The following is a 124070-nucleotide window of genomic DNA, read 5'->3' as shown; positions in this document are numbered from 1 at the left end:
TCTTTTTGTTTAATTTCACGAGAAACCTGTCATATGTTAAACGTGGAAATAATTCAAAATCAAACAGTGCGAATGTCTTCAACGACTGTAAATTGTCAATTATTTTGATAAATGGATCTCCAGTGTATCCACGTGTCTTTACCGGATGCAGAAAACCAACCTTTGAAAGTTCAAACTATTCACGCCGATACAAAACTTGGCAGCACACGGAATGAGTACCACATGCATTTTCTAACAAACGGGAGGGAATTTACCTTGCAGATTAATAAAGACCGATTGCAGAATAAGAATGTAGATCTGGAGCCCCCAGAGCAGAGCAAGAGTGGCTTCTGATGGGTTAATGCTCCACTTATAATTACCCGGGTTTTTTTGGCCAATTCCGAAATATCAAAGCACAAAAACTAAAAAGGAATTAGACACTGAAGTGATCGCCAACTCCCTCTCGCTTCATCAGGACCCCTCAGTGCGGTCGTTTCAGTGCAGAGCAGATCGAAGTGACCTTGAATTAAACTACCGGATGGGGGTTTGTCAAATTGATCACCATGTTAAAACTGGTTTGAACTTTCTTGGGAGAGACTGGAGAAATTCGTGCAAATTAAAGGTGCTTTTAAAACTACCGCGATGCCGAGAATGTCGGTCTGAGCAGTAGGGCGGACCTAACATCCGAATGTGAAACCAAAGACTTCAGTCAAGAGCTAGAGAAAGAGGAACGTGAACATGGAAAAAGCATTCAACAAGCCCGTTTTAAGAAATAAAAACAAAAAAACTGCGGATGCTGGAAATCCAAAACAAAAACAGAATTACCTGGAAAAACTCAGCAGGTCTGGCAGCACCAGACCTGCTGAGTTTTTCCAGGTAATTCTGTTTCTGTTTTTGTTCCCGTTTTAAGAAAGTTCATTCGATAGATTTGGTCTGAAAGTTTAGCTCAAGGTTCACGAAGGCCCTTCTGCTCATTGTTAAGTGAATATTGTCACTGGTCATTGAAAAGGGGGCGAGAAATATGGAAACAAATTGAAAGCAGGGTTTTGGAAGAGAACAATAACACCAGAGAAATCTGCAGAGATCCCTCTCATTCGAACCAAACAAGAGAAATTTCTCCCATTAGTTTCCTTCTGCACAAGGCGTCGCTTTGTATAGCCCTAATCCGCAAGCAGCACCATTTTAAGAGGTATTGAGGGATAAACGTGCGATTAAATCGCAACTTTTCTAGCGGCAAATCTTTCCTAATCCTCCCGTGTGGCAAAACAAAGGCCCTTGCTCTAATCTGCTGGATTTAAAAGGCTTGGAGATTTGGGGAAAGGATGATCTAAACGACTTATTTTGTTGGAAACTAATGTACTTTGACAGCCAAGGAGAACTGACTGGCGGACGCCCAACCAAGAACAGTTATTGATCATGTTACAGGGCAGTTATTAAAGAGAAGGCGAATTTTGTTGTGTGTTCGGTGAATCGGAGGGCTAAAATACTTGGCAATTTCGTCACATTTTCCATTCCGTCCGCAAATGTATTTCTGAGCAACCAGATTTCCAATAATAAATTTTAATGTATTGGCAATGGGATTTGCTGCAAACTTTGTCATTTCTAGGATATAGCCACTTGCATTTGCCAACACAAACCCGGTGTATATTATTTTGTGAATGTTTATTCCTACCCACACCGCACTATCTAGAAGGAAACTGGCCCGTAGTGTGTGTGTGTGTGTGTGTGTGTGTGGGGTGGGGGGGGGGGGGGGGGGGGGTACCAATAATACTGCAACAGCCACCAATTGCAAACACGAAGGAACTTAATTCAGGTCTCTACAAAAGCTAGAAATCTGAGACAAAAATAAAGTGTCCGATTTGCTGAATGAGTCCAGCGTTTTCAGGTTTTGATTTGTTGTGCGGTTTCAGTGATCATTCCAATATTACACCACAGGATCAAGAGTTGAAGTTGAGGACCAGATGTGAGGAGGAGGTAATGAAGTGATGGATACTGAACCTTCTGGATGTTTCCATCAAGCTGCAGTTGCCACCATAGAAAGGCCAAGCCAAAAAGCAAACATCTTAATACATATCTAAATTAAAATTTACAACAACGGAAGTTACAGTGGTAACATTGGTAGTCAATGGTGTGAAGTTAGAAATAAACGATCCGGATGAGGAGCTTGAAAATCATTAATTTCCCATCTCTAAACGTCCTTTTTGTTTTACGGTCCTGAAATACATCAGCACCTGACTCCGCAGCTACATCTCCCAGTTAGATTCTGTTCTGACTCGCATGCATTCCCCTAATGGATAGAATATCTCTATATCAAAGTCTTAGTATGACCCTGCTCTTACATCTCCTCCTCATTCTCTATGTGGACTTTGCTGTGGTTCATCTGGGTCCTTCTTTATGACATCATCCCGTAATAGGTCCACTTCTATCAGTTTCATTGCATTTAGTACTTCTCTTAAATGGTTTCTCCACTATAACCATATCCCTCGAATGCTCCTAGACTCCATTAGAGTTGCTAACCCTCCCGGATTGGGCCATGAATCTCTCAAGCACTGCTCTTAGCAATCTTGGGGAACTTGTATCACTGTATTCTCTGACATCACTGACCACTAGCTGAAATGATGCCAAACTCCGGTCATAGAAATGAGCATTTGATTTAGACACCTGGAAGTCAGCAACTCCTAATTTAGCAGATGTTGCAATTCCGGGGGTGATCGAGCCAGAGAGATCATGCCCTGAAATTGATCTCCCATGCTAATTTTTATTTTTGCCCACACATAGGTACAAGAGGTCCATTTCCCCCTCCCCATTCCGTTCAACTTCCACCAGAAACTACGTGCAGCAGAAACTGATCATGTTTCACCAATCAGACTGGTGCTGGTGGTTTGCCAGCTCCGATGTGTACAACATTGGCCTGAATTGATTTCCAAGCTCCTCATCCAGATCATTTATTTCTAACTTTACACAATTGCCTATCAATGTTACCACTGCAACTCCCTTGCTGTGAAAAGCCTCGACTCCTGAGTCATTGCTAAACTTAATACCGCCAATGCTCTTCGGAGCTGTGCCTCTGTCACGTTTTGGGATCTTTTTTTCTAATCTTCTTATTCTTGAGTATTTTGGTTTTCAAAACTTAGATAATTCTTATGTGTGAGTTCCAATTTCTCTACCATTGAGTGTAACTATCCTTACCTTGACTGAATAGTTAGTTAAGCTTTTGACAATGAGTCCAGGAAATGTCAACTAATAGCTTATAGCTACTGGAAATGTCTTATGCCATCACGAGTCTCACTTCAATCTTCGAAAGCAACAATGCGATGTCAAACCTAATTGTAAGATATTAAATTTATTTTGAATAAGTGCATAATCAACAGCTACCTATTCATCCACACCTTTTCTTAATTGGAAAATATAAATTACACCTCCGAGAACACAAAGTGAAAACTCGCACCTTTCATGACCCCAGGACCTTCCAAACAAATTGCCTTCCAGCAAATAAAAAGTACTTTGACGTGTAGTCATTGTTGTGGTTTAGGAATGGGCAGGCAATGTGCGCACACTAGGATCCCAGGGACAGCAATGTGATCATAACCAAATCATCAAGTGTTGACCCTGGGATGATCAATGGCCAGGACACCAGGGCGGACTCCCCTACTCCTTTTCAAAGTGGTGCTTCCAGCCGACTAAAATAGGGCGAATAGTTTCATATCTCACCCGCAAGGCGGCACCTCCAACAGAGCAGCGCCGTCTCAGTAACGCACTGGAGTGTCAGCCTATAGAATGTAACCTCCCTGCCTTCTGACTCCCAACTGAGTCACAGCTGAGATTAAGCTGATTTGTTGTAATCAACTGTTAAAAACATCGACATATTTCTTTCCTAACAATTTTCTTACTATGGTTGGGAATTTAACTTTCTTGGAAATTCAAACCAATTTTTTCCTTTTAAACCATTGGTTCTTTTCAATTTGACTCCTCTGAGATTTTCAAAGAGTCTCTTCGATTCGAGTTCTAGGGCTGAATCACTCAGATTTAAAAGTGAATCAGTAATGTTTAAATTGAACCAATTACGCATCATTAAGTTTGAATTACTGTATTCATCTTTCCCTCTGTAACTGTCGAAAACTAGCCACCTCGTATCAAACTAAGCTGGGCACAGGAATCTTATCTTTATTTGTTAATTTAAGCAGCTCATAGACTGTGACCAAATTTAAATGACAGTCACTAAATCAAAACTAGACCAAAATATATTTTTTTTGTCCTGGTCCGCTTTTGAAATTGATACTTTGTGACACCTAGGTCGAAACTTCAATTCTTCCCAATGTGACAATGCGTTGCTCATTTTGCAGATCACAATGATGTTGTCAATCCATGTTTATTCTTGCAAGGCAATGATCCATTGCAATAGATGTGCAGTTTCGACAATGTTTGTTTGTGAGCTTATTATATGGCGGAATGCACTTTAAATGCTGGTCTGCATAAGGGATTTCTGCAATGGACAAAGGGCACGCAAGTATTCTTTTTCATGTATGCAACAAGTAATTTGCAATTTAAGATCATTTACTTGGCTCCGCATAGCACCTATTTGACTCTATGTATCAGGAAGGAGCTTAAAGAAGTGAGACCAGTCTCCGGTCAGGCATCTTTGCCTTGAAAAACTCGATCAATTGATTGGTCTTCCTCTTCAAGGTGAATTTAACTGTACAGCTACTGGACTGTAATTGGGAAACGGGACTGCAATCACAGCTGGCCAACTCGAAGAATCTCGTTTCACAGTTGTCGGGTAGTCAAAGTGCAAGTCCACTGACATCGAATTCAAAATAAAACCGCAGCCATACGTTTTGTGGCCTTCACCATGAGCTTTGCTCTACTCAATCATGTCAATCAGCGGCTCACCACCACCTTCTCAAGGGCAGTTAGGGATGGTCAATATATGCTGGCCCAGCCAGCGATGCCCACATCCCGTGAATGAACAACAATAAAACACAATAACATGGGCGAAGTGTTTCCATCATGTCCAATTAAAACTGGCATCACCAATGTATGACAGGCAGTAATTCCCAGGACCTATCAGAAGGATACTGAAAAAAAACTGAAGGTAACAGGACCTCTATGCATAAACTTTCTCCAAATCTAGAATCATCAGAGCCTCTTCACAAAACTGTGTGGTCCAATGTCACTGATGGTCAAGGGCTTCAAGGAGCTGCATTACTCTTATTCCTAGTGTGTCTCTCCCTCCAATTCACCATTACCAGCTGGACCTCCATCTACCTCAAATGTTACACTACAATTCTCTCACTTAAACACTTGCCCCATCTTGTCTCCCCTCTCCATTTCGAGTGCTCTCAAACCGCAGCTCTGACAATACTTTCAGCTACCTTTCCAACTTCCTTGCAAACTGATTGCGCCACTTTGAGCTATTGAGCTCGGGGAGATTACAAATACAGATAGGAGTGAGGCCATTGAGGTATTTGAAAGCAAGGATAAGAATTTTAAAATCGATTTGTTGCTTAACTGGGAGCCAATGTAGATCATCGAACACAGGGGTGATGGTGGGGGGGCCAGGACTTGGTGCAAGTTAGCACAGGTGCAGCAGAGTAAGATGACCTCAAGTTCATGGGGCCAACCCATTCCTGTCCAGGAATGTATTATCACCATCCCACATATATCCCACCAAATCTTTCTCTAGGGTGAACTGGACTGCACATTGGTCAACATCAGTCCCTCATGTATGGCAGCAGATTATCCCATTGTGCCAAGTGAACAACAAAATTCGGTTTATCGTTCAACCAAGAAAGCAAGCTCACTGGCTAGCATTTCAAACCCAAACACCTGGCTCAGAGCCGGCACACTATTGATTTTTATATTCAGCTGCCATCAATACGTAGGTAAATTTACATTGCCCTAGAAACAATACTTTAAATTCCTCACTGAAGCTTTTGTAACTGTGACACTTAGTATAAATGTCCAATTTGAAGACAAATGAATAAAACCATGAAATAGCTTTTTGTAAAACCTTTTGCTCCAGAGCAACAAAATACTTTTCAAATAAGGTCACTTATAATGTATTAACAGCCAATTTGCGCATAGAGCTGGCCAACAGTATTGACTATTAACCAATGTGTTTCATTGATGTTGATTGAGCGGTACATGTTGGCCAGGACAATTGACAACTCACTTGCTCTTAAAGTAGTGCCATTAGATTTTCTATAGTCACCACAGAGGACAGATGGGGGCTCCAATTAACACCTAATCTGAAATAGAGCACCTCTGAATGTACAGCAATCCCTTAGCACTGCACTTAAACACCAGCCTAGATTAAGTGCTCAAGTATCTGGAGTGACAATGATGAACGGTTTCAAACCCTAAGAGCAAAATTTTATATCGACACTCCATGTGAACAAATACAAAGTCCATCTAGTTCACTTTCTACATGTGCTAGCGACACGTACAATGGAGTTGTTGACTAATCATGGAAACCAATCTCGAGCAACTATCCTGATGTATTGCATTTGTTTCAAATTTGCTTCTCCAAACTAAATATTGAAAATTAGCAGCAGTTATAACAGCACTCATTTTACTCAAGTCTTTTAAAATTGTTTTTCTTGATAAAGGTTCCTATTATAAGAACTGTGCAGGCAAGGTGTATACAGACTTTATAAACTATGGTTGCATATTCTTATAAGATGTATATGTCTGCACATCTAAATATTCAGTGACCTCAAAATATTAACATGGATAAAACCTTAATTTTACAATGGATTCATAAAATTTACAAAAGTACACCTATTTGTAAAATAACTCCACAAATTGCAAATGCTCGTGAGATGCCAACATATTGTGATCTCAAAACACTTGCCAGGGGGAAAAAAGTGATTAATCTTTATAGAGAAAGCAAGTTTACTATTCAAATAGATTAAAAGACTACATCCTGCAAAAGCACATACATTTATATACTGTAGTACATAATATAGCAAATGACACAAGACCAAGACATTATAGGCAACCATGTTTTGATGATTGCAAAGCTCTGTTATTGTAATGAAAAGCCATTTGGACCATCCAAGTTCTATGTCCAAGATTTACTCTGAACTCTAAGCTTTGAGCTTAACTAATAGCCTTTTGTGTGGAACTTTGTCAAATACTTTCTGCAATATGTCTGGAGGTCCAGCTGAATGTCACATTCTCAGAAGTCAAGATTGGTCAAGCATGATCGTCTTTGAAAGCAATGTTGACATCCACATGCTGTGTTATTGTACAAATAATCTTCACCTGATAATAAATTCCATTATTTTACATAGGAATGAATAATTTCTCCCAATGTCCTGGCTATTTATTTTTCATTTGCACATAGACTACTGATTAATAGCAGAGAAAAGTAACCCACAACAATTACTTGTACCTCCCATCAGGTTGACAAAAATGTGGCACTGATGTCCACAGAGCTCTATGTGGCCTAACTTGTCCAACTATTAGCTAATCAATTGAAAGGAAATTTCACTGGTTCACATGAAACTGATTTTATTTTATTTTGTCATTCTTAGCCAATATACTGAGTAATTAAAGATCAGTTGGAACATGAAAGAGTGCATTTTATTTAGTTTCAAAATTACATTGGTGCATATCTTCAGTTCAGATTAGCAGGAATTTAGTGCTACTGAATCCTTCATTGTACTTTCAGAAATTAAGTATCCTGGCAAATTTAGATAGTGCTTTTCAACATTCCAATATTGTTCAGATTTGTTTATAAAATACAACTTTGAAATTAAGGTGGGCAATATTTTCATATGTGGGGCAGGTGAAAACATGGTTTCTAAAATTTGCATCAGCTTTATCTTTCTACAACAGATGCTCAGCCAATCTGTCCAAGGTTAATTTGATAATCACCAATCAATATAGAAATTAACATTGGTATTCACTGGTCAGTTAAGCACTTAAAAGCTCTTTACTGCTCTGCAAAACTCAATTGGTGATCAATAGCACCACAATGTAGCCTTTCAACTTTAAGAAACAGATGACAACATAGCATGTGCTTCCAAAAGCACAATAAAGGAAAAGTTAAAAGACTTCCTGATTACCAAAATCGATCTCCTTGGTCACCTATAACCCTTAAGGTCATGGACATTGTATAAAGGTCAACAGATGAGGCTATCCTCTGGAAAAAAAACCTACATGGATCAGACATTCAACCAAAACCTGAGCTTTTCTACCCAACAGGATTTAAGATATAACAGATATAACAGTTTAAGATAAAATGTCAGTAACTGTTAAAAGGAAGGACTGCAATGTAATGAAATACTTCAATTAAATAAACTGTTGCACTGGTGAGTTACTTGTATAAGCAGCTTAAGAAGTGAGCATTCAATGGTTTTCCAACTTCAATATAAAAAAGACAATTTATTCTTAGTTAAGGTGTACTTTTCATCTGTTTAGAAGCAGGCTTTAAATTACCAAATACTTTGCACTCATCCAAAATTCTGCAACCAAGGCAGTTCAAATCAATGATTAACACCAAGTGATGTGTTCAGTATGTTATAATACTTAATGTCCACTCGAATATTTCAAATGTTTTATTTCACCTCCTACTTATTTAACCCTCTTCTGAAATTTTGGACAATGGATTTTTCCACTGAAAAGTTCCATAGCTTATTTTTGGGAGGGCACAGCAAAAAGTGTTAGATTGAAAGTTCTCTGCCCCAGCAGCCTCAATCCTTCTAATAAAATTAAATGGAATGATTGATCACAGTATTCCATGTAGCTAATTTCTGAGAAAAGCAATGTGACACAAACCATCTCCGCAGAACTAACCAGTTGGAAGGAGTAGTAGTTCAGTTACTAGTGCCAGCAATTTTCATTTTCACAGTATTGAGATGCACCTTAAATAGCCATTTTAACACAAAAACATAAATCAAGTGGACAAGAAATCTTTTGAAGTTTTTTAAAAAAAGATTTATTGCAAAACAGGAAATGTAAATTACTACAGAATATATATATGTATATATACTCTCGGTTCCACCTCTTAGTAATGCTTAGTAGATGCTACAGAAGTTTAGTTTTCTATCCAATGTGATTTAAAATTCAGTACTGTATTTAAATTTTTCAATTCGTCTTTCCAAATCATTAGCAATTATTTTCTGTTCAGAGACCAGTCATAAAGGCCTACAAAAAGAACATCTTTTGAATACTATAAATCTTTACATTACTCACTGCATTTTCATGCTTACTGTACATCAGGGCACTGCACTGATTGAGCATAACCCCTCCCTCATTGCATTATTTTCATAGAATCTTAGTACTATACATTCAAAATTAAACATGAAACAAATCACAAACTTGAAACATGTAATACATTAAACTGATTAAAATATTAACAGATGCCATGTTTTAGTACCAATTTGAGGGGTCTTTAAACAAAACTTAAAAGGTGATGATGTTTCCCAATATTTTCTCTAGCTCTTGTACATTTCAAATGAAAATTCTACTGTTATTCTTAGTACTTATAATTAAATCAAAAGTTCTTGATGGATAATCCTTCTCCAAACCCGCAAACTTTGCTACCAATTATAACATGACTTTACAAACGTGTATTACTTCATAATTTATCCCCAACAAAAATTTCAACTTAGTCAAAGTATGACTTGCAGCCCACTCTTTCCATTACTTTAAACTAAGATGATAGGACTGTCTGGCCCAAAGGTTTTTCCCTCACACTAATACTGTTCAATAGCAAGCAAGAGGTGCGACTCTACAGCATTTTTGTCCTGTTCCGTCATCATGAAGTAGCCTATTTAATTAGTAGTCTAGAAGCTGGTTTTCTGAAACAGAATGAGTGCCATTGGAAGCAGAGAATCAAACTCAGACCACCTGAATAGAGGCCTGGCCATTTAAATAAAGTACTATCCCAATTTATTAAAACTTGGGATAATGTGGGAAAAGGCTGCCCAAGTATTGCAAGCACAGGGCAGACAAGGCATTCATTTTTAAGAGTTTAATTCATCTTTATTCCTGAACACCATCACCTTTTCTGAAATAAGCCACAAGAGAAAGCCTAAGACAGTGAATTTTTTTAGCTGCAGTTCTAAACAATAATGAAATATTGTGCATTTAACAAAAAAATTAAACAACATAAATAGGAACACAGATTTCCCATTTGCTCCTTTCTCAATTCCTGGTGGGGTCAATTCCATGTGCCAGCAGCACTCCAGTCAGTACCTCAATCAAGTGGCCACAGTAAATGTTAGGAGGCTATTGTCATTTGCAGCCCTTCACAGTTAAGTCAGATTCTGTCCTCACCAGACACCTTTCTAGCAGTAGCGATAGGACAGCAATCAAGCACAGGATCCCTAGGTGACTTGTGCTCTCGGGTTAAAGAAAAGATCAAAGGCAAATTGTGGTAGCCCAACTGCTGCTCTGAGATCAGCTAACCTTGTTCAAACCAGGACTAGAATCTAGGAACTTTTGTATGGCTTTGGATCACACCATATGATGCATTTGTTGACTTAGTCATCAAGATCATTAAGGAAGTTTGATAAAAATAATTTGAAGAAATAAAATGTTAACTTTTCCTCCCAAGAATATTCAGTGCAGATATTTGTCTTTACTTACTATTCAAGTTGTAAAAAAAGACAATGTGATAGCACCATCTTCCCCTCCCAACAGGAAAGTATTAATTGATGTAAGATATGTTTCTATGCAAACTGACAGCCCCCATGTACCCCACCCTGGCCTTCAGTTACCCTTGCATATGTACTGTCAGCGGCTAATAACTAGGATTGGGAACCCTAGTTGATCTTCCCTTCCTTAGCTCAGAGATTAGAAGTATTACCCTTGTGACCCACTGCAATTAAACAATGCAGCATAGATTTGAGACTAAAACTGAACCTGTCCAGCCCTAATGGTTCTTTTCCACACTGAATAAATCAACTGAGCTTTCAGGAAGCCTGCAGTAGTTTTCTTAACCAACAAAATTTCTTTATTTTACACTGTTGCAGAATTGTCTCCTGCAACATTAGCCCTTTGTCACATGTTGCAATGTATCCAAAATTACTCAATGACTGTCAAACTACCTTGTCAAGATTGAAAACTACTGCCTTCAAACAACAATTCATGGCAGACTCCAGTGTGCCAAGCCACCTTAAGTATAATATTTACCATTTCAGGAATATGTAAAGCAGTTACAAGGTACAACACAATCTTAGGGCCCCAGTGATTTTCACAAACTGGTGACATTTAGGAAACTTTAGAATACCTGTAGTCTCTCTAGTGTTTCACCCTTGAAAAAACACACAAATATTTACATACATATATATCTATATATATATATATAAACTTTAAAAAAGATAATATTTCTACTATTTGCTGGATAAGCAATAAAACCAACTGTAACTATCAGGACATGATTATTCTGCAGGTCAAATATCATAATGTGCAACTAAAGCCCTATCTGAATTCTTGCTAGAACAAGTGTTTAGTGCTATCATAGAAGCTTATAAAGCAAGTTCAATTCATCTAATATTCAGCATGTAAAGCAGAACTTCCATTTTGTTAAAGACATATTGCCATTGAGGTACAATTTTAAGCTACTAAAAGCAGCCAAACATTTACTGTAAAAATACCTATATTCCATTTAACAGTTCAGTCCAACTTTCTTTCTAAAATGCATTGAGATTTTAGACTTATGCACAAAAGAGTGTGTGCGGGAATGTGTCCTTGCTGTATGTTGTTGCTAAACAATGTGGCACATTTTTATGATATATTCACTAAAGTTAGTCCCTAATAATTTCTCATTTCAGATGCAACAATTGGTGTGAAGATAGAAAGATATAGTAAGAGAAAGGAAACCAAATGGGCAATAACATGCATGGGATCAATCTAGTAACAAAGCCACAATAAATCTGTCAGTATGGAATTAGGCAGTAACATATGATTAGGTAGTGCAAACGATATGAAATTGGAAGTCAACATGTCTTGTTTGGTCTACAATTGTCTTAATATGGACCCGCATGGCCAATTAAAAAGCATAACAGAGAGGTGAGAGGTGAGGCTAGGCTTAATGAAAACGAGACACAAAGAAAAAGTCAGCCAGTCTGTCCTAAGTTCTGGAGTGGAACGAGAAAGGAGTGAGGAAGTGATATCTGAGCAACAACTCAAAAGTCTGTTGTTTCTAACTATAATGTAACCGTAGACACGAAAGATAATATATCAAATCAGTCTTACAAAAACACTTCTGAAAAATTGTGTGCAGCTAAAGTGAAAAAGTTATTCAGCAGGCTTTACATATAAAAGAATCAGATTTTTAATCCTTTCAGCATTGAAAATCACATAACACACAACATTGAAGAAATGAAACAGAAAAGTTAAGAAAAAGCATAATCTATCTTTGGGTCGATAGTCAAAATGTTTTTCTTAAATCGGATTTTTTAAAAATCCACTGGCTTTGTATTGTTGAGTTGTACTTACCCATACATACGAGTTGCTTAGCAGCAAGAATGACTGCATTTCTTGGAATGCCACTTTAAAGAAATGTCAAAATGCTACTAAGTCTAACAACTGTGGCCACTGAACATTTACAATGGGTGTGGAGTAATTTTTATGACAAGATTTTTACATATATAAAAACAAATAAATACTGTAAACAAAAAAGGCAGTTTTGGGTCATCTTTTAACAGCCTAAACTTTGCCTTTTGTTCTGCAAGACAATTATAAATCACAACATCTTTATGATTTTTGTTGGCAACGTTAGTCCTTTGCACATGTGAACAAAAGACAGGAGATGTCATCTTCTCAATTTTGCATCTTCTTTTAATCGCCACATCATTAATTCCATGCAGGCACTAGCATCTTCACTGGAATCATGTCCTTCAACTAGTAACAAAAATGAAAAGAATTATTGAGGAGATTAGGTATTGTAATGGTCTAGAATTATCAAAGCCCACACTGACACAGTGTGCTGTGTTTAATAGGGTTTATCATCACATTACTTCTCAAAGGGATATCTTATGACTAGCTGGAGAACGAGCTGAAGTAATATTAGATCATTATATAAAAGTAAATTTGAATGCATTACATTGTCTACAATTACCAGATTATCTTGATTGCACACTGTGGGGAAAAATAAACTGTCATTAATAGATTAATGGTTGCATGCTGAAAGCTGCAAAATTGGTCAGGGCACAGGGCAGGGCAATATGGTAGGCCAAAGCACTCCAGGAAGAATTTTTAATCCAACACAAGCAGCTGTGAGGTAAGTCACCTCTCTTTGATGGCTTTGAAGGGTTACCAAGGCTACTGAACATTGCTGCCTCAAATCAGTTCCAAGACAACATGATTCCACAGCAAATACATACTGCCTTTAAAATTACAAAGGGCAGAGAATTAAGAAATTAAGTTGGTGTTATAAATGGAATTCATGCTTGTGACAGTGGTACCGTAGTATGCATCAATGCCCTTTAAGTGTCCGTATTAATTTTACTTCATCCTCTTTGAAATAGATAATTTATTTCGATAATAATACTCTAACCAAGAAAGAATAAGCAATTGAGAAAGAATGGACTTTTTTTTCTCAAGACCTCGACTCCAAAGCCATCTACTAGGTGATAATGCAGTTGTGGCTCAGGGTTATTTGTTGGCCTACTCGTGGCACTGATGTTCAAAGTTATGGATCCAACAAGATAGACATTCTCTATAGTATGCAGTATAATTTCAATAACAAAACAAAATGTTTAAAATATTAAACACCGTTATACACAGGGTACTTTCAATGAAATTTGAACTATGGCTTCATAACTCGTCTCTTTCCAGTGGGAAGGCAACAGCCATAGCATTCTATTTAATTTCTTAAACAGATAATGTGTGCATTCAAAACATAATACAAACAATGGTAATTGGATTCCTCCCATGCTTTTACAAGTTGAAAAACTAAGTGTGCTTCCAGTATAACTGTACAGGTTTCAGATCTTCCAAAAAAAAAATTAGGCATCTGTCCTTAATTTGGAGGAGTTATGGTACATTTATAGCATGTTCAGGCAATAAACAATTCCAAAGCCTAAATTATATCCATTTAAATATAATATTATAAAGTAATTTACACATAATTGCACCTTGGAAATCCCAGTCCCAATGGCAATCATAGATACACTGCCTTTTCTTCACTAACTACCACATACCATTATCCTGGATGATGCGTTTGAGGTAGTCTGCCATCAAATTTTTCAGTGCTCTTTTATACGGGAATCCCAGTCGATGTGGAAACACAACTGCTGTGTCAATCACTGTGCTATGTATAAGCTGGAGGAGAAGAAATACAGTTACACTGTCTATTCTGCCATCTCCACTTATTCCCACCATAGTTAATGGAAATCAATTTCCTCCCATTTTTAGCTTAGCTCAGCAAATCATACTTAAATGTATTAACGTTCAATCAATAACTTATATCAATAAAGCATTTTTAACATAGTAAAATACCCTAAGGTGTTTCACAGGAGCTTTATCAAACAAAATCATGAGACATTAGGACATGTAACCAAAGGTTTAATCAAAATTATTGGTTTCAAGAAGCATCTTAAAAGGAGGGGAGGTAGAGACATGGAGGTTTAAGAAACGAATCCCAGAGCCTGGGATTCAGGCAACTGAAGGCTCCACCATGAATAATGCAGCAATTAAAATCAAGGATGTGCAAGAGGCAGGGATTGGGGGAGAGCAGAAATCTAGGATGATTCAAGGAAATTATAGAGATAGAGAAAGGTCAGATCATGGAGGGATTTGAAAACAAGGAATTTTAAAATTGATGCATTGCCAGACATGAGTACAAGGGTGGTGGATGAATAGGATGTGCTGCGAGTTAGGCTATGGGCAGAGTTTTTGATGAGCACAAGTTTATGAAGGCTGGAAGATGACAAGACAGCCAAGAGAAGATTGGAATGGTCAAGTCTTGAGGTAACAAAAGAAGTGGATGAGCGCTTTGCCAGTCGATAAGCTGCAACAGGGGTGGAGACTGGCAATTCCTATTGAGGTGGAAGTAAACAGTGTTGGTGACGGAACGGATGTGTAGTCAAAAGCTCATCTTTATCAAGTACAATGCCAAGGTTGTCGACTGTCTGGTTCAGCTGCAGATAGTGGCCTGGGAAAAGAATGGAGGCGGTGGCTGGGGAATGGAGTTTTTGGCAGGGGCTGAAGACAATGGGTTCAATCTTCCCATTATTTAATCAAAGGAAACTTCTGCTCATTCTGTTCTGGAAGCAATGTGAAAGGTCAGGGGGAGTGGAGGGAGAGAGAGACAAGGTGGTGGTGAATAGAGTGGGATACTATCAGCATACAAGCGGAAGCTGATGGGTTTTCGAATGATGTTGCCTAGAAGCAACATATTTTTGAGAAATAGGAAGGGGCCAAGCATAGATCCTTGAGGAATTCCAGAGGTAACAGTGCAGGAGTAAGAAGAGGAGCCATTGTAAATGATTCTCTGGCTATGACAGGATAGATGAGAAAAGAACCATGCTAGGTAGTCCCATCCAGCTGGGTAACAGGGGTCAGACAATGGAGGAGAATTGTGTGGTCAACCATGGCAAAGGCTGCAGAACAGATCACTCAGAAAAGGAGGGATAGTTCACTATGATCACATGCACACAGGATATCATTTGTGATTTTGATGAGGTCTGTTTCATACTGTGGTAGGGCCTAAAGTCTAATCGACGGGATCCAGACATTAAAGATGGGCACGGATTTGGGAGGTAACAATGCACTCAAGGACTTGAAAGGAAAGGGAAGTTGGAGAAAGGGAAAGTCCTTGTAAAGACTGTATTTTTAATTCCCTGACCTCCAAGAAAGGTACAACTTGAAAAGGAAAGCTCAATAATGGGAACCATGCCACAACAAAAGATATGAAAAAAGAAAACAAAGACTTGCATTTATATTTCATGACCACCTGATGTTGTAAAGCACTTTATAGTCAATAAAGTACTTTTTAAATATGTAGTCACTGTTGTAATATAGGAAATGCAACAATTTGCGCACAGCCACAAACAGTAATGTTATAATGACCAGATAATTTACTTTTATGTCGATTGAGGGATAAATATTGGCCAGGAGACCAAGGATAATCCCTCTGTTCTTCTTCAATATAGTGCCATGGGATCTTATGTCCACTTGAGAGGGCAGATAAAGTCTCTGTTTAAGGCATGTTGTAACAAGTAAAATTTTGCAATATATTCAAGATTTCATGAAATTCTGGACTCAATAATAGCCCATAAACTACTCAAACTACACTTCTGTGGTATATGAATTGAACAAATTTCCCTCAGTGCTTTGCAGCCTCACAGCATCTTATATTATCTAATACACCTTTCATGTATGCATACATAATTTTAGGCCGCTTCTTACCAACTTAGCCTTCCTGTCCTGAAGCCAGTGATTCCATGTTAGGACATATTGCAATGGTGCCAAAAGTTCTTTGATATTTAACCCAAATAGTAATTTTTAAGGCATGAACCTCAGGATCAAACAATTGAGGCAGCAATTTGACTGGAGAGGCATCAAAGCCAACTTTGATCTTGGACTCATCCAAGATTGAGCATGTGCACTTCTGATGGGAAGCATGGACTGGGGATGAAATGGGGGGCATATACTTGGTCTAAATGTTTCAGATATATGATCTAACTGAGCCATTGTGGAGCACTGATAGTACTTTAATGAATTATCTAGAAGTGGCAGTTTTTGTCTGCTCTTACTTAAGCTATTGCCTTGGTAAACAATCCCATAGCTCAAATTTTCATATAGCAATCTGTAGGACTTTAAATCCATTAGAGGACATTAGCATTTTACTCTTGAAACATCATAAGCTATAATAATTTGCCAAGTTGAACAAAAGAATCAAGACCTTAATTGTTCTGCAAATATGTAGTCATTTACCATTTTTTGTCAAGAATAATGATATCCAAATTTACATGATACATCCTCCACAAAAAGTGTACGTACAGTAAAGTCAGTCAAGTCCCAGGGGAGCTGCCTTCAAATTCAGAATAAGCAGGGCTTTCTGATAACCGAGGAGGCCCAATTTGCCACATGAATGCATCTCTATGCAATCTGATATGCCTCCAAATGCTTCTAACATTTACTTTGTTTTTCAGATTCAAATGCCAAATTAAAAAAACACATTTAAGCTGTAAGAAACTGTGAAAAAGTCTTTATTCCATTTGTTCATAGTTTACATTGCGTTGGTCTTGAGAAAGGCCAGGATTTAGCACTGCAAAAACTCTGATCTTTTTCTGCTTAGCGTACTGTTTTCAGATTTGTGCCATATAGTCTGCCATGCCATTACTGCATTCAAACAGGTTTTCAGATTTCAGGCAAGCAGTGCGAAATCCCAGAGCATCTCTACAGTGTTCACAGCATCAGCCAAAGAAAGAGGTGGGCATTCATCAGAATCCTCAGGGTCAATAGCTTCCTCAGCTTCCTTGGCTGGAGAATGCACTGCATCTACGATAGCATCATCTGGCAGTTCCACCATGCATCGTACAGCATCGTCCATCTCCACATTAAGTTTTCATGGTGGGCTCTGCCAGAATCTCCATACCAGCCTCCAGTAAACATGTGAAACTTGTCTAGTCATTGGGTTGGTTGGCGTCACCTTGCTCCTCCTCGTTCTTGTCATCTTGTGCAGCTGTAATCTGTTTGAACCCATCATCATGGTTAAAGCAGTTCGAGATTGTGGCTTTCTTCAGCATCAACGTGATCTCTAGTACAGCGGGTTTGTAGTCCTGCTTCCTATTGATGGCCTCCATAAGCTGAGAGGTCAGCTTCCATTGGTAGTGAGATTTCAAGTTCCTAATTACCTCCTGATCCATTAGCTGGAGCTTGGCCGTAGTACTAAAAGACAAGAACATCAGCTTGATGCTCTTCAAGCCCATGATGGCAGTTTGCAGGGCAGCTGTCTACAATGAGGGCAGTCTTTTTTTTTCTGTTGGCATGTTTTGTCCATTTTCCTGACCTAAGGATCCAAAATGTTGGGAGGTCGGTCGGGCAGTTTTATTTGCCTTGTACTGTATCTTGACTTTCGTAAAGCACCATGGCTTCTTGGACTTCCCTATCATGAGAAGCGGCAGCTCTTTAGTGCCATTCATGCTGGCACCGATCATAGCAGTGACACGTACCTGCTCCGCTTTTCACCATTATACATGTCCCCCTTAAACATCAAAGAGGGGTCTGGAAAAAGATGGTAAAACAGTCCAGATTCATCCATGTTAAAAATGTCCCTTTGTGCATACTCGTTCAAAATGCGCATGAGACCAATTTGGAGCCAATCACCAGTCACTGCTGTCGTAATGTTGCTGGCCCCACCACTTACCGAGTAGAAGATGATACCGTGCCTTGTTTTGAATCGGTCCAGCCATCCGTTGCTGCAGGTAAATTCCATTGTCCCTCAACGTAATCTCTAGCTCCTTTCCTTCAGGATTAGGCCGGAGAACAGCACATTCTTTGCTTGGGCTGCCTTGAACCATGTTAGCAGAGTTTCTCTGGCGCTGGGATAAGCAATCATTCTCATCCTCTTCTATGCTGGAGAGAATGCCTGATGAACTGTTCAAAGATGTTCCCCATGATTTTCAGAATGGTGGATAAACGGATAAACTCGAGTGTGCAATCTCCCACTCTTTCGCAATGTCTGACTTCACACCACTGTTTTCTGCTTGGCCTATCAACTTCATCTCTCTGATCAACACTTAGCTTTCTTATAGGTTTGACCATACTTGCAGCACACTCTGCAAATTATTTCAGAGAAACTTGAGCGCACTTGGGTCCAACTGCTCTGCTGACTGGTCAATGTGGTCAGATGACCCCCGATTTCTGCGTTATTTTTCTTGCCAGTGCCAAACAAAAGCTCAGCCAACCCGGATCAATCACTGCAGAATTTTGGCTAAACATGGGCATTGTTCCATAGCTTTTGCTATTCTGTTGGTGGGAATGGTTGATAACTTTGACACATGCAGAATCTCATGTCACCCAAGTTTGACTCATCAAGGTTCCACTGTACTTGATTGGTTCTAGGGAAACAAAATGCTATATACACCCATATAAATGTTAGTGATAATACAGCTAGACAGTGCAAAACCCAGTTTCCTAATATCGTATTGTATGAAGCCTCAGCACCTGTGCCAAAGCATTAGTTTATGTTGTCTTACATAATTTAGAAAATAGCAATATTAGGAATAGTAGGCCATTCAGTCCTTTGAGCCTACACTGCTATCCAATTGGACCATGGATGATTTGCACCTCAACTTCACTTACCCACCATAGCTCCATATCCCTTAATACCTTAACCTAACCAAAAGAAAAATCCGTCAATTTTGAAGTTCTTCCAACTGTCCTATTATGCTCAGCTTTTTGGTGGAAAGTATGTTCCAGATTTCTATGATCATGTGTGCATGAAAAACACTTCCTAATTTAGTTCCTGAATGGCCTAGTTCTAATTTCAAAGATATATCCTCTTGTTCTCCATTCCTCTAAGAGAGGAAATAGATTCCCTGTTTCAGGACTATTCAGCTCATTTAAAATTAACATTTTGATCAGATTTTCTCAATCTTCCACACTCAAAGAATACAAACCTCGTTTTGGGAGCCCTGTCCTCATAATTTAACCCTCCAAGTCCCAGTATAACTCTGGTGAATCTGTGCTACGTCCTCTCTCAGGAGATTATACCCTTCCTGAGGTTTGGGCCTAAAACTGAATGTATTCCAGATGAGGTCCCATCAAGACTCTAAACAACTAGAGCATAATTTTCTCCCCTTTGTATTCTAGTGGTCACTCCCACACAGCCTTGAGAAAAAGGTCAAAATTCCATTCACCTTGTTAAATTAATTTTTTTAAATACAAAAAACAATTACAGGATATGGGTGTCGCTGGTTTGGCCAGCATTTATTACCCATCCCTAACTGCCCTTGAGGTGGTGGTGGTGAGCTGCCTTCTTGAACTGCTGCAGTCCATGTGGTGTAGGAACACCCACAGTGCTGTTAGGGATGGAGTACCAGGATTTTGATCCAGCGACAGTGAAGGAATGGCAATACATTTCCAAGTCAGGATGGTGAGTGGCTTGGAGGGGAACTTCCAGGTGGTGTTCCCATGTATCTGCTGCCCTTGTCCTTCGAGATGGTAGCAGTCCTGGGTTTGGAAAGTGCTGCCTAAGGAGCCTTGGTGAGTTTCTTCAGTGCATCTTGTAGATGGTACACACTACTGCCACTGTTCGTTGGGGGACAAGCGAGTGAATGTTTGTGGATGAGGTGCCAATCAAGCAGCTGCTTTGTCCTGGATGGTGTCAAGCTTGAGTGTTGCTGGCGCTGCACTCATTTCAGGCTAGTGGGGAGTATTCCATCACACTCCTGATTTGTGCCTTGTAGATGGAGGACAGGCTTTAGGGAGTCAGGAGGTGCGTTACTCATCACAGGATTCCTAGCCTCTGACCTGCTCTTGTAGCCACAGTATTTACATGGCTAGTCCAGTTCAGTTTCTGGTCAATGACAAACCTCAGGATGTTGATAGTGGGGGATTCAATGATGGTAATGTCACTGAATGTCAAGGGACAATGGTTAGATTCTCTCTTGTTGGAGATGGTCATTACCTGACACTTATGTGGTGTGAATGTTACTTGCCACTCGTCAGCCCAAACCTGGATGTTGTCCAGGTCTTGCTGCATTTTGACATGGGCTGATTCAGTATCTGAGGAGTCACGAATGGTGCTGAACATTGCACAATCAGCAGCAAACATCCCAACTTCTGACCTTATGATGGAAGGGAGGTCAATGATGAAGCAGCTGAAGATGGTTGGGCCGAGGACACTACCCTGAGGAGCTCCTGCAGTGATGTCCTGGAACTGAGATGTTTGACCTGTAACAACCACAACCATCTTCCTTTGTGCTAGGTATGACTCCAACCAGTGGAGAGTTCCCTCCCCCTCAATTCCCACTGACTCATTTTGCTTTAAGGGATTTACATATGCAGACTCCAAAATCTCTCTGCTTCTCTACAGTTCCTAGTTTTACACCATATAAAAAGTACTTCCATTTATCTTTCTTGAGTCCAAATTAAATGATCTCAATTGTCACTTAATTGGTTTACGTCCTCTTGCAAATTCTTATCTGCACTACTTACTCTTAGTTAACTCACTGGAGAGTTAAATCTAAATGGCGTTTGATATTATCAAGCAAACGTCATCAACTGGAACCATAAAATGATCCTCGACATTCCCCTGGACATTTTCCTTCTGAGATAGTAGCAGCTCATAATGTCCTCCATCATCTATTTAATTAGCTGATATTTCGTCACTAGTTCACTGTGGTTCTTCTCATGAACAATTTGGGATGTGTAATAAATGCTGGCCTTGCCAGCGATGCCTACATCCCATGAAAGAATTTTTAAAAATCACAAGAAAAAAATAGCTGTCCAGTCTTGTGAAGCTGCTTTGCATTTAATAAGGGAGGGAATTAATGGAAACTTAAGGTTTAACCATTAAACCTGAAGAATATTCTATAACTCAGAAGTGTATTGCACACCAAGCACATTACCAGATTTTAAGTTCTAGGAAGTAGTGATCAACATGTAATAGATGTGTGAAAACCAACAGAGATTGGGCTCGATTTTGCAGTCAGCAGCAAAGCAACAGCACTCACTGCTAACCTCAAAGAAAGCAGCCCAGAAAGATGTACCAATCTCAATGAAGTGGGTTTCCCCTTTCCCAATAGTTTGCTGCAGTCAATGAAAGTGAAGTATTCTCAGGCAGCAAACACCATTGAAACCTTCACTTTTTATTTTAAATCTTATAGATAGTGAAATGACTGGGACATATAGCTGGGATTAAAGTAGAAGATAAAATAAGGAAACTTAAATGTGAAATTTTTCATTATAATGGAAAAATTTGGCATTGAACAAATATAAAACTACTCTTTCAGGATCAGAGATTGTTTAGCAGTAATAACAAACTTCTTACTTTCTTAAAAACCCAATTACACCTCATTCAACAAGGTGTAACGCTTTCCAAGGGTTTTCACAGCAAGACTATTAAGAATAGTGTGGAAGTTCCTGTCAGTTAATGACTTCCAAATGACTACAGTCTGGGGAGGCCTCAACGTATACCCCCTTGTGAGGTGCAGAATCACAAAAGCCTCTAGATTTCCATGTTTAACTGTGCATCTGCAGACTCCAGAAGCTGCTGTCCATTTTGGAAGAGTAATGATGATGAATATGGACAGTTCTGCCATCATTACTATTGCAAAATCTGGTTCATTTTGTTTACTGATCACTTGTAGGCTATTAAAGATTGGCATGAAGTCAATATAAAAGATGATCAGTCAGAACCAGGTTACAGAGAGAACTGCTAGAAGCTGTTGCTACTTGCAGCAACACCAAAAGGCAGAGCAGGTTGTGCAAAATAATTGTGTTTTAAGTAACGTTAAGTAACATTACTTCATACAATGAAAAAATTTAGATTAAGCTGGCCAACAGATTTTAGATAGCAAGTGGTGTATAAATTGCACACAAAAAAATCCAATGAATGAATAAAAAAAAAATCTAACCAGAGCAAATGTGTGCACAATTCCGTGTCAAAACACAAAAATAAAAACTTTCAGAGTGAAAGGAAAGTTTTTATAGCAGTGTTGAAAAAATATATATAGGTGTGCTTAAAATAGGAAGATGCCCATTAACAGGTCTGTTCATTTAAAACCAGGTACAGAATTTTAACTTAATATTGTGACTCAGTTCACCAGAAGCTATAAACAAAATAGAGAAAGTTTATTGCTCTGGCAAAAATAGAGTCAAAAGGAAAATGTAACATGATATGTGACTATAAGACGAATGCCAAAATCCAATATTTTAATATCTGCAACACTAAGTTGTGCATACTTCATAGCTACATTCCCTCATTTTTAAAACAGTTCTTTTGCCCACTTGTGCAAATAGGTCGACTTGTGCTCAATCCTCACAGGAACTTCTAAGCTAGAGAGAACTTTGCTTCATAATCTTTATGGCATAAATGCAAATACTAGAAATTTCTTTATAAATACAATAAATGCCATATCAAAGTTTAAGGTTTTGGTATCAAGTACCTTGTGCAACAATTAAGAACATCAGTGATTGCAAATATGCTGTTGCATTTTGAACAAATTTTGCCAGATTTGATACCACGACATTCAGACCCAACATGTGAAGCACATAGCATAACACAGAGAAGGAACTTCCAGGTATGTATTTACAAATACTGTGTAGCGTACACAGTAACATATACTCTTGTTCTTCATTGTGTAGTTCCCTGTGAGTATGCAAATTTCTGCATTAATAGAAATATACATTTTTAAAAACCACGAATGCTTCAGATATAAAAAAAAGACCAATTCCGTTATTAAGGTAACTTAAAACATACAATTTCTAATGTTTCATGAAACACAATATGCCCATTTTTCTAAATACAGAACAGTAAATTCTTGCTAAGTCGTTTTGCTGCAGAAATATTGCCACAAGGTTCAAGTTAACAGCTCATTAGTTGCTTGAGAACACAAATATTAAATTATCCATCTTATTGTTTAAAAATGCATACCTTTAGTGCAAATAAATCACTTTCCAAGCTGTGCCCAATTAATATGGTTCCAGCACTGAACATGTTCAGTAATACTGCTTGTACGTCACGAATAGTTATTGTTGTACTCTCCATATCCTCCTCTGTTACACCAGAAAATCTACATAAATAAAAGAAGAAAAAGCATGAGCTGCCTCATTACAAACAGGGCACCCACATAGAAGAAACACCAGGCCACTAAGATACATCATTAATCTGGAAGCAAGCAAGTTATGGGCTTTAAAAAAAAAATCACTGGATTTTGAGTTATGCACTTAATTACAATACCTGTCTCCTTGATCGTTTACACCTGTCCTTCATAAAATCCATCAGAACTGATATGGAGAGACGCAGGGTTCTCAAGAGGGTTGCAGGGCTGGTGGATGTAACACTGCACGAGGATGAAAATCTTAAAATCAAGTCATTGCTGGGCCGGGAGCCTACTGGGTCAATGAGCACGGGCATGATGCGTGAACAGGATTTAGTGCAAGTTAAGATATGGCCAGCAGAGTTTTGGAAGAGTTCAAGTTTATTAAGGGTAGAAGATGGGATGTTGGCTTGGAGAGCATAGAATAGTCGAGGTGAAGGTAATAAAAGCACAATGAGGGAAACTGAGGGAGTGGCAGTGACAGGCTACATGATGGAGGTGGAATTGGATGGATTTTGTGATGGAGGCAATAAGGGGCTGGCTCTGGGTCAAATAAGACATCAAGGCTGATAACAGTCTGGTTCAGTCTGAGACATTGGTCAGGAATGGGAATGAAACAGGTAGCCAGGGAATGGAGTTTGTGTCAGAGGCTGAAGGTAATAATTTTTAGTTGGAATTGAAAGGTGTCCCTGAATGCAGGATCCTAAACTTGCTGAGACTGAATGATAGTTAAATGAGCTGAAACTAAAATTTTCGTGCTTAAAGGAACAGCGTGTGCGTTTGGTGCTTATCTTGGATTCTGATTGTTTTCGCTAGTTTACACACATTTTAAATTTGACCACTCTAATGAGGTTGGGAGGATAGCTGGATCTCAATTGGCACTGGCAAACTGGGCACAAAATTTGGTGCATTTTCAGGTCCGAATTTCAGCTTGCATTCAAGGAGGAAAATCCAAACCAGTAGAGCTAAGATTTTGCATGAATAGAAGGTTCACTAATGCAATTGCCTAAAAGTAGATCAGTACCCAAACTTCATAAGCATTGAATTTAAAGGTTTTAAGTTATACAACAGAGTAGAAAGGAGGACTGGGGTGAATAACAAAGTAGCAATACAATCAAGGGGTTCAGATGATGTCTAATCTAGAGAAAAACTATTGCAGCCCATTAATCAACTGATGCCCAAAAACAAAGTACCGTCTCAATCCCAAACCATGTGCACAGCATTTTTATTTCATAATTTAAAGTAGTTTCCCTCACCCCAATTATGTAAAATGACAAGTCTTTTCTGCAGAAGCACCCCAGCCCACATGGAGAACGGATTGTTTTAAATGGCACTTACAAGAAATTCACCACTCCACTGCTTTTGCTGTGGTTCAGTTAATAGGTACATCACCTTGCATGATACTGAGCTAGCTCCGACCCAGGTTTGATCCTCGATTGTGCCAAGTTAGCTGACCTCACGTGAGCAGCAATGGTTGGGAAGGAGTAAAGGGGCGGAGGATAATATCATCCCACTGCAAAATAGTGTACATCTGTGCACAGGATTAGGCTTAACTGCCATGCCTGGTTTGGCTGAACGACCCACTGACAATCGTTGTCTGGGCTTGCACACAGAGTTTCCACTTAGGTCAGACATCAGCGTGCTGATGGCATGCAAACTGTATCCCAGCAAGAGCCAGAACTTTGGAAGGGAAAAAGGTATGGGGGAAGGGAATACCAGTTTTCAAAAGGGGGGAATTGGATTAATGGGAATGTTTACATTCATATTTATAATGGAAATTAGATATGACTTGCATTATTATTGCCACCCCACCCCCACCTCCCTCAATTACATGTGAACAACTCAGAGGAACAATTTGCGAGTTGCTGGAAAGTTTGGAAATTACAGAATTTGATCAAGACTTTTATTTACAGCATAAATGCTTCAAGCCTACAAAACTACTTATAAAGATAAAATTTACATTGTGGAAATGACCAGTCTCCTTTCTGCATAGTTACGGTCATCCCTCATCATTGCAACTAGTTCTTGGCAATGACTCATCTTAATCAAAGCCTAAGTTAACTAATAACCGCAGGAACTAAAGATCTTGTAATGATAAACTAAGTGTAACAAGTTTTTAAGAGTTGCCACTTAATTATTAAACATACCTGGTGTTATAATCAATGACTTTGCTGTCTGGTTTGACAAATGTATCATAAACCACCTTTAGATCTGGATTGATAACAGTCAATCTGGTCAGCTCCAAACCTTGCTTTGTGTAGCACTGGAAGGAGAGTCATCCAGTTATTAAATAAAGATGAGAAGGAAAGCTATAACACAATGCAAAATTTCACATTACTGTAAATGGGTGCATTCTTAAATACCCCTTTAATTTATATATTTGGCTCATAAAATAGTATTTCTGACAACTATAGAATTGTAAAACTAATTCAGGATGGATAACCTTTTGCAAAGTTAGGGTCCTAAAAACTTACCGTTCATGTTTTTTTGTTGAATAGATTGTTATGCTTTCAATAAATAGCATCGAACAAGGCACCATTGGTGCAAAATATTTCTGCACATCTGCACTGCATAATATATGAACTAGCATATTCAGTGGAATCCTGTTCTAGTGCTTAATTTGACCAGTAACCCAAATTATCACTGAAACCAACTGATGAGTATATCAGAAGCTAGTACGCCACAAACCCCATGTTTTCTGTATTGCATAGAATTCACTAACGCTTGAAGTATCTGTTCCGCCCCTCTGTACAGCTCAGCATGTCAGTGCTTCTACCTTGTTCAATTCATGGCTCTTGGCCAAAACCCAGGATGCTTAATATTGCTCAGTGGCTTCAAACGTTACTGAGTATTGAATAACAAGGCACTCAGTGCACTCAGTATCCTCAGGATCTTTTTCCAGTTTTTTCCCCCTCAGTCTCTGGGCTTCATCAGTTATGCAAAAATAGGTGGCTTGCTCCATGCCTTTGCCAACAATGCTGCCATGCATCATAGACCAGAATGATTCTCGCCTGATTCTTCCTTCCAATTGGAAGCTTCAAACAACACAGCTGATTTTAGGAGCTCAGCTGTATGGAAGTTAACTGGCACAAACCCATATTTTTATTCATATATGATATAGACACACAAAATACACACATACACACACACTAAGAATAATGCAGTACATTGATATTTCTTACCATCTCACAATCCAGGGCAAAGATACCTGGGTTTTCATCTGGTGGCATTTCTTTATCAAACGTCTTCATGAAACCAGCTAATTTTTCTTTACGACCGTCCTGTACATGCTGCTGCAAGAAGAATACATTCAAAATGATATAAAGGTTTAATGAATGGTTGCAGGGACTGTTTCAATATATCATCATTATACAATGCTTCATGGAAATGTTCACTTTGGCCTCAAAACACCCCACTGCCAGTTGCCTTCACAGCTAATGGCATTAACTGTAGTAATCCAAATAAACCAACCTTCGTTTACAACAGGCATTGAAATGATCATGGCAAGCTCCTATCATAATTTACTCACACAATGACCACATAGATCACTGACAACCATCATGGGTGGAAGGCCTGCCCGATTTGGAACAAGCAGAGACCTCAGCTCAAAAGGGAGATTAGAGGGACAGCTGCAACATCTGTGCTTGTGCCACTGGCCTCAGGGGGCTGAGAGCAGTTTGCATACCTATCCCCCTTCTCTGCTGCCACTTATAAAAGCTTAGTTACTTGTTCAAAAAGTGATCAAAGGAATGCTGGGATATTGTGTTTTGATATAAATAGTTTCAAATATCAGACACTAAGCAAATCAAGAGATTTGGAGATAAGACAGGAATTGAGGTAGATGATCTGCCATAAGCTTACTGAATGACAAAGCAGATTCGAGGGGCTATAATGCCTTTTGCTCCTATTTCATACGTTCACATAGGCAGCCAAGTACGATCAGTAGTACAGATCGTTGGTCAGGCTTCATTTGGAACACTAAATTTTGAGTTCATCTCCTTTGGAAAGATATATGGTCAGTCCATTTATTAAGGCGTAAAATACATTAGTGTGTAAAATACATTAAGTAAACAAGGCTTGGCACACTGAAGTTATAAACTCTAGACAACCCTCAGTGTCCATCATTTGACCACCTCTTGTATCTTTTATGATGTGGTTCTTTCCCGATAGACTACATGAAATTAGTGTTCATTTTGTTTGTTCAGGTAAGGTCCCATGACATTATTTGAAAAGGAATAAGTCTCCAAAATTGTGGCTAAGTTCTGTTGTATGATGTTGTATGTGCCTGCGTGCCATTGTCGTGTAAAGGTGCTCAGCAGAACAAGGATTAAAGTGGGACTGGAGAATAGCATTGCTCACAGTATGATGCATAGAGTTACATGGTAATAGACTCAGAACAGTCAAGAGAGTACATTCTGGAACCTACCTGCATAGAGGTAACAGTACCATGCATGACAGTAACCTGGGATCTGTAAATAGTTAAAGGTTAACAATAAAGGGTTCATGTTTTAGCTTGGCCGAAATAGCCAAGTGGCTATGGTACTGGGCTTGCAACCCCAAGATCAAGAGTTCAAATCTCACAATGACAAACTATGAAACAATGTAACTTCATCTGAATAGGAACAGATGGAAACGTGTTTGTACTCGAAAGAGTTAACACTACTTTGAACGTTGTTTATAAATAATAATTTAAAAATACATGTCTCAAGATCTCATCATTGAGACATCTAAAGAATCCATGTTTACAACATGGTAGGCAGTGGTGGGAGCTCCTAAAAGATATCACATGAACCCAGAATTGTAACTCAAGGTACAAAACACTAAAAGCAGCTGCAGCCAAACTAGAGAGATGTGTACCTAAGGAGAAAACTTGAAGAAACAATTGCAGAAGTTTCTCTACAACCTTAGAAGTTGAGGGATTCATCAGAGTGAGCGGTAGCTTATTGCAAGAACCCCGAGTGATGCAGAGCAAAATAGGAAAAAAAACCTGGTCGGATCACACTGATAGGTAAGCAAAAATACAAAAATTGCAAAATCCTGAGTGACACAGAGTTAAGGAACTTGGTCAGATATGGGTGAGCAAAAGTACAAAAAAATAGCTGTACTTACATTATGGAATAGGTGGCAGTCCCACGGCACAGCAGTTCCATAGAGCAGCTGGAAGACAGTTGCAAGCTAAAAAACCCTATAAAAGTAAAATCGGCTGGCAGGGTTGACAGAGAAACGTGTAAGGGCACAGTAAAAAAAAAGGAAAATGCCTTTAGAGTTTAAGAGACAGGGAACCCCCTTTCAGTCGGGAAAAATAAAGTTTCTTATCAAAGACCAAAAATAGAAATCGCTACTGTTCAAGAGTTTAAGACAAACAGCGCAGGGTAAAAACAAAACAACGAAACCTGTAGAGTTGACAGCTAGTGGCTTCCAAGAAAAACGCGCACCCACCGAAACTCTCAAAACGCCAGGGTCAAAGAGACCTGCAGGGTTTAAAGAAAGAAAGAAGAAATGCTGCAGTGTTTTCTCTAAAGTTTTAAACAAGGTCCAGGATACCAAAAAAGTGCGGCAAAAATTACTGGGAGAAAACCAGCAGGCTGCAGACAGCCCCCAAGGTTCAAAATAAACAGGAACTGCAGAGTTCAAAAAGATGAAAAAGAGAGAAGAATGTGTTGCAGCTTAAATTTTTTTTTTTAAAAACCGACAGCCACGATCACTGGGAAGCCTGTCAAAAGTCAGAAAAGTGCAGGAAAATCAGTGACAGAACCGACTGCTGCAGATAGCCTGGAGTGAAAAAAATGGTTACTGCAATGACAGTCTTAAAGGGGTAATGAAATTTAAAGCTGTAACTATAGGAAAGCACAAAGAGTCATCTACAGCACATTGGAAGAGCCAAGCACATTTCTGCTATGGAAAGGGCTAATGCAGACCCAAGAGTGGGAGTCTTGATAAGACAAATTTTAATTTACAGAAGAACTGCAGGATTAAATAAGGAATAAGTAGTACAAGTTGTTAAGCTTTTATTCATCTTTGGTTCATTTGCTGATGAAGTACTCCACAGCCAACGTATAAATCCATATTCAACATTTGGTGAGATAATACAAGGCTTTGATAGATATTCTAAACTCTCAGTAAAACACAGAGTAACAAGAGGCCCCAGAGAGAGGGGGCAACCAAAAGACCCAGAGAGTGAGAGAGAGAGAGAGAGAGGGCACAAAAGACCCCAGAGCTAAGGAGTAAGATGGCAGTACAGAGTGAGCAGATGGCTATGCATGAAGGAAAGCTGAGGTAAATCAAAAGCAGCAAAATGTGTAAACATCAAATGAGGCTGTTCTACAGGAAAATGTTCTCATCAGAGCTGAACTGGAAGATTTGAAGTGTATGATTCAAGCTGAGTGTATACCTCTGAAAACACATAATACATTGAAGTCTTCAATGAACCAAACTGTTCAAGATCTGAACAAAACTTTCAGAGATGGCACAAAGGTGCCAGCCAGAGATAACAACCATCAATTCCACAGTTGGAAAATCAAAGTAGGATTGGGAAAACTTAACCAAATGTACAGCCAGGCAAAACAGCAGGCAGAAAAGGCAAGCAAAGAAGTTGCAACCCTGAAAGACTCCTCAAAGAATCAATATGTAGCCTGAAAAAACATGTGGAGCTATAAAGAATGTTGAATATTACTTCAGAAAAAAAGTGGTGCTGAAATTATCAGTAGCAACAAAACGATGCAATGGAGCCCAGAGTGAGTTGGCAAGAGGTTAACAAGAAAACAAAATTGAAAGAACTGATTGTGCCTCAAGATCAAATGCAAAAGGAATGAGTAACCATTCAGCAACATGAAGAAATGAAGACCGTCTTAAACAGCAGAATGGAAGCATGGCAGAAGAAACTCGAAGAGACTACTGAATTACAGGAAAACTCGAGATTAAGTAAGCAAGCTTCACAAAGAAAAGGAAAACCTGTTGAAAGACATGTTACCAGAATTCCTTTGGACAAAGTTTATTCCTCTGGAAAATTACGAAAAGGAAAATGAATTTAACGTCACTCTGAGCAAACTGAAGAACCAGTTGGCAGAGAAGACCCAGCAATGTTTAATATTCTAGGAGGAAGCTGAAAGCTACAAGAAACAGACTGAAGAGCTGATGAAGCAGTTGAATGAAAAATAGGAGGCATTGAAAGGAAAAGCCATAGCGGTTTTCAAGCCGTGAGTGGATAATGAAGTCATAAATTGCACAGCTACAGAACTGAAACAAGATAAGACTTCGCCAGAGAGAGACCTGGCCAGCAGTGAAACCAAATTGAAGGACAAGGATAAAGTTGCTGGCAGAGAAAGAAAAGACAGAAATATGATTGGAAAATGTCAATCTGACACTGAAGTGCAAGGAACTGGAAGGAGAAACAGCACAGGATGTCTCAGATGTGCTGAGAGCTACTGCGCTGAATGAAAAGATTCAGAAGCTTGCAGAACGATTTGCAAATAAAACAGCGAACAAATGTTTGGCTGAAATTGGGAAACAAGTGGAAATGAAGGTTCTATTTATAAAAGGTCCATGTTCAGCAAGAGCATAGCAGACACCATGGAAAAAGAAAATTTGAGTCCGCTCTAGGATTGAATGGAGTGCATTTTCCCATCAGAAGGAACGGGGCAGACCCACAGTGTTTGAAAAAAAGCAGACAAGTTTTTAAAAAAGAGAAACGCAACTTGAAGGAGTGCAAAAAGCGAATCAAATGGAGACAGTCAAGTACCAAAAACACAGAGTACTACTACCATTCCTCCAAAAATGACAGACCAAGATGTGGAAGAACTGTCAAGCCTTAAGACCATCTGAATTTATAAAGTCAGAGACTTGAGACGGGGAGAATGGACAGCAAGTAAAGATAATATTACAAATAGTTATGCTCTGTTGAAGGAGAAAATTTTCTTTGGAGAAGAGGGGGTCATATGATGTTGTATGTGCCTGCATGCCATTGTAATGTAAAGGTTTAACGTGGGACTGGAGAATTGCATCGCCCACGCTATGATGCAGAGTCACATGGCAATAGACTCAGAACAATCTAGAGAATACACTCTGGAACCTACCTGCATGGAGGTAACAGCACCATGCATGACAGTAACATGGGATCTGTAAATAGTTAAAGGTTAACAATAAAGGGTTCATGTTTAAATATGAAAGTCTCAAGATCTCATCCAGACACCTGAAGAACCCATATTACAACAACATCCTTCCCTCAATCAACATGGCCAAAAACAGATCAACTAGATAGTTCTTTCATTTCTGTTTGTTGGATCTGTGTGTAAATTGGCTGCTGCATTTGCCTATACAGCAGTGACTATTCTTCAAAAATAGTTCATAGGATAAAAAGCATTTTAGCTAACTTGAGATACTATATAAATGATGGTTACATATTCTCTTTTACAGTGACATGAAGACATTTAATACTTGCACATAGAAAAGAGCAATACACGCGGATGACTCTTACTTCAACAATTTTGTCGATGTCACAACTTTCTGTGCACTAGCTGCAGATCAACTGACCAAAATATGGGGGAAGCAATTTACACAGCCTAATTGAGAAGCAGATACCCCATTTCAGTAAAAAAAGAAATCTTCAACTCAAGTTAACAGTATTAAACTTGGATGTTTATATCCCCATTTTATTGCTGCCAGTCTCCAAACTGAGTAGTATGAACATTCTGATCTGCAATTAATTTACACCACATCACTACAGATACCTGTGAGTTAGATTATTTCTCAATATGTTCTTTGGTCCTAATAGTTAATGAGCACATGATCTGTCACCCTTAATCAGCCCTTCTTACCTTTGCTGTCTGACATCCTGCAGATCCTACTGCTCCTCCACAGCAACTGTACTGTGTTTCCCAACCACCAGGTACTGAAATGTAAACAATAAAGATTAGAAAACATTCTCACATGATTTTAAAAGGAACAAATTCTAGAATTTCATTTGCATGTTTTCTGTCAGAAGTAGAATGTTCTGATAGTGTCAATTTGTCGAACTATGTATGGGCTATTTGTAACAAAAGAATTCATGATACAAACTTATAAAATGAGATAAACTACAGCAAAAAGATTAAGGGGCATAGCATCAAAACATGCTTTAACCACTCAGTAGCTCCAAAGGTCAGGATTATGGAGCCTGGAAAGTCATTGAATTACATCGAACATACAGCACAAAAAGAGGTCATTCATGCTCATCTGTGTTGGAGTTTATACTCTAGATGAGTGCATTTGCCTCATCTTAGCATTTCAGTGCATCTTTCTATTCTTTTTTTCCTCTTACGTGCTTGCTTCAGTTTCCTTTTGAAAGCATCCAAGTTATTTCCTGGTGTAGAGAATTCCACATTTTAACTATTCTGAATAAAGCATTTTTCCTTATTTCCATATTGGATTTATTCGTACCTATCCTGTCCTTATAGCTCCTTGTTTTGGATTCTCCCACAAGTGGAAACATTCTCGCCACATTTACGCTGCTCAGCTCAATTTTAATTTTAAAAGACCCCTATCACGTCACCTCCCCAAGTCTTCTCTTTTCCAAAGAACAAAGTCCTAGACTGTTCAATCCTTCTCAATATCTATAATCTCCGCTCTAGTACCATTCTTGTAAATCTTCTATCAATTTCTCCAGTGCTTCCAAGTTCTTTTTATATACACAGTACTCTTAAGTGCCATTTGGCCAGCATCCTATACAAGTTTAAGACAACTTTACTAGTTTTAGGTTCCATACCTCTAGAAATAAACCCCAGTGTTTTGTTAGAATTTTTAAGTACTATGTTGATCTGAAGTACGAGTGATGTTTTTATTTTTCCTGCCAAAGTTCATCACCTCACATTTATCTATGTTAAAGTTCATTTACCACTTAATTGCCTGATCTGCAAGTTTTCTAAGGTTTCTTGTATAAATTATGCTGCATTCTTCCTCGGTATTAACTACAGGCCCCCCCACCGAGCTTGATATTTGCAAATTTTGTTACATTTACTTGCTTCCAAGTTCAAATTATTAATCATTAAGATAAAAGCAAAATACTGCAGATTCTGGAAATCTAAAACAAACACAAAAATTGCTGGAAAAACTCAGCAGGTCTGACGGTATCTGTGGAGAGAAAGACAGTTAACATTTCGAGTCCATATGACTCTTCTTCAGAACTGAGGAATTGAGAACAGTTAACTCGGTCTTTCTCTCCACAGATGCTGTCAGGCCTGCTGAATTTTTCTGGTAATTTTTGTTTTTGTTTTAAATTGTTAATGTCAATTACAGATAACAATGGCCCGAGCACAGATCCTTGTGAAACAATGATTTCTACTTTCCTCCAATCTAAATAACTACCTTTTACCACTACTTTTGTTAGCCAATTTGTTATTCGTTCAGCTATTTATCTTTCGCCGCACACCCTAACCTTTGTCATGAACTCCACAATTGGTTCCTTATTGAAGGCCTTTTGATAACCCAAATATATGGACATCTACTACAAAAACAGAATTACCTGGAAAAACTCAGCAGGTCTGGCAACATTGGCGGAGAAAAGAGTTGACCTTTCAAGTCCTCTTGACCCTTCAATAGAACTGAATGAATCTTAGGAAATGGGTGAAATATAAGCTGGTTTAAGGTGGGGGGGATGGTGGAGAGAGAGAGAGAGAGAGAGAATTGTGGGGGGGGCACGGGTGGTGTGGTTGTAGGGACAAGCAAGCAGTGATAGGAGCAGATAATCAAAAGATGTCACAGACAAAAGAACACAGAGGTGTTGAAGGTGGTGATATTATCTGAACAAATGTGCTAATTAAGAATGGATGGCAGGGCACTCAAGGTACAGCTCTAGTGGGGGTGGGGTGGAAAGGCTAGCAGGGCATAAAAGATTTTAAAATAATGGAAATAGGTGGGAAAAGAAAAATCTATATAAATTATTGGAAAAAACAAAAGGAAGGGGGAAGAAACAGAAAAGGGGTGGGGATGGAGGAGGGAGGTCAAGATCTAAAGTTGTTGAATTCAATATTCAGTCCGGAAGGCTGTAAAGTGCCGAGTCGGAAGATGAGGTGCTGTTCCTCCAATTTGCGTTGGGCTTCACTGGAATAATGCAGCAAGCCAAGGACAGACATGTGGGCAAGAGAGCAGGGCGAGTGTTAAAATGACAAGTGACAGGGAGGTTTGGGTCATTCTTGCGGACAGACCGCAGGTGTTCTGCAAAGCAGTCGCCCAGTTTACGTTTGGTCTCTCCAATGTAGAGACCGCATTGGGAGCAACGAATGCAGTAGACTAAGTTGGGGGAAATGCAAGTGAAATGCTGCTTCACTTGAAAGGAGTGTTTGGGCCCTTGGACGGTGAGGAGAGAGGGTGAAGGGGCAGGTGTTGCATCTTTTGTGCGGGCATGGGGAGGTGCCATAGGTGGGGGTTGAGGTGTAGGGGGTGATGGAGGAGTGGACCAGGGCGTCAACTCGCAGACACATCCTCCTATCTCTCCCTGGACCATGACCCCACCACTGAACATCAAGCCATTCTTTCCTCATCACTGACCTCATCTCCTCTGGAGATCTTCCTCCCACAGCTTCCAACCTGATAGTCGCCTAACATTGGATGGCCCGCTTCTACCTCCTACCCAAAATCCACAAACAGAACTGTCCCGGTAGACCGATCGTCTCAGCTTGCTCCTGCCCCACGGAACTCATTTTTCGTTATCTTGACTCCCTTCTCTCTCCCCTTGTCTGTCCAGTCCCTTCCCACCTACATCCGTGATTCCTCTGACACCTTATGTCACATCAACAATTTCCAGTTCCCTGGCCCCAACCGCTTCCTCTTCATCATGGACGTCCAATCCCTCTACACCTCCATCCCCCGCCAGGATGGTCTGAGGGCCCTTAGCTTCTTCCTCGAACAGAGGCCCGAACAATCCCCATCCACCACTACTCTCCTCCATCTGGCTGAACTTGTTCTCACGCTGAACAATTTCTCCTTCAACTCCTCTCACTTCCTCCAAATAAAAGGTGTGGCTATGGGTACCCGCATGGGCCCCAGCTATGCCTCTCTCTTTATGGAGTATGTGGAACATCCCTTGTTCCAGTCCTACTCCGGCCCCCTTCCACAACTCTTTCTCCGGTACATCGATGATTACTTCGGTGCCGCTTCATGCTCTCGTCGGGACTTGAAAAATTTATTAATTTTGCTTCCAATCTCCACCCCTCCATCATTTTCACATGGTCCATCTCTGACACTTCCCTTCCCTTCCTTGATCTCTCTGTCTCAATCTCTGGTGATAGACTGTCCACCAATATCCATTACAAGCCTACCGACTCCCACAGCTACCTCGACTACAGCTCCTCACGCCCGGCTTCCTGTAAGGACTCCATTCCATTCTCCCAGTTCCTTTGCCTCCGTCGCATCTGTTCCGATGATGCTACCTTCAAAAACAGTTCCTCTGACATGTCCTCCTTCTTCCTTAACCGAGGTTTTCCACCCACGGTCGTTGACAGGGCCCTCAACCGTCTCTGGCCCATCTCCCGCGCATCCGCCCTCACGTCTTCTCCTCCCTCCCAGAAACATGATAGGGTCCTCCTTGTCCTCACTTATCACCCCACCAGCCTCCGTAGGGATCGTTCCCTCCGGGATACCCTGGTCCAATCCTCCATCACCCACTACTCCTCAACCCCCACCTATGGCACCTCCCCATGCCCACGCAAAAGATGCAACACCTGCCCCTTCACTTCCTCTCTCCTCACCGTCCAAGGGCCCAAACACTCCTTTCAAGTGAAGCAGCATTTCACTTGCATTTCCCCCAACTTAGTTTACTGCATTCGTTGCTCCCAGTGCGGTCTCCTCTACATTGGAGAGACCAAACATAAACTGGGCGACCGCTTTGCAGAACACCTGCGGTCTGTCCGCAAGAATGACCCAAACCTCCCTGTCACTTGCCATTTTAAAACTCCACCCTGCTCTCTTGCCCACATGTCTGTCCTTGGCTTGCTGCATTGTTCCAGTGAAGCCCAACGCAAACTGGAGGAACAGCACCTCATCTTCCGACTAGGAACTTCACAGCCTTCCGAACTGAATATTGAATTCAACAACTTTAGATCTTGACCTCCCTCCTCCATCCCCACCCCCTGTTTCTTCCCCCTTCCTTTTGTTTTTTCCAATAATTTATATAGATTTTTCTTTTCCCACCTATTTCCATTATTTTTAAATCTTTTATGCCGTTAGCCTTTCCACCCCACCCCCACTAGAGCTGTAGCTTGAGTGCCCTACCATCCATTCTTAATTAGCACATTCGTTTAGATATCACCACCTTCAATACCTCTGTGTTCTTTTGTTCTTTTGTCTGTGACATCTTTTGATTATCTGCTCCTATCACTTGCTTGCTTGTCCCTACAACCACACCACCCGCCCCTACTTCTCTCCTTCCACCCCCACTCCCACTCCCACCCCACCTTAAACCAGCTTACATTTCACCCCTTCCCTAAGATTCACTCAGTTCTGTTGAAGGGTCTTGAGGACTCGAAACTTCAACTCTTTTCTTCTCCGCCGATGCTGCCACACCTGCTGAGTTTTTCCAGGTAATTCTGTTTTTTTTTGATTTCCAGCATCCGCAGTTTTTTGTTTTTATCTGGACATCGACTATATTATTCTCTTTCCAACACATATTCCAGGAATTTGATCAGGCTAGTTAAGCATGACTTAGCCTTTCAGAACCATGCTACCTATTGATTGCATTTTCTGAATCTAGACTCTCTTATCAGTTCTTTTAGTTTTTATTCCAGTATCTTTTCTATCACAGAACTTTGTCAGTCCTCTGACTCTGTTTCCTCGTCTAAGAAACCATTAGAGTGTCTCTGCTATCTCCCCCCTAGTTTCCTGGAGAATGTCTGGATGCAAATGATCCAAATCTGGGGTTTTATCCTCTTAGTTTTGCCAGTTGTCAATTATTTTCTCCCTTTTTATCCTAATCATACTAATCTTCTTTAAGCCTAACCTCCAATGGGGTGTCAATTTCATTACCTTTAGTAAAAGCTAAGGAAAAAGTAGTTAATCAGTATTTCTGCCATTTCTCGACCATTACTAAAACTGTCAGCCATTCAGTAGATGTAGATTGCCCTCAACTAGCCCACAGACACACAGAGGGCTATTTGAGTTTCTAGGTATAGTCTTTTGCTGTACACCAACTGATTTCTAAAATGGATGAGCTTACATCACAGATGTAAGTCAGGTAGCTTGAAGCATTAAATATAAGTTAGTCACAAATAAATCCAATAGTGAATTCAGGGGTAATTTCTTCACTCAGAGTGATCAGAATATGGAATTTTCTAACATAAGTAGCTGAGGTGAATAGCATTATATTGATAGAGTTAGATGAAGTAGGTTGGAGGAGGCTAGTGCAGAGCTTAAAAAGCAAAGGCCATTGTAATAAAAGATTTGTTTCTGTGCTCTATGTCCTACATAGTTCTATGTAACATCTTAACTCCAATACACTCACATGAATGAAGATTCTTAAAACCGGTCACAGCAAAGCAGAATTCTATTCAAATACTGACTGATGTAACATAAAACTGAGCTCTGATCATGTAACAAGCCTTTTCTTTATGATTATCATTTCCTGAATTAAATATCAAAATTGAACTCACTTTTATGTCGACGTAACCGTCCCCAGTGGTAGTTGCACTCTTCTTTGCGGATACAATCCCCACTGACAGAAACACAGTACTCAGCTCCGCAACGACAGCAGATCCTTGTTAAAGCTAAATTAAAAAAAAACACAAACGTGAAATATCTGCATATTTTAGGCAGTCAAGTGTCAATACACAAGTTTAGCCACATTATATTTCCAGAAGTTGTCATCACACATCCTTTAAGCATTTGTTAGTTCAGGTTTTCTCGCCTTCTGAAGGCATGCTTCCACAAATTCTAATGATCCTCCAAGCGGCCAAGTGAAAATCAGTTGGACATTCAATTAAGCATGGCATCATAACAGCTAATCCAATCACCCTACAGCCCAATACTTGTACCTACTAACAAGAGGTCACTGGACAGCATTTAGGATCAGGAACGTTGACCCCTCCAAGTACTACCCAGACTGAGATAAGCTTATTCAGCACAAACCAGATTGTGAAGAAAGCAGAGCTTTGCAATGCTTAAACAAGAACTTTTCTGTTTGCATAAATCATATATAGTATGCACAGCTATCAAGCATCATACCTTGAAAAACTCAGCAGGTCTGGCAGCATCGGCGGAGAAGAGTTGACGTTTCGAGTCCTCATGAGGGTCATGAGGAGTCGAAACGTCAACTCTTCTCCGCCGATGCTGTCAGACCTGCTGAGTTTTTCCAGGTAATTCTATTTTTGTTTTGGATTTCCAACATCCGCAGTTTTTTGTTTTTAAGCATCATACCTTCCCTCTTACACTTGTTGACAACACTGCAATTGTTAAAGAGCACCATGTTCCCCAATTTACTTCAAGCAATGGCACAGTAGTTCTATTTAATAATAACATAGCTGTTTTTGAATTAATCAGAGTTGAGTGACAACTGTCATTATCTGCCAGTGAGAAAATGGAAGCCCAATGCCAAGATGTCATGAAGTTGCAAGCAAAGCCTTTGGTCCTGAAGATTAGCCAGAATGCAGGAGTTGAACCTTGGGGCTCATCAGGTCAAACATTGCCAAAACATTAGATGTGTGAGACCAAGACAAGGCATTAATTTTAATTTGCCATATTAATTCATGCGTCTTTCAAATGGCTTTTAACATAATTCTTTATCCAGAGATTGTTGACAAAGCTAGATTCTAGAAAGTTGGCCTCCATCTAGTGATGCAGGAACATCACCTCACTTGTAAAAGCATTGTATCAGAGTGTGTGCAAATGTTGGGAGTTTTCCAAATGTCTTGCAGCCTATTGCACTGTGTTGGAAATGTATTCTGAAGGAGATATTTAACCTCTTGTGGTTTAATCTTTATGTTGGAAAAAGTGCCACATTGTGTGTTTTTACTTCAATGTATTACCGCATGGAAATAAATTTTACTATCAGATTTAAACTGATTTCATCAGTTTGAGTGTGTGTGGAGTTGCCTGCCTGTTGAGTGGGCACGAACAAGATTGGCATCTCACACAGGCCTCTGGTGTAGAAGAGTTATTGGCCCGTAACTTCCGGGCTCTCCAGCGTCGGATTCGTGGGGTACCGTAAATATATGCTGGGGAATCCCCAGGTAAGGGTTTGCATGGCAGTTGCCCAGAAATGCACACTTCCTCTGGGCAATTACGCTGTGCTGGGAACCATCTGAAAATGTGGTTTAAATTGCTAAATTCGGGTAATTACCGCGTCCCCCTCCCCCCCCCTACCAAGACCTCCGACTGATGGAGCCACCCCCCCCACCCCACAAATCCTATGCAGTTACCTTCTCCCTGGCCTGTTAATTTCCCTGACTCTTTAAATTTAACTGCTTGATGGCAGCAAGTGCCATAAAAAGGGGGTGTGGTGTCACTGAATACGCTGCAGCTATAGTTTGTGGGGGGCCTGCGAGGAATCTGTTGATGCAGGCCCCAAGCAGCTCCAGTGAAAAGAAGTGGCAACGTAATTTAAGGCCAGGTAAGTAGGTATTTATTTCTTCTAATTTCTGTGGGCCAGCACTTTCCGACATTAGTCAGAGGTTATAGCCCATTGTCTTATTCACATCACACAAGTTTTAATTCATTGAAAATATCAGGTCTACAAATTGGAATTTCCTATTCAAAAGAAAGCCGTAGAGTCAGAGAGTCATTTAGAGCACAAAATGGGTACAAGGTGATTGAAACACTCAACTTTTCTCAGTTTTTAACAATCCAGATTACTCAAGTCACACATTCTAACCATTAGATTATTGGAATGAATTTTATCACCAAGTTTTAAGCATCAGCAAAACTAATGAATAATCTACAATCTAGCTAGACAGCCTAGGTCTTCCAAAATAGCATAACTCGCCATAAAATAAAGTCTATTGTCACCATTCTCATGAGCACTGTATGGACGCACACCATACCCTACTTCTACAAACTGAAGGCGTAGAACTTCAGTAGCAATTGCTTGTTACTCTGCAACCCAATAATTATTTGTCAAGCATGGGTATAGACGTAGGCTGTCTAGCTATAGCTGAAGCAAATAATTATCAATGTCTCTCTATTGTATGTAGAATTATCAGTGGATCTGTTACCACCATCCAGGGCAGAGTATCCCATATTTCTTTGTGCACAAGATGCAATCTGCACAAGCTATAAGTTTATGTATGAGAGCTAGTCTATTATTCGTCTTTGAATTGTAACAACTATCATTCCTTATTCAGTCTATGTCACTGAGGGTTGATCAATTGTGGGCACCCACTTCACAAGATTCTACACATACAAAGAAATTGAGTTGTATTTTTAATACCAATAAATCTGATTTCTTTACGTCTAAGCTACAACTTAGAACATGCACTTAAAGTGTCCAATTTGCCACTTTCTTCCAAACAGGTGATAACATCAATGCTTAGTAATTGGCTATAAAATGCAGCTTTCCAACTGATCGTCTTTACATGCGCTTTCACAGCCAAGGAATCCAGCAGGATAATTTAATTCATTTGATTGAACTTATCTTTTACAAGACCAAAAGTTTTTGGTAAAGTTAAACATATTATGTACTGCTCTTTGGGTGTAATAAATGTGACACACAAATAAGCTAATTTTTCATGTGTTTGGTAGTGTTGTAAATAATTTACTCAACCAGCAAAGCTATTAAAGATAACAGTCTCTTATTTTTAGAAAATATGTTTGAAATTTGATGTTTGCCAATTATGGTATTCTACAAGTGTGATGTGCCTCAAATAATTCTAAAACAAAACCATAAAGGAGCCTGGAATTTATATTTTTTTTCAGAGAACTGAGCAAGACTCATAGCTAAAATAAGGAAAAAAAGGATATATATAGAGATGTGTATTATATTTCCAATGATGGCAAAGAATTATGTTTAAAAGTATTTGAAAGCACCATTAACTTTTTGATATCTACAGGTCGGATATTCTTCATCTGTAAATCCGAAAACTGAACACATCCAAAAACCGCACAGTTTTTGAACCCCATCGACCTTTAGCCTCTGACCCGAGCCGACATGACCTGATCTGATCCTCGCCAACCGCACCCAACCTTTGGCACAGGAAGTCTCTGACCCAAGCCAACATCAACCTTGCCGATGGCACCTGAACTTTCGTGCAGGAAGTCTAGTTGCTTGTCTGCACTGTTTACCCTGTGAACCCTCTCACAAGCAGAATCACAGATGGTGCCACATGTGGGAAATTATAGGCACCCTGTATTTATTATTCAGTGGTACATCTTACTTTTCTACCCATTTTATTTATTTTAGACCATAGCTAGCTTAGGCTTCGGTCATTGTACTGGAAGTTGCCCTAGGCCTATATGCAGAATCTGAAAACCAAAATTACTTGAAATCCGAAATGCAATCAGCCCCAAGGGTTTCAGATAAGGGATACCGTACCTATATTAAAAGGCTTACACCTGCTCATAATCTCTGTTTATAGAACGTTCCACTGTCATACTTGAAAATGTTTCCTTCATAAAACCCAATGTCGATATTTATGGTAGACATTATTTACCGGCTGTAATCACAGTGTTCCACATTTGGTGGCGCTGCAGCACCTCAATTTTGCAAGTCTATCTCCTCCACTTGTAAGCAGAGAAACTTCAATACTTGAGCCAACTCTACTAACTTTTCCGAACTGCCATAAGTTGTGATTTAATGATATTTGAAATCAAAATATTATGTAAAAATTATATAGAAGTTAAGGATAAACTTTGAGATTCCTAAACAGGGACTCAATTACATAAATGCACCATGGTATAATTAATTTCCTGCCCTCCGTCCCAATTTCACTTGGTCATAACTCCTCGCATGCATCATCATCAGATATTTGATTAGTACAAATTGATTTTAAAAAGCCATTATGCAAATGCCTCTTTGTTTTAACTGGTAAGGCCAGTTTTATGTTCTTTTGTGTGGGCAACTTATTTAGGTAGACAAGTAACAGGCATAATCTGGACACCTAGAACTGAATCACTTGCAGAAGTTTTAGAAATTTAATTTTTTTTACACTATTAAGCTGTAAAAAGTCCACAGGGTGTTTCTGCCATTAGGAAGCATGTCCACGCTCATTTAAGTCAGATAGCTCAGCTAGTTTTGGTAGTTAGCAACTGAATTAGTCAATCTAAGCTTCAGCAGCAGTAGAAGAGTTACAAATTGGCCTAGAGCAGAGAAAATTTTATCTCCTGATCACTATCCAAAAACCCATGCTGGAAAAGTGTGAGAGTATAAACTTGCAGAATGGATGATTCATTGGCAAATGAATTTCAATAACACCTTGCAGTTATATAGTGTTTTAAAGAAATAAAACGTTCCAAGGCACTCCCACAGAAGCATTATAAAACAAAATATGACACCATGCCACATAAGGAGATATTGCATCAGATGACAAAAGACTTGGTAGATTTGAAGTGGCTTAAAGGTGGAAAGTGGGATACAGAGGCAGAGAGGCGTAGGGAGGGAATTTCAGAGCTTAGGGCCTAGACAGGTGAAGGCACATCCAATGGTGGAGTGGTTAAAATTGGGGATGCTCAAGGGACCAGAATTGGATGAGTGCACTTATTTCAAAAGGCTGTGGGGCATGAGGCGATTCCAGAGATAGGGAGGAGCCAGGTCATGGTGGAATTTGAAAACTAGGATGAGAATTTTAAAATCATTGCTTGACTGGGAGCCAATGTAAGCCAGAGGAGATGATGGCACCATGGTAATGTCACTGGACTGATAAGAGACCCAAGGCCCAGGCTAATACTCTGGGGGCATGGGTTCAAATCACACCAAGGAAGCTACTGGAATTTAAATTCAATTAATAAAGCTGGAATATAAAGCCAGTCTCAGTAATGGTGACCATGAAACCATTGCCGATTAATGTCCTTTAGGGAAGGAAATCTGCCATCCTTACATGGTCTGACCTACATGTGACTTCAGACCCGCAGCAAGGCGGTTGACTCTTAACTGCCTTCTGAAAAGGCCAAGCAAGCCACTTAGTTCAAGGGCAATTAGAGATGGGCAACAAATGCTGGCCTTGCCACACCGCATGAGCAAATAAAAAAATGTGGGAGATCAGCCAGGAACGTGTTGGAATATTACAAAGGTATATGTATATGACCAAGGTTTTCAGCAGATGAGCTGAGACAGGGCAATGTTACTGAGGGGGAAACAGGTGGTCTTAGAGATAATGCGAATATGTGGTTGGAAGCTCATGCAGGGTCAAATATGAAATGAATGTAGCTAAGTGTGAGGTGGTGCATTTGGGTAGGAGGAATAAAGAGGCCATAAGCTGCCTGAATAGTACAAGTCTAAACTGGGATGACGAGCAAAGGGGTTTGGGGATGCAAATAAGCATGTCACTAAAAATAGCAATTTATTAATAAGCCATTGAGATAAAACAAATCAAGCAGTGGGGCTCATTTCTAGAGGGAGAGAATTGAAAAGCAGGTAAGTCATGTTGAACCTGTATAGAATCTTGGTTAGACCACACTTGGGAGTGGTGTATAGTTTTGGTATCCATATTATAAACAGGATATACAGGCATTACAAAGTTGCCAAAAAAACAGCTGCAAAGGTGATATCAGAAAGGAGAAATTATAACTATCTGGAAAGGCTGAACAGGCTGGGGCTCTTTTCTGTAAAAATAAACATCAGAGAGGCAACCTGAGACATAGAGACAGAGAATATTTCCACTTGTAGTGTATTCAAAACCCAGGGACCATAGATACAAGAGTCACTAACAAATTCAATAGGGAATTCTGGAGAACCATTTTTACCCGAAGAGTGGTAAGAATGTGGAATGAGTTAGCAGAAGGAGTAACTGAGGAAAATAACTCAGCTAAGGAAAAACTAGAGAAATGCATGAGGGAGAAAAGATTGGCTGAGTATGCTGAAAGAATTAGATGAAATGGGAGGTGGTTTGTGTGGAGCATAAATGCTGGCATAGACCAGTTAGGCTGAATGGTCTTTTCCTGCGCTGTAAACTTAACGCAATGTCTGGTGACGGTGGCTCAGCTGTGATATATTTACAGCCAAATAGTCCACCATGATTCAGACCGGGGGTTTCTGCATGTTTTCCACCCAGATACCAGTGCACTGGGTAGCATTGACCATAATAGCAAAAAATATCATGGAAGTTAAAATGTAAGCCAGCTATACCCACAGCCACTTACACTTCAATCTCTGTGATTTATTATACTGATTCAAAAATCAGTTTGCCCAAAGTAGTCCCCAACCACTAAACTGGCCGCTCCCCCAGTTTGGCATGGTGAGTTTCCAGAGATTGTGCATCTGAAATTATCCCAAATGTCACAGATGCCTGTGGTTACGTTAATTCATCAAGACCGGCAGCTGCAGCAACCAGCAGTCAACTGAAGCCTCACTCAGGTTTGTTTTTACCCTGATACAACAATTACTTTAAATTCCGTTTAAATAAGTTCCAATTCAGTCAACTGCTCGGTACAAGATTTTTTCTTATTTGTTCATGGGATGTGGGGATAGCTTATTGCCCATCCCTAATTGCCCTCAAGGTGGTGGTGGTGAGCTGCCTTCTTAAACCACTGCAGTCCACATGGTATAGATACACCCACAGTGTGTTAGGGAGGGAGTTCCAGGATTTTGACCCAGCAACAGTGAAGGAATGGAGATATATTTCCAAGTCAGGACGGTGAGTGGCTTGGAGGGGAACTTACAAGGTGTGGTGTTCCCATGTGTCTGCTGCTCTTGTCCTTCTAGGTGGTAGCAGTCGTGGGTTTGGAAGGTGCTGTCTAAGGAGGCTTGGTGAGTTCCTGTAGTGCATTTTGTAGCTGGTACATGCTGCTGCCACGATGTGTTGGTGGTGGAAGGAGTGCCAATCAAATGGGCTGGCTTGTCCTGGGTGGTGTCAAGCTTCGAGTATAGCTGGAGCTGCACTCATCCAGGCAAGTGGAGCGTATCCCATTACCCTCCTGACCTGTGACTTGTAGATGGTGGACAGGCTTTGGGGAGTCAGAAGGTAAGTTATTTGTCGCAGGAATCCTAGCCTCTTTTGTAACCACAGTATTTATATGGCAAGTCCAGTTCAGTATCAGGTCACTGCTAACCCCCAGGATGTTGATAGTGGGGGATTCAGTGATGGTAATGCCATTAAATGTCATGGGGCAATGGCTGGATTCTCTCTTGTTGGAGATGATCATTGCCTGGCACTTATATAGCTTGAATGTTACTTGCCAGCTGTCAGTCTAACCCTAGATATTGTCCAGGTCTTGCTGCACTTGGACATGGACTGCTTCAGTATCCGAGTGCCGCGAGTGGTGCTGAACATTGTGTAATCATCAGCGAACATTCCCATTTCTGACCTTATGATGGAAGGTCACTGATGAAGCAACTGAAGGTGGTTGGGCCGAGGACACTACCCTGAGGAACTCCTGCAGTGACGTTCTGGAACTGAGGTGATTGACGTCCAACAACCACAACCATCTTCCTCTGTGCTAGGTATGACTCCAACCAGCTTTCCCTCAATTCACATTAACTCCAGTTTTGCAAGGGTTCCTTGATGCCACACTCGGTCAAACACTGCCCTGATGTCAAAGGCAGTCATTCTAACCTGACCTCTGGAGCTCAGCTCTTTTGTCCATGTTTGAACCAAGGCTGTAATGAGGTCAGAAGCCAAGTGATCCTGGCGGAACCCAAACTGAGCTTCAGTGAACAGGTTATTGCTAAGCAAGTGCTGCTTGATTGCACTATTGATGACCCCTTCCTTCATTTTATTGATGATCGAGAGTAGACAGATGAGGCGCCGATTGACCGGGTTGGATTTGTCTTGCTTTTTGTGGACAGGACATACCTGTGCAATTTTACATATTGTTGGGTAAATGCCAGTGTTATAGCTGTATTGGAACAGCTTGGCTAGGGGCGTAGCAAGTTCTGGGGCACGTCTTCATTATTACTGATGGAATATTGTCAGGGCCCATGGCCTTTGCACTATCCAGTGCCTTCAGCTGCTTCTTAATATCATGTGGAGTGAATCAAATTGGCTGAAGACTGGCACCTGCGATGCTGGGGACCTCCGGAGAAGGCTGAAATGGATCATTCACACTGCACTTCTGGCCGAAGATTCTTGCAAATGCCTCAGCCTTATCTTTTGCACTGATGTGCTAGGCTTTCCCATCATGGAGATCATCAACTCCAGTGGAGTTGTTTAATTGTCCACCATCATTCATGACTGGATGTGGCAGGACTACACAACTTAGATCTGATCCACTGGTTATGGAATTGCTTAGCTCTATCACTTGCTGCATATGCTGTTTGGCCGCAAGCAGTCCTGTGTTGTAGCTTCACCAGGTTGACACCTCATTCTTTAGAGATGCCTGGTGCTGTTCCTGACATGACCTCCTGCACTCTTCATTGAACCAGGGTTGATTTGCTGGCTTGGCAGTAATGGTAGAGTGGGAGATATGCCGGACCATGAGGTTACAGATTGTAGTTGAGTACAATTCTGCTGCTGCTGATGGCCAACAGTGCCTCATGATTGCCCAGTCCAGAGTTGCTAGACCCGTTTGAAATCTATCCCATTTACCATGATGGTAGTGCCACACAACACAATAGAGGGTATCCTCAATATGAAGACAGACTTTGTCTCCACAAGGACTATGCAGTGGTCACTCCTACCGATACTGTCATGGACAGATGCATCTGTGGCAGGCAGTTTGGTGAGGATGAGGTCAAGTATGTTTCCCCCTCATTGGTTCCCTTGCCACCTGCCACATTCTAGCAGCGATGTGCTTTAGGACTCAGCCAGCTCGGCCTGTATTTGTGCTACTGAGCCACTCTGGGTCCATCACCCAGAGTCCATTCTGTGCCCTTGCCACCCTTAGTGTTTCCTCCAAGTGGTGTTCTCCAAGTGGAGGAGTACTGATTCATCAGCTGGAGGGTTGGGGTGAGGGGGGAGGGGGGTTGCAGGCGGTATGTGGTAATCAGCAGGGGGTTTCTATGTTTGACCTGATGCCATGAGGCCTCTTGGGGTCCAGCGTTGATGTTGAGGACTCCCAGGGCAATTCCCTCCTGACCACTGTGTCCCCACCTCTGCTGGGTCAGTCCTGCCAGTGGGGCAACATATACCCAGGGATGTTGAGGGTGGTGTCTGGGACATGGTCATACTCATAGAATCATATCTTACAGACAATGTCAGGCACTCTTCAGTGAACCAGACTAGTCTGTGAGACAGCGCTCCCAATTTTGGTACAAGCCAAAAGGAGTTAGTAAGGAGGACTTCAGTCATCATTTCCGGTGCCTTCAGTCACCGATGACTTCAGACATCGTTTCCGGGTGGTGTCTCCACTTTCGTTCCTTATTGACCTTTTAGCCATTTGATGCAATGCAGTGGCTTGCTAGGCCATTGCAGAGGGCATTTAACTTGGATTCACATGTAGGCCAAACTAGGTAAGCACAGCAGATTTCCTTCCTTAAAGGACATTAATGAACCAGATGGGTTTTTACGACAATCGGCAATGGTTTCATGGTCAGATTTCAAATTCAAATTTCACCTCAGCCATAGGATTTGAACCTGGGTCAAATAGTCTCTGGATTACAAGTCCAGTGACAATACCACTACGCCATCGCCTCTCCCTATTGACCAATAGTCAATTGAAACCACTGGTCTGGTTCTTCAGCTGCAGCAATTATTTAAACTGAATATGTTCAGGTTAAGTTTAATTCAGCAATCTTGTGGCCCTATTGTCCATGTTCCAATCAATATTCAATTATGTTTGATTTCACTGCTGTTTTGCACTAATTCATGGGAGATTTTATGTTTTGGGTTTAGGCAAATGAGTTTGTGCAGAACCTGGTGTACAACTTCACCTTGGCAAAACTGGTGCAACGTCCAGTGAATTTTCTCGATTCCACTCCGAGTGGAAACTCCAGGGCCTGAATTTTTAGCTTGGCAGGCAAGCGGGTTCGGCGGTCCTGGGAGGTACTGGAAACGGACTGCCCACCGCAATCAGCACCCGACCGTGATTTCACAATGGCCGGCCAATTCACAGCCAGCCAGCCAGCCAGCCAGCGTGAAACGGGCGCTGAAAAGCTCAGCGCTGCTGGGGTAGGGGCGGGAGGAGGGAGGGTGATGACGTTCCTGCGGGCGAGCGCTGAGAGAAAGCTCCCTGAAGGCAGAGAGCTGCCTCAGGGAGCTGCAGGCCCGAAAACCACACGAACGGGGAATGACGTTGGGATGCTCGCCCGATGTCTTTTCGGGCAATTTTATGCCGGGGGCACGCCTGCCCACAGGGTGTAAAGTTCTGCCCTGGGTCTCAGTCTAGATGAGGGATGTCCAAACCCTGGCTCGTGAAGCAGTAGCCTTGTCAATCCACACAATCCGGCTGAGCCTTCCAGCAGCCAAAAGGCTAGGTTCAGGCTCTCACACACACAATTTTCACTTGAGCATTACCTTGGATGGCAATTAACAACAAATGTTTCTAAAATAATGACATTCGGCCAATATGACAAGTTTGGGATGCTTGACTCTTAAAAAGCTGCTCTGGCATCATCAGAGCGGCTGGAGGAGGAGGAGCAGATATAAAAACAAGTCTGAGATATTAGAGGCTACGGTGAGCAGAGTATTATTTCAGGTGATTAAAAAGCAGTTAGGGGAATGTAAAACTGCCACTGAGCTTTACAGTAAAGAGTGAAAATTCTAGATTGCAAGATATGCAAGGGAAATTTGTCACAACTTCAAAATTCCAGCTCTACAGTTTTGTTTGGCCATTGACAACAGAAGCTATTTTGCTTATGCTAGAATTCAGAATTTGTCGGTTTGCTTATTATGAGCACTTTAATTTTCACAGTACAAAATTAAAAGGTATCTGAAAGAAATAAATCTGTTGAACCCAGTTATGGGGTCCTTTTTTTAAAAAAAAAGAACTTTTACTGTTAATATACATTTACTTACAGTCATTGTTATTCTTTCTCTCATCCTGATTATAAAGCACTGCAATACCAGGCTTCTCTGGATGAGGTCTTGGGTAGGAATTTTCTTGCAATTGCTCTTCTGTTAAAACATACTCTGTCAGCTTCTTGTACAGCACGGTGCCTGCAATGAAATAAATTTGCATCATGTTTGAGACAAGTTGCACAGTAATCATGTTATCTTTAGGATCCAAGTTTGAATCCAGCCCAAACTGGGTCGGACTACTCTCCCCCCACAGCTGTAATGAAATTAGTTTCAACAGTCTAGATCTTCTTCCTCGTGTATGGAAATGCGCAGCACAACACCGATCAAAATTTGTCAGTAAATTGACAGTTTAATTCCAAGCTGAAATAAGGATGCTACACTGTTGCTTTAGGCATAATAACGTGAGATTTATTTTGAATCATTCCAATTCTACCATTGAATTTGAAGGCCTTGATGTTAAATTGCTTAAATGTAAAAACAATCTGGCCATGATATTTTTCCCCACAAACTTCACCCCAAATATAGATCCAGTATATTTTTGTTTACATTTTAACAAGGTTCTGCTGATGGTGTAAAAAAATGTTCCATAGTCATTCTTATTTTGGAGAAGCAAGTCCAATTTATCTTAGTGCGATTTCATTGTATTTTCCCAAGTTTTTCACAATTTTGGCTAAGGGTCAATTTAGAGCTTACCTATACAAAATGGGCACATGGAAAGTCCTGGAACGCGGCAGTTCAAATAGCCTCACCTCTTGCAGTAAGGGAGATAGTTATTCATAATTATATTTTGCTCTGTGCATTGGGTAGTTTAGTCACCATTTTTATATTTTTGGGTTTTTTCTTAATACTTTATTATTCTTGTTGCTGATATTCAAATTGGATAAGACAAAATGGTCAAGATGGGCATTCTTTTCAGGATTCCAAACATACTATATCATGTAGTCAACAGCTCATGAAAGAGCCAACAAGGGCAGATGCATGACACCTGAAGCATTTTATTTGCCCTCTTCATTACCTCAAGTACTATCTCTATAACAACTTTTGCATGTACTTCAATGTCATAGGGGAATCCAAACTATAACTTCTCTTTTCTCCTGCAGATTCTGCCAAACCTGCTGTTTTTATTCCAGTTTTCCAACATTTACGTTTTTTTTTAAAAACATGTCCTTCGGGACTCAGCCAGCTCAGACATTAGTGGTGCTATCAAATCACTCTAGGTGATGGGCATAAAAGTTTCTCACCCAGAGTAAGTTACTGATGAATCAGTGCTCCTCTACACAGGAAAGCACTTGGGAGAAGCACCGAGGATAGCAAGGGCACAGCAGGAAGAGCAATCTGCTCTCAGTTTAACTTTTTAATCCCTCATATAATTGTGGTGAATCTGCACTATACCCTCTTGAAAGGCTGACCCTGATCTTCGATGCCCAATATTAAATATTGTACTGGAGATGGAGTCTGGCGAAGGCTCTGTATAACTAAAGAATTACTTCCTCACATTTGTATTTTTTGATAGACTAGAATCCAAGCTCAATTCCTCATTTCCCAACTATTTAATTCAGATTCAGATGCAAGAAACTTTGGCATAAGGTAAGCATATTGACAGGCTACCTCTGTGTTGCCAAGACCTGCAATTCACCACATGGAATGCAGCGGTTCAAGGTGGCGGCTCACCACCATTTTCTCAAGGGCAATTAGGGATGGGCAAAAAATGCTGGCCTAGCACTGACACCCACACCCTGCAAAAGAATTTTTTAAATAAGTTCCACATTTTGCCATAAAACCAACGGCATATTTTGCATGTAGATGCTGCAAATAAGTCTGAAGAAAAAATTTCCCCAGTGTTTGGGGGCTTTGAATGACGATTAAGAGCTATGTAGAAACACCATACACTACTTGCACTTCATTGGAACATTGGAGTCATTCCCGTCTTTCATCCCTTCTCAATAGAGTCCCAAAAAAGTTGGGTTTAAAAAGTTGGCACCTACCAAAGCTGTAATTGGAACAGATGCCGCTACCTTTATTGTGGACAACATTGCTCTACTCCTTTTTCTATAGATAGACTCAGAAAGTCTTTTGTCTATCCTTGATTGCTATCCAACAACTACTTCTGCAAAGTCCATTTGTGTGGACAAGATCAGTCTGAAATGTAATATCCCCCCTGGAAAAACAGCCTAGCAACATTCCCAGTTATGGATCACACTTGAAATAGTGAGAGCAAAGGTCTTATTCAGTAAGGCCCTAAGAATCAGTCCTTTCAGACAGCAGGTTGAGAATGCAGTAATAAAACCAAAAGAAAATGGTGGTTATTTCCATTTAAATGCCTAGAAATGGAAAACCAAAAGTGAAGTTTAGCAAATGTTCTCAAAAGTACCTAATTGAGCTACACAAATGCATTTTGAGATTGCAACTTGTACGTTTGAGCAATGACCTCAATCATCTCAGTTCATATGCTTGGAAATTCTTATTTTCCTTTCAGTATTTAATGACCAAATGGTATTATAACATTCAGATAGCTGGATATTTATATCTTATTTTATGGCAACCAAATTGTGGGCTCAACTTGCAAGTTCAGGATACATGAGGAATTGAAGCATGATAATGAAGTCAGTTAGAAAGACTGTAATCAAAACCCAAGGAGGTTAAGGTATCATTAATCCACAACAAAGTTGACAGTAGTATATGACTGACCAGAATCTAGTTGACAGCCTTTGCAGTTCACTCCTAGATGCTGTTACCAATCTTCAAAGATTTATAGTACAACACATAATATGCATGTGATAGATAGGGGCTGCTGCTAATCTTCTGCCAGTGCTACTTTGGCACTGGCCAGATTAAACTTGCCTCTCAATTTCTTCTCTTCCTGTGTTGAAGGGCCTGATTTTTATTCAGTACCTCCCCAGCATCATGACGAAGATCAGCAATGCGCTCTGCTCAGAGCCACAATACAGCATATTGGGAGTTTCAATTCACTATATTATCACATTATATGCAGGTTCCAACTTAGACTGAGTAAGAACAGATAAATATGTTAGAAACCTTCACTCACCTGTAAGTTCAACATCTTGCTGCTTTCCAGATCTATTTAGAGTGAAACTTGTCTTCATGGCCAACTTTCCCCCAAGCAATGTTTCATGTGACTGGACTTTCTTGTTTGCACATACAGCAGCAGGCTCTGAGTGAATACACAGAATTAATCAGAACCCTTTGCGAGTACTCAAAACAAGTCTGTAATGAATGGCATTCCAGGAGGAAACAAACTATACAGTGAAACACTAAATGTACATCTCCACCACAGAGACATTTTTTCTCTGGTTTGCTTTCCACCAACAGTTTTCTCTATTATAGCAAACATGAAGCAATGCTTGTTGTTCCACCAAGAAGCACCTGGCTCTGAACGGTGTCAGTTGACAAAATTTTCAGTAATGTGGTTTACTAATTCCATACATTTCACACTTCCTACATACTTCACCTCCAAGTGTCCATAGTTTGAAACACAGATTATATAAATGTTATTGAACTTGGTTATTTAATAAATTGCTGTTTTGCAAAAACTGTCAGTTTCACATGGAAAGTAAAAGGCATGAGGATTAGTAGACTGGTGTTTTACCTGAAAGCACACATTCTTAGAACATGAATCTACTAAACACCTCGCTGTCTCAGTGTAAACAGCTAAGCAGCATCTGGGTACTCAGAAACTAAGAATACCAAACTGCTTTTAAACAGTGTGAGGGTGGTATTCATTTAACATAAATTCAGCAATTGGTTTCCATTTGCAACACCAAATGAACGTAGCATGAATCAAGTGCCAAGGTCCTGAAATACTCTGGAGTGAAGCAGATTGGGATGACACCCACTGCGGAATCTCAGTTTACTTTCTTTCACTCTCAGGTTGAACACCGAAGCCAGACTCAGGCAGAAACTACAAGCCAAACCACTTCATAGTGCCAAACACTCCCTTAAAAGCCCAATTATTCAATGTAAAAATTAACTAGTTCAGAAATGCCTTTCAATAAAGTGTTTAAATATTTGTTAAATTAAATCAAGATGTCTCTGAATGCTGGCAGATTTGTTGCAGAATCTATAGTTTGTTAACATAGTAATTATCTGTTGAAGGGTCATGAGGACTCGAAACGTCAACTCTTTTCTTCTCTGCTGCCAGACCTGCTGAGTTTTTCCAGGTAATTCTGTTTTTGTTTTTAACTATTTACACCTCCTTGTTTTAAATATCTGACAGGTTGTGCAAGATTGGGTATCAGACTGCATCAATATCTTGCTGTCTTTTTTTTTTCTCTATATGATTTCACCGGGAAATAAATTTGATCAAGTAGATTTAGCATACAACTGGATCCTTTCAAAATGACACAAGAATATCGGCATACCAACTATTCTCCAGTAACTAAAAGATTGCAATTAGTAGTTATCTGTTAAACTTTAACAACGCTAATCAATACTTGGTGGAGAATGAAGATGGAAGTTTCAGTTCATAAAGGACACACAATCCGCTTACGAAACCTGCTCTCCTGATGTACACTTAAATAACAGTTTTGAATAAAAGCTCAATCTGCAATAGGGATTTCTGCCGGCACCCACCTTTGCCCCTTAGATTTTTCCAGTAGATCAACAAACACTGTACCTCTCCACATTTCACTCTAGATTGTCCTTTCAATCGTAAACAAGGCCCTTCCATCCATGACATATTGTGGATAATAGCATAACCACCATGGATTGGCAGAAACTTGGCTCATGGGCAACGGCATCTTGCTCCTTACTGAGGCCTCCCCACATGGTTATACTTTCCATCACCTTCCCTGCCCAAATTGCCAATGGTAGTTTGGCATTATCAAATTACACTGCTATTCCTCCCTGTTCCTCTGGCACCTTCGACCCAGCTCGTCACTCCTTTAAAATTTTCATTCTCTATTATGTTCCCAGTTCCATCCTGAATTTTTCCCCAGATGCCCCACCGCCCCCCCTCCCTCAGCCTCTCACCGTACTTCTCCCAATACTCTAATTTCAATCTTCATCTCAACTCACTCCTCTGATCTCACTCCCAATCTTTCTAAACTGCCCCCTCCGTTTAAACGGCATCATAATAATGGACACCCCTTTGAGGTTGCCATCTCACAGGATTCCTCTACTTTCATGGTTTGAACCACTGAAAAAGCCATCTCTGATCAGCTCCTTGTAGCCCTCACCATCCCTCAAGACACTTATAATTGCGTTTTCAAGCTGCCTAATGCCTATAGGCTTTGTATTTCCATCCTTTACCTTACGTCTACCTTTGATGTCACTGTCGTCAGCAAAAGCTTTCCCCATCCCAGTCATGCTCCTGCTGTGCCCCATCTTTGCACCCCTCAAGTACAAATGGTGTAGACCTGAGTTGCACAACTGGTTCAGCTATCCATTAACAAGTATGGCTAACATCAAGGATTAATCAGGTCTCACTCACAAACTTTAACTCATTAATTTCTCTTCTCCAAAAGATGAGAGGAGCTCATTGATTTTTCACCTAAAATTGAAATCATCCATTCAGCTACCACTGCTGCTGCCCCCACACTTGCAGTTGCCCACCAAGTCAAATACCCTCTCAGGTCCTCCCTTGCCCTAGCCTTATCACAGATCTTTCTCTAGATTCTCTCCTGTCTCACCCCCTATCCTCTTATGAGATTGTCTATGAAAATTACCACCTGCTCTCTTAACCATTTTCCACTGAGCTGCTGATCACCTAATCTTCTTTACCTGGCCCCATACCAGCTTAACATTGTAAGATCTGGGATCAGGGCTAGAGCAAAGAGCGGGGGGTAACCTTAGGGTCAATTTTCTATATTAAAGGCACTATATAAATGGAAGTTATTGTTCAAGTGCTCGTGGACACTATAAGGCAAGATTGGTTTCTTTATACTCCTTGGATGTCAAATAGGCAAAAGACACCCATTGAAGACATGCTGATCATTGATGTAAACAAACACTTGGGCAAGTTAACAGAGATTGTCACTGAAACTGTACCTTACTAAATAGTCAATGCCTTCAGGAGGAAAGAGAACACAGGCAAGAGAAAAGTATTATACTTGATGGTAGGTAAACTAAGTATCATATAGCAACATACTCTTTGTAGGTGATGGCATGATATCATTTTGACTCCTCAGTTTCTTTAAGGTATTTACAGCCACATTCAGGTACACTGTCCTACTAGTGCTTCGGTGATATACAGCCTTCTCTTCACTCAAGGCCTGCAACAGTTAAATAGAAATATCACAGCTGGTCAAGTATACTTTATACATAACAATGATACAACTGTAAAAACATATCCATGTTGAAGAGATAGCATGGATTCCCATTTTCTACTGTAGCAAGGCTAACTTACATTTACTCATTTGACAGTAATACAGCAAAGTAGAAGGTTGAGAGGCAAGTTACAAACTTACCAGGTTATTTTGAAAACCAGAATTAAGACAGCAAATATATGCAGGCTAAAGTTCCAAATGTTCTCATATTAAACAACATTTTTTATTTTAACACTAAAAATGTAGTGCCACAGAATACTTTGCAAGAATTTTAAAAATTGCCCAAAAATGCAGTATTTAAAATTCTTACCCTCATTCTGAAGTTTCTCCCCAGCCTTTTCCAATCCTACCTCTACAACCTCCTCCAGCCCCGTCCTCAATGGTTTGGTCCTCAAACTCTTTCTATTATCTTCCCATTGGTGGCAGAGTCTCCAGCCACCTTGGTCTTATTCTCTGGAACCAGCTTGCCAAACACTTCTCCTTTCTCTAATTCTCTCCACGTCTTTAAAAAACCATCTGACAACCCTGCTTTTAAGTCAACTTTTCTAATTCCCTTTTTTATGGCTTAGCACTTTGTATCCTGGGTAAAACATCGTGGGGCATTTTACTGCATTTATCTAGCAACTTTTAAAGCAAGTGGTGATGAATTTTATACTCATAGCATCATCTTTTTTTCAAATGCTGTTTGGTCAGAGCTCATTTTCAACATTTGCAGGTTATATTTTAAGAGAGCAAGGAGAAATTAATTAGGCAATAACAATTTTGTGCTTAATTATAACAAAAATCAGTCCCAGATTAAAATGAGCACATTTATGCAAAATCACTTGGCATGTGTTCCTTCGAAAATTGTTAATTTTTTAACAATTTAATTAAATTCTTAGAAAGCTTCACTATTAGGATTGGCATGCATTTGCCCAACAATTTTAATAACATACCATAGAATAAAATCTTGTACCTTTTCAAAAGCCATTTGTTCAGATCCACAGAATTTCAAACATTCATCAATGAACACGTTCAAATATCGCTGTCTCACATTGGTGGGAACTTTGGAGCCATATTCTGTAGGAATTGTGGGTCTCTTCAAGCTTGGCTTGTTTTTGCGGAAAAATAGTAAAAGAGATGGTTTTATTTAGTTCTGGTGGGTTTTTTTAATATTTAGAACAGATTTCAACCTATATACTTTCTCAGATAGCAGAAGTCAACGTTATTTTGATGCAAGCATGAAATAAAAGCTAAATACTGCAGGCACTGGAAATCTGAAATAAAAACAGAAAATGCTGGAAAAACTCAGCAGGTCGGGCAGCATCTGTGGAGAGAGAAACAGGGTTAATGTTTCAAGTCCGCATGACTCTTCTTCAGAGTTGGCTCTCAAGAGGAGTCATACGGACTCGAAACATTAACTATGATTTTGATGCAAACACATGCTGCCTTGTGAAAATGCTGCACTATAAACCTGAACCCACCCTCAGAGAAAAAAAAAAACTTTTGTAGAAGATGCACCACTTAACATTTTAAAAATTCTTTCATGGGTCGTGGATGTCACTGGCTTGGCCAGCAATTTTTATTGCCCATCCCTAATGGCCTTAAGAATTGCCATCCCCTGGAGAACTCCAAATGCAAACTAATTTTTTGCTTCAAAATAAAAGGAATGACAGTTTATCCTGTAGTTATAAGCACACATTACTTCCCTCCTTACTCTCAGAAAACATTTAAATATACATTATTGATCCAATAATTGGAGGCAATAGTTCAAGAAAATTAGGTGCGAATATCTAGGTTTTTCACCATCCATTCTCATGAAATCATCAGCTTTATTAAAACACCAAGTTGCAAGTATTGTTCTGATTTTAGTCAAATGAATGTGATGGCACCATTGAATAAGACACCACAAAGTACAAATTTGAATGGAAAGACTCAATGCTGGTGGGAATGGAAGAAAGTGCACATCAATTTAGCGCAGATGAATGCACCAATCGCATACAAAACAACAACAGTTAAACTGTTTCAATGAGACTGCTGCACAATCTTCTGGGTACAGATGATTGCATAAACTTAAAGCATCACTATTACCAGTTTACAATGTTATAGGTGGTGCTCTATAATACTTCTGAAAACGCAGCAGCACTCCTGACCAATAATTATTCTGCATAGAGCATCTCACTGCAACCCTGCAACATTTAAATGTTGAATACATGTAAATAAATGTTTTTAATACAAATTTAAATTGCAAGAAATAGTCAATTGTCTTGGCGTAATCAGTTATTTCCAGAAAATGGTTATTATACAATAAAAATATATATAATATTCAAGCCAATGAGACAATTTTTTTCTTTTTGAAAACCAGTATTTATTCACAGCAAATAATTCCAACACAACGTCCACTGTATTTAAAAATAAACACCAAAATACAAGAAGATATAAAATAAATATAAATGCAGACAAAAATATTTCTGCATTTTCTAATCAAAGTATAAGCTACTCTTGTTATGTATCTATACATTCTAGAATTAAAAAAATAATTATTTTGTACGCATGAACGGACCCAAAGCCATCACTTTCGGCCATGAAAAGAGCCCAGCCTACCCTCAGATTACCCTGGAAGGGTAAGGTATCTCAAAAATTTGAGCAACAGGTGAAGCTAGCTGTTACACGCTGCTACTGTGCAGTGGCAACATGAGTGGTATTCGGCATTAACAGGATGCTGCTGTCAAGCCAAGAAGATGTGCTGTTTATCACACAAATGAGTACTGTGGTATATGAATTTCAGTGCCAGTGTGATGCTAGTTATTAAGGCCATACGCCCCAAAGGCTGGCAGATTGTATCAAACAGCATGTCCCAGCTACTGTTTGCAATGGGTACAGACCATACCCAACCAGCCCGAACTTGCAAAACACAGTGTCCAACGTTAGATGTGATTCCGTGATTAGGCAACATTTGCTAAATAATCCTCAGTGTGCTAAGAATTACGCTGACAACCAATTTAAGATTGCCAGTTGGGCTCACAGTGTGATGCATTTGCGTGTACTGGAAGTTACATATATTAATACACAGGGCCCTGTTCTGTGCAGACGGAAAGAACATGTACACACATTGCGCCTGTTTCAGCTAAACAAAGAGATAGCCATTTGCTGGTTCATTCTTCAGGGCAATGCCTTGACTAATCAGGGTCAAACTGCCTGGTTTAAATTTCAAACAATGTTTGGCAGCTAAATGTCAGTCACCATCACTGGTACATTCTCCATGGCAACACCACTTGCCAACCAATCAGCACTCTCTTCACATACAGTATATATTGTTGCTTTCCCTTATATTGGTATTCTTGACAAGTGCAAGACAAAAAGCTTAGGCATGTCTCTTTTTTACAGCAATACTCTGGTGTTATATATTTTGCAGAAAAGGTTGGGTTATAATATCTACATGGAGATCCAAAATGTGGAAGACATATTATTACAACAAAATGACAGACTAAAAGAACATAAACAAATAGACAACATTAGAAAAAGGAAAAAACTAATACAATTTGCTCAGGTCACCAAAAGACTGAAAACACAAGCAATTACAATATATGTTATTGCCAAAAATAAAACCTCAAACTCATTTTGGTACCTCACTGATTAAGGAATACCGTAGCCAATTAAAAGCCTTAACAATGCTTACGGCTCAATGGATACACATTTGCCTCCGAATGAGATGATCATGCATTTATAGCTAACACTCGGATTTGAGCAGATCATCTAAGCTGATCGTTCAATGCTGTCCTGAGGGGTTGTTGCACTGTTGGAAGAACTATTTTTCAAATGAGATTGTAGATGGACACCATGGCATTTTCTTTGAAAAAGATTACTTTATCAGTATCCCTGCTGACATTTATCCTTCACAACACAAAAACAGGTCATTTGTTCATTTATCACAGTGCTGCTTTGGAACTTTGTCAAGTGCAAATTGGTTGCCATTTCTGCCTAAAAAACAAGCCAACACTTTCCAGAAGCAATTAATTGGTTGTTAGGTGGTTTGGGATGCCCTGAAGATGTGAAATGTGTTAAGAGAAATTTGGTAGAGTAAGTTAGGAAAGAGCACTTTCGCGAGCAGGTCGGGGGAGAGAGAAGAAGAGAGCGAGGAGAGAAGCTCGGAAAAGAAGAGCTCGAAGACCAAAAGCTGCAAGAAGAGAAGTCATTGTGCCCTCCCCATCCGGTCATAATATGAAAAGTATATACCCCACATTGCAGTAAATCACTGCCCGAGTTTATTGCTTTAGCTTAACTGATAAATTGGAACAAGTTTATGAAGTTATCTCATTAAAGTAGTCTCACGACTGAACTTTTGGCCAGTCCATTCCTATAACAATTAATGGCTCAAAATACCCCAAAGTCAAATAGGAACAAAGAGTGCAATTTGTCTCAGCCCGATGGAATGAAAGTCTTGTCCCTCCATAAGATAAGTTTGCAGAGTGTTGAATAGGTCTCACATCAAATAATTTTGGTAGTCTCACCCTGGAATGATACTTAAGGTTGGTATCCATAATAGAAATGTCAGACTAATGCAGAAGGAAGAAGTTATAATTGCATAGTTGGAATGATTGTATGGCACTTGCACCAATTGTAAAGTCTAAATATATCAGCAATTCTAGCACATTTCTTTTTGAAAAATTCAGTTATTACTAGCTTCACTGAAACGCCAAGGTATTACTATCACATAGAAACATAGAAAAATAGGAGTAGGTCATTTGGCCCTTCAAGCCTGCTTCGCCATTCAATATGATCATGGCTGATGCTCTATTTCAACACCATACTCCTGCTCTCTCCCCATACCCCTTGATGTCTTTAGAGTCCAGAAATCTATTTCTTTCTTAAATACTTTCAGTGACTTGGCTTCCATAGCCCTGTGATAGAGAATTCCACAGGTTCACCACCCTCTGAGTGAAGAGGTTTCTTCTTAACTCAGTTCTACCCTGTATCTGGAGACTGTGACCCCTTGTTCTAGGCCCCCCCCAGACAAAGGAAGCACCCAGTCTGTCCAGCCCAGTCAGAATTTTATACATTTCAATGAGATCCCCTCTCATTCTTCTAAATTCTAGTGAATACAGGCCTAGTGGCCCAATTTCTCCTCATATGACAATCCTGCCATCCCAGGAATCAGTCTGGTGAACCTTCGCTGCACTCCCTTGGTGGCAAGTATATCCCTTCTTAGATACGGAGACCAAATCTGCACACAATACTCTAGGCGTTGTCTCACCAAGGCCCTGTATAGCTGCACTAAGACATCTTTGCTCCTATACTCATGTCCTGTCATGAAGGAGGCCAGGACACCATTTGCCTTCTTAACTGCTTACTGCATCTGCATGCTTGCTTTCAGTGATTGGTGTATAAGGGCATCCAGGTCCCTTCGTACATCAACATTTTCTCAATCTATCGCCATTTGAATAACACTCTGCCATTCCGTTTTTCCTACCAAAGTGGATAACTTCACACTTATCCACTTTATACTGCATCAGCCATGTACTTGCCCACTCACTCAACTTGTCTAAAACGCCTTGAAGCCTCTTATCCTACTCACCACTCACATTCCCACCTAGTTTTGTGTCATCAGCAAACTTGGAAATATTACATTTGGTTCCTTCATCCAAATCATTGATATTTATTGTGAATAGCTGGGGCCCCAAGCACTGATCCTTAAGGTACCCCACGAGTCACCTCCTGCACCTCCAAAAAAGACCTTTTTATTCCTACTCTTTGTTTCCTGTCTGTTAACCAATTCTCAATCCATGCCAATATATTACCCCCAATCCCATGTGCTTTAATTTTGCACACTGACCTCTTATGTGGGACTTTATCAAAAGCTTTCTGAAAATCCAAATACACCACATCTACTGGTTCTCCCTCATCTATTCTACTAGTTATGCCCTCAAAAAACTCCAGTAGGTTTGTCAAACATGATTTCTCTTTCATAATTCCAAGATGATTTTGTCTAATCCCATTGATATTTTCTAAGTGTCCTGTTATCACACCCTTTATCAATTCTAGCATTTTCCCTGCCACTGATGTTAAGCTAACCAGTCTGTAATTCCCTGTTTTGTTTCCTCCCTCCTTTTTTAAATAGCAAGGTTACATTTGCCACCCTCCAAACTGCTGGGGCTGTTCCAGAATCTACAGGATTTTGGAAGATGATAACCAACGCATCCACTATTTCCATGGCCACCTCCTTTAGGACCCTGGGATGTAGATTATCAGGCCGTGGGGATTTAATCAGCTTTCATTCCCATTAATTTCTCCAGCACTGTTTTTTTTAAATAATACTAATTTCCTCAATTCCTCCTGCTCGCTAGACTTTTGGTTCGCTAGTATTTCTGGGAAGTTGTGTGTCTTCCTCCATGAAGATAGAACTAAAGTAGCTGTTTAATTGCTCTGCCATATTCTTTATTATAAATTCTCTTGTTTCGGACAGTAAGAGACCTTCATTTGTCTTCACTAATCTTTGTTTTCTTAATATTTATAGAAGCTTTTACAGTCCTCTTTTATGTTCCTTGCAAGTTTATTCTCATTCTCTATTTTTCCCCTCTTAAATCAATCTCTTGGTCCTCCTTTGCTGAATTCTAAACTGCTCCCACTCCTCAGGCTTGCTACTTTTTCTAGCAGCTTTGTATGACTTCTCTTTGGATCTAATACTATCCTTAATTTCTTTTGTTAGCCATGGTTGGGCCATTTTTCCTGTTGTGTTTTGCACCAGAAAGGAATCTATAACTGTTGCAATACATACATTAGTTCCTTAAATATTAGCCATTGCCTATCCACCGTCATGCCTTTTAATGAAGTTCTTCAATCTATCTTGGTCAACTCAGGCCTCGTACCTTCATAGATCCTTTGTTTAAAGTTAGGACCCTAGTTTTGGATTGGACTACTTCATTTTTTTCCAACCTAAGGGAGAATTCTATCATGTTATGGTCACAGTTCCCTAAAGGGCTGTGGACAACAAGATTATGAATTAACCCCTTCTCATTACGCAAAACAAACTCTAGGAGCACCTGTTCCCTAGCTGGTTCCTCGATGTACTGGTCTAAAAAAACAATCTCATACACACTCCAGGAATTCATCCACCACAGTATTACTGCTAATTTGGTTTGCCCAGTCTCGATGTAGATTAAAGTCACTCGTGATTACTGTTGCTAATTTCCTGTTTAATACTGCCCCCCTACCTTGCCACTTCTATTTGGAGGCCTATATACAACTTCCACTAATGTTTTCTGCCCCTTGATGCTTCTCATCTCCAGCCAGGCACAAAAGGAGCTATATCAAATATTTCACTAATGCTATCTGACATGCTGCTTTAGACAAATAAGGAGAACCACAAGGTCACCACTGTACCATATGCAGAAGAAAAAATGAAATGGCAGGTAACAGAACTGCAGTCACAGATTGTAATCAACTATTTGTTGGGTAAAGTTTATTGCATATTTTCTTCATTCTCATTACAGAGGGGTAATGACAGCAGAAAACTCTCAGCATGAGTGCCTACAATACTGGTAAGCTAGAAATTCAAGTAAAGAGCCATAGAGATATATTAAAATAAGACTCCGAGTGATACAAATCTCTGATCTGTCATAATCACATCGTTGAAATATCCTTAAAAAAAGACTTTTCCAACACATCTGCTTTCGTAAACAAAACTGAAAACAATGATCCACAGCCAACAACCACAGAATTTGCAAGCTTTGGAAAGATCAGTTTCAAAAGCTGCAAGCAGCTGGACAAGACAGCATTACGCAAACGATAAAAGGTATCAGCAATGATATAAAGGCAAAATACTGCAGATGCAAATCTAAAATATGAACAGAAAACACTGGCAATATGCAGGTCTGGCAGCATCTGCTTTAGCAGCTTTCTTTCAAAACCAATCTTTTCAAAGCACGCAAAGATCTCGGTGTTGGTTGGGAAATCATTTATTTCAAATTTGTTTTCCAAAGTAGATGCATCAGACAGGTTCTTCCTTGAATATTTCAACACTGAATGCGAGAGATCAGAATCTGTCCTGCTTTACTTGAGATAATGGATATTAACCCTCATTTTTTTTTGATGGTGTCATAAAGTAGAAAAATTCAAACCAGATGCCACGTCGAAAATTTCCACTGTGCAGCCCCTAATGAAAGGCAATGTCATGTGCTATGAAGAATGAAAACCTAAAGCAATGTAGCTTGTGGAGAATAGAGCCAGTTACATGGCACACAGGAGAGGCAGGGCAGAAGGTACCAGACTGCTGCTGAGAACACGGAAATGAAACCCCACAGCAGAGTCCAACTTTAAGAAAGGAGGAAGCTATTGAGGAAAAAAAAACCAAAAGGGGTATATTAGCCTGATACAGAAAGAGAAATAAAACTTCAAACTAATTGCTGCAACAAAATCCGAACCAGAAGCTGCAGCGAGAAAAAGAGTTACACTACTGTTCGGAATGCTCCAATTCCCATTCTTTAGCACATACGGAGACAACATATGGAAGTTTACCTTCAAAGTGGGAGCATGAGCTATCCTCCTCTGTGCTGTAGTAGATACAGTTTTTGATGCCATACCAGCAATGGTTTGAGATTTTAAATTGAGGTTGCTGTTTCTTGGGCAATTAGGAGATACTACAGATCTATTTAAAGATTCCGTCTTCAGCTTTACTGGAGCTAAAGTACACAAAAAAATTACTAAAAGTCTGAATTCAACAATAAATATTGTATCCATATAATATTTATAAAGGATAATAAACTAAAGTTCACAATTGTGCCTTTAGGTATAAACGCAATACTCCTGACAGCATAAACATATACATGATTGATATTTACTATTCTAGAAAGATGAAAAGCACTTGTACAGAAATCAGTGCATTGAAGTGCATTCTATGAAAGTCAAAGGAGTGACCTTTAGTCTGTGTTTGAGTTATTTGATGTTAGAAAAGGTGCTGTAGAGGCCCCAAAATTGGATTTGGCACTATAGAGCTGGTAAGAAAAAGTTAGGCACCAGAGCTCCTGCCCTTTGCACTACCACTTATCAAAAGTGTGCATCATGCAGATGGCAGATCATCCGTGAAGCTCCTCTTGGTAAAATAGCCTGCTAATGTTCAATAAGATAAAAGCAAGATACTGCGGGTGTTGGAAATCTGAAACAAAAACAGAAAATGCTGGAAAAACTCAGCAGGTCTAGCCGCATCTGTGGAGAGAGAAACAGAGTTAAGGTTTCAAGTCCATACGGACTCAAAGCGTTAACTCTGTTTCTCTCTCCACAGATGCGGCTGGACCTGCTGAGTTTTTCCAGCATTTTCTGTTTTTGTTGCTAATGTTCACTGTCCAGCCTCATACATTAAAAAATGGTTGCTTCAACAAGGTACAAGGGTTTTAATGAGAGCCACAGCAAGGAACATAATGAGACAGGAACAAGAGTAAGCCATTTGGCTCCTCAAGCCTGTTCTGCTATTCAGTTAGATTGTGGTTGATCTGTACTATAACTCATCTTTTTGTTAGGCAAAGATATTGAGGGTTACAAACTGCCTCGGCCCCATAACCGTCAACACCCTTCCCTAACAAAAATCTATCAACCTCAGTTTTGAAAGTTTCACTTGATCTTGCCTCAAGATCAATGGGGGAGTGGGGTGGTAGCTGGGAGCCTGTGGGGAAGAGCGTTCCAGATTTCTACTACCCTTTGGACACATTTCCTTAAATGAGTCATTTCAGGCACCAGACATTCAAAAATAGTTTGAATAATACCAGCCCCATACAAGGGGAAAACTGTACTTTCAAACCAACATCGAGGAGATGAATAAAGATCACGTTATTCTACTTTTGATTGGAATTATGCCCTCAACACACCTCGAACTCAAGGACAACTTCAGGAATGCTGCAACATGATACACCGCAGATATTTTGGATGGGTCTGTATCTTCTGTTCCTCACAAAGTGCTCTTGATTCCAAAACGTTGTGCAGCTTTGAGTTCTATTAAACAAATTCTATTTTAATAGAGCCTTTTCACTTACTGTGTGGAATAACCCTAATGCATATTTCCATTTGCTGCCTTTTTCAGCTGGAGAGAAAATACTGAATCCCAACTTGGTCAACAACCAATGGACATAATGCACGCCCAGGGACACATGGAAAAGCAAACTGATCATGGGTCAGAGGTGAAAGGGAGTTTGGGTCATAAAATTACTCTAAGGAGTTATGAATACACCTGAATCAAAACATTTCCATGTGGTGTTACACAAAAACAGAAAGGACAGCTTACATTGTTTTGCTGACGGCATTGCATCTGCTTTTGGCTTATGTGCAATTCTTCTCTTCTCCCCTCGATTGGTGAAAGATGTGCTAACTGCTTTTTCCACTTCTGCCAGCTGTGCAGCTTGCTGCTGTGCCATCAAACTCCGTTGATAACAAACCTCCTGAGCAGTAAGTCTACGAAAAGGACGGATGACTGGCTTCGCTGGTTCCACCTAATTAAAAATAAATTATGTCACACGCATTCCTATTATTGCGAAAGGGTTCTGTTTTCCCTCTAAAATGGAAAACTGCAATCACATTTTATAAAGTTGAAGCTTGAAAGCATTTTTTTAAAAAATTCAAATCTGTAAATCATATTTTAAAAATGTTTTATTTCCATTATACTGCTTCAGTAACTTTTCAGCCAAACTCTGATTCATCACTGAGTTTAGGCAAGATATAATAGTGTAGCCTGTAAGTCAAGAGTTCATGAGTTAAAAATCACACTACGGTAACGTACATTGCATTCAAAGCACAGAAACAGGCCATACAGCCTAACAGGTAGGGGGATGGTGTCTTAGTGGTAACGTCACGGGACTAGTAATCCAGAGGCCCAGGCTAATGCTCTGGAGACATGAGTTCAAATCATGGCAGCTGGTGGAATTTAAATTTCAATTAAAATAAAACTGAAGTTTCAGTAATTGCAACAAGGAAACTATCAATTGTTGTAAAAGCCCATTTGGTTCACTAATGCCCTCTCGGGAAGGAAATCTGCCATCCTTACCTGGTCTGGCCTACATGTGGCTCCAGACCCACAGCAATGTGGTTGACTCTGAACTGCTCTCTGCAGTGGCCTAGCAAGCCATTCAGTTCAAGGGCAATTAGGGATGGACATCAAATGCTGGCCTTACCAGCAATGCCCACATCCCATGAAATAGTAAAAAAAAATTGTGTTGTTACTTATGCTCCATACAGCCCCCAAACAGACTACATCTATCCCCTTCAACATATCCTTCTATTTCCTTCCCCCAAATTGCGAAAAAGAATTCAAAAAAGTGACCACTAAAACTGCCAGGGTAGAAATATTGCTCCTGTTACCTGATCCTACTTAATGCATGCAGAAAACTAGTTTTAGTGCCACCTTTGTTTTGTGGCTTCCGGTCATTTGCAAAATGGCCAATATACATAAGAAAAAAATGAAAGCCCCAGTCAGCTAGCTGGATTATCCTTAGTATAGATGAGGAAATTTCATAAGTTAACAGATTCCTAAATGCAAGAATAATTTTCCCCTTGTCCATCTCCTAATGGTTGAGACTTGCAGTCAGGTAAACTACCACAAGAAGTGGCAACTTGCTGGAACATCACAGTTGAAAACTATCACTGCTGAGTTCACCCTTTCTTACTTAACACCTCATTCACACTTCCGATCAGCAGTTAATTTTCTTTTACTGAGCCCAGGACCAAAGGCAAATTGTAGTGTTATAATCACCAGCAAACTCTGAACAAATTCACAGCTGAATGATCTTCCTGGTCTGAATTTTCAGTGCCAACCTGCTTATCTACTAAGTTATCAAGCAAAGTCTAAAATCATATTAAATTCACAAACATTATCATAATGATCAAGCTAATTTCTAGAACTTAAGTCTTTAAAAAGTGGGAATATTCGCAATTGTGCCATACGAAAACCACTAAACATACTAAAAAAAGTAGTACTTCTCAGCACAACATTCTGTAATGCATACATTAGCGTGCACGAAGTAAACATGTTCACTTGTGCAATGCACTCTTAACTTAGATGCTAAGTTGAAGCAGTAAATCTAATGCAGGATGAATAGACAGATAAAGTGACCTAAATATATGAAGTCATGATGGTAAACCTTAATATTCGACTTACATTTTCTTGTTTTGAAACATGTGAAATTCTCCTTTTCTGCCCTGGGAAAAGTGTGGTTAGACTGGGTTCTTTTTCTTCATTAACTTCCATGGACACCTACATACGAAACAAAAAAATTGCTGAGTACAAATTTGAAAGTCACGGAGCACTTCTAAACACATTTGAATTGGTCAAAAAAGCAGGAGAATCAATTTCCTATGCCACATCTAACAAGAAGTCAACTGTTAACAATTGAGTTTGCGGTCTTAATACATATACTGCACATCGGGTTACAAGTTACAAGTTAATAAGTAAAACTGCACACCAGGAAAATCCCAGGCAATGTCTTTAGGGCTCTCAGTATATTGTAACTGGATAACTGTAGTTGTTACACAAGTTCTTCTTGAGAAGCGTATTTTCACTTTCAAACTAAACTTGGATAGAATAATACAAGAAAATGCCATCAATTTAGTTCTCATTTTAGACAAGGTAATTCTTCCACCAGAGCTAAATTCAAGTGTTCACTCCACCAGCAAAATGCACGCTCAACTGATACTCAAAGAACACCTAGAAGTAATAAAGATGAAAAAAACCCTGAAAAATGAGGAAAATCAAAGAAAAATTAGGAACAGTAACTCCTGAGGCTGATTGACCAAGTGCCAGGAACAGTTGCGCATGTATATCAACTTGCACTGCATCCACCAGTTTCTCCCACCACTGACACTATTGGTGTGCGCCTGTCAGCTGGTGTCAGTATGATTTGCGCTTGCATGATCAGTGACATTGTTCCATCCGCCCCTGCCCACCCACCCCCACCACCTGCCTGCTGTCGACCATCCCAAGCTCTCACCAGCCCTCCCCCAAGATCTTGCTGTGCAGTGTTCCTGTTTCCAGCCGTTATGAGCCATGATCTATATGGCAATGGTGAAGATCAGCTAATTCAAGATGCTAAAATAACACTGTGTCTACTATATGCATGGTAGTCCAAAAATTCTTTACACCACAGTTAGCTCTTGTAAAATTCTAAATTTGTTGAAATTATATAACATGAGCACATGTTGATCTGTTTGCAGTCTGAGAAATAATGTACAACTGTAACCTTGTAAGCAGAGGATTTAGATAGAGAAAATAAAGAGAAACTGTTTCCAGGACTAAATGCTTAGTAACCAGAGGGCACAGAAAAACCTTTTTACAGAATGAGTGGATCGGATTTGGAACGCACTGCCTGATAGGGTGATGGATGCAGATTCAATAGGGAATTAGATAAATACTTGAAGGAGAAAAAACTTGGAGGAATACGGGGCAAAAGAGGAGTGGGATCAACTGGATTGCCCTTAGAAAGACGTGGCAGATTTGATGGGCCAAAAGCCTCCTTCTGTGCTGTATTAGTCTCTGATTTTAGGGCAGGCATGCTAAATGGGTACTTTGCATCTCTTATCAAACACCAGCCCCAGCCAGGTATGGGTGCTTCTTAATTTTATTCCATAGAAGCCAATGATCTTAGTGGGGTAAAGGCAGTCAAGACCAATAAAGTTACTGGACCTGATGACATTTACCCAGGGTGTTGAAAGAAATTAGAGATTATTATGCAAGATAGTAATATACATTCAATAGGTCTGGCATTGTTCCAATACTCTGAAGGGAAGCTCAGAGAGTTCCAATATTTAAGATGAGGGGTGTGGAAATTATAGGCCAGGCTTAAGAATGAATAGGACTGGAAAACGATATTGCACTCTCTCTGGCAGTTAGTCTGACACTGGAAGGCATTAGAAAAGATGAGATGCACCTCTGGAATTTGCTGGAGTTTAGAAGAATGAGGGGGGATCTCAGAAATCTATAAAATTCTAACAGGACTAGACAGGGTAGATGCAAGAAGGATGTTCCCGATGGTGGGGGAGTCCAGAACCAGGGGTCACAGTCTGAGGATATGAGGTATGCCATTTAGGACTGAGATGAGGAGAAATTTCTTCACCCGGAGAGTGGTGAGCCTGTGGAATTTGCTACCACAAAGTAGTTGAAGCCAAAACATTGTATATTTTCAAGAAGGAGTTAGGCATAGCTCTTGGGGCGAAAGGGACCAAAGGATATGGGGAGAAAGTGGGAGCAAGCTATTGAGTTGGATGATCAGCCATGATCATAATGAATGGCTGAGCAGGCTCGAAGGGCCGAATAGCCTACTCCTGCTCCTGGTTTCTATGTTTCTATCAGCACCTGGAGAACGTCAGTATTGTTTTAGGAAATGGAGATCCAGTTTAACTTACTGAGCTCTTTAAGGAAATGACCAAAATTACTGGATGATGGCAACCTAATCGACTTTGAATACTACAGGTTCCAGAAAGCATTTGGCAAAATGTCACTGGTCAGATTTGGGAAAGCAAAGTTGGCTTTGGATTTAATTGCTAGGAAATAGAAAATTAATACAATAATTGGCCAACAAGAGTTTGTCACCACCGTCAACACCCCTTTGTCCTTTTGCCTATGACATCTCTGGCAATCTCTTCTTTGCCTCCACCTATCACTGGCCCTCTACCCAGCTCTACCTGTCCCACCCCCCTCAACCAGCTTATCTTTCACCTCATTTCTATTTTTCTTTAGTTCTGATGAAGAGTCATCCGGACTCGAAACGTTTACTGTATTCCTCTCAGCAGATGCTGTCAGACCTGCTGAGTTTTTCCAGCTGTTTTAGTTTTTGTTTGAGAGTTTGATTTAGCCACTTTGAGTATCTTGTTCAGTTGGTCCTCAGACATGTTGGGCATGTCAGGAGAGGGTAGTGAAAATAATTTCCACTCTTAGGTCTACTGGCCATTGAGGCAGGAGAATTTTCATTAGAGAGAAACAGTCTTTGAAAAGACATTTTTAAAATGATGAAGGGAATACATTCCATCAAGTTGGATGGACTAGTTAAGAATTATAGGGATGGGAAAACTAGGGAACAAGTTTATAAAACACACAGGCATAGAGTTAGGTTAGATGCTAGGGAATATGTATTTGCATAGTGTCATCGTTCTTGGCAAAAGATTACCAAAGCATGCAATGTGCATGTATTCTTTGAATTCTTTCTAAAGGATGTTAAACATATTACTGAGACAGGAGGTAAATTCAAGTAATAAAAGGTATGACTTCCAAAGAAGAGTCATATTGGATACAAAATGTCAACTGTTTCTCTCTCTATAGATGCTGCCACAGTTTCTCCAGCACTTTTGTTTTATTTCAGACCTCCTACATCTGCAATCTTTTGCTTTTATTATAATAAAAAGGTAAGTTGCAGGGTAGCTGAAAATGGGAAACTCATAAGTGTGATCTCTTTGTGCTTGCAGGGTGTTGAAAGGCATTTCTGACAAGATAGTCTTTTTCATTCCTCATCTTTGAACGTCAAATGATTCAGCTCTAGTTTATTATGAGCATAGTGAAGTCAAAATATATCAAAGTTGTCTTGTTGAGTTCATACCAGATTTTCTGAAGTCCAAGTCCTGGCTATAAACGAGTGGCAGGTTCTAAATGAAAATTTGTAGCAATAAATTGAAATGATAACATTTTATTTTGCCTTCATATAATTCATCAGGTATTCTTACAATATGTCAAACACTTGCTATTTCTCCCTTTTGCTTCTGAAGCAACAAGCTACGAAAAAGATGTCAGCCCATAAACTTCCAGCCCAAGCTATTTTCATAGGATAACTGAAAACTGGATCATAGGATAACGGCAAAAGTTTTTTTTTAAAAAAGATCTTAAAAGGCCTTTATTTCTGGTCAAAAAAAACTTAAGCACCAACTGACTGCAGACAGAGCACGTATATTGTAATATAGCTTTATTTTAGGAGAAGCCATGGTAGTAGCAGATCTGTCAAAACACTGAAGGTGATCAGTTAGTAACAACCATTAATTAATCTTCCCTCCTGCTCACTCTGAAGTATCACCATCAGAAAAGCATAGTCAAATGTTCAGTATACCGTATATTGTTCTATACTATAAATAGAGGTCTAGCAATAACGGATGAATTATTTAAAGGACTCTTATTCTCTAGGGAAGACCAACCCTCTTGCTTCAGCTAATTATCATTTACGGCACAGTGGAATGGAAAGCACAGAACAAAAAACTCCCTTGGGGGAAAGACACAAAAATAACTTGCTATTAGCTCTATAATTTGATTGTATTTCTTCCCAATTACATGCCTTCTAGAGCAAACCCATCTTTTATTTGGGGGAGCTCAAGAGAACTCAACATTGTCCTATTGGCAGACCCAGAATTTTTTGCTCTTTAACTACACAACAAAGGTCATCAATTTACTGAGAAACAATGACCACTAAAGACTTCCAAGCAGTGAAGCAAAAAACCATGAGGATAATTCTGACAATATTACAGCCTACACTTCTGGTTGATAAATGGAAAGTAGCATTCCCACCGCACAAATATCACAAGCAATGCCCATCACCAGGAGAAAGATCATGACCATTGACTTTCAGTGGCATTACCATCACAGAGTTTCCCACCATCAATTCCATGGTAGGCACCGTTGACCAGAAACTAAACTGAACCAGTCATCTAAGTGGTGTGGCCACTAGAGCCGGTCAGACGTTGGGTATTCTCTGGTAATTGGCTTACCTCCCAGCTTCCCAAAGCCTCTTTACCAGCTATAAAACACAAGTCAACAGTGTGATGGCAAACTTTCCATTTGCCTGGTTGGACACAGGAAGTTCTTACAACACAGGAAGTTCAACACGATCAAGGACAAGGCAGTCTGCTTAGTCAGCACCCCATTCACTCCATCACTGGATAGCACTGAAGCAGCATCTTCACATGAATGCAGCAATCCAAGAAGGTGGCTAACCATCTTCTTAGAAGAAACTAAGAATGAGCAATAAATGTCAGCCTTGGCAGCAATGTCCACATCCAGATGCTGAAGTTTAAAAAAAAAGGAAAAAATGCCAAACACAGACCGGCAAAAGAGGTACTTTTAATCAACCGCCGGTTAATTAAGTTGCTTGCGAAAGACACCAACAAAATTATATCTTTTTATCTAGAGTTAACTAGTGAAATTCCCTTTAAAACTTTCTCATCAAATGAAAGTAGACGATAGAAAATGGTTGCAGCTTGCATTCCTGTATCACTTTATTTTGATACATATGTTGCAAGGCAGCTCAAACTGGCTTATTTTACCTACTCAAGGAATTAGATATTAAAAAAAAAATCTTTGTATTATAAACATAGCACAGCTACATTGTTTTCTCATTCAGTGTTGGTTCAAATTTAGAATAAGGTCTGATATATTTCTTTGCCATTTTTAGGACTGAAGTGGGATCTGGTGGCAGAGTAAAAATCATTCAGTACCAATAACTTGTTATTCAAAATGGCTTACAAGAGAAGAAATAAAACCCAGATTTAAGGTGTAAGCTCTTTTACCGATATTAGCTGATGCTTGTATATTCATAGAAAGCAACTGCCTGGAAACTGTCCTGGTGTTAGTCATTTACAAAAAGAAGACGTTCAACACAAGGAATGGGGATAGCAGTGTCAACTATACCCTGATCTTCACAGTTTAAGCCTTAATCATATACTCTAGGCTGTAGGTCAACCCATGGCTGGACCTTGCAGACTTGACCTGCATAAATCATCCTTCTAAACAATGATTTCTATATAGAAATAATCTAGAAACAAATATCAGCAACCAATCCAATAGACTTCGCCGTTAGATAAATATGCAAACTGATGGAGTTAGTCATAGAGTTTCCAGCACAGAAACAGGCCCTTCGTGTCTGTGCCAGCCATCAAGCACCTATCTATTCTAATCCCATTTTCCAGTACTTGACCCATAGCCCTGAATGCTATGGCGTTTCAAATGCTCATCTAAATAATTCTTAAATGTTGTGAGGCTTATGCACACCCTTCACCAGTGCAGAAACACACGCCTCAATGGGATCTAGATCTAGAGCAGGCTCGGGTTCGCAATCTCGTGTTCACCACATGGACATGTGTCCACAGCAGAAGGAGGCAAGTTCAGCCGAGCTCCCTGGCAATCTGAGGACTGCTGGAAAAGAGGCATCTGCGAGATCCTAATCAGGTGACAGCCCTCTGGATTCAATCTTCGAACTCATTGTGGAGAGTCAGCAGAAGGCAGGGGAACATCACACAGAGCTGCTGGAAGCCCACAACAGAGTGGCACACATGTCAGAGGTGTGCGCCTGCCTGCTCTCTGGTGAAGTGATGTGCGCATGGCAGACGCCATGGAGACCCTGATCCAGCAGAAGGCAGAGATGAATGCAGACCTGCACTCCATTGCGGTAGTCATGGGTGAGTTCCTGCAGTGGCAGCGCAAGAGGGAAAAGGGGCACTTCGACATTCCTCGAGGTGCTCCTTCCCCTCAAGGAGTCAGGCTGGGGCCCTCAGGCACCCGGTGGGAAGAGGAGCGACAGCTGGACACCACTCAGGAATCTCAGTGGCTGTCCTCTCCCTCCTAGTCTCCTTTGCCTGTAACCCTCTCAACCTCATCCTCTGTCACCACAAAGGGAGCATTTGGCTCACAGGAGGACAAACAAAGCAAGCCGGGACCCCTAAGGCTTTGGCTCTCCAGAGGACCCACGCCAAAGTCATCAGAGGCCACAGGGCTAACCATTGCACAGGCTGTCTCCAATCCTGCTGCGGATGTCAGGGCAGCACCGAGAAGTCTAAGGCGTTGAAAAGTTAACAGTTCGTTGCATGGCTGAACACATTTTATCACTTTACAATCTGAAAATATGTTCACTTTCATTAAATAATGTGTAATGGTGTGCTTCAGCTTCATTTACAGCCATCATGAGTCAGCCCCCTGTATCCCATCCCTCCCCCCATGCACTTGGACCATGAGTGATTCTGGAGGGAGAAGTGTATGTGGCAGAGCTTCATGCAAACACTCTCCCACGCACGCGGAGCTTTCCTCCATCACACTCATCTCAATGTCCTGAGCATTTTCAATGCTGCCTGCTGGGGTTCACTTTCAGTTGCCCATCTGAGCTGACCTATATCTCCACCCACACGCTGACCACACTCCCATGCAGCACCTGTTCTTGCCCACCACGAGTCTCATTTCACTTTTGATTTAACAAGTGTGGTAGTGCTACAGTTTTACTTCAGGTCCCCTGCCCTTTCCCCTCCCCCAGTCACCCATTTCCTTTCCCCCATCACTGTTGACACCCTGGCTACCTCCCCACCATCATCTACCAGTCACAACCCTTTTTTTTTGAGGGATGTCCAGATGAACGCGCACTTACTACCTTCCCGAAAATCCCCATCCACAATAACCTCCCCGACCTCCTCCTTCTCACCCCCAGGATCCGTATCTACCTCCGAGTCACCAGCATCAATCGCCATCCCCTCTATCAATACTGTCGCACCCTCACCCTCCCATCCTACTGCCTCACTCTGCCCTCGGTCATTCTCAGCATTCCATCCGACCACACACCATCCTTAGGAGGCATTCATCGACTCCACAGACCTCCCTTGCACGTTCACCTATACTTCCTCCCCCTTAGGACTCCTTCCTCCTCCTCGGGACTCCTTCCCTCCTGCAAGGAACTTCTTCCCCTCTCCAGATTCCTTCCAACTCCTGGAGTCCTTGCTCCCACCAGACTCCTTCCTCTCTCCGGACTCCTCCTTCCCCTATCCGGACTCCTTCCCTTACACCATCCTCCCCCCCTTACACCTACATCCCCAGTTGCCGTATTCTCCCCCGTTACCCCCTCCTCCCTCTGTACTTCCTCCCTCCCAACCTCATCTCCCAATACCTTTGTTTCCCCCCCCCTCCCAAAGCCCCTTCCCGACACACCTTCCTTTCCTAGTCGAACCTGGACCTTCCTCTCCCACCCCTTGGTGTATCTTCCTCTCCCAAACACAGCTGGACCTTCTTCTCCACCCCCTCATGGTTGCAGGCCATGGCCAAGACACTGAGCAGAACCTCAACAGTGACGTTCCACCTTCTGTGAGCTGCTTCGTGGCGGAGCCTTCTCCTAAGTTATCGGATTGTACCTGCATCTGACAATTGCTACTGCATCTCCTGTGGTATTACACATGGTAAAGCAATTAACGTGTGGTTTTATCAGGACCTTGACAGCAGAATAATGCATCCTGTATTATTCAATACAGGTGAAAATGTGACAAAGTCAGACTCTAATTCTTTTCAAGTGAACGCTGGGCAATGTCAAAGTTTAACTGGCGTTCAGGTTGCGGATCACAACCCTGGCTTTGGTTATCTTTGTTAAACATAATTGCCAAGATGAATTAAGAGGCTACAAGACATTCCAATTAGGAAACCATGTATTCTACAAAGCTTAAATCGAAGGTTTAGCCTTCATCTTATGAAGGCAATAGCCCAGATTTTGCAGCTGTAATGACAGGGGAACTATCAGCAGACACAGTCATTACAACTGTGAATTTGACAGCAATATTTGACATCTGTATTTATACAGTTAACTTGGAAATCTAGAAATCAATGATTCCCTGCTACTCCACAGGATATGGTATTGAAATCCAGGGAGATTGAAATCCTAAGGAATCACTTGAATTGCCTTTAACACCTTCATTAAAGTTCTCACTTGAAGGCACAAAATAAACTTATATTTACATAGTGCCTTTAATGTAATAAAATATCCCAATACATGTAACTGTCCTGCAAAATATAATTTTTTTTAGAAAAATTTGTTGCTTAAACCATAATTAGAAAGTTCAATTCTGAATTTTTAAAATTTGTTCGTGGGATGTGGGCATCACTGGAATTTATTGCCAATCATTAATTGCCCTGTTCAGAGGGCATTTAAGAGTCAACCACATTGCTGTAGGTCTGGAGTCACATGTAGACCAGACCAGGCAAGAACAGCAGGTCTTCCTTCCCTAAAGGACATTTGTGAACCAGGTGTGTTTTTACAACAATTGATCATTAGACTTTTAATTCCAGATTTTTATTGAATTCAAATTCCACCATCTGCCGTAGTGGGACTCGAACTTGAGTCCTCAGAGCATTACCAGTCCAGTGACAATACCACTACACCATCGCCTCGCCATATGATGCAATTTCATTACAAATGAAACGTGCATGCTTACATGTAGTTTTCCTATTGTAAATGCTGGCTTAAAACGTATACATATAATATACATTATATGAACACTATTGGTTCTCCATTGAGATTAAGCTGTCTTAACACTGAGGGTTATATAATGGCATTCAATGTACTAGGACACTATTTTGTTACAAGTGAATAAGTCAAATTGCATTATTACATGATATTCTTGGATTTTTGTTGGTGTACTGGAGTCAAAAAAGACATTAAGTAGCACTGGAGTTCTCCTGAGCTTTCAAGAACTGGTGGGGATTTGTTCTCATTGGCAGCATTGAGGAAAAGCATGTTGGAAAATGATGACGCTGGGAGAGCAATCCTGGGTTAACCACTAGTGAAGTGAGGAGAAAAGGGAAGGGGCATTGCTCTGGACACCTCAGAATCAATCCTCTATTAGAAAAATGGAGATTACGTCTCGGAAAAAGGAATTAAATACACTCTCAGTCAACCAAAGTTGGGAAATGTTACGAGTAAGTAACATCTCTCCGTACAAAACTAGTTGTTTTAAAAAGTGTTAAGTATTAAATGTAATATATGAATTATGAATGAAGTGTGTAACTGTATTAGAATGTACAGGAGGAATGAGGGAAATGGACTCTGCCTACCCTTCCAGTGCCCCTCTGCTCCATGTCACATTGGGGTATCCTAAGCTGCCCACTCGACCTTACACCATGCACCACTTGCACGCCAACCGCCACTCAACTACATAAGAATATTAAGAACATATTTAAGCTTTTTAAAAAAAAGACAAGTTTAAAAACTACATTTTCAAAAAAAAGAACTGTTATAGCTGGAAGAACTCAGCAGGTCTGACAGCATCTGCAGAGAGGAATATAGTTAACGTTTCAAGTCGGTATGACTCTTCATCAGAACTAAGGAAATATAGAAATGTGGTGAAATATAAGCTGGTTGAGGGGGTGGGACAGGTAGAGCTGGATAGAGGGGCCAGTGATAGGTGGAGACAAAGAAGAGATTGCCAAAGATGTCATAGACAAAAGGACAAAGGGGTGTTGACGGTGGTGATATTATCTAAGGAATGTGCTAATGGTGACATTAAGGGTAGAAAGCAGGACAAGCAAGTGACAGATGGCCCTAGGGGTGGGATGAATGGGCTAAAAGGTGAAGATAAAACGATACATCAAAATAAATTTAAAAATAGGTCGGGAAAGAAAAATATATTTTTTTTAAATTGTGAATTATTGGAAAAAGGGGGATCGGAAAGGGGGTGGGGATGGAGGAAAGTGTTCATGATCTGAAGTTGTTGAACTCTATGTTAAGTACGGAAGGCTGTAGCGTGCCTAGTCGGAAGATAAGGTGCTGTTCCTCCAGTTTGCATTGAGCTTTACTGGAACATTGCAGCAGACCAGGGACGGACATGTGGGCATGAGAGCAGGGTGGTGTTTTGAAATGGTAAGCGACAGGGAGGTCTGGGTCATGCTTGTGGACAGACCAAAGGTGTTCCGCAAAGCGGTCACCCAGTCTGCGTTTGGTCTCTCCAAAGTAGAGGAGACTGCTTTGGGAGCAGCAAATGCAGTAGACTAAACTGAGGGAAGTGCAAGTAAAGTGCTGCTTCACTTGAATGGAGCGTTTGGGCCCTTGGACAGTGAAGAGGGGGGAAGTAAAGGAGCAGGTGTTACACCTTCTGTGGTTGCATGGGAAGGTGCCGTGGGAGGGGGTTGAGGTGTTGGGGGTGATGGAGGAGTGGACCAGGGTGTCACGGAGGGAACGATCCCTGTGGAATGCCGCTGGGGGGGGCGGTGAAGGGAAGATGTGTTTGGTGGTGGCATCATACTGGAGTTGGCGGAAATGGCGGTGGATGATCCTTTGAATACGGAGGCTGGTGGGGTGATAAGTGAGGACAAGGGGGACCCTATCATTGTTCTGGGAGGGAGAGGAAGGAGTGAGGGCGGATGCACAGGAGGTGGGAAAGACATCCCTCAATTTCATTACAAGCCTACCGACTCCCACAGCTACCTCGACTACAGCTCCTCACACCCCGTTTCCTGTAAGGACTCCACCCCATTCTCTCAGTTCCTTCGCCTCTGTCGCATTTGTTCTGATGATGCCACTTTCAAAAACAGTTCCTCTGACATGTCTTCCTCCTTCCTTAACCGAGGTTTTCCACCCATGGTGGTTGACAGGGCCCTCAACCTCCTGTCCAAGGGCCCAAACACTCCGTTCAAGTGAAGCAGCACTTTACTTGCACTTCCCTCAATTTAGTCTACTGCATTTGCTGCTCCCAAAGCAGTCTCCTCTACTTTTGAGAGACCAAACGCAGACTGGGTGACCGCTTTGTGGAACACCTTCGGTCTGTCCACAAGCATGACCCAGACCTCCCTGTCGCTTACCATTTCAAAACACCACCCTGCTCTCATGCCCACATGTCCATCCTTGGCCTGCTGCAATGTTCCAGTGAAGCTCAATGCAAACTGGAGGAACAGCACCTCATCTTCCGGACTTAACATAGAGTTCAACAACTTCAGATCATGAGCACTCTCCTCCATCCCCACCCCCTTTCCGATCCCCCTTTTTCCAATAATTCACAATTTTAAACAAATATATTTTTCTTTCCCGACCTATTTCTAAATTTATTTTGATGTATCGTTTTACCTCCACCTTTTAGCCCATTCATCCCACCCCACCCATAGGGCCATCTGTCACTTGCTTGTCCTGCTTTCTACTCTTAATGTCACCATTAGCACATTCCTTAGATAATATCACCACCGTCAACACCCCTTTGTCCTTTTGTCTATGACATCTTTGGCAATCTCTTTTTTGCCTCCACCTATCACTTGCCCTCTATCCAGCTCTACCTGTCCCACCCCCCTCAAACAGCTTATATTTCACCACATTTCTATGTTTCCTTAGTTCTGATGAAGAGTCGTACGGACTTGAAATGTTAACTGTGTTCCTCTCCGCAAATGCTGTCAGACCTGCTGATTTTTTCCAGCTATTTTTGTTTTTGTTTCAGATTTCCAGCATTCGCAGTATTTTTTGCTTTTGTCTGTTATAGCTGACTGCTTAAGAAAAATTAGATGTTAAAAAAATAGAAGTATTTAAGTGACTTGACCAGTTTACCTTCTACATGCCAAAGAGAAACTATATTAGTGAATCACAATAAATGTGGCTATATGGAAATGTGACAGACAGGAAGGGCACACACATATGTTTTTATAACAATTACTACTACTCTGAAACTTCCTGCAATGGTACTTATTGTAAATCTGAGGATGCGCTGCATTTAAAGTCTAATTGTTTGCTCCTAGGAATTAAGCAAGAGATTACAGATATCTTTTGCATCCCTTAGTACTACTTTGTACTGTAACAAAAAGACAGAGGTGTGACAAATAGACCTACTACTTCTAGTATGGAAGGAAGGAAAGAAAATAGATTTAACCTGAAGGGAAGTAGAGTGGTGCAGTATCAACATTGTACTACATAGGATTGGGATCAGAGTCATTTGCAGAGCACTGAGAAGAGACTCCTCCCCACTCTCTCTCTCTCTCATGCTAATTACACTGCTTAGAGAGGCAATGATAGATACTTCTGAATTAAATTCCCTCTAAACTAGATGGGTATGCAACTGTGCAGCAATTGGCAACATGCTGAACAGGGACAAAAGACTGCACACAAGCAATGGTCCCTTCAAGATGCACACATACACAGCAATCTTAAAGGTATTGCATAATGAAGGGAAATCTGTGCTCTCAGACACAGTTGGTGTAAAATCCAAACTCAAGGAAAAATGTGATGGTTGCTTGCATTCAAAAAGATAGAACAAAACTTAGAAATTGGCTCCAATAAGGTGAAATATTTCAAAACAAAGAACACAATTAGAATCTTACCTGCTTGGAAACTCTGCCCTTATCTTCATTCTTTACTTCTTTAGACTCATTGAAAATCCTTAGACATTCCTCCATAGGATCAGACTCAAAATCAAAATCCTTTTCAAGACCAGGGAAATCAACTTCATCCTCTGAAGACAAAGATCTTTGTTGCAAGTTTCCCCCCGTTTCACCATCACTCGAACTGGTATAGGGGTCTCGGTCAGAGTTTGAATCTGACTTATAAGTCGCTGCAGCAACTGGTTTACTGGTGCTTTCATCATCACTACTGTCATCACCAAACAAGTCTGTGTGACTCAGTGTTCGCTTTGTAAAGCTTGCATTTTTTTTTCTGTTTTCTGGATGTATTGCTTTATCTTTCAGGGATTTTGACTCTTTGATCTCCTCATCCTTCCTTTTATTACCTACATGAATCCCATTTTTATGCATTAATGCTTTGGATTTTGAATTGCCATTATCTTTGTCAGATTTCTGAATACTTGTGATCATAACTTCATGACATTTGATTTTTTCTGCACTATCCAATGAGCTATATGATCTAGATTTTGATCGCTTTTCACTTTTTGCCCCATTCAATTTGCTTATTTTTCCTTTCTCTATCTTTCTACTAGAACTTCCATCACTTTTAATCTTTTGCTTTTCTTCTTTGACCTTATGTTTCTCATCACCGTTGCGTTTCTTTTCAGCAACTGAGACATCGCCATTCTTTTCTTTTTTTTTCAATTTCTCCACTTGTTTTTCTTGCTTAATTTCTAATCTGTTTTTATTGCTTTTTATTTTCCCCTTCTTGCTAGCTTTGTCCAATTGGTGGGAAGTTTTGCTTTTAGTGCTGTCTATTTTATCCTTTTTCACTGTCAGTTTTGAGCCACCTAGGTCACTACCTTTATCCTTTTTCTCTCTACTTTCTCGACCTTGGAGTTCTCCCTTATTATATTTTGAAATCTTAGAAGAATGACTGGTAGACTTCAACTTCTGTTTCCCTCTGTTCTCCTGTTGTTTACTCTCAAAGCCGCAAACATCGTCTACATCATACTGAACTGCAATCTCTTTCATAGACCGTTTATTCAAGTCTTTAGCCTTTAAAGATAATCCTTCATCCGACTTATTGTCACAAAGCACAGGATTTTGAAACTTTGAAGTGTCCCCATGACTTAGCGGATAGTTATTACTAAGTTCATCGTCAGAGTCTGGGAACTCCATATCCACATCACAGGCGCCCAAGTTCAATCGATGGCAACGCTTCTTTGTTGCTGCTGTATAAGGCTCCTCCAAGCTGTTCTCTCTGGGCCTCTTGGTTCCATGTTCCTTTGACTTTTTTTTGCTCATCAGCCGTGCTGAATAGTTCAATAAAGGATCATACTCTAAATCAGTGCATGGCTTGGTGTTGTCGATCACATATTTATTACTGGGTACAGAGGTAGCATATTTGACTGGCTTAGTCACAAGCGTTGGAACATATTTTAATGAATTACCCTTTGCATCAGCTTCATCATCTGTATCCAAAGTATATTTACTGAAACGAGCAGTAATTGAAAGTGGAGTAGGGGTGTACTCTACGTTACTATTTAGGCGGTAATTGTCTGGATTATATTCTAAAGAGTTTGTCAACTTATTCTCAATAGGTAAAAGCTTTGTGCAACTCTTGGTCTTTCCAAGTGCCTTCTGTGTAGTTGGTGTTGAAGGCACATACTCCTCCTCTGCATCCAGAAGATCCTCATATCTTGACAGCTTTTTCTGCTCTTGTTCAACTTCATTCTTGACCGCCTCGATGGCTTTGTTGACCAGTTCCAATTCCAGCGTACTGGAGCTGGATTCCGTAAGGTCAGCTGATATTTCATCTCCATTTCTGGATGAACCCTTAGGAAGCTCAGGATTGTAAGGGTCATAACCAAGCTCTAAAGAAAGACAAACATTAAAGTACAGTAAATATTAAGTAAAGGACTCAAATGGATCTACAAAATTGAATTAATCTTCTACATAAATACAGTTTCTTTCGAAGTAAACCAGAATAAACCATTAAAATGAATCTAAAGATCATTTCATAAAAGTACACTTGCACATGGCAAGGTAATTATTATTTCAATTTCTTGCCCTTTCTTTTTACTCTTTAAGCACTTCTTTACCAAAGCAAAAATACTATTACATAACTTATAAATTTGAATGAGTAGCATGAAGAGAAGAGGAAACTAATGACAATATTCTAAAGTCAGAACTGAGATGGTTGCATCTTGATTTAGGAATTTAACCATTAAACTGAGCCTGCTGTTAACTGAACTAGATAAACAGCAAAATGTGCATTGAAAATGTACTTGTGGAAATCACAAACAATAGCTTCAAAGGGCAATTCCTCTGCTGTTCAGAGCATTTACTTCAGCTAGTTGCAATTGTGATGATTTGTATTAATACGTATAAAGAGTTGTGCACTTTCTCCACCTGTATCTTTCTCTCCCCAAAACAATAATTTTCCAAAGTTCCGGGACTGACTGCCGCTGGGGTAGATGTTGAATGGCAGCTAGATAATACTCCACTGAGTAGAACAGAACCAACAAATCAACATCTAACCGGAGGCACCCCAGGCACATAGATTTCGACAGCTGCTTCAAAAGTACCAGTGATAAAGGCTTGGGAGTTTTTTTTTTTGCTTACCAATTGTCACCACAGAAATAACACATGGCAAAGCAACTCTTACAACAGATGTCAAAATATATAAGCCAAAAGGGGTAAACAAGTGTTACAACCATATACCTATTAAAAATTCACTGACTTTTTTTTTTACACACCATCTATTATTCTCATGCAGATATTATTGATGAGATGTGTGCCTGCGCACACACTATTCCTGCTGTAGCTACAAACATCAGAACAATGTAATGCGCTAGTGCACCTTGACCTGAAACCAAGCTATCTTCACATTCTGACATAAGCTTAAACTGAAACTTAAAATATATCCATTTTTGAAGACTACTCACATCATTTATTAAAGGGGCTTTCCCAACCAATTTTTAGTTCCCCAACGGTTTTTTTTAATACCCGGTACTGGTTCCAATTAAAGTGTTATGCACCCAATTTACATTCTTGTTTTGGTAGGCTACAGCGCAAGAACAGGTTGTAGTTATCCATGATTTTTGACAATAATTATTGCAAAATAAATTCAAAGATAATCCAAAGTCATCAGCCTAAAATGTTAACTCTGTTTCTCTCTCCACAATTGCTGCCTGACTTGCTGAGTATTTCCAGCATTTTGTTTATTTCAGGTTTCTAGCATCCACTCCCTCCCTGCGCGCAACCCCACCACCACCCCCCCCCCCCCCCCCCCCCCCCCCCCATCCAAAGACAAGAATCCTATATCAGGATGGAGAAATACTCTCACAACTAGAAAGTAAATGATGTTCCACTATTTTTCACCAACAGCAGTTGGTCATGAAGGATAATTTTCTGGTAAGCAGTGACCTGTACCAGACCAAGCATCACTGCCAAGTTCCAATCCAGAGTGTCACATTACTACAGACTAGCAAAACACATACCTTTTTAAAAGGCTCCCATACCACTACTTCACCTGTTAATCTTTTTGTTGCTGAATGTGATCTGTGTATGCACAAATCAGTTAACAATTGAACAAAAAAATTGTTCAATATATTCTAAAACAGACATTGCAGGATCACATATTGAAAAAAGCTAGATAGTTTCTGCTCCATAACATTGAGTCAGGAACCAAGAAACCCTATGATTTTATTTGGTTTCATTTTTACTGTATGTCCAGTACCTGGAAGTTCAGCAGTTGAGGAAACTGACTAAATGGTTTCGAACAACTTGTTCTAACGATTGTCATGAAGGGAGTCGCCACATTTCTGAAGTTATCAAATCTAAAGTATTACTAGACGTGCATTATCTGTTAATATCTTTGCAAAGTTACCTTTTTAAACATTAAAAAAGCGTCTTTTAAGTTGTAAAGTCACTGGCATTGGTTTTCACACAAAGAAATACATGTTGTTGCAAAATGTCTTTATGTTGCTTTCATGCAATTCTTCTGGAATCTCTCCCTCCCTAAAACAGTGACAGTTTCCCCTAAATTCACATAAGTGTAATAAACTTAAAAATAAGAACCCTATAACAAAGAGGTTAGCCCATTATTAGCAAGGCCAATAACTGGAAATCTTGGACTTAGTGCTCACATCAATACCAAGTGACCAAGGGTCCACCTGCGCCATTATTCTTTAATCGAAGCGGCTGTGGCCATAAAATTAGCATAAATCCAGGAAATTCATGATTTGCCATTGACTTGAATGGGACAGTGTAGCTATGATTAGCAACTAGCCATGGATTTGGCAAAAGGCATTTTTGCAAAAGTTCCAGGAAATTATTGTACTGTAAATATGGCATAACACAATTACATCATCATTCACACTGCACCATAATTTACTATTGCGCCGCTCTCTAACTCTCTCTCACCTTAATTTCCTGGGATTTTTGAGCTGAAGAACAGACCCAACAGTGTATATGTGCCCACAGACTCCTGCATACAGCTAAATATAATTTAGTTCAGCAAACTAAAGGGATATGGAATTTATGGAGGCACAAAGTTGGTACCCCCGACAATGCAAATTGTAGTTTATACTGAGCTATATAGAACAAGATGGTCACATTTTCATTATCTGATCCATACTGAGTTAGAAGATCTCAGCTACAGCAAAAACACAAATCCTATAATTAGCATCAGCACGCTGAGTTTAGGGAGCAAAATCAAACAGATTGCTTGTTCGTTTTTAAGTTATTTACCAGCATTGAGGTATAGTTCAGCAGATAATGGCAGCTTTCTGATACCTACCTTGGATTCATTTTTATTTGTAGATTCAGCAGATAAGGGCAGGCAGGGAGCCAAAACTAAATCCTATTCCCACCTGACATTTCCACTTGTGTATTTTCCAACAAGGGTCAGACTAAGATACATAACTAATAGAAATCACGTTTCAGAACAGAATGTTTCAATCGCATCATTACTCGCACTTTCAGGATCTGAATGGCAGGTACTCAAAATCTAAGGCTGAGCACCTACTTTGGTCACCGTATGCAGAATAAATATCACAAAATTTGTCATTTCAGTTAATATTTTGCAACTGTTTTGCAAGTAACCTAGTGGCTAATTGTTAGTAACACTGAATATGAAAGGAAAAATACATTGCTTAATTTAACAACTTGCTCTAAATAAACGCATAATGAAGCAATAGTCTGATGGAGTTGTAACTGCACCGAGCAATACACAACCTGCTGTATGCTACAAGCTAGTCCTTAATAAAGGTAACTGCTATTATTTTTTTAAACTCATCTATAGTTGAATTTATCTACTTTAGCAAACTAAACAAAGCATTTTATCTTAAATGCACTAGTTTTCAAGCTGATCTGCAAAATTCCTTTCATGGCTATATTAAAATAGAAGCAAATGTAATATCTTCTGTATAGTGTAAGTACTTACACTAGAAAAGGCACAATCTTGTACTCATTATAAAACATGTTCTGATATACTTGTACACACATGCAGTACACATCAAATATTTTAAGCATTATCTACCTAGAGAATGATTCACCTACAGTACAATGCCATATGCTATTCTTTTCCAAAGTCTAAAATTAGAACTGCAGACAGACAAACAGTTACCACAATTCTGGTCGCTCAGCAGGTATAAAATATACTTGTTCATGTCTTCCTAGAATTTAACTTTGCAGCATACCGCTCACTGCACCACTCATGTTTGCAATATGCACTGCCGACAAGGGACCACTTGGCTTCTGAAGATAATAAGCTTGTGGTATCAGAGATCCCAGGGTTACGCAGCTGCTAATATCTCAAAAGACCATCCCCTAAAAACACCTCAGTAAAAGAAAAGTGCACATGCTTCAACGATGATTTCACCTTCAACTTACACTCCATAATTTTGAGCAGTGTTCAAGAATGTGCATATTAATTACTTACACCACTTACATGATTCCACTGGCCTGTAGGAAATTTCTGAGATGCAAATTAATGCGAGTCAAGATATAATTGTTCTCAATTCAAAAACAACAATTCCTATATTAGAACTCCTCCAAATCCCCGGCATGTAGTGTGGTTTTCTGGGGTCAATGGGCAAGCACAGCTCAGGCTGAATTGAATTCACAGCCCCCACTGTTCCCAATGGATTTGTTCCAAGATGCTCCTTGCAGGACTATAATGAGCTTACACTCAAAAATCAGCCCTGAAAACAGTATATTTACTGCTTACACAACACTGCAATTTCTAACCATGAGCCAACTCCCAACTCTTCACTGTTGGTCCCAGTTGAGGGACCATGGGGAGTTGAACTCAGCTTAAGTCAAAAATATCTAAGTGCGACTTATGTAAAGGTAAAGGCAGCTTTGAAACAGCCACACAGGTGAGGTGCTATTCTCTGTGTTGAGTTACCCAAATCCATTGGGGTGGCATTGGGTGCACCCCTGCCCTACAGTAGGGATGAAAAGTCAACCCTTGCTCCACACCTGACTTATGCCTGATCGCTATTAAAACATTCCCTTTGTGGGCATAAGGTGAGGAAAGGCTTGGCTGCAATACAGTTAAATAGACTGATCAACTTAACTTACCCATGTAAAATGGCCATGCAAGAGCCACCAAAAAGGACCTTAGAACACTTAAAGTGAAAAATAGGAGACACAATTGTCAAAAAAGTCTGTAATTTTACAGCCACTTCAAAGTTAACAAATATGCCCAAATTTATCTAAAAAGGTCAATTCATTAGTGCTAAGAGGCACCAAGATGATATTAAAATGTCATACCAACCACATCCAAATTGTTATACACTACGTTTCTGAATGTCCCTCTTAACGCAGTCTGACTCTCACCTGAGCATCCAGTTTTTCCCAACATGGGTGAGCAAATCAGATTCAATCGAATGCTGATCTGTGCTCAGCACCAGAAGGTACATTTATTGCAGTACAAGTAAAATAATTCGAAGTCCCAAACAATTTTACAGCCAATTAATTACTTTTGAAGATAGAGTCACTGTTGTAATAGAGGCTACTGCAGCAGCTAGTTTACCCACAGCAAGAGGTCACAAATGTCAATGAGATGGAAGACAAATTAACCTGATTTTAGGTTGATGGATAAATATTAGCCACGAATCCAGTAAATCTCCTCTGCTCTGCTTCAAATAGTGCAATGTGATCTTCTATATCCACCTGAGGAGGCAGAAGAGATTTAGCATCTCGCCTGAAAACTGGCACATCTGACAATGCAGTTCTTCTTCAGTGATGCACTGAAGTATCTGCCTAGATTATGTATTCAAATGGGGCTTGAACCAAGTACCTTCTGATGTAGTGGCTAGAGTGGCTAGCATGGGCCAGATATAAGGTATTCTTCTTAAATGAAGCAAACCATATAGGAACAGAAGGCAGCCATTCAGCTCATTGAGTCTGCTCCGCCATTCAATATTATTAAGGCTGATTGAACACTTCGATGCCTTTTACCTACACAATCCCCATAACCCTCTATGTTATTGTTAATCAGAAATATATCAATCTCTACCTTAAACATACTCAATGACTGAGCTTCCACGGCCCTCTGGAGTAGAGAATTCCAAAGATTCACAGCTCCCTTGAGTAAAGAAATTTCCCCTCATCTCAGTCCTAAGTGGTTGCCCCCTAACTTTGAAATTCTAGACTCCCCAACCAGGGGAAACATCTTACCTGCATCAACCCTGTCTATTCCTTTAAGTATTTTATAGGTTTCAATGAAATCACCTCATTTTTCAAAACCCTAGAGAATACAGGCCCAGTTTGCCCAATCTCTCTTCATAAGACAGTCCCGCCAACCCCCGGAATAAGTCTGGTGAACCTTTGTTGCACTCCTTCTATGGCAATAATATGCTTTCAGAGGTAATGGGACCAAAATTGCACACAGTACTCCAGGTGCGGTCTAACCAAGCTTCTATATATGTGAAGCAAATCCTCTTGCGATAAAGGCTAACATTCCATTAGCCTTCCTAATAGCTTGCTGCACTTGCATGTTAGCTTTCAGTAACTTATGGACAAGGACACCCAGGACCCCTTGTACATCTATACTTTCTAATCTCTTACCATTTAGGAAATATTCTGCAAATCTGTTCATTCTACCAAAATGAATAACCGCACATTTTTCCACATTATATTCCACCTGCCATGTTCTTGCCCAATCACTAAATCTATCCAAATCCCCCTGTAGACTCTTTACATCTTCTTCACAACACACATTCCTGCCTAGCTTTGTATCATCCGCAAACTTGGAAATATTACATTTGGTCCCCACATCCAAATCATTGATATATATTGTGAACAGCTGGGGCCCAAGTGCTGATCCTTGCGGAACCCCACTAGTCACAGCCTGCCAATGCGAGAATGACCCGTTAATTCCTACTCTGTTTGCCGCCTGTTCGCCAATCCTTAATCCATGCCAGTATATTGCCTCCTATTCCACGTGCTTTTATTTTGCTAATCAACCTCCTGTGTTGGACTTTCTCAAAAGCCTTCTAAAGATCCAAGTATACAACATTCATCGCCTCTCCTTTATCAACTGTGTTAGTAACATCCTCAAAAAAACTTCAACAAGCTTGTCAAACATGATTTCCCATTCACAACTCAATACTGACTGTGCCCAATCAGATCATGATTATTCAAGTATCCATTTATCACATCCTTTATAATAGATTCTAGAATTTTCCCTAAAGCTAACAGGTCTGTAGTTCCCTGTTTTCTCTCCGCTCCACCCCCCGGCCTTCTTAAATAGTGGGGTAACATTTGTTACCTTCCAATCTTCAGGAACCATTCCAGAATCTATAGAATTTTGGAAAATGATCACCAATGCATCCATTATCTGAATAGCAACCTCTTTCAACACTCTGGGATGCAGAATATCAAGTCCAAGGGACTTATCAACTTTCAGTCCTATTAATTGCTCCAACACAATCTTCTTACTTATAGTAATTTCCTTCAATTCCTCATTCTCCCTAGTCTCTTGGGTCTTTAAATCTGGGAGATTTCCTGTATCTTCCTCAGTGAAAACAGACACAAAGTAATCATTTAGCTTCTCTGCCATTTCTCTATTCCATTATGAATTCTCTCGAAATAAAAACAGAAAATGCTGGAAAAACTCAGCAGGTCTGAGGGCATCTGTGGAGAGAGAAACTTTGTGCAGAGAATTAACTTTGAGTCTGTATGGCCCTTCTTCAGGGTTTCGAGAAGTTCTCTTTAGCTCTGAAGAAGGGTCATACAGACTCGAAACATTAACTTTGTTTTTCTCTCTCCACAGATGCTGTCAGACCTGCCGGGTTTTTCCAGCATTTTCTGTTTTTATTTCGGTTTCCAGCATTCACAGTATTTTGCTTTTATCTTAGTGATGAATTCTCCTGAGTCTGCCTGCAATGGGCTCACATTTGTCTTAACCAAACGCTTCCTTTTTACATGCCTATAGAAGCTTTTACCCGTTATGCTTTTTGCTAGATTGCATTCATATTTTATTCTCCTTTTCTTTACCAGTTTCTTGGTCTTCCTTTGTTGTATTCTAAAAACCTTCTAATCCTCAGGTTTACTGCTACTTCTGGAAACTTTATAAGCCTTTTCTTTTATTCTTATACAATCCTTAACTTCCTTTGTCAGCCACGATTGACTGACTTTTTTGGGGTTTTTGCGCCTCGAAGGAATGTATAGGAGCTGCAAGCCACGTAATTGTTCTTTGAAAACTATCCATTGCCAATGTACAGTCATACCTTTTAATGCATTTTCCCTATCTACCTCAGCCAATTTGTCCCCCATGCCTTCATAATTTCCTTTATTCAACTTTAACATCCTTGCTTCAGAGTGAACTACCTCACTTTCAAGCATAATATAAAATTCTATCATATTGTGGTCATTCATCCCTAAACGTTCTTTTACAACATTATTAATTAGCCCTTTTTCACGAAATACTAGATCTAAAATAGCCTGTCCTCTAGATAGCTCAACATACTGCTCTAGAAAACCATCCCCAACACACTCCAGAAATTGGTCTTCCAAAGCATTTGTACTCAATTGGTTTACCCAGTCTATATGCAGATTGAAGTCACCCATGATTACTGTATTGCCCGTGCTACATGCTTCCTACATGCTACATGTTACATGTTCTGATGAAGAGTCATATCACTCGAAACGTTAATTCTGTCTTTCTCTCCACAGATGCTGTCAGACCTGCTGAGTTTTTCCAGCAGTTTTTATTTCATGCTTCCCTCACCTCCTGATTAACACCATGCTCCAAATTACCATTACTATTTGGTGGTCTGTAAACAACTCCAACCAATGTCTGCTGCCCTTTGCTGTTTCTTAGCTCCATCCAAACAGATTCCACACATTGTTCTTCCGATATGAGATCCTCCCTTACTAATGCACTGATCGCGTCCCTTATTATCAGCACAACTCCACCTCTTTTACTTTCTTGTCTGTCTCTCCTAAAGGTTGAATATCCTTGAATATTCAGTTCCCAATCTTGGTCACCAGGTAGCCATGATTCTGCAATGGCAATTATATCATACCCATTTACCTCTATTTGTGCCTTTTGAATGCTTGCGAATGCTGTGTGCATTCAGGTAAAGTGCCCGTAACTTTGTCTTTTTGATATCATTCTGCATTCGAAGCATGCTCAATGCTTTGTTTTTCCTGCCTTCTAGTCTCACTACTACTTCGTGTTACCAACTTTACTTCCTTCCAATTTGGGCCACCCCTCAGGTTCCCACCCCCTTGACAAGATAGTTTAAACCCACCCCAACAGCATTAGCAAACCTTCCTGCGAGTATATCAGTCCCAGTGCCATTAAGATGTAACTTGTCCAGCTGGTACAGGTCCTACCTGCCCCAGAACCAGTCCCAATGCCTCAGAAATCTAATGCCCTCCCTCCTACACCAATTCTCTAGCCACATGTTTAATCGATCAATTCTCCTATTCCTATGCTCATTAGCAAGTGGCGCTGGGATTAATCCTTTTTAATCTCCTTCCTAACTCTCCAAAATCTGCTTTCAGGATCTCAGCCCTCTTCTTGCCTATGTCACTGGCACCAATGTGGACCACGACTTCTGGCTGATCCTCCTTCCCCCAAAAGATATCCTGCAGATGCTCTATGGCATCCTTGACCTTGGCACCAGGGAAGCAACACAACATCCTGGAGTCACGTTTACTGCCAAAGAAATGCCTGTCTGATCCTCTGACTGTGGAATCCTCAATTTTTATCGCCCTTCCATTCTTCTTCCTCCCCCCACTGTACAGCTGAGCCATCTGTGGTGCCACAGGTTTGGCTCTGGCTGCACTCCCAAGGAACCATCGCCTTCATCAGCATCCAAAATGGAAAACCGATTAGCAAGCAGGATAAACTTAGGGGACTCCTGCACTACCTGCCTGGTTCTCTTAGACTGCCTGGCAGTCACCCGTTCCCTCTCTGGCTGTGTGCTTTTGACCTGCGGTGTGACCACCTCCCTAAACGCGCTATCCACATGGTCCTCTGCCTTGCGGATACACAACAGTGACTCTAGCCGCCGCTCAAGTTCCGAAACCCAGAGCTCAAGCTTGTGCAGCTGGTCGACACTTCTGACAGAGGTGGGTGTCAGGGACACGTGGTGCGTCTACGACTACACATATACCGCAGGATATACACTCCACTTGGTTGAACTGACCTGCCACCCCGAAACTCTAAAAACTATTTATTACACTTAGAGAAAGTAGAATGAGTAGATTAAATTACTAGTAACTTAACCTTACTACACTTACATTAACTTTATCTTACTTTGGTTGACTTTATTATTTTATTTCAATTTGACTTGATTTAACTTTACTTCCCTATTGCTAGTGTTCCTTACTGAAATCCAAGTAACTTCTTTATAAACGATAAGATTTTCTAAATTAAGCTATTTAAATGCACTCCCTAACAGAAGCTCCTCACCAACCAAAGAACTTACAGTTTTCCTGTGATGTCACTTTTGGATTTTTTTCAAACTCAGCCCAGTACCCAAGTAGAGGTGTCCCTCATAGGTCCGGCTGTCTGCTCCCGGGAGCAGTATTGAGTGATGTGTACTTAGTCATACAGAAAAAAGCCACTAATCTATGGTTAGTTAAATTATCTAAACTAGACAGCAAAAAAAGCAAAATGCTACAGATATGGAAATCTGAGATAAAAGATAAAAACAATGGAAACACTCAGCAGGTCAGGGAGCATCCATGAAGAGGGGAAGGTAGAGTTCAATGTTTCAGGTCTTCTGGCCAACAGTCCACCCAAGAGAGTACCTGGGGTTCTGGTGAAGGGTCAGAAGACAGGAAATGTTTAACCTTATCTTCCTTTACAGATGTTGCTTAACTGCTGACGTTCCCAGCATTTTGTGTCTTTATTTCAGCCAGGCAGCCATTGGCATACTGCAATTGGCCTCAGCATCTCTGGTTAGTGAAATAAGATTCATTCACTCCCGAATGCTTTCCAGTGACCTCTGCTGATGAAATGAATGTATTAGTGTCAACCAATAACCAGACTGAACTAGGCTGTAAAGCTCATATTGTCTGGGTGACAGTCTAAATTCCATCAACGGTCTCATAGGAAGAATGGCCAGGTGCATGATCAGGGGGCAGTTGGTAGCTGTGAATCCACACATAGCAAAGAGTCAATACCCTCATGAGGGGGCAGAATGGGGAAAAAAGCTGACAGCTAAAAGAGGGAAAAAGTGACTATGCCATTTGTCTAACATGGCACTGAAAGCCCAGAGTTAACATAAATCATGGAGGAAGTGTATGACTACAAAGTGAGACAGATTACAAACAGACTGGAAAAAGAGACAAAGCCAAGTTGGTTCGTTGGTTTAAATCCACTTGTAATGTGGCAATGAGCCAAACAACCAGTCAGCAGGGCAGCATTACAGATGTTATTGTTTGTCTTAACGTTCCAAGCCTGTAAGGACATGGGAGTAAAATCAAACCTAGATTCCTGTGCCTGAGGGGTGTTGCATTATTTTGTGTCACTTTAACCAAAGATGAGTCCAGGGCTAAGTCCAATTGTGGTTGCTTTCACATATGTTTTGTTAAATCATTTGCTAAACATGTTTAAATCCATTTCATTTGTTACTCTTAACATTTACTTCACATACGAGCCATGTGATTGGTGAGATGGCATACTGCAATTATTTTGTTGAGTAATGAAAGATGTGCTTTAATGGACTGGTGTAAAATTTACCATTTCAGCATTATGCCTGTAAACTTAACACACCGCTCTGAAAGAGATGTGTTTTAAGTTGATAGGTTGAACATTCATTCCATTAACTAAATGGGTCCTACTCTAATTATCTTTTTTGAAAAAAATCACTTTTCAAGCACAGCTTCAGCACACTTCAAAGTTGAGCAGCTAAACTCAGCCCTCAAGGTGATAAGTAGACAGTAGACAGTAATTCAGGGTTACAACAGATGTGGGGAATGGCCCATTCCTGTCTAGGTTCTTGCTGCCTTGAACACCATTCTACATCACCATCTTCAAAGAAAGTGGAGCATATTGAAACAATAAAAAACTAACCTCAGCTCTAGAGTATCAGAGCCATTGTATTAAAAAAATATACCAAATGCCCAAAGACAAATGGAAATCACAATGCATTACATTTTTGATTGTCCTATTTAGCAACATTTGGTTTATGAACATGTTTCTTTCTCCTGAAGACATTGATTTCTTGATGGAGTATCACTGAGTGAGCACAGGCACCTCCCATTTCTCACCCAAGTGCAGTGAAGCATTATATCCATTACAAGCAATGTTCATTCAACAACCACAAATTGCAATAACTAATGTCACTTTTCTAGAAACAGGAGTAGGAAACCTGCTTGACATTTTTTCCTACTTGGCCAAAAGACACTGAAGACATTTATAGCATTTCTACTGCTACCTCAGTTAAGAGTTAGTTTATCATACAGACAAGGTATGATTTGGGTCTTTCCTGGCCTGCTTGCCTCAGCTACACGACATAAAATGAATGGACTGGATCTTGCTGGGAAAATAATACTGTAGTAATACCGTACACCATTATTGTGAAAATTGGCCAGCAAGTTCAGGGATTAGGAGATACGCATGAATTGTGAATCTCCAGAGCGTGCTTGTCCGTTTATGTTGCTCTATTTGCTTTGCATGAATGGTATCTTGCTCTCATCATTTCTGTTATTTTTAAGAACTAGCCAGATTTGCTTATGAATTGCCTGTTAACCTCATCAAGCCTGGTAATTAACAGCACAGGCATTTTTTAACTGTGATAACTGTTAATGCAGTGTCAATCAACTAATCCCTCTGGCCCCTCCTTCAGATGACGAAAAGACAATGACAAAACTAACGTTTTAAATGCGTTTTCTTACTTTCTTTCTTTTCCATTCCTCTCTTATCTTCTCTTCTCTTCCCACCCCCAACCCCCATTCTAATCTTTCCTTCCCTCTTTTTCTTTCTGTACCTAATTTGACTCTAATTTACCCTCCAACTCAGTCATTCATGTTCCTTTCTTCATCTCCTTGGCCATTGTGATTTTAGGATTAAGTGTTGGTCCTGCCGTTCACTTAAGTCCCAGATGCCACGTTGCCCTTTCCACACCTTTCTCACATTTCTAGCAAATTAAACTCAAACTCGAATCGTAAAGATGCAGGAAAAAAAGTGTCTCACTAACGGGGCAACATTGCTAGATGCCCTGCTTTAGCAAAATCCCAACACAACATGTATTCCAAACAAAATCCATGTATGGCATATGCAATCACAGTAACATTTGTTATCTAGTCTCTTTGTTTCTAATGTACCAAGTATTATAAGTGTCAAAAATAAAAACAAAAAAACTGGGTTATAAGTGTCTCCTTACATACAGTTCTGCTAGATACAACTGGTTTCCTTATCTTAACCCATTGTTTAGAAACTCACTCTAAGTAATTAATACTTCTTGTTTTCACTCCCTGACATCCAACTTATCTGAGAAAACAAATCAGAAAACCCATCTCCTGGGACTCAGCAAGTCATGATAAGATGTGGCCAAACAGTTGTAGGTGAATGGTTATCCAACTCCCTCTTCCTTTTTCCTTGCCATTCCAAACTCCGTATTACCAACATGCTGGAGTGTTCATTGGTGTATTCACCAGCAAAACAAATGACAGGCGTTGGAACCCTCAACAATGAAAAGTTAACTGCTGACAGAAATTGTCAAGTTTAAAGCTTATAACACCACAATACTGTTTTGTAGTCATCCGCCTTTTTCAAAAGCGTAAAACTAAATGCAGTGACCAACACAGATGCTCCATAGAAGTCAAAAACCAAAAACATACATGACCCTTGGAGTTACCTTGCTACGCCAACATAACCCAAACCAGACATACTCAAGTATCCAGATAAAGAAACCCAAATTGCACCACCAGGGTCGGAAATTTAGGGTCTAACTAAAGATTTTCAAGCACACAATTTGCATGGTGCACACCACATTTGCATGCTCTGCACCAGACTATTTTACCCCCAGCACTTGTGCAATTTTGCACATATTGCAGCACAATTGGTCTGAATATATTATTTTCATGCCTTATATTATTGTGATGCAAGTCATTACAACTGGGTCCAAAATTATGTTCAGACAGACCTCAGCAAAAGAACCATTTTATAAAAAGAATTTTTAACAGCAACACTGGTTCTCTTATGTACACTATTCCATGATAAAACTATCTGGATGCTAGCCAATATTCGAGTCACAAGACTAGCACAGGAATGGAGGGCCTTTTTGTTGACTACTCTACATTTGCCAAGTATACAAACTGTATTGGAATACTGGTGGAAAACAAGAAACAGAGGAAAAGGGATGCAAGGCCATTTGTTAAATTTTGTAAAAAAAAATGAACTGGTTAGGATGGGTAGTAGCATCAGCTTTGCATGTACATTGAGTGTGTACTGTAATCTGGATATGAAATAAAACAGTTAAAGGACTGGAGACCATCATGACATCAACTTCAGCATCAAACCCACTGCAGAGCAACGAAATGAAGTTTAAACCATTTGAAAACTCAAAATTTAACTTAATTTGAACATTAATCCAATAGCTTTCCCAAAAAAGTTAGAATATTGAACTCACTATCACAACAATAGTTGAGACGAATAGCATAGTTGCATTTAAAGGGAAATAAAGACTTGCATTAATATAAAGCTCTTTACAACCACAGGACGGCACAAAGTTCTTTACAGCCAACGAAGTACCTATGTATGTAGCCACTTTTATGATGCATGAAATGGGGCAGCCGATTTATAGACAGCAAGCTCCAACAAACAGCAACGTGATAATGACTAGATAGTTTTTTGTGACATTGATTGAGGGATAAATATTGGCCCTGGGATAACTCCCTTTCATTTTTTTGAAATTGTGCCATGGAACCTTTTTGGTCCATGTTAGTGGATTGGGCAAACAAGTGGCAGATGAAGTTTAATGCAGAGAAGTGTGAGGTGATTCATTTTGGCAGGAAAAATATGGTGAGATTGTATAAATTAAAGGGAGAAACTCTAAAGGAGGCACAGGAACAGAGGGACCTTGGTGTATATGTACATAGGTCATTGAAGATGGCAGGGCACATTGACAGAGCAGTTAATAAAGCATATAGTATCTTAGGCTTTATTAATAGGGGCATTGAGTACAAGAGTAAGGAAGTCATGTTGAACTTGTATAAGACATGAGTTAGGCCTCATCTGGAGTACTGCATCCAGTTCTGGGTGCCATACTTGAGGAAGGGTGTGAAAGCTTTGGAGGGAGTACAGAATATACTCACAAGAATGATTCCCGAGATGAAGAACTGTAGCTATGAGAACAGTTTGGGACTCTTTTCCTTGGCAAAAAGACGGCTGAGAGGATACTTGATAGAGGTATTCAAGGTCCTGATGTGTATGGACAGGGTAAGTAGTCAGAAACTGTTCCCATTCAAGAGAACATTTCACCATTTGAAGAGTGAGAGGGCATAGAGTCAAAATAATTGGTAAGGAGTAAATGTGATGAGAGGAAAAACTTTTTCACCCAAAGGGTGGAACAAACTTCCTGAAAGTGTGGTGGAGGCAGGTTCAATTGAGGTATTCAAAAGGGAATGGGATTGCTATCTGAAAGGAGTGTGTGCGCAAAGTTATGGGGATAAGGCAGGGGAGTGGAACTAGGTGGAATGCTCTTTCAGAGAGCCCGTGCAGACTCAATGGGCTGAATGGGCTCCTTCTGCACTGTAAAGATACTGTGATTCCTGATGGGACAGAGGGGGTCTTGGTTTAATGTCTCATCTGTAAGAAGACACCATCTCATTGGGTCTCACCAAAGTCCCGTGCTACTATAGCAAGGCTTCTTTATTCTTGCACACCAATCCCTTTGAAATAAAAGCTAACATGCCAGGCGCTTTCCTAATGCTTACGGTATCTAGCTGGATACGAACTGCTTGTGTTCCTTGTACAATTGCACCCAAGTCTCTCTGAACATCAATATTTACAAGTTTCACACCTTTTAAAAAATATTGTGCTTTTCTACTCTTATGACCAAAGTGAATAACGACACACTTCCCCACATTATACTCCATCTGCCATCTTGTTGACCACGCACTTGTCTATATTTCTTTGCAGCCTCTTTGTGTCCTCCTCACAGCTTGCATTCCCACCTAGCTTTGTATCAGCAAACTTAGATACATTACTCTTTGTCTCTTCATCCAAGTCATTAATATAGATCGTAAATAGCCGAGAGTCCAGTACTGATCCTTGCGGCACTCAACTAGTCACAGCCTGCCAACTGGACAATGACTCATTTATCCCTACTCTCTGCTACCTGCCCGTTAGTCAAACTTCTATCAATGCTAATATATCAGTCCATAAGTCCTTGTGTTGCGTATTAACGACTTGTGTGGCACCTTAACTGATGCCTTTTGGAAATCCAAGTATATTAAATCTACCCTACTAGTTACATCCTCGAAAAACTCTAATAAGTTTTTTTACCAGGATTTCCCTTTTGTAAAACCATGCTGATTTGTTCTAATCAGACTATGCTTTTCTAAGTGCATTGATAAGACTTCCTAAATAAAGATTCCAGTACTTTCCTGATGATAGACGTCAGGCTAACTGGCCTGTAGTTTCCTGTTTTCTCCTTCCTTCCTTTCTTGAAAAACAGTGTTAGATTTGCTAACTTCCAATCCACTGGAACCATTCCAGAATCTAGGGAATTTTGGAAAATCATATCTAGCAAGTTCATTATCTCTGCAGCTCTTTTAGAACCCTAAAATGTAGGACTTCAGGTCCTGGGGATTTGTTGGATTCCAGTTTCTCCAGTACTTTTTCTATGCTGGTATAAATTACCTTAATTTCCCTATTCAAATTAGCCCTTAGATCACCCTCTACTTCTGGTATGTAACCTGTGTCTTCTACTGTGAAGACAGAAAATATTTGTTCAATGTTTCTGCCAATTCCTCATTCCCAATGATAATTTCTCCTGTCTCTTCTTTAAAGACCAAAGTTTACTTTAGCTACTCTCTTCCTTTTCATACTTATAGAAGCTCTTACAATCAGTTTTTTTCTCTTGGCTAGTTTACTATTTTTTCCCTTATTAAATCAACTTTTTGGTGGCCCTCGTTGGTTTCTGAAACACTCCCAATCCCCAGACTTGCTACTGCTTTTTGCAACATTGTAAGCCTCTTCTTTTAATCTAATACTATCCTTAGTCTTCCTGGTAAGACACAATGGTTAGTCTATTTATGTAATCAACCTTAGCCAGTTCTCCCCTCATGCCTATTTAATTGCCTTTGTTTAAATTTAATATTATTGTTTGTGATTGGAGTATGTCATTTTCAATCTTAGTGCGGAATTCAATTATATTATGGTCACTATTTCACAGTAGATCTTTTACTATTACTAACTAACCCTGCCCATTGCACAATACTGGATCTAAAATAGCTTTATCCCCAAGATAAAAGCAAAATACTGTGGGTGTTGAAAATCTGAAACAAAAACAGAAAATGCTGGAAAAGGAAAAACTCAGCAGGTCTAGCAGTACATGTGGAGATAGAAACCGAGTTAACGTTTTGAGTCCGTATGACCCTTCTTCAGGGCTAGAGAGAAGTAGAAATGTGGTGAAATTCATACTATTTAGGGGGTTGGGGGAGAGATGGAGCAGGTGAAGCTGGATACAAGGCCAGCAATAGGTGGGGGCAAAGGAGAGATTGACAGAGATGTCATGAACAAACGGACAAAGGGATTGCTAATGGTAGTGGTAAGGGCTAAAATAAAGAGCTGATAGTGGCATAAAGGTAAGAAAGCAGAATGTGATAATAGCAGAAGAAGGGTAAGCACTTTAAAATAAGATGGAACAAGTTAGGATGGCCCTTTTGGGGGTGGGGTGAAGGGGCAGTGGTGGGGAAAATGGATAGAAAATGGGATGAAGGGGGTAAAACAAAGAATAAAAAAAATAAGTGGATAAAAAATAAAAATGAATTCTGAAAAAAGGGATTAAAAAAAGGGGCGAGGATAGAGGAGAAAGTTCATGGTCTGAAGTTGCTGAACTCCATGCTACGTACAGAAGGCTGCAAAGTGCCTAATCAGAAGATGAGGTACTGTTCCTCAAGTTTGTGTTGGGTTTCATTGGAACATTGCAGCAGGCCAAGGACGGACATGTGGGCATAAGAGCTGGATGGTGTGTCGAAATGGCAAGCGACAGGAAGGTCTGGGTCATGCTTGTGGACAGACCGAAGATGTCCCGCAAAGCAGTTACCCAGTCTGCGTTTCGTCTCCTAAAGAGATGATCACATTGGGAGCAGCGAATGCAGTAGACCAAATTGAAGCTGCAAGTGAAGTGCTGCTTCACCTGAAAGGAGTGTTTGGGCCCTTGGATGGTGGTGAGTTAAAGGAGCAGGTGCTGCAGCTTGTGCAACTGCATGGGAAGGTGCTGTGGGAAGGGGATGGGGTGTTGGGGATGATGGAGGAATGGACCATGGTGCCCCAGAGGGAACAGTCCCTACGGAATGTTGACCGGGGTTTGGGGGTGGGGGGGGGGGGGGGGGGGGGGGGGGGGGGGGGGGGGGGGGTTGGTGTGTGTGTGTGTGTGTGTGTGTGTGTGTGTGTGTGGGTGTGTGTGGCGTGTGGGTGGGTGTGTTTGGTGGTGGCATGGCATCATGCTGGATTTGGCAGAAATGGCATAGGATCTTCTATCCAGCTTCACCTGCCGCACCCCCCCCCCCCCCCCCCCCCCCACCACCCCAAACAGTATAAATTTCATCACATTTCTACTCTTTAGCTCTGAAGAAGGGTCATACAGACTCGAAATGTTAACTCTGTTTCTAGCTTTATCCCCAGTTGGTTCCATAACCTGTTGCTTTTGTGACAGTTTCCTGGAGCATTCTACGAACTTATCTAACTGACCACCTTTGCCAATTTGATTGCTCCAGCCTATAAGACAACCAGCAAATAATGCATTATATTGTTGCAAGCTCCAATAATTAATTGCTTAATGCTCTGTCCAACAGTATAACCATTGTTAGAGGGCTTATAAACTACTCACAAGTACTGGCTAATATTAGATTCTATTATTACCATTACTTTTCAGACCCAGCCACCCCACCTATTCCCTCCCAGCCCCAAGCATCTACCAATCTACCCACTCAGATCCTCCTGGTACAGAAGAGAATGAGGGCGCATGGGTCATATTGGCAAAAATAAAAAGAAACAATGTCACACATCCCTCCGAGTGGGACTCCTGCTGAAATTCTGAGTCGGAGCCAAAGTCTGGCTTAGGTCCATGTGAGGGTGCAGACAGGTAGAAATGTAAAGAAAGACAGAATGAGGCAAACAGAATGTGAAAGTGAAGAAAAGATAAGAAAGCGGTAATTAGACTCAAGGACAAAACGTGCACAGAAACAACAATGGGTTGCAATATTTTTTCCAGTTTTTATGTGTCTGTAACAAACTAAAAGCTTCAGGTTTGTAATCAAAATTGCAAAACAAATTCTTCAAGAACATTCAAGATTTCATTAGAAATAGTCAAAGAAAATCTTCCCATCATATTAATGAGGTCTAACATATTGCACCAGAGACAGGCTCCTCAATAACAGAAAGCATGCAAAAGACATGGAGTAAGGGAAACAAAAAGGAGAGAAAAAATTAAAGAGGGGAGGTATGTGGGAAACAAACAGGAAAAGAAACATTTGTCTCTGAGCAACGCCACAGGAGATAAAATTGTACAAAAAATATACTCAAATGATGCAAACTTTTATCAGCAAGATATATGTAAGTATAAGATTCACTGAGCTGAAACTGCTGTATAAAATTCACTTATTGTTAATGTCCTTCAGAATTTCAAACTCCAAAGTAGGACTGAAATAGCTGTACAGGCAGAAAACCTTGAGAATGTAATTTTCCTTTAAAGAATGCCTCTGCAATTTTAACTACAAAAAGTTAAATGTGTTACGATATTTTCTTCAGGTATTCTCACTCCCATTCCATTTTCTGTGTAAGTGGTTCTGATGTTCTCCAATTAGATACAGATAAGTTGTACAAGAGCAAAATACTGTTGGAGACCTGAAGTAAAGAGAGAAAATGCCAGAAATAGGTCTGGCAGCATCTGTGGAAAGTTTCAGGATAAAAGGTCATTGACCTAAAACGTTAACTCTGTTTCTCTCTCCACAGAGATAAAAACAAAAAAATTGCCGATGCTGGAAATCCAAAACAAAAACAGAATTACCTGGAAAAACTCAGCAGGTCTGGCAGCATCGGCGGAGAAGAAAAAAGTTGACATTTCGAGTCCTCATGACCCTTCGACAGAACTTGAGTTCGAGTCCAAGCAAAAGTTGAAATATAAGCTGGCTTAAGGTGTGTGGGGGGGGGCGGAGAGAGAGAGAGAGAGAGAGAAGTGGAGGGGGTTGGTGTGGTTGTAAGGACAAACAAGCAGTGATAGAAGCAGATCATCAAAAGATGTCACCAACAATAGAACAAAAGAACACATAGGTGTTAAAGTTGGTGTATTATCTATACGAATGTGCTAATTAAGAATGGATGGTAGGACACTCAAGGTATAGCTCTAGTGGGGGTGGGGAGAACATAAAAGATTTAAAAATATTTAAAAATAATGGAAATAGGTGGGAAAAGGAAAATCTATATAATTTATTGGAAAAAAAACAAAAGGAAGGGGGAAACAGAAAGGGGGTGGGGATGGGGGAGGGAGCTCACGACCTAAAGTTGTTGAATTCAACAACTTTAGGTCGTGAGCTCCCTCCCCCATCCCCACCCCCTTTCTGTTTCCCCCTTCCTTTTTTTTCCAATAAATTATATAGATTTTCCTTTTCCCACCTATTTCCATTATTTTTAAATATTTTTAAATCTTTTATGCTCTCCCCACCCCCACTAGAGCTATACCTTGAGTGCCCTACCATCCATTCTTAATTAGCACGTTCATTTAGATAATATCACCAACTTTAACACCTATGTGTTCTTTTGTTCTATTGTTGTTGACATCTTTTGATGATCTGCTTCTATCACTGCTTGTTTGTCCCTACAACCACACCCTCCCTCCACTTCTCTCTCTCTGCCCCCCACACACACACACACCTTAAACCAACTTATATTTCAACTCTTTCTTGGACTCGAACTCAAGTTCTGTCGAAGGGTCATGAGGACTCGAAACGTCAACTCTTTTCTTCTACGCCGATGCTGCCAGACCTGCTGAGTTTTTCCAGGTAATTGTTTTTGTTTTGGATTTCCAGCATCTGCAGTTTTTTTGTTTTTATCTCTGTGTTTAATTGACTGCCACTGCTCTTCAAGAAATGCCTACCTCCTTGAAGAAGTTCTGTTCTTCTCTGCGACAAGATTTCCGTACCTCTCTTTTGCCTTGCTCACCTTCATTGCTTTCCATTTCCCTCCTGGTGTTTGACAAGGTGTTTACTAAAACCCGCTTTCACAGCCATATCTCCTTTCTCAGTGACTGTCTCCGCCTCCGACTTACCCCACGTGGATTTCAACTGAAATTCCACCCCTCATGTTTCGAACCCACCCAGGATTACAAGTATCTCCGGGACATAAAACGTTTCTCGGACTGCTGTTCCCGTCACATTCTCAAATCCACACTCAGTGCCATGCGCCGCCATATGAACACACTCGACCTCTCCCTCCAGCAGCACTGCCGTACCCTTTTTCAAAGCTGCGCGTGCCCCCAGTTTCATTTTATTCTTCGGCTCATCCGACGCCTCAACAAGAAACTTTTTCTCTTTCTCTCAAGTGCTAAGGAACGCAAGCTCCAACAACTCATCGACACCAACACCTATCCAGGACCCTCCACCCCTGCCTGTCCCTCCGTCCCCACCCCATCTTCCAATCCCAGCCCCAGCTGTGTATTCACTATACCTCCTGACCTTCCCCTCTCCGATGCTGAACGTTCAGTGCTCAGCAAAGGACTTAGTTTCATACCCTTACGCCCTCACCTCAATGAATTTCGGGCTCAGCATGATGCTGAACTCTTCTTCCGCCGTCTTCGTCTCCGGGCTCACTTCTTTGGGCAGGAGTCCTCTCCCCATTCAACGGATCCTTTCACCCACCTCCAATATTCTCCCTCCACCTGGACCTCTCCCTCTGGATTCTTACCTTCTCTTGATCTTTTCATTGAGAACTGTCGGCGCGACATTAGTCGTCTCAATTTCTCTGCTCCTCTCACCCATTCTAACCTGTCTCTCTCTGAACTTACTGCATTCCATTCTCTCAGGTCCAACCCTAACATTGTCATCAAACCCGCTGACAAGGGTGGTGCTTTTGTTGTCTGGCGCACTGACCTCTACCTCGTGGAGGCTGAGTGTCAACTCGCAGACACTTCCTCCTACCTCTCCCTGGACCTTGACCCCACCACTGAACATCAAACCATTGTTTCCAGGACTGTCACTGACCTCATCTCCTCTGGGGATCTTCCTCCCACAGCTTCCAACCTGATAGTCGCCCAACCTCGGACGGCCCGCTTCTATCTCCTACCCAAAATCCACAAACAGAACTGCCCCGGTAGACCGATCGTCTCAGCTTGCTCCTGCCCCACAGAACTCATTTCTCGTTATCTTGACTCCCTTCTCTCTCCCCTTGTCCAGTCCCTTCTCACCTACATTCGTGATTCCTCTGACACCTTACGTCACATCAACAATTTCCAGTTCCCTGGCCCCAACCACATCCTCTTCACCATGGACGTCCAATCCCTCTACACCTCTATCCCCCACCAGGATGGTGTGAGGGCCCTTAGCTTCTTCCTCGAACAGAGGCCTGAACAATCCCCATCCACCACTACTCTCCTCCGTCTGGCTGAACTTGTTCTCATGCTGAACAATTTCTCCTTCAACTCCTCTCACTTCCTCCAAATAAAAGGTGTGGCTATGGGTACCCGCATGGGCCCCAGCTATGCCTGTCTCTTTATGGGGTATGTGGAACATTCCTTGTTCCAGTCCTACTCCGGCCCCCTTCCACAACTTTTTCTCCGGTACATCGATGATTACTTCGGTGCTGCTTCATGCTCTCGTCGGGACTTGGAAAAATTGATTAATTTTGCTTCCAATCTCCACCCCTCCATCATTTTCACATGGTCCATCTCTGACACTTCCCTTCCCTTCCTTGACCTCTCTGTCTCAATCTCTGGTGATAGACTGTCCACCAATATCCATTACAAACCCACCGACTCCCACAGCTATCTCGACTACAGCTCCTCACACCCAGCTTCCTGTAAGGACTCCATCCCATTCTCTCAGTTCCTTCGCCTCCGTCGCATCTGTTCCGATGATGCTACCTTCAAAAACAGTTCCTCTGACATGTCCTCCTTCTTCCTTAACCGAGGTTTTCCACCCACAGTCGTTGACAGGGCCCTCAACCGTGTCCGGCCCATCTTCCGCGCATCCGCCCTCACACCTTCTCCTCCCTCCCAGAAACATGATAGGGTCCCCCTTGTCCTCACTTATCACCCCACCAGCCTCCGCATTCAAAGGATCATCCTCCGCCATTTCCGCCAACTCCAGCATGATGCCACCACCAAACACATCTTCCCTTCACCCCCCCATCGGCATTCTGTAGGGATTGCTCCCTCCAGGACACCTTGGTCCACTCCTCCATCACCCCCTACTCCTCAACCCCCTCCTATGGCACCACCCCATGCCCACGCAAAAGATGCAACACCTGCCCCTTCACTTCCTCTCTCCTCACCGTCCAAGGGCCCAAACACTCCTTTCAAGTGAAGCAGCATTTCACTTGCATTTCCCCCAACTTAGTCTACTGCATTCGTTGCTCCCACTGTGGTCTCCTCTACATTGGAGAGGCCAAACGTAAACTGGGCGACCGCAGAACACCTGTGGTCTGTCCGCAAGAATGACCCAAACTTCCCTGTCGCTTGCCATTTTAACACTCCACCCTGCTCTTTTGCCCACATGTCTGTCCTTGGCTTGCTGCGTTGTTCCAGTGAAGCTGGAGGAACAACACCTCATCTTCCGACTAGGCACTTTACAGCCTTCCGGACTGAATATTAAATTCAACAACTTTAGGTCTTGAGTCCCTCCCCCATCCCCACCCCCTTTCTGTTTCCCCCTTCCTTTTGTTTTTTTTTCCAATAAATTATATAGATTTTTCTTTTCCCACCTATTTCCATTATTTTTAAATATTTTTAAATCTTTTATGTTCTCCCCACCCCCACTAGAGCTATACCTTGAGTGCCCTACCATCCATTGTTAATTAGCACATTCGTTTAGATAATATCACCAACTTTAACACCTATGTGTTCTTTTGTTCTATTGTTGGTGACATCTTTTGATGATCTGCTTCTATCACTGCTTGTTTGTCCCTACAACCACACCAACCCCTTCCACTTCTCTCTCTCTCTCTCCGCACCCCCCCCCCCCCACACACCTTAAACCAGCTTATATTTCAACTCTTTCTTGGACTCGAACTCAAGTTCTGTCGAAGGGTCATGAGGACTCGAAACGTCAACTCTTTTCTTCTCTGCCGATGCTGCCAGACATGCTGAGTTTTTCCAGGTAATTCTGTTTTTGTCTCTCGCCACAGATGCTGCCAGACCTGCTGAATATTTCCAACATTTTTGTCTTCGTTATTGATAAGTTATCCAAACTTCTTTCAGATGAAACATTGACCTAGGAATCAGCCCAGTTGACAAGTGATGACTCTTACCCACTATGCACACAGTCGCAATTGGTGGTTCTGATCAAACCTAGGTGATGGGCAGATCTGACTACCTGACTGAAGCATTGTCTTCTTTTAGCAAAGGGGGGTTCAAACAGTTCAACATGAAGTACAATGCTAAAATTAGAATGCTCAGACAACACTTCAGAAAACTATCCACGTTTCACTATTTGTTTCTAAACATGCATTGTTTTTGACTGTAATTTCAGATTTTCAAAATCCAGCAACAGATAACAAAACAAGTGCAATTTTAACTATTGCATGACAACTTAAGATGTAATGTTCAAATGAAATTTTATATTAAAAAAATTCCAAGGTTCTCCAAAATCTAGGCTGATAATCACAACACAACTGTATCATACAGGCCAAATGGTAACAGGTACAGTTCCTAATCTGAGCTGGGTTAACTGGTTTCAGCAAGGTCATATATGGAGATACCAATGTCAAGATCTCAAGAGGAGAAGCTTAGTAAATTGATGCTCTACAGTATACACCTAGCAGTATAACAGCTCCTTAACTCTAATTAAATAGATGCTGCTTTTAAATCCTCAAACACAACATCCTTTTCCATGGAAGTAATCTGCAAATGGCATATGAAAGTACAATTCAAAGGTTCTTTTAATGTTATCTATACTGTAATACTGCTTTTTTCACTTTCACAGAATCACAGAAACACCGTGCAGAAGAGGCCCTTCGGCCCATCGAATCTGCACTGACACGTGAGAAACACCTGACTTACCTACCTAATCCCATTTACCAACACTTGGCCCATAGCCTTGAATGTTATGACGTGCCAAGTGCTCATCCAGGTACTTTTTAAAGGATGTGAGGCAACCCGCCTCCACCACCCTCCCAGGCAGCGCATTCCGGACAGTCACCACCCTCTGGGTAAAAGAGTTTTTCCTCACATCCTCCCTAAACCTCCTGACATTCACCTTGAACTTGTGTCCCCTCATGACTGACCTTTCAACTAAGGGGAACAGCTGCTCCCTATCCACCCTGTCCATGCCCCTCATAATCTTGTACACCTCAATCAGGTCGACCCTCAGTCTTCTCTGTTCCAACAAAAACAACCCAAGTCTATCCAACCTATCTTCATAACTTAACTGTTTCATCCCAGGCAACATTCTGGTGAATCTCCTCAGCACTCCCTCCAGTGCAATCACATCCTTCCTATAATGTGGTGACCAGAACTGCACACAGTACTCCAGCTGTGGCCTCACCAAGGTTCTATACAACTCCAACATGACCTCCCTACTTTTGTAACCTAATCCTTGATTGATAAAGACAAGTGTCCCATATGCCTTTCTCACCATCCCGCTAACATGTCACTCTGCCTTCAGAGATCCATGGACACACATGCCAAGGTCCCTTTGTTCCTCAGAACTTTGTAGTGTCATGCCATTCATTGAATACTTCCTTGTCAAATTACTCCTTCCAAAGTGTATCATCTCACACTTTTCAGGGTTAAATCCCATCTGCTACTTATCTGCCCATTTGACCATCCCGTCTATATCTTCCTGTAGCCCAAGACACTCAGCCTCACTGTTAACCACCCAGCCAATCTTTGTGTCATCTGCAAACTTACTAATCCTACCCCCCACACAGTCGTCTAAGTCGTTTATATAAATGACAAATAATAGGGGACCCAGCACAGATCCCTGTGGTACACCACTGGACACTGGCTTCCAGTCACTAAAGCAGCCTTCTGTCATCACCCTCTGTCTCCTACACTAAGCCAATTTTGAATCCACCTCATCAATTTACCCTGTAACCCAAGTGCATTTGCCTTCTTTATAAGTCTCCCATGTGGGACCTTGTCAAAGGCTTTGCTGAAATCCATATAAACTACATCAACTGCACTACCCTCATCTACACACCTGGTCACCCCCTCAAAAAATTAATCAAATTTGTTAGGCGTGACCTCCCTCTGACAAAGCCACGCTGACTATTCCTGATCAAACCTTGCCTCTCCAAGTGGAGATAGATTCTCTCCTTCAGAATTTTTTCCAATAGTTTCCCTACCACTGACGTGAGACTCGCTGGTTTGTAGTTCCCTGGCTCATCTCTACAACCCTTCTTAAATAGCAGAACCACATTAGCTGTTCTCCAGTCCTCTGCCACCTCCCCCGTGGCCAGAGAGGGATTAAAAATTTGGGTCAGAGCCCCTGCGATCTCCTCCCTTGCCTTCTTCAGCAGTCTGGGACACAAATCATCCAGACATAGAGATCTGTCCACTTTTAAGTCTGCCAACACCTCCAATACCTTGTCACTCCCTATATCAATTTGCTTAAGAAGCTGGCAGTCTCTGTCCCCAAGTTCCATATCTTCATCCTCAATCTCTTGGGTGAAGACAGATGTGAAGCATTCGTTCAACACTCTAGTGATGTCCTCTGGCTCCACCCATAGATTGCCCCCTTGGTCCCTTTCCCTGGTTATCCTTTCTCCACATTGATATACTTATAGAAAATCTTGGGATTTTCCCTTTTACCAGCCAGAGCTTTCTCATATCCTCTCTTTGCTCTCCTAATTACTTTCTTAAGCTCCACCCTGCCCTTTCTGTACTCCACTAATGCTTCTGCTGATTTGCTCCCCCTGTACCTGCTAAAAGCCTCTCTTTTCCTTCTCATCGTTTCTTGAATATCTCTGGTCATCCATGGTTCTCTGGACTTGTCACTCCTTCCTATTGCCCTAGAGGGAACATGTTGAGCCTGTATCCTCCCCATTTCCTTTTTGAACGCCGCCCCCACTGCTCTTCTGTAAATTTCCCCACAAGTAGCTGTTCCAAGTCTACCTTGGCCAGATCCTGCCTTATTTTACTAAAATCCGCTCTCCCCCAATCCAAAACATTTTTTTGCAACTTGTCTATTTCTTTGTCCATAACAAGCTTAAATGGTACCATGTTGTGGTCGCAATCACTAAAATGCATTAAAGTTGAGGCCATCCAGCCTTGCCTTACTCCCTTGAAGCTTAATGCAGCTGTACTCCCTCTCACTTGATTGTTTTACTTTATTATGATGTGTCCCTATTCTGCTAACATTCTGTGTCCCCATCCCCCTGCCGAATTAGTTTAAACTCCTCCCAAAAGCACTAGCAAACCTGCCCGCAAGGATGTTAGGCCCGCTCTGGTTCAGATGTAAAGATTCAGGAATCTTTATTTCAGATTAAAATAGCAATGGTAGAAAAAAAAAGGTGCTGAACTATGTGTCAAGACTAGCAGAGTTGAAGTCATTACATTACCAAAAAATGTTTTAAATGCTTTCATATGTTATTTGCAGATATATGTAAACCCAAAGTTAAAGTTTAACGGTGCACAAGGCCTTCATAAACACTCTGTATATAGATCCCATGTGCAAACTGTAATGTTTATTAAAAATCATGAGAAGCAGAACAGTTACATTGACGCAATAGCATCTCTGGTATAAAGGTCACGTGGTCCCCTAATTTTTTTTTCAGCAAAGTGTGAAAGCATTTATATCATGAATGATTAAAAGGGAAACTTGAGAATCAAAATATTTTGTTTAAAGATATATCATTGTAATATCTGGTCTACAACTTCATCTGCATTACATAGAATGTACAGCACCCATCCATATTAGCACAAACTTATATTCCTTTTTCCTTCATTTATTAATCTAGCTTCTTTTTAACTGCATCTGTGCTATTCATCTCAGCCACTCTGTGGTATCAAGATCCACATTCTAACTACTCTTCCAGTAAAGAAGTTTCTCTGGCATGTTTTTGGATTTATTCATGAATATACTATATTTGTGGCCTCCAGATTTGGTCTCCCCACAAGTGGAATCATCATCTCTACATCTATCCTATCAAACCCTTTCATAATCTTAAAGACCCCCATCAGGTCACTTCTCAGGCTTCTCTTTCCTAAAGAAAAGAGCCCTAGCCTGTTCATCCTTTCTTAATGGATGTAGCCCCTCATTTCTAGTATCATCCTTGGAATCCATTTTTGTATCTTCTGCAGTGCCTCAGATTCTTTTCTAACGTGGAGACCAAACTATGCATAGTATCTATTTACCAGGACGGACGGACGGACAGACGGGGGGGGGGCAGCTGCGGGTTACCATCAGAATAACAATAACTTTGGAGAAAGGGAAACATTATTTCCAGTTAGCTGTATTTTGACCTCATGTCTTTGTCAAAAACTAGTATTTGAATAATTGTTGATACCTGCTCCAAAAATGTGGTTGGCATTAAATCTGAAGCTAACTTACGCATTTCTCTGCTTTGCAATATAGTGACAACATGTCAAAAGGACTTCAATAGCTACAAAATGCTTTGGGGCATCTTGAAATTATGAAAGGTACTATAAAATGTAAATGTATTTCTTCCTTTACACCAGATGAAATAATCAAAGTGACTGGTGTGAGAATGAAATAAGGGAGAAATGCATTGGAAATTTCAATTTACTTGTAAAACAATTACTATTGAATGGATATGAACAAAGTTTGCGTAATAGTGTGTTGATCTGTTTGAGCTCCCTCCACTTGCTTTCCTTATGGAACTTTGCTTTGTGCAGGCTGTAAACGCTTGTGGCTGTTCTTTGAGATTTAAAAAAATTTCAGTCTACACCAGCCCTAGGCAAGTAAGTTCCCAGCTTTGGCAAAATTGAGAACATGAGAACAGAACTTAGAAGGAACATCATTGTGTTAGTGCTCCATTTCCAAACCTTTGAGTGTTTTTTTCCCCCCAATTCTTGTTGTACTTCTGGTTCTTTGTGGTAATACTTTCTTACCCAATTTAAAACTTATTGTGTATTGTTGAGATCTCCATTTCATTCGCTTTTAAATTTTTGTTCTTGCAGGAATGGTTGAGCAGTGGGAGTGGGGGGGAGGGGGAAGAGGTCAATCCTTCAAAGAGAAGATAGTTCGGGTAAAGTCTTGGTACGTATAAAAGAGGAAAAAGGGAAAGGCATCCAAAGCTAGAACTAGGTGATTAAAGATAGAGAGAGAAACAGAAAAAGGAGGCCAATGCTAATTGTCAGGCTCACAATAAGGTACAGAATCAAGCTGAACACAGAACACACAGAGAACCGAAAAAGAAAGTAAAAGTGTCGGAGAGAGGGTATGAGAAAAGATTAGCAGATGATATCAAAGAGAACAGTGAAGCTCTTTTTCTTATTCACTCACAAGATGTGAACATCACTGGCAAAGCCAGCATTTCTTGCCACTCCCAACTGTCCTCAAGGTGGAGTGAGCTGCCTTCTTGAACTGTTGCAGTTGTGTAGGTACACCCAGTGATGGTAGGGAGGGGATTCCAGGTTTTTGACCCAGCAGTGAAGGAACAGCAATATAGTTTCAAATCAGAATGGTGTCTAGTTTGTTGGAGAGGTCTAAATATTATCGCACTTCCTGTAATAACCATTTTGAAATGTTTGTAATGTTCCTTTTATTATACTGAAGCACCTCAGAGCGCACATGACTGATGTAGAAAATTTCTATATCACTGTGCTTTGTGATGGCCATTTTCAAACATTTTGTAATGTTCTTTTGGATATTTTATGAATAAAGTATATTTTTTGCACAATAAACCTGAAGGTGATGGCATTCCCATGCTTCTGCTGCCCTTTTCCTTGCAGATGGTTGCCGATTTAGCACTTGCTGTCAAAGGGTGAGTTGCTGCGTCATACATATAGTGGACACAGCCCACCAGTGTGTGCTGGTGGTATAGGGAGTGAATGTTTAAGGTGCTGATAAACTGGGCTGCTTTGTTGTTGATGGCGTTGAGCTTCTTGAGCATTGCCGAAGTTGCACTCAGTCAGGCAAGTGGGGAGTATTCCATCACACTCCTGACTTGTGCCTTGTAGATAGAGGACAGGTTTTGGGGAGTCGGAAGATGAGTTACTCGCTGCAGAATTCCCATCTTCTGAATTGCTTTTGTTACTACAATATTTATATGGCTACTCCAGTTAAGTTTCTGGTCAATAAACATATAATTATAAAAGGATAGTCAAAGAAAGGCTGGTTCCAATTAGGAACCAAAAAGGAGGCAACAGACGAGATACAAAATGAATACATTGCAACTCTCTTCACAAAGCAGGAAATGAAGTAGTCTTGAAATTGGACAGGATAGAAACAGTAAAAGAGGAGGAACTTTAACAGTTGGCAGCACACAAAAATAAAAAAGTCGCCCGAGTCCCAGGTTGCTGAAGGAAGCAAGGTTAGAAATAAAGGCTGATTTAATCACAATCTTTCAATGCACCTTGGATGTGGGAATGGTGTCAGAGGGAAAAAGGAGTATGTGTGACTAGCAGAGGGGACTGATGAGGGTAATGCAGTTGATGTGTATATGGACTTGCAAAAAGCACTTGATAGGGTGCTACATAATAGGCTTCAATTTTGCTAACAAATCTATGGGATTAAAGAGGTAGTGGCAGCATGGATACAAAATTGACTGAGACAGAGAGTAGACAGTGGTGGTGATTGCTGTTTTTCAGATTGGATAGAAGTATATAGTGGTGTCCCCAGGGTTGGTGGTAGGACCAATACACTTTTTGATATATATTGATGACCTGGGCTTGGGCAGAGAGCATCATTCCAAAGTTTGCACATGACATAAATCTGTTTACTACGTTTTCAAGTTAAAAGGATAGCAGCAGACTTCAGGAGGACAGATAAGACCGGTGAATATGGCAGGAGAAATTTAATGCAGAGAAGTATGAGTGATGCATTTTGGAACCAAAAACTAAACATTACAATTTTAAGATGGGCGCAGGAACAGAAAGGCCTGGGGTTCACCGACACAAATTTTTGGAGGCGGATGAAGTAGTCAAAAAGCCTGTTAGAAAAGCATACGGGATCTTTGGCTTTATAAATAGAGGCATAGGTTAAAAAAAGCAAGGACGCCATGGTAAACCTTTATAAAGTCATTACTCAGGCCTAAGTATTGGGTCCATCTGGACACAATACTTTAGGAAGATGTCATGACTTTGGAGAGGATGGAATGGAGATCTACTAGAACAGTATCATGGCTGAGAGAGTTCACATTATGTGAAGAAAAGGAACTGCGATAACTGTTCTGAGAGCAGAGACAGTTATGGGGAAATTTAATAAAGGTGCTCAAAATTACAATGGGTTTTTATAGAGCTGACAGGGAGAAACTGTTTTCACAGGCACTAAAGTTTGTAACCAGAGGAAACAGATTTAAGATAAATGGCAAAAGAAACAGGGAGAGATGAAGAGAATTTTTTTTTAAAAACACAGCAAGTTAATATGATCTGATTGAAAAGGTGATGGAAGCTGATTCAACAGCAAATTTCAAAAGGAAGTTGGAAGGAAAAAAAAAACTTCTAGGTCACAGGGATTGGGGCTAAGTGCCAGCACAGGCACGATGGGTCTAATAGCCTCCCTCTGTGCTCTGTGATTCTATGAAGTGCATAAATAAACTGACCAAGATATTAAAACAAATTCTGCAACCTCCTACAACACTAGCCACACAGTATGCATTTAAGATTCTGGCAACTTTGTGATCAGACGCAGTTACTATTTGTATCGCCAAATATAGGTCAATTTTAATATGTAGCAGCTTTATCATCAAGCGCATAACACAAAGTATGTTTTCAGAAGGTCTCAACTAAAGAAAGAAATTACATTTACATTGTGCCTTTCACAACCTCAAGATGATTCAGAGATATATATTGGCCAAGACAACAAAAGAACATGATGTTTCATATCCAGCTGAAAGGACAGACTGCATCTCAATTGAATATTGAATCTGATGCACGGCACCAACAGAGCAGTACACCCTCAATACTACACTAAAGTGTCCATGTATATTATTTGGCCAAATGTCTGGAGTGGGGCTTGAACTCTCAATCTCCTTATAGAGACAAAACTGCCACCACTGAGCATTGGCTGACACTTAACCAAAGCTTTCTAGTTTCCTGTAAATTTTGAAAAATATTTTTTCACTTATTTCTCCTTATGGCCCTTCAGTTCCAAGTATACACTTGCAAATAAATTGAGAAGACCGACACTTGTGGTGTACCCACATTTTCTAGCATACCACAAAAGAGCATCGCCTCAGCCAAAAACAAATGTCGAATGCTTTCAGTAAGATGCAATGCTCAGGAAGTGACGAAAGAAAATCAGACTCTACACATGTAGTAAAGGACTTGGGTATTCCAGTAACTCTTGAAGAAAAACCTAAAGTTAGCTTCGAGGTACAGAGGTTAATCATAGTTTTTTTAATGGAAAGGATGTGTTTGACAAATTTAACAGAATTTCTTGAAGTGACGAATTGGATTAAGGCAAAACGAGTAAATGCACTGTATATGGAATTTCAAGGGCATTCCATAAAGTGGCTCACTTTATAAAACACTCAGGTGTACAGCAGATAGGAAATGTCAAATGAATAGAGAGTTTGCTAATGGACAAAAAAGTTAGGCTAACCGGTGCTGATTAGGTTGGAGAAAGATTGGAAGTTCCAGAGCCATAAATCAATACAGCATTTATTTTTTGTTTGTACGCAATTAGATGATTTAGATTGGAGTACTAGGAGAACCATATCAAAATTTACCAATGGCACAGTAAGGCAAAAGGCAAGCAGTAAAGTGGATTGTAAAAGCCTTCAAGAGGGCAACAGCAAACAGACCATAGATAAAATTTAATGTAGGGAACTGTGTGCAATGCCTTTAATAAAGAAAAAGGAATTAGAATATATACTCAATTGAAAGATGCAAAAGGCTGTAAAGGAGTAGGGGCTCAAATACATAATTTCTTGAAATTCAAGGCTATGGGCCAAGTGCTGGTAAATGGGATTAGGTAGGTCAGGTGTTTCTCATGTGTCGGTGCAGACCCGATGGGCCGAAATGCCTCTCCTGAACTGAGAGATTCTGTGATTCTGCAGGGGATAAATAGAGCTTGAAAATAAACAGGCAAATGTTAATGGTTCTTTTAAATAGGAAGGTAGTGAACAAGGCCAAAGTAGTAAAGGTAAATTTGTACAAGGCTATAGTTGGAATCACAGTTGAGTTTTGGATGCATCGTTATAGAATAGGCATTAAAGCTATGGGATATGGAGAGTAGATTCATTAAAATGGCACCTTACATGAGGAACTGTAGTTCTGAAGAGAGACTTGAGATACTGGGGTCATTTGCACTTGTTTCAAAGAAAGTAAAAGATGATGTAATGGTGGTTTTTAAAGTTAAAAATGGTTTTGATAGTGTGAACAGTGAAAGGTTATCCTGTGATGAAAGACTATCAATTTAAAACAGTTACAAAATAAATGCACTAAAGTTTTGAGAAATTTCTTTACACTGAACTGGTGGAATGCTTTGTCACAGAAAGGAGTTCAGGTAGAGATCGTTCTATTTTTTGAAGAGAAAAATATTTGAAGCAGGGGAATATTCAAGGTTATGGGGTTTGTTTCAAAAATGCTCTGGCAAAAAGCTGAATAGTCACCTTCTGAGCTTTAAACAGTTATTGCTGTCAGGAAAGTGCCTATCTCTTTTTGCTCTTTTAATTATTGCTGTATGAAATAGTGTACTTGAAATATCTGTAAAAAACCAGCTGATGTACCTCAGGCAGAATTATCTAAATTTACTGTACTGTACATCAAAGATACACTTTTCCTCGAACCTTGTCTAAACATACAACTGACCCAATAATGGTTGATCAGTTCTCCAGGCTTTATAATTAGAGCTGTAAGAAAGCTGGGGGCCACTGCTTCCTTTCCAGATTCATAGCACTGCTCCCCACCCACCCATATTCCTATTGTGGAGCATAATGTTGATCACATCATTGGCTGGCTGCTAAGCTAAAATATTTAGCCATGAGAAAATATTGATTATAAAAAGGATATGTATTTGAGGTCAGGTCACATGGACATTTCATACATTTTTTTCCTGAGAAATGTGTCACGCCCCTTTAACCTAAACAGAGCCAGACACAGCATCAGTTACACAAAACAGAAACACAGGCAATCTCGGGGATGACCACACGAATTGACCTGGCGATATAAATTCACTCTGTTTTGTCGTTGGAGTGAACGATGACTCCATCCAGAAACTGGCCGGCCTTGCCTGACACCTTTTTTTTTTTAAAAAAAAAGAAAGAAACCTACTGAGCGATCAAGACAACCCAAACACTGAAGCATGTCCAAGGAGGAAGTCCCTCCCCTCCCCTCCCCTCCCCATCCCATCCCATCCCATCCCTCCCCAAAACAAGGGGAAATTCAATTACATAATCCGATTCGGACACACCATCGACAACACAAGACTTGAAGACCCTTCTCCACCCCCCAACCCCAAATATAATGAGCCAAAGCCCCATGGAGTGAGCCCAGGGTTAGAGGGTTAAATGGAGACCCCCTCCCCCTCCCCCTCCCCGATAGGACCCTGACCATCCTCTTGGCCCCACTCACCTCCGTCGGCTGCTGCTAGAGGCTGCCCGTCTCCCTCCGGCTTCTCCCTGGGCTTCTGGCTGCGGTGCCTGAAGTGACAATAAGGCCGGTTACAGGAGGAGGAGGAGGAGGAGGAGGAACCGGAGCCGGAGCCGGAGCCGGAGCCGCCGCCGTAAAACGGACACTCGATGCTGCGGAAAAACTCGGTGGATCGCAGCATTCTGCACTCGGGCCCCGGCCTCGGGGACAAGGCATAATCCCCGAGAGAGTAATGTGGGGGTGGGGGTCGTGTGGTTTTTTTTTTGGGGGGGGGGGGGTGGTGGGGGGTGTACAAGACGAAGCTGGACAGGGAGGGTGGGTGGGTGGAGCGGCCTTCAACCCCGAGTGTGGGCCTCTCTCACTCCCTCAGCTCCGCCCGCCCCCCGCCAGCCGCCGCCGTCACCACCACCGCCGCCGCCGCCATCTTGGTTCCATCCAGCCTCTGACGTCATTGAGACCTCCCGCCCTCAGCGCACGTTTTCGCGGAAGGGAGGGGAGGGGAGGGGGCGGGGCGGGGGGGGGGTGTTAAAGGACAGAAATTGCATTTATGTAGCACCTGTCACCACCACAGGACCTCAGCAACACCCCCTCCCACCCCCACCCCCACCCCAGAGCACTTTACCCTTACTCTAAAGTCACTGCTGTAATGTTGGAATCAATTTGCACACAGCAAGCTCCCCCAAACCACAAATGGGATCGCAAACAGGTCATTTTGTTTTTGTGATGTGGATTGAGGGATAAATGTTGGCTACTTAAGGGCTGACTCCCTTCCTTTTCTTAATCACACCATGGATCTTTTAGGGAAACAAAATTACCTGGAAAAGCTCAGCAGACGTGACAGCGTCTGCGGAGAGGGACACAGCTAACGTTCCGAGTCTGTATGACTAAGAGTCATTCGGACCCGAAACGATAACTGTGTTCCTCTCCGCAGATGCTGTCAGACCTGCTGAGTTTTTCCAGGTATTTTTGCTTTTGCTTCGGATTTCCAGCATCCGCTGTATTTTGCTTTTATCATGGATCTTTTACATCCAGCTAAGAGAAGGATTTAATATTCACCGCTGGATGGTAAAAAGATTGGTGTTGATTTTAACCCCCACCGCTTCCAAAATTGAAGTTACTTTCCAGGAGGAACACATGCAGGGGTATTTGGCTCATTGATAACAACAAACACCACCAGAAGGAACTCTTCTCGCAACCCATGGGACGGTGTGATGTATGACACAGAGGCGGCCGGCACGGGGACCATGTCAAGTGAATTCTTTTGTGGGGTGCAAGAGCAAGCTTGGCCACGAGTTCCAGGAGTTTGAGTTCAGGCTGGACGTTAAGGGTTGACCAGAATGTCTGGAGACTGTGGTGTGGCTATGTATCCAGAGCCTGGGAATGTTAAGAGTTGGTGGAGCATGTGAGCAAGGGGAGGGTCAGCCCTGGCTTCTTGGTGTGAGTGTGCGGCAGCTGCAAGGTCACGATTCACTGGAGCCCTGCAATGTTTCACTCAGGTGGGGGTGGCAGGGATACAATAGCAATCCAGGTACATGGTGGACTAATCAATGCTCCACTCTCCTTTACAGGAGAAGACTGCACACAACACACAACACCGCAGAGCAGATGCGCACTGGCGGAGGCCAGGCCCAGTTGGCCATTGTAACCAGATACAAGCAGGAGGCGATGGAGCTGGAGAGGTGCCATGTGCCCAGGTCCACTGGTGGCGATGAGGCTGGGGGAGGTAAGAGTGCCGTGCACTGAGGTCACTGTGTCTGTCCCAGCAACCATTCCACTGTTGAATGTTCAGTGATTTAAGCTTCCAGCATGGGTTTCCCATTGATTATGGAAGGATGAGCACATACTGATCTGAGGCCAGGCATGCACATTGACATTGTCTTGACTTCAACTAATCAAATATGCTTGTTCTTCCTTTCAGCATCACCGGAGCAGGGCCAGGAGGAGGAGGCAGAGGGGCCGCCTCTCACACCTGAGGGCCCGGAAGAATTAGAAGCATCAGCGTCAGACCATCTCTGTCAGGCAGGCACCAGCGCAGATACCAGCACTTCGGTGGGAATTAGGTCATTGGCCAGTGTCCCGGGGCACAGCGGTGATGGCACTTCACACTCGCTTGAGGCACAGGCAGAGATAGAGGGTGTCCATGGCGCCGGCAGTCAGAGGACTGCAGGGGACCAGGCACATGCTCAGTCAGTGGCTGATGATGGGCCTCTGGAGTTGCCCCTGAGGCAGAAAATGCTGGAAGCCCAACAGGGTGTGTGGGAGGATCTGGCGGAGATACATGAAGCTATGCATGGCTTGGTCTCCATGGTGGAGTCCACGCCGACCATCGCCGATACAATGACCCTCATGGCTGAGCGCCATGGAGAGAGTGGCGACTCTTGTGGAGAGGCTCCTCCAGGAGAACAATCAGGACTTCCTGGGATTGAGTTTGGACCTGCAAGCCCCCAGAGCAGCATTGACCTCAGCTGGTCAGTGCCAGTGTGGGAGATGGTCTGGGCATCAACTTTCCCAGCTCGGTGCCCATCCATCTATGGTGAGCAGGGAGGTCCGAAGCGACCTCACGTCGGCGCAGCAGCTGCCTGGCATCTCTCAGGGCACTCCATATGATGGCAGCAGCTCCTCCGCCCCTCTGCCAGTGACCGTGAGATCCAATGAGGCAGCAGTGACTGGGGAGATGCCAGCTGTTTGACTCGCCACTCCCTCCCAGGCGGGGTCAGCACAGGCTCCATGGGCCAGAGGATACCTGCCAAGGTCATCGAGGCCAACAGGACAGCAGAGTGAGCGGGCTGGTTCAGATGCCACTTCTAGCGAGGGGACAACACCCACATGTAGCACCCGAAAACATAAACTTAAGGCACCTTAGGCACCATCACGGGCTTCTCACTGGTGGTTTTACGTTGCCCCGCTATTAGTTGATTATAATTTGGTGTGATGCTGAACACCTTTGAATTAAATTTCCTTTCTGTTTTATTTTGTGAATTAATTAAATGCTTCATACTTGAACGTGGCTCGAGGTGATTCCTTCCTTCTGCAGGTGGATGGGAGCCCATGATGTTATGAGTGACTTGTTTCTCATTGAGCTTTACTGACAAGGCACATAGTTAATGTCCCTAACCAGGCAGATGTTCCTGTCAGGTATCGAGTATGGAGTCTGCAGCCCTGGCGTGTGTTGGAGGCCCATCTGTGTTGTGCTAGCTGAAGGTTCATTGGATTAAAACCTCCCGGGTGTCCCTGCCTCCCTGGAGGTTGCCCGAGTCAGCGTCTATCCCCTCGGCAGTCTCCTGTGTGCGCTTATCGTCGGACCCACTCCTGGACTCATTATGTGCAGCCAGAGCATCTGTGTCTACATCTTCTTCCTCCACTGCATACCTCCTTTCCAGCGCCAGATTGTGGAGAGCGCAGCATGCAACCACTATCAGCAACACACGATCAAGGGGGTACTGGAGTGAACCCCCTCAACGGTCCAAGCATCGGAAGCACATCTTGAGAAAATCGATGGTTCTCTCCACCACAGCCCTTGTGGTGCCCTGGCTCCTATTGTGCCGCTGCTCAGCTTCTGTTCTTGGATGGTGGAGAGGCGTCATGAGCCAGTTTCTGAGGGGATAGCCCTTGTCACCCAGCAGCCATCCATCCAGCCGGGCTGGAGCACTGAAGAGCCCCGGCACCTGGGAGTGTCTGAGGATGTAGGTGTCGTGGGAGCTGCCTGGGTACCTTGCACAGACTTGTAGAATCTGCATCCTGTGATCACACACTATCTGCACGTTCAAGGAGTGAAACCCCTTCCTGTTGACGAAGGCACCGGGCTCACCTTCTAGCGCCTTGATGGCCACATGTGTACAGTCTATAGCACCCTGGACACGGGGGAAGCCAACAATCACTGCAAAGCCTCTGGCTCGCTCTTTCTGGCTGGCCTCTTCCCAACGGTAGTGGATGAAAGTCAACGCACGCCTGAACAGAGCATCTGTCACCTGCTTGACACAAGCGTGGACAGCTTATTGGGAGGCTCCGTAAAGATCACCCACCGACCCCTGGAAAGAGCCAGAGGCATAGAAGTTGAGAGCAGCTGTGACCTTCAATGCCACTGGCATGGGGTGTCCACCCACACAGTTGGTGCAGATCTCAGGGCCTATCATCCGACAGATATAGTTGACTGTCTTCCTTGAGAGACAGAGCCACCTCCGGCACAGCACCTCAGACATATTGAGGTAGATGCTTCACCACCTGTAAACCCTGGCAGCAGGATAGTGGCGTCTTCTGCGGCCCCTTTCGCCTTGGACTTCCTGTTGGCCCTGCGCCTGCGCCTGTCCTCCCAAAGGTGGCTCCCCTGGAGGCTGTATGTGGACTCCTGGCCTCCTCCCCCTTCTGGCCCTCCCTTCCTCCTCAGAGGAGGTGTCTCCAGTGGAGAGCACAACTCCCATTCCCAGGATAAGGGAAGGCTTCCTGAAACCAGCAAGGCCCCAAGAATGATGTTTACTCCAGAGTCCGGACCTGAAGCCTGTCACTCCAGTCCAAGCAGCTATGAAGAGATTTGAAGTATTCCTGCTCACACAGGCAAGTAGCAGTAAGTTTAAACATTAAATGTCTACCCAAGACCACTCGCGACCACATTCACCCCTCTTATCCCACCCGTGAGTGAGGTTTATAAAAACATGGCCTACCCGCCAGCCCGTTGTGCCCTGAAAAATGGACATCAAGTAGTGGCTCAAGGGCCTTAACTGGCCCGTTAGTTAACGGCAGGCACGCGTAAGAGATCACCGAAATATCACAATGGCGCGCGGTGACATCGGGACTCCACACGCCGACAAGAAAATTCTGCCCTATAAGTTTCAGGTTGAAGGTGACACAGATCTACTTATGGAAACTGTTTGCCTACTACATGAACCTGAGTCAGAAAGTGTTGAGACAAAGCCTGAGTTGCAACAATTCACATGCACCCACTTTCCAGCAAAGATTAACTGAATTGTAGACGGGAGTAAGATCCCTGATCATTTTTCCCCTCCTTACGCCAGGGGCGCTGAGGCCAATTGCAATGTTTCTTTGCTGTCACAGCTCTTACTTCAACTCCACCCTACAGACCCACAACTTCTAATAACAAGAAAATAAAGAGCAGCAAAGTCCTGGGAACACCGTCCCTTCCTAGTTACCATCCAAGTGACCATCATCAATGGGCCAAAATTTGGGAATCCCAATGTGGGAGCACCATCATCACATAGGATGGCCAGTGTCCGAGCCCACCAAAACTGGATACCTTCATGACTCGCTTCAGGTGACATCATCACGCATGGGCTGATGTCACCACGTACAAGGGTGATGTCAGCACATACGGAGATTACGTGCTGTTGGGCAGACAATAGGCGGGGGGGGGAGTGCGGGGGTGTTAAAGTAAGAAAAAAAATCTGCTTTTTGTGTCTCTGTCGCATCGAGGCTGCTGTAGATGGGGGCAAGGAACTAGCACAGGCATCTGCCAATGCTTTACTAAAGTAAATGGACTAAGATTCAAAATACAGGGTGTGAAGCAGCCTGGAGCAGAAAGCGGCTAGACCAGCTAAAAACCGGGAGGCCCGGTACAAGTCCAGATGTCTGGCCACTCTTATCACCACATAGAGTTACATATTGCTGATGGTTTCATCAGCAGACATCCTTCTGCCTGACTCAGTGAAACTGTCTTTATTCCCCATATTTTTATGACTAATAAATAGAACTGTTGAAAGAAACGGAAATAAACACACAATTGATTTTAATACCCTCATGGTTTTTCTCCCTCGTTGCCTGCAGCAGTGCCCTGGAGATTGATTTTCAATCTCTGGAGACTCCAGGATAGTCCCGGAGGATTGACAACTGTATCACCACAGGGATTGCATCAACAGAAGGACAAGGCTCCCTGTCATCTTCTCAAGGCAACTCAGGATGAGCAATGGTTTCAGCATTGCTGTTTGCCTGAACCAAACCATAAAAAAAAGCCAGGATTAGTTAATTCAGTTCCAGGACTGGAGAATTTTGGTCTGTGATAAAGCACTATACTAGGAACGGGCTCTTTCAGTTTGGCCAGCAGGGAGTCTGAAGCTAACATATTCCTTTTTGAAAGGAGGTTTTTATGGATAGGCATTTGTTGCAAATGCACCCTTATTTGTAAATTTAAAATATGAAAATACAAAATAGTTATGGATTTATAATCGGGAAATGCACCCATTCACGTAAGTATCTGATATTATTTTTTGAAACTGAATTATTGCCAGACTGGTAAATCATTGAAATATAGGAACATTAGGCCATTCAGCCCCGCAAGCCTTTTCCACCATGCAGTTAGATCATGGCAGATATCCAGTTTAACTCCAGCTATCCACCTTGATTCGTTATCCCTTAATTTGCCGAACAAACATTTACCAATCTGAGGTTTAAAATTTTCTATTGGCCTAGCCTCAACAGCCTTATGGGGAGAGTGGGGGTCAAGG

The 124070-nt window shown here is 41.2% G+C and overlaps 1 protein-coding gene across 3 annotated transcripts; it reads right to left on the bottom strand.

The window, feature by feature from the left end:
* Positions 1 to 8904: 8904 nt before the first annotated feature.
* Positions 8905 to 117850, bottom strand: rexo1 (REX1, RNA exonuclease 1 homolog). 3 transcript variants are annotated; one of them, XM_041204467.1, is made up of 16 exons: positions 117601 to 117850; positions 81020 to 82914; positions 68114 to 68209; positions 66248 to 66452; positions 64492 to 64655; positions 56954 to 57088; positions 55821 to 55944; positions 52761 to 52886; positions 49712 to 49852; positions 38327 to 38440; positions 32525 to 32598; positions 26894 to 27004; positions 25859 to 25974; positions 23546 to 23684; positions 14139 to 14259; positions 8905 to 12837 (listed from the first exon to the last, which is right to left on the bottom strand). In XM_041204467.1, exons 1-16 carry the CDS (start codon positions 117797 to 117799, stop codon positions 12749 to 12751), a joined length of 3849 nt encoding a protein of 1282 aa, XP_041060401.1. In that variant the 5' UTR covers positions 117800 to 117850; the 3' UTR covers positions 8905 to 12748. The 3 variants fall into 3 exon arrangements, with proteins under 3 accessions (XP_041060401.1, XP_041060402.1, XP_041060403.1); XM_041204468.1 differs by having other exon boundaries at positions 26894 to 27001; XM_041204469.1 differs by lacking the exons at positions 8905 to 12837; positions 14139 to 14259 and having other exon boundaries at positions 23551 to 23684; positions 25859 to 26020.
* Positions 117851 to 124070: the final 6220 nt, after the last annotated feature.

The sequence above is a fragment of the Carcharodon carcharias genome, chromosome 14 (assembly GCF_017639515.1).
Source record: "Carcharodon carcharias isolate sCarCar2 chromosome 14, sCarCar2.pri, whole genome shotgun sequence".
NCBI lineage: Eukaryota > Metazoa > Chordata > Chondrichthyes > Lamniformes > Lamnidae > Carcharodon > Carcharodon carcharias.
Note: the sequence above shows the minus strand (reverse complement) of the source record. Positions and strands in the feature narration are given on the sequence as shown.

Coding starts and splice junctions, on each gene's coding strand:
- rexo1 (XM_041204467.1), bottom strand. CDS start 117,799: ATGCTGCGATCCACCGAGTTTTTCCGCAGCATCGAGTGTCCGTTTTAC. Junction 55,945..56,953: donor AACAAATGGCTTTTGAAAAG/GTACAAGATTTT, acceptor TAACTGTTGCAG/GCCTTGAGTGAAGAGAAGGC. Junction 25,975..26,893: donor TTGCCCTGGATTGTGAGATG/GTAAGAAATATC, acceptor CTCTCCTTCCAG/TGCTACACAAAGCAAGGTTT.